Source organism: Chenopodium album, chromosome 24 (assembly GCF_948465745.1).
Source record: "Chenopodium album chromosome 24, dcCheAlbu1.1, whole genome shotgun sequence".
Lineage (NCBI taxonomy): Eukaryota > Viridiplantae > Streptophyta > Magnoliopsida > Caryophyllales > Amaranthaceae > Chenopodium > Chenopodium album.
The window spans coordinates 33,638,101-33,769,494 of NC_137857.1; the positions used below are offsets into that span (position 1 = coordinate 33,638,101).

General features: G+C 34.2%; 12 protein-coding genes, 1 non-coding gene and 1 pseudogene across 16 annotated transcripts; 7 read left to right on the forward strand and 7 right to left on the reverse strand.

Moving 5' to 3' along the window:
* Positions 1 to 5,005: 5,005 nt before the first annotated feature.
* On the forward strand, positions 5,006 to 9,136 carry LOC145611528 (peroxisomal membrane protein PMP22-like). The gene is made up of 7 exons (XM_081666868.1): positions 5,006 to 5,218; positions 5,368 to 5,466; positions 7,032 to 7,133; positions 7,760 to 7,835; positions 8,274 to 8,344; positions 8,441 to 8,526; positions 8,644 to 9,136. The coding sequence occupies exons 1-7, from the start codon at positions 5,144 to 5,146 to the stop codon at positions 8,693 to 8,695; spliced, it is 561 nt and encodes a 186-aa protein (XP_081522994.1). The 5' UTR covers positions 5,006 to 5,143; the 3' UTR covers positions 8,696 to 9,136.
* A 1,939-nt stretch (positions 9,137 to 11,075) lies between these two features.
* Positions 11,076 to 12,576, forward strand: LOC145610896 (putative F-box protein At4g22030 pseudogene; annotated as a pseudogene).
* Positions 12,577 to 13,660: 1,084 nt separating this feature from the next.
* Positions 13,661 to 20,736, forward strand: LOC145611320 (dihydrolipoyllysine-residue succinyltransferase component of 2-oxoglutarate dehydrogenase complex 1, mitochondrial-like). The gene is made up of 15 exons (XM_081666643.1): positions 13,661 to 13,829; positions 14,037 to 14,085; positions 14,190 to 14,273; positions 16,651 to 16,711; positions 16,800 to 16,827; positions 16,969 to 17,036; positions 17,126 to 17,200; positions 17,330 to 17,385; positions 17,476 to 17,520; positions 17,632 to 17,916; positions 18,030 to 18,124; positions 19,029 to 19,119; positions 19,206 to 19,316; positions 19,990 to 20,184; positions 20,274 to 20,736. The coding sequence occupies exons 2-15, from the start codon at positions 14,041 to 14,043 to the stop codon at positions 20,463 to 20,465; spliced, it is 1,431 nt and encodes a 476-aa protein (XP_081522769.1). The 5' UTR covers positions 13,661 to 13,829; positions 14,037 to 14,040; the 3' UTR covers positions 20,466 to 20,736.
* Positions 20,737 to 21,413: 677 nt separating this feature from the next.
* Positions 21,414 to 27,091, forward strand: LOC145612240 (uncharacterized). The gene is made up of 7 exons (XM_081667616.1): positions 21,414 to 21,605; positions 23,682 to 23,952; positions 24,032 to 24,151; positions 24,242 to 24,400; positions 25,330 to 25,502; positions 26,320 to 26,425; positions 26,906 to 27,091. Exons 2-7 carry the CDS (start codon positions 23,707 to 23,709, stop codon positions 26,933 to 26,935), a joined length of 834 nt encoding a protein of 277 aa, XP_081523742.1. The 5' UTR covers positions 21,414 to 21,605; positions 23,682 to 23,706; the 3' UTR covers positions 26,936 to 27,091.
* Positions 27,092 to 37,567: 10,476 nt separating this feature from the next.
* LOC145612344 (uncharacterized) lies at positions 37,568 to 38,228 on the reverse strand. The gene has a single exon (XM_081667716.1). The coding sequence runs from the start codon at positions 38,191 to 38,193 to the stop codon at positions 37,843 to 37,845; it is 351 nt and encodes a 116-aa protein (XP_081523842.1). The 5' UTR covers positions 38,194 to 38,228; the 3' UTR covers positions 37,568 to 37,842.
* An 864-nt stretch (positions 38,229 to 39,092) lies between these two features.
* Positions 39,093 to 43,149, reverse strand: LOC145610897 (uncharacterized). Its single transcript, XM_081666159.1, has 5 exons — positions 43,029 to 43,149; positions 42,191 to 42,267; positions 42,031 to 42,067; positions 39,688 to 39,980; positions 39,093 to 39,293 (listed from the first exon to the last, which is right to left on the reverse strand). The coding sequence occupies exons 1-5, from the start codon at positions 43,147 to 43,149 to the stop codon at positions 39,093 to 39,095; spliced, it is 729 nt and encodes a 242-aa protein (XP_081522285.1).
* Positions 43,150 to 55,318: 12,169 nt separating this feature from the next.
* On the reverse strand, positions 55,319 to 62,913 carry LOC145611420 (L-ascorbate oxidase homolog). Of its 2 annotated transcripts, none has more exons than XM_081666752.1 (8): positions 62,636 to 62,913; positions 60,093 to 60,202; positions 57,616 to 57,886; positions 57,300 to 57,402; positions 56,774 to 57,119; positions 56,319 to 56,684; positions 56,143 to 56,221; positions 55,319 to 55,983 (listed from the first exon to the last, which is right to left on the reverse strand). In XM_081666752.1, the coding sequence occupies exons 1-8, from the start codon at positions 62,780 to 62,782 to the stop codon at positions 55,771 to 55,773; spliced, it is 1,635 nt and encodes a 544-aa protein (XP_081522878.1). In that variant the 5' UTR covers positions 62,783 to 62,913; the 3' UTR covers positions 55,319 to 55,770. The 2 variants fall into 2 exon arrangements, with proteins under 2 accessions (XP_081522878.1, XP_081522879.1); XM_081666753.1 differs by lacking the exon at positions 62,636 to 62,913 and adding an exon at positions 60,338 to 60,489.
* A 3,127-nt stretch (positions 62,914 to 66,040) lies between these two features.
* TRNAF-GAA (transfer RNA phenylalanine (anticodon GAA)) lies at positions 66,041 to 66,113 on the forward strand. Its single transcript has one exon. It is a non-coding gene; the product is annotated as a tRNA-Phe (tRNA).
* A 312-nt stretch (positions 66,114 to 66,425) lies between these two features.
* On the reverse strand, positions 66,426 to 73,590 carry LOC145611419 (uncharacterized). Its single transcript, XM_081666750.1, has 5 exons — positions 72,653 to 73,590; positions 68,538 to 68,750; positions 67,998 to 68,215; positions 67,794 to 67,904; positions 66,426 to 67,174 (listed from the first exon to the last, which is right to left on the reverse strand). The coding sequence occupies exons 1-5, from the start codon at positions 73,335 to 73,337 to the stop codon at positions 66,590 to 66,592; spliced, it is 1,812 nt and encodes a 603-aa protein (XP_081522876.1). The 5' UTR covers positions 73,338 to 73,590; the 3' UTR covers positions 66,426 to 66,589.
* Positions 73,591 to 73,735: 145 nt separating this feature from the next.
* Positions 73,736 to 75,992, reverse strand: LOC145611421 (glucan endo-1,3-beta-glucosidase 1-like). The gene is made up of 3 exons (XM_081666754.1): positions 75,578 to 75,992; positions 74,145 to 75,237; positions 73,736 to 74,065 (listed from the first exon to the last, which is right to left on the reverse strand). The coding sequence occupies exons 1-3, from the start codon at positions 75,633 to 75,635 to the stop codon at positions 73,903 to 73,905; spliced, it is 1,314 nt and encodes a 437-aa protein (XP_081522880.1). The 5' UTR covers positions 75,636 to 75,992; the 3' UTR covers positions 73,736 to 73,902.
* A 3,925-nt stretch (positions 75,993 to 79,917) lies between these two features.
* Positions 79,918 to 83,046, reverse strand: LOC145610058 (5'-adenylylsulfate reductase 1, chloroplastic-like). The gene is made up of 5 exons (XM_081665306.1): positions 82,887 to 83,046; positions 82,595 to 82,774; positions 82,355 to 82,499; positions 80,606 to 81,398; positions 79,918 to 80,512 (listed from the first exon to the last, which is right to left on the reverse strand). The coding sequence occupies exons 1-5, from the start codon at positions 82,927 to 82,929 to the stop codon at positions 80,282 to 80,284; spliced, it is 1,392 nt and encodes a 463-aa protein (XP_081521432.1). The 5' UTR covers positions 82,930 to 83,046; the 3' UTR covers positions 79,918 to 80,281.
* Positions 83,047 to 88,978: 5,932 nt separating this feature from the next.
* On the forward strand, positions 88,979 to 94,587 carry LOC145611640 (vesicle transport protein GOT1-like). Of its 3 annotated transcripts, none has more exons than XM_081666983.1 (8): positions 88,979 to 89,133; positions 89,252 to 89,287; positions 89,547 to 89,643; positions 91,064 to 91,155; positions 91,270 to 91,350; positions 91,453 to 91,550; positions 91,632 to 91,713; positions 94,169 to 94,587. In XM_081666983.1, exons 3-8 carry the CDS (start codon positions 89,613 to 89,615, stop codon positions 94,205 to 94,207), a joined length of 423 nt encoding a protein of 140 aa, XP_081523109.1. In that variant the 5' UTR covers positions 88,979 to 89,133; positions 89,252 to 89,287; positions 89,547 to 89,612; the 3' UTR covers positions 94,208 to 94,587. The 3 variants fall into 3 exon arrangements, with proteins under 3 accessions (XP_081523109.1, XP_081523111.1, XP_081523110.1); XM_081666985.1 differs by having other exon boundaries at positions 88,983 to 89,133; positions 89,255 to 89,287; XM_081666984.1 differs by having other exon boundaries at positions 88,993 to 89,166.
* Positions 94,588 to 96,204: 1,617 nt separating this feature from the next.
* LOC145610280 (putative lactoylglutathione lyase) lies at positions 96,205 to 100,899 on the forward strand. Its single transcript, XM_081665596.1, has 9 exons — positions 96,205 to 96,376; positions 97,755 to 97,891; positions 97,989 to 98,113; positions 98,440 to 98,504; positions 98,583 to 98,795; positions 99,480 to 99,527; positions 99,633 to 99,740; positions 99,829 to 99,981; positions 100,706 to 100,899. Exons 2-9 carry the CDS (start codon positions 97,776 to 97,778, stop codon positions 100,745 to 100,747), a joined length of 870 nt encoding a protein of 289 aa, XP_081521722.1. The 5' UTR covers positions 96,205 to 96,376; positions 97,755 to 97,775; the 3' UTR covers positions 100,748 to 100,899.
* An 854-nt stretch (positions 100,900 to 101,753) lies between these two features.
* LOC145610149 (arogenate dehydratase/prephenate dehydratase 1, chloroplastic-like) lies at positions 101,754 to 109,655 on the reverse strand. The gene is made up of 11 exons (XM_081665416.1): positions 108,837 to 109,655; positions 106,402 to 106,469; positions 106,225 to 106,317; positions 105,944 to 106,144; positions 105,734 to 105,814; positions 105,555 to 105,650; positions 104,791 to 104,868; positions 104,437 to 104,526; positions 104,283 to 104,350; positions 102,467 to 102,548; positions 101,754 to 102,161 (listed from the first exon to the last, which is right to left on the reverse strand). Exons 1-11 carry the CDS (start codon positions 109,117 to 109,119, stop codon positions 102,096 to 102,098), a joined length of 1,206 nt encoding a protein of 401 aa, XP_081521542.1. The 5' UTR covers positions 109,120 to 109,655; the 3' UTR covers positions 101,754 to 102,095.
* Between the last annotated feature and the right edge of the window lie 21,739 nt (positions 109,656 to 131,394).

Consider the following 131,394-nt stretch of genomic DNA (forward strand, 5'->3'; position numbering starts at 1 on the left):
GCAAGACATTCTTGAATCACCACGGCTTGTTCTACTGTAGCTTCGGCAAAGAAAATAATATCATCGGCAAAACACAAATTTGACAATTTAGGACCATTCCTACTAGCATATATTGGTTTCCATCGATTCTCAATAATCGATTCTTCAATCAACTGATTTAATCTCTCCATACATAATACAAAAATGTAGGGAGATAAAGGATCACCTTGACGGATTCCACGCCCCGGTTTAAAGGCTTGGATAGGCTCACCATTCCATAGGACCTTCATCGACAAGGTTGTGATACACTCCATTATGAGATCAATCATGAGAGGTGGAAAAAGAATTTCATAAAGAGTGTCTCTTATAAAATCCCACCTTAACCGATCATAGGCCTTTTCAAAATCAATTTTTATTGCCATAAGTCCTTTACCTCCTTGCTTATGACGCATAGTATGAATGACTTCTTAAACAATAACTATATTGTCCGTAATTTGTCTCCCTGGCACAAAACTGGTTTGAGTACAAGAGGTTAAGTGAGGCATCATCGGCTTGATTCTATTCACAATAGCCTTAGTGATTATCTTGTAGGTTACATTACAGAGGCTAATTGGGTGAAATTGAGTAGGTAGCTCCGGATTATCAACCTTCGGAATAAGGACAATAAAAGTGTCATTTAAATTTTCCGGTAAACCTTTCCCACTCAAGGCATCAAGGGCTACCCTATAAACATTCTCCGCTACCAAGTCCCAATTTTTTTGGAAAAATAAAGCTTGGAAACCATCCGGACCCGGGGCTTTCATAGCACCCATTTCAAACACTACCTTTTCAATCTCACATTTAGCAAAAGGCCTAGAGAGCATATCCCAATCCCTCGTAGTGAACTCAGGGAAAACACCAGAGGGCAGCAGACCGAGGGTCTCATGTTCATCAGCTTCAAATAAATTCTGGAAATAGGAAACAATATTTTGCTGCACTTGTTCCTTCTCGTAAATCCATTCCCCAGTCCCATTGTCCTTGATGGCAGTCACATTATTTCTCCAACGTCGCGCTATAGTGCTAAGGTGGAAGTAAGACGTGTTGCGATCCCCGTCTCTAATCCACTCTACCCTCGATTTTTGGTACCAAAGCAACTCTTCTTGTTCAAGGATATCATCCAATTCCTTACGTAGCTTTGCTTCCAATTTGATAAGGTCTCTCGATTTTTGCTCGGCTAGACATTTTTGAACACCCATAATCCTTGCAAGCAAATTTCGTTTTTTCTTAAAAATATTATGAAACACGTCTTTGTTCCATTCCTGTAAATCACCTCCAACCTTCTGAAGTAAAGGAACAAGCGGACTGTTCTTATCCCATTTCGAGACCAAAAAATCACGAAAATTATCATGTGTCATCCAGGCTGCCTGAAACTTGAAAGGTTTATTAATTGAAGAAATCGGAGCAAACCCGTTAGGAGAGATTAAAATCGGACAGTGATCCGATTGTACAGCAGGGAGATTTTTACCAGCAGCATTCGCGAAACGAAGGCTCCACTCAGCGTTACATAAAGCTCTGTCGAGTCTAGCACTTGTACGAGTCTCGATGGTGTTACCTCTAGCCCAAGTGTGGTTTGGTCCACTAAATTCTATCTCCAATAAATCCAAATCCTCAACCCACTCATTGAATCTTGCAGTTCGCCTAGTAGTTTCGGAGCAACTTGAACTTCGTTCATGAGTAAATCGAGTATCATTAAAATCACCCGCTACCATCCAAGGTTTATTGTGAGTATTGGCAAAGTCTTTCAATTCACGCCATAAATCACTACGCTTAACAGGATCTGGGCTAGCATAAACAGCCGTAAAGTACCAAGGTTCCTCACCTACCCTACGGATATTCATAGTAATAAACTGATTATGTTGATGAATTGGCTCAACTGTAACCAAGTCCGGTTTCCAATAGACCCAAATCCCACCACTAAAGCCTTGAGCATCAACCCTTGTGTGACCCGCATAGCATAGGATTTTAGAAATATTCTCTGCTTGTTGGCCCCCCATGTGTGTTTCAACTAAAGTAAGAACATTAGGTTTATGGTTCCTAACAACTTCTCTAAGTGCACTAATAAATGCACGACTCCCTGCCCCTTGAACATTCCATACTAGACATGAAATAGATTGGGAATTTGGAGCTAAATTAGGTATAGTGTCTTCCATTAATAACGGTATTGAGGGTAAAGAACTTACATAAGCACCGGAGATAAGTCTCATCAAGCGACCTATCTCATTGGGAATCTTCAATGTCACTACCAATTCCATTGGCTCCGGAATCGGTTCCATCCATGACTCTATCCTCACCTCCAGGACATTCGTCAGGGGGTCGGCTATGCCCAAATATGGTGTCTCCATTGGTTGACCGACACACAGAATTTTGTCCGTCGGGATCATCAGTTGAACAACATCCGATGGTGGGGGAAACATGGGTAAGTTCCTTTGTCGATTCATCTTGTGAAACTACCTCTACAACCTCTGGGATCACTTCTTTTTCCTTCTGGTTCACGTCTTTCAAAGTATCAGTGTGGCAATTTTCCTTTCCCTCTCTATTCTTGGAAACAAAAAGTTGAGGAGTATCTTTTGAAGAAACTAAATTAGTGATCGGGGCAAGAGGTCTAAACTCTTGCGTGGCTTTACTGGGAGTTTTAGGAAACTCTTTTTTCTTATTATTAGATTTATTCCCCAAATTTTTATCATAATTCTTTTTTCCTAAATTAAAGGAATTTGGCTTAGGATAAATACCAAAACTATTTTGAGAATTATCTCCTAAATTAACTGTGGGGATATTCACCTCATTAGTAATTGGCAAGGGAGTCTCCAAATCCCTCCTAGTATCTCCAGATCCCAAATTAATAGCTTTCGAAAAGATATCTTTTGAAACAGAATTTTCAAGAGCATTATTCTCGGCTTCATCTTGGGCAGCAAGTACTTCGAAAGTGGAATTTATCCCTACAATCCCTCCCGCTGATTTAGCTTGACTTTTGGAAAAATTGTTACTAGTTTCCTTATTCAGGATTTGACCCTCTTTACCATGGGTCGGGCCAGCTTTATCCGTTTTCGGGTTACGTTTCCGACCCGGTTTCTTAACCAACATCCAGTCACCATAATCATCAACTTCCTCAGGCTTAGCAGGTGGAGCAAATGGTTGTTTCCCATGATCATTCAATTGATCATTTACAGTATCGATTACCATGGTATCAGAATTTAATTTCGATGCACATTGGTCTTCAACATGGCCTAATTTCCCACATTTATAACAGAGCATCTTGATACCCTCATATTGGATCCTCCATGTTTTACCTTTCAACCAAAACTTAGCTAGCAGGGGCTTCGATAGGTCAATTTCGACACTCAATCTTGTGAATTGACCTCGTTCAGCATAAGCCGTAGACCTGTCAACTCTGACCACCTTGCCAATTTTCACTCCAATCTTCCTCAAGAACTCTTTATCGAAATATTCGACAGAGAGGTTTGGAATTCGCACCCACGCAGTAAGAACATTAATAGATGCTTCTTCTGAAATGAAATTTGGAGTCCACTTTCGAATGGTGAGGTACTTGTCATCGATAAGCCAGGGGCCCTGGGTTAACACATAATTATAATCATCGACATTAGAGAATCTAGCAATGAAATACTTGCAGCCAATATCTGTCAAAATCAATTCACCCTGCCATTTTCTTTTGAGTCGTTTCGTCAAACCCATATAGCCAAGACTACCATCGAACATACGGATTATGAGAGTATTTTTCCATGGCTTTCTCATTGCCCTTTTCTCCTCCTTAGTAAGGAGTATAACAGGGCATCTCTCACTATCTTCGATACCTTCCGGGGCCTCATCATCATCAGAGACATCATCATCTTCAATTTCGATATGGTTCTCCAAGTCTGCAGCAGAGGCTAATTGAGTATCTCTCAACAAGTCTCTAAAGGATCTTGAATTTACCCCAATAGCATGAGGCGGTTGGAAAGGCTTTGGATTCAGAGTAGGGGGTTTTGGCATCTGCCCTCGAGGGTTCTGTGGAGACTCCCCATTTTCAATATCCATTTCAGAAATTCCCAGATTTGGAACAGAGTTCCCTTCCTTGTTAAAGATTAAGTGTGTGATTTTCCTCTTTGGTTTTTTGGTTGATCGAATCAATTGATCCACCATTTCTTGAGAATTAGGGTGATGCTGGTTTTCGCTCATTCTGTGTACAGATTTAAAATGGGATGAGTGGTTGTCAAGAGTGTAATTTAGTGGGCCATGTGTTTTAAATAAGAGAAATAATATAGTTTTTCCCTAAAGTAACTTTCCTTTTATAGTGTGTTGCAAGTATTGTGATATTTCCTTTTTAGGGAAGTGTTGCAAGTAAAAGAAAGCGGAGGAAGTACTTCCTCCGTTTCTATTTAGTTGACGCGTTTGATTTAGGCACATATATTAAGGAGAGGAGAGAGAGTGAGAGAGAATGAAAAAACAAGTGGGGTAGCTTGTAAATGTAAGGTAAAAAATTTACTCCAAAAGGAAACGTGTCAACTAAAAAGAAACTTCCTAAAAAGGAATACGTGTCAACTAAAAAGAAACGGATGTAGTATGTTATAATACGAGTAATATTTATTCATTTTTTAGAGGTGAAAAAATTAAGTCAACTCCGTGCAAAAGCTAGTGTAGAACGGTAGAATACGGGTAGTTACTCTCCTCCAATTTACCTTCCACCAACCCCACTATCTCTATATTTTAATACTTTCTCCAATTTCTCCTAAAACTCCGCGTATAAAGAAATGAAGAAGTATTTAAAAAAAAACATAAGGAGTATAATTATTAAAAACATAAGGAGTATAATTATTCAAAAAAAAAAACCGTGCAAAAGCTAGTGTAGAACGGTAGAATACGGGTACTTACAAAACTGGGAAATACAACTAACCATTTATGGAGGGTTGAAAACAACTCAACAATCAAGAGGAAATTAATTGTGCGTGGGCCCATACTTATGCTCAAAAAACCAATGTTGCAAACACAAATTAAAGATATTTTAACAAACACATGAATCAAAAACAATAATACAGGACAATTGAACAACAACTACTGCTTACTGAACATTTTTTCATTCATCTTTATCAATCATAAACTTCAAAAATTATTCCCAAAAAAAAAAAAAAAAATGACTGGCAATTTTGCTAAGAATGGTTTAAACCGTTATTTATCCCAGCTTCAGCGCCACCCCTTGAGAACTAAGGTAATTTTTCCCTTTAATTTGGCAATCTGGGTATTGTTTTTTTCAATTTGTCGGTTGAATTTATGGGGTTAATTTTCATGTTTGATTATTGTTTTTTACAATTTGTATGGTTAATTTTGTTTTTAATGTTATTTTGATGATAATTTCAGGCAATTACAGCTGCAGTTTTATCAGCAATTAGTGACATAGTTTCTCAGAAACTTTCTGGTATTCAAAAGCTTCAAATTCGACGCCTTTTGCTTAAAGTGGTATAAATTTTGTACTTTTGGGTATTGTAGATTTAGTTTTTGACTATCCATTAACCAAATTTTTCTGGGATTTTGATTTTTTTTTTATGATCAGTTGATTTAATTTTGAATTGACCCCAAATTCCAAATTTAATTGATATATATAGTTGACTTTTTAATTTTTGCCCCATTTTTTGCTTAAATTGTGACGCAATGAATGATGAATTCTCAACTGTTCAAACTTCAGTCTAACTTAGGCGTAGTGTGTATGAATATTCAAGATTGCAGCAAATTGACTATAACTAGCCTTTTGGCCCGTTCGATGCACGGGTTCTTACCTAAGTTATTTCATATGTAGGTATGCTTTTCAATAGTTGAAACTTTTGATATGAAATACGAAGTAATTGTTTCATTGCTAAAACTTAAAGGGAAAAAAAGAATGAGGGTAGAACAATGGAAAAAGATAATGAAATTTAGTTACGTATATATACATGAAGATTGTAGGATATGAAATGACATATTAGTTTAAGTTATGTTTTAAGTCTAGGAATTAAAAAGACAATTTTTATATAATTCAATTCATTTGTTTATGTGAAGGATATTAATTGGTTCAACTTTATATTATTATGATGGAAATGAAACACTTCATTTTCTTAATTGAATTTGCAAGTTATGGAATACATTAAGACTTAAACAAAAAGATTAAAAGGGGTGACATGTGTCATATGTGGTATTGAGTGACTTGTGATGACATGTGTCATATGAAAAATTATGGTTTGTGTTTTTAAATACTAAGTATAGATAGATTATGATCTTTTTTGTTTAGCTTGATAATCAAGAAAAGAAAAGTTGAATGGTGGAATTTTGAATGTCAAATGTAAAAGTAGATTGAAGATTATAAGGGGCTTTTAGAGTGTGCAGTTATGTAACTTATCTAATGTTAATAGTTTGAACTTGTTGTTGGCCTGACTAAATTAGTGGCTCGACGAGCTCATAGCTTTCTGATGGGTGTTTGGAGAGGATTTTGACTTAGTATCTGGATCTTTGCTGCTGCTATACACACTAAGCTACTTCAAATAAGAATAAAAAATGACGACCTTTTAAGAAGATTGCTAGTTTATACACTGTGCTACTTTAAATCAGAATTAACATAAAAATATAACTGGAACGGCGTATCAGCTTATGCAATATGACATTTAATCTTAATTAGAATGAGCATAGGGAGCATCCTGTAACTTGTTTATGGGTATGATATAATTCGTTTTAAAACCTGTAACTTGTTTCCATTTACCAACCTTACTTAGAATTAGAATAAACAATAAAACAATAATGACCTTTAAAGAAGATGGCTTTATCCACACTATGCTACCTCAAATCGGAATAAACATAGAAGACCTTTTTAGAGGATAACTGAAATGGAGTATGTCAGTATGCAATATGGCGTTCAATTAGAATGAGCATAGTGCATGGAGCCATGGACAATTTATATTGAAGATAGGCAGTATCTTGTTGTTATGTGTGTGATATAGTTTGTTATAATATCTGTTGCTCGTTTCCATTTACCAATCTATGTGAGCTCGATGCAGCTTTTAGGATTTGCTTATCTTGGACCGTTTGGGCATTTCTTTCACCTCATGCTTGATAAGGTTTTCAAAGGGAAGAAGGATCCAAAGACAGTGGCTAAGAAGGTATCAGTATGACATTCTCATTTATCTAAACTGGGTAAAAAGGCAATAAAAGTTTATAAACTACTGTTGTCAGTGTATTAATCAGACTTTTCATTTCATCTCAAGCACCAATGTCTAGTGCTCGATCATCCAGCATGACTCTGGACTTGACACATTCTTTCTTGATGAAAAAAACATAAATTTAATCAAAAATATGTATCAGTCTGATGTGTGGACTTGTATCTGTATCCAATACAAGCTGGCTAGTGTGGGTACTGGGTAATATTATCATCCTTAGGCTTTGCCTTATTGACCAGCGAATGAAAAAAATTCAGATATTAGCTCAAACATATGTTTAATTGTTGCCGGGTTCATGTCAAACTGATTTTTTGTCATAATCCTGTGGAGAATGCAGCAACTCATCAATTGAGGTAAAGTCAGTTGATCATAATCATCTTTACATGCTTTAAAAATGTTTGGGGTGGGTGGTTCGGGTTGAGAGAAGGAAATGGTAAAATTCAAGCCATTGTTAGATCAGCAATAATATTACCTCTGTTTTTTATTCCGTACCACGTTTTCTATTGCAAGTGGGAAGAGGAAAATGAGTAGAATAATTGCTCATATAATCTATATACTGTATGTTTCAGGTTGTTGTAGAGCAATTGACAGTTTCCCCATTGAACAACATGCTCTTTATGATATATTATGGATGGATTGTGGAGAGTAAGTTGATCTCAATTCATCTCTAGGTTTGATTTAGCAACCACCTGTGTCATTCAGTTTGCGGAATCATGCATGATCATGTACTCTATGGACTGGTAGTGATGTATGTAATATGATCATGGCTTATTTATCACCATTTGCATAAAACACGTGTTGAATGTTGATTGCTGAACACTCAGCTTGAATAGCTTTATGAATAATGTGCATACTGGATTTACAGTCGTAAACTTTCAAAACCCTGGGCATCACACAATGTTAAGGAGTATCAGCTAACATAGTCTAATAGCTATCTCCACATCTCTCAACTCTGATGAACTACTTGTACAGTTGTGCCTCATATGAGCATGAGGATCTGTGTTTGAAAGTATCAGTTGCTAATTGAATAATCTTATTTAACTAATCAAATTGAACGATTTTTTATCAATTTGTAAATTGCAGGAAGACCATGGACCCAGGTCAGAAGCAGAATTAGGAAAGATTATCCATCAGTGCAGTTGACAGCATGGACGGTATTACACAATTATTTGTCTGAACTCTGTATTGTTATAATGTGAAATTCTGACTTGATAGCTAATCTAATATTCTTCATTTGATGGTTGGCTCAGTTCTGGCCCGTTTTTGGGTGGATTAACCACCAGTATGTGCCATTGCATTTACGGGTGATTTTCCAGAGCATGATTGCTTTTGGCTGGTAATGATATTATATATTCGACTTTACCAATTAATATTGCTTGTGTCTATATATGTATTTATGGAATAAAATGAAAACTAATACCTATGAGCTCTCTGTTTTCTTTTAACTTCTCAGGGGGATATTTTTGAACTTACGAGCAAGGTCTATGCTTCTTACTAAAGCTTGATCAAACTAAAGCGTACTTATCAAACTCTTCACTAATCACTACAGCCTACTACCCCATTGAATGTTCAATGCAAGTGGAATCAGTGGTATCCTATTATACTATTTTTACATTATGTCAGCATGTCGCAGATGGTTAGATTTGAAGTTAAAATTCATTGTTTCGACTAGCTAGATCTTCTGAAATGTACAATGTAAATCAGTAAATCTTCTCGTAGTCTCTTGCAAAGCCTATTGTCTTCATAGGTGATTGCTAAATTAAACCTAAAGACGATTCAGCCATCTTTATGCAACTTATGCAAAAAAAAAAAAGGCTAGTCTTCTTAACAACAAAGCATTTTTGCTTATTGTTGGCAGAGCCTCCCCTAAAGTTTGTCTTTCGTCTTGCTATCATCACGAGTGGTGGAATTGATATTGTTATATGCTTATTGTTTGTATTCAATAATCATCTATCTTTTGTTTGCCTCGTTTTCCTTTTTAGAATATTCCTACAAAATGTCCCATATTACCATATAGGAATCTTGACTAACCAAGCCAAGATTTGGCTCGAGTTTGAACCTCACCAAGCTTGCAAAATTGGCCTTGGCTGCTCGAACTCTCAACACCAGGCTTAATCAAGCTTGGCACTAAGTTGAGCCCGGAGCTCAAATACATGATTTTGTGCTCCAGGTCCAAATGCCCAACGAAAACATTAAATTTCGTAGTCCCAAAACCCTATTGAGAATAAATATACGAAGTAAAGTGATAATAAAAAGTACGTTGTAAAAAAGTGAAGTATGTGTATAAGCTTTCGAGATAAACCAAGAGCGACCATGAGTCCAGCCCCCTTATATGTATAACTCAAAAAATGAAACGCTGAAGTATGTTTACAAGCTTTCAAGATGAGCCAAGGATAGCTTAAGATTAACTCATTAAAATTCGATCGTAGTTCGACCTTGAGTCAAGCCCCTGTACAGCTCAAAATTTGTAATCTAGACAACAACATTAGAGGGAAATCTACTCTTATAATTCATCTTATAAGGCGGCATCTTGTCTTTATACAATCATATTCTCTCAGCGTGTATAGAAGTAATACAACCTCAAACCGTCCTACAGTAAACCGAGTTGACATTCTTAACAACTTTGGCATAGAACATGACGTTCACGTGATAACATGATTTACGAATATTTGACATAGAAAATGTTGAAAGATGGAGTTCAGCTGTTCAGAAGTTTTTTTCCTAGTACTATGCAGTTGCAAAACTTTTCCATGTTCAGATGAGGTAGGTTGATAAGTTGATTAATTAGTGATTAGAAACTGACTATCAAATAGTCTTTCCGTTTTAGATTACTTGCATCATTTTAGTTTAATACATTTACATATGAATAATTTTGACCATCAATATATTTAATTATACATTAGTAAAAAATTTATTCATATAAACATTTTATAAATAACATACAAGTAGTCAAGTACGTAAATAATGCAAAGTTAAATCGATATGACTACACGAGATTACGAGTATTCCACGACGAAGAGAGTATATAACATTCTTATAGAGGTTTTAATGAGATTGTGAGCTGCCCAATTTCTGTGATTAAGTTTTTTCAAGTGGACTTACTTACCGACTTGCAAAAGGTCGGTTATAAACCATGTAATAACTTTAGATAAGTAGTTGAGTATGAAAATACAGTTGAAGTAAAAAGGAGTATTACTTTTTGTACGGAGAATGTTTAGTAGGTGAAAACTGAAAAGAAAGGCTGAGGAGGGGGTTTGGGCATGCATTGCCGAGAATGGCAAGGTGTTGAATTCATACTTTATGCCATAAGTCAACCCTATTGAGAAAGAGTGTTAAATTCTCGTATCGTATTTATACACCTTTGGCCTTTAGTATTTTGATTTAATTCTTCTTTATCTTAGTTGAATTCTTAATGTTGGTGACACGATTACATTCTATATGTCAATGCCAAAATTACCAATTAATCACTAACATGTCAAATATAAGACTTCATTTAGGTAAATGGCAATAAGGTGTGAATTATAAGCTTAAATAACAGCCTCTAAATTAGAACAAATCAAAGTGTCATGAGTTTTACTACATTAGTGTTAAACTTTGAATAGTCCATTATAATTACTCGTATTATTATCCAAATATATGAATAGTTGAATATTATGGTGTACAATCCATGAAAAAGTCTTCTCCTTTACTAGTCAATATCCTCAATATTTAACAAATATTCAACATTTTGACCAAGTTTTCCTTATTTTTTTTGGCCTTTCGTTCCTTAGATCTACCTTTGAACCACAAGTGTTTATATATATAATCAACAGCACCAACCACACCATATTATTCAACAAACCCAAACAAACACAAGTTTTTTCAACTCAAGATCTTCAAAAAAACATGGTTTCCTTACAAACATCCTCAACTCGTTTGTTATTTTCGTTAAACTCGGTTTCTTCAAACAAATCTAAGATCACAAGTTCAATAAGTGGTCCAAATACTTGAGGTACCCCAAAATTACAGTCCCAAAACTACCAAATCATGCTCAAAAACAGCAGCTTATTGAACAGCTTGATAAGCTTACAACAAACCTTCCTTTAAGAGAAGCGAAACCAATAAACATCACAACAACAAAAAACACAAAAGAAACTATCAAATTGTACACAATCTTAGAAAGTGTTAGTGATAGGATTGAAATGCATCAAAACATCGGTAACCAACGTGAGAATTGGAACTCATTGCTGTTAAACTCGGTTAACATGATCACCTTAACCGCGGTTACAATGGCCGGTCTAGCCGAGGCTAGTGGGCCTCACGGGTTAGGGTTAAAGGTGTCTTCAGCCTTACTCTTTGCTGCAGGCACCGGTATTCTTTTAATAATGAACAAGATTCAACCTTCTCAATTGGTAGAAGAGCAAAGAAACGCGGTAAGGTTGTTTAAGAGGCTTCAAAATACTATCCAAACTACTCTTTCTCTCCGAACACCAACCAAGGAAGATGTCGAGGAGGCCATGGAGAGCGTGTTAGCCTTGGATAGAGCTTACCCATTGCCTCTACTAGGCGCCATGCTCGATAAGTACCCCGAGAGGTTAGAACCTGCTGTATGGTGGCCGTCTAAGAAACAATCAACTTCATCACTAAAACATAATTCTTCCAAAGGTAATGATGAGCAGAATGGATGGACTAGGGAATTGGAGGATGATATACGAGAAATTGTAGGCGTGACAAAGAGCAGAGATGTTGAGGATTATATTAGGCTAGGTAACAAGGCATTGAAGTTGAGCAAAATGTTAGCCATCTCGGGTCCACTTTTGACCGGTGTTGCAGCCGTGGGAGCTGCTTGTTTGGGCCATGGTGGACCGTGGGGAGGGCTCATGGCGGCTGTAGCGGGGTCAATGGCTGTTGCAGTGAATACAATAGAGCATGGAGGGCAAGTAGGAATGGTGTTTGAGATGTACAGAAATTGTGCTGGTTTTTTTAAGCTCTTGGAAGAAACTGTAGAGTCTACCTTAGAAGAAGGGGACTTACAAAAGAGGGAAAATGGTGAAGTTTTCGAGTTGAAGATGGCTTTGCATTTGGGTCGGAGCTTGTCTGAACTCCGGGAATTCGCCGACAAATCAAGAAGAAATGGAGGTTCTGTTGATGAGTTTGCAAGCAAGCTGTTTTAATCATTTTGAGCAATTGTAAATTGTAATTAGGGAATTCTTTCATTCTTTTATGAATTTAATTTGTTGATATGATTAGGTGATTTTGTAAATGTGTGAACATGGCATTGCATTTGTATATAGAACACGACCACACGTTTAGGGATCGGAAATGTAAATACTTGCATGTACATACATGTAAAAGCAAGTTTAATATATGCATGTTGGTATGAAAGCAAGAGCGAATGAAATATTTGTTAAAAGCCGTAAAGATAACTGTAAATGACTAACTTGATAGCTTCCCAATGAAACACTTTTGTAAATCTCTACAAATAATAATTTTTGGAGACAAGTTTACTAATGAACAAAAATTTTAAAAATTTGGTTGTAAAAATAAGACTGCATCCAATCTCTTTTGTTCTTTCTATGTGAGAGCTGAGAGAAAATTAGTTTAGAGGTATTTTATATTGTCCTTTAGAATAGATGAATTTTTGTGGCTAATTTGTGGTACAAATGTTGCATTTGTTAAAAAATGTACGAGATGGCATTGTTTGAGTGCTTGAGGAAAGACATCATTTCATTGTTCGACAAAAGTGATAAGAAAACAAGGCAATTTTGCAGTCTAAGGTGCTGCTCATGGAGTTGTGGGCGTGGATTTACACATGGCAAGGGAGCCATCAAACAACGCCCAAAAGAAGGTCAAATTTTGAGGTTTGTCTTGTATATATGTTCCTAGTTTGAATGGTAATCTTCATTTTGTGTCATGTCTCGTTTATTTGTCACAATAAAGCTCATAATGAGAGCAACATTTTCAGATTATAAAGACCCACCCTTGTAACATATTAAAAAACATGTGTTAATACATATTTCTAGACATTATAACCATAGACGGAAACTGTTACTCAATTTATTTACTGCAGAAGAACAATTGTTTTCTCTTCATCATATTGGTTAAATCTAGCATACTCCAATGACGGATCCTATACAGGTCCAATTAGAGGTGTTAAAAGCACACCCGACCCGACCCGATCCGAAACCGAACCGAAAAATATTCGATTCAGATTTGGACTCGCGTGGACATAACAATTTAGTATGACTTAACTTTAAAAATTTATTCGACCCGACCATATCAGACCCGATCCAATCATCCGAATCGACACTCCAACGAGTTCTGAACCCGACCCCTTAAATAGTTTTAAGTCTTTTAACAATTAAGCGCATCAATAATACGTAGTATACAAAAGGGACATAGAGACTACAAAACAAAACAACGCGACACATGCTGAATGGCCCAAGAGAAAAATCAAAAAAATTGTAATAATTTTTCAGACAAATTAAAATTATAGAACCTTCGCAAGTAAAGCCTTGAAGAAACACACAAACCCCTTTCTTCTCTTGGCATACGCGGCGCTCGGCGAAACGGAGACGACCGACGAATACGGGAACCCATTTTTCTCCCAGACTTAATCTGCAATTCTTCGTATTAACTGATTGCGATTCTTCATTTTAGGTAAACTTATTTCAACCATTTATTGTTAGATTATATTTCAGATTTTAGACTAGATTTACTCGATTTCATTTTGTTATTATGTACTCTATGTTTGAACACTTCGGTTAAATTAGCAAAAAAATTTAGATCCGAATTTTGTTGTATGAAATTTTGATTTTTGAATTTTCAAAATTTGAAAATTAATTGCGTTGATTTTTTTGGTTGTAGAAATATGTTAGGGATTGCGCGGCGAAAAGCTGTTCGTGGTGGTGTTTCGGTAAAATTTTACAACAGTTTCTTGATTTGATTGATTGTAATTTTTTAAATTGTTTGTGTGATTTTTGAATTGATGGAAATTGTTGGTGCTGTGATGTTATTCAGGTGCTAGGCCGTCAAACTCAGAGGAATTCTGGACCATCTGCTTCAGCTTTCGGATCTCATGGCTATGCCACTGCCGCGAAAGAGGTAGTTGTTAGATAAAGCTCAATTAGATGGAAATTTGTGTTTTTATTGGTTAAGTTGATGATTTCAGCTGGAATTTGTGTTTTCTTTTCTGAGTTGAGGGTTTTAGCTGGAATTTGTGTTGTTTGAGTGTGTTTTTCCCTAGACTGATCACCTTATGGGGTGCGGTTTAGGTTGCGAATGTGAATGTGAATGTGGATGTTAATGTTAATGTTTTCATGTAGTAGTCATACTGTTATTGTTTGTGCCAATTTTTTTGCTGTGTAGATTGTGAAAGTATGAAAGCGGCTTGTCTTTGTAGTCGATACAGGGCCTCTTGTTATGTGACCTTGTTTATGTCATGTTGTATGTACGAGTTTGAGGGTTTTGTTTTTTTTTTGTGTTTGGAGCAGTGAGTGCCTTTTAGTAATTATTATAGTTATCCTGATTTTGTAATTCCGGAACTTAATCTATACTTGTCATTGTTTTGGATGGAAATAAAGATTTTTGATGTTTTTTCTGCATGTTACAATTTGGGATTGGGATTATGTGTCAGTACAAGAAATGATGAATTTGATTAAGTTAGTTGTTATGTATGATTTAATTTTCAAAATTTATGCCTTATACCTTTTCTTTTTATCCTTAAACCGAAACAAATACTTTGTATTATACAAGAACCGTCTATGTAGTACACACACCTTACATTCTAGGGAAGCATGATGCTTTGATTTGATGGCCAATAGTTTGTGCGAGTATTGGCCGTTAAAACTTCAATTTTGCTAAGATTTTCCTCTGCGTTAGGTTTTGGTCTAGTTGTCAACCATCAAATAGAATTGTGTATAGGTTAATTTTTATCAGCTTCAAACCTATCCTTGCTCTAAACATGATTTTCATAGCCCAAATATCATTCATGACCATTGTCTATAATATCATTCATGATTTTGATCTTGTGAAGCATTGCTAGAGTAACTATTATAATCAAAACCTCACACTCATTTCCGAGTCCAATTTGCATGACTATTAGGGTTGTAATCACCCTCTTTCACAGGTCAGTCTATAAGCAAGATGTCAAACATGTTTCCTTAGACCAGAAATGTTCAAAATGAAGCACTTTTCAACGCCATGTCCTTTTATTGACTTGATTTTACTAATGACTTCCCAGTCTACAATGAGATTCTTGGGGTGAATTGGTTTGTCACCAGCAAATAAGCTGCATGATCCAATGCTTATTCCAAGCGCAAGCTAGTGAACATAATTAAATCATCCTAATAAGAATGCATATGCACCATAACAAAGCTCGACAATTTAAGTTTGCCCATCAAAGGTGGCTGCCTTCATTCCCCATATTTTTTCCAGCTAAACATCGTTTCAACAAGAGCATCACACTCAGCCGCCTCAGTTCTCTTTTAAGACAAAGTAGCCCCTACCTAATTGATCTTATCTCAAATTAGAAATGTTTGGGATTCTTATATTAGCATCATAGCATTATGATAAGTCGCTTACTTACAGCAGTTCTATGTATCTAGTGTAATATTTACAGCAGTTCTATGAATAATATCAATTACTAGAGGACTAATGTTATAGTCTATGCATGTTGTAGGGCATCCTTGATTTGAAAAAAAAAAAAATGACTCCGCTTTTTTCCCTACCCAGGACAATTATTACAAGCATGAAAACAAACTTGTTATAATTCTACTCTTTTAGTCACTTTATCTTGGATTGTTGCCTCAAAGGCTATCTTCAGCTCTAGGCTAGGATATTTGTACTTCCTAGATATACATCACTGGCTGGATAAGTCTGAAGTCATTTTGCAGAGTTGATTGACATTTAACAAGCTTCTGGAAAGCCTTATTGGCAATTTTTTTTTTAATCATCAAACAAGGTTCAAATAGATAAAGATGTTAACTTTTTATTCAATACCTTTCAAATTAGTACAGCTTGAAATATGTACATTGTGATTCCAAACATTCTCGAGTCCCTAATTCTTTCTTTGAAACTAGGTCCTCTAGTCCACATATTGCCATATTGGAAAGGACAGCTCCAGATATAGTATGATATCCAAATTGACTGGCTAGGGCTGTGATAAAGTCTCTACTGTCTTATACTCTTACCATGTTTTCTGATTTTCCATGCTCAGCTCAGTATGTAGTGACATGATTCAAGAAGTGAGATAATTTCACATTTATCTTGCAAAACAGATATTCAGATCTCTCAATTTATCTGAGTGGTTATAAATGTAAAGTAGCTAATCAACTGACTGCAATATTGATTTATTGGTGTGGTTATGGTTAAAATAATCATATTTTCTTAATCCTGACTAACAATTCATTTATTAGCAGAGATTTGTTTTGGATGATTACTTAGTAATTCTTATTTGCAAAATGTGCATGTTATTGTGTAGACTTTGCATCTCAGACAAGGATTGAATCTAGTCAGGATTATTGGTTTACATGGGAATTTGGGTATGTCTTCTTACAATCAACAAACTAATTGATTATGCTAGTATGATGCATGTTCTGAAATCTAAATCGTCTTCCAAACTTATCACAGGTTGTCAGGCTAGTCTAAGGTCGCTAAGGTTTGTTTGTCGCTTTGCCTTAATCATTCCTTTACATATTCTAATGACATAAAATTTATATGTTGCTATATGAGCTGATGTCAGTTCAACCATGACATTTGGACTTGGCTTATATTTGTTTGTCTATGTGTGGATCCGCAGGGAAGTTGGATCTTGTTTGCAAACTGGTCCTTCTAGGCAACTATGGAAGAGGTCCTACTCATCAGATGGTGGGATAATGTCTATTTAGTGGTCCCTGTTGATAATCTTTGCACCTAGCTAGGTGGTTATATAATCAAGTTTGTTATTTCCAATACAGGTGATGTTGTGGAAGCCGTTGTACCTTTCATGGGAGAGTCTATTACTGATGGCACTTTGGCTTCATTTTTAAAGCGTATGTCTTTCTGATTTATAATGTTTTGCATTGCATGTGAGAAAAAGTTTAGTTAGTTGGCCAAGGAGGCTTAGGTTCATCTTTTCTTAAAATTGTATCTCATGCAACTCATTATCGTACTTTAATCAGATCCTGGAGACCGTGTTGAAGTTGATGAGCCAATTGCTCAAATTGAAACAGATAAGGTATATTTTGGAATATATTGCCACCTTGTTTCTGTAGTTTTTCACTGATTAAAAAAGGGGTAGGCTAAGCTAATTTTTGTATTTTATTAGGTCACTATGGATGTTGGTAGTCCTGAAGCTGGAATCATTCAACAGGTATGTGAATTAGTCTCAATATTAATTCTATATATTTCTTGGGTAATGCTCTGGTCCTTTTTTTAACACTGCACCCAGTTGTTGACTTATGTGGCTTTCCTATAACTTTAGCTTCTAGCCAAAGTTGGTGATACCGTAGAGCCTGGCACTAAGATAGCTATCATTTCAAAATCTGGCGATCACGCACATGTAGCTCCATCCGAGTCACCAACCAACAAGGCTGATGCAACTAATAAGGACAAGACGGATGAGAAGGTAAAAGCTAAAACTCCTACTCAAGAAAAGCCTGTATCAGAAGATTCTGCTCCCAAGGAAAAGCCTAAAGCTCCTTCTCCACCATCTACAAAACCCTCACCATCAGAACCTCAACTACCTCCCAAGGACAGAGAGAGAAGGGTAAGTGAATTCTTTTGCCAATCATTTGGGATGGTTACTTGTATTCGTAAATCTTTGATGATTGAATCATTGATTTAGAAGTTCATTGTTTTTTGAATGTATGATTTATTCAGGTTCCAATGACAAGACTAAGAAAGCGAGTTGCTACCCGTTTGAAAGACTCTCAGAACACTTATGCCATGTTGACTACTTTCAATGAAGTTGATATGTAAGCTATTACTTTTCTGATGTAATTAATTTAAGTTGAATATATTGTTTAAAATTTGCGAAGTTAAACCATTAATTTTCTTGTATATTATAATGCAAGTGGAAAAAAATCTAAAATTTACTGTAAATATTGAAATAATAAGTAATTAGTTGATACACTTCCAAATTTTCAGTAATTTTGTAGTGCTCTTGTGCTGAAAATTCTAACAAAAATGAAGTATGGTACCACACAAATCTCTGATTTCGCAGCTGTATTTATCATTGTAGTTTCTCTTCTTTACCATTTTTAAAACTCTCCTCATGACATGATTAACATTTACCGCATAGATGAGTTTAAAGAGATGGAACTTTCTTCTCTGGGAATTTCTTATACGCCATTGGAGTAACAGCCATGTAATTGGGTGTTGTGTACCTGTGGTAATCAAAAACTGTTGGTACAGTAGTTATTTTGTTGGCGTTCTATAGGTGTTTATACACATTCTGGTGTCTGAATGAACCTTTCTCGGTATTAACTCTTTCCTCCACCGAGAAAGGTTCATTCAAATGGAATGATCACTGGCTTTTATAGCAGCGAGTAAGTAGTATTTATGTGCTTTCTGGGATTTAATGTAACAGTTCTAGTTAAGAAAATTCCGAAAATTGGATACAGTTTGATGTATAAAATATATAAAGGAATATCAAAGAAATATATATTCATGTGGACTTTTCACTGATTAGTGTGATTACCAATGCTTAAGGACACATTTTTGGTTTTACACAATCCAATGTAATTTTAACCATGTTTTTTAACAGCTCAAATTAGAAGAGTCCGTCTTTTTAAATAAGCTGTAGTAGAAGCTTATTATTGCATCTCTGTAATGATTCGTCATTTAATATGCCTAATGTGGACAATATAATTTTGTTAGGACAAACTTGATGAAGCTTCGCTCTGATTATAAAGATGCCTTTGTTGAGAAGCATGGAGTGAAGTTGGGATTTATGTCAGGATTTGTCAAAGTAAGTCATTTTCTTTGTTGTGGTTTTTTTTGCTATGTGATTGGTTAGAATTGCTAATGCTGTTTTTTTGTTGTTGTGATTTCTAGGGAGCAGTGAGTGCACTCCAGAGCCAACCGATTGTTAATGCTGTTATTGATGGGGATGACATCATATACCGAGAATACATTGATATTAGTATCGCTGTGGGAACTCCTAAGGTCTGTTTTTGATCTATCATATCTAGTATATTCTTATATATACATGTTTTAAAAATTAAAACTTGGAAAGAAAAGATATCTATACACTTAGAGAACCAATGAAATGCCTTTGTATATTTGCCACAAATTCCATTCTTCTAGCTATTTGTCAAACTTGCTGATGGACTGGGCACTGTAGATACCATATGATATGAATTGGGTTGTTTATATAAAGCCAAATAATAAGTGAATTAGATTAACACTCTTGATTTTTTACATGGTCTATGGAGTAGAATACAGTATGGAAACCAGAAGAATTCTCTTGTAAGTGATGTATAAATCATAATCATTGATTGAGACCACTATTCTACATTATACACTTGTTGTCGTTTCTCACTCATTTAGTCATTTTTCAGCTTGAAGAGAAAATTAATATCATCATGACCTTCATTGAGTGGTTTACCATATTTACATTCAGATAAACTGTATTGAATTTGTATATACAATTATATCGCGCATATGCTGTAAAGTCAAGTGGAGTTGGCTTATTTGGTTTATATGATTTTCCTTAGAGTTAGATGTGCTCATTTATCTACTATTACTTACCCAAACATTTAGGGTGCCTTTGCACGATGTCAACTGAAGTTATCTCTAACTTGGATCTTGATTCTTGATGCTGATTTATTGCTTCTAGGGTCTTGTGGTACCTGTTATTCGAGATGCGGACAAAATGAACTTTGCTGATATAGAAAAAGGAATCAACTCTCTTGCCAAGAAGGCCACTGAGGGTACTATATCGATCGATGAGATGGCTGGAGGATCATTCACAATATCTAATGGTGGTGTTTATGGAAGCCTTCTGAGTACCCCAATTATCAACCCTCCACAGGTCAGAGGATTTCTCAATACTATTCATATGTATTAGAGAGTAATGCACAAACTTTGTTTATCGGTCTAATGTTATTTTCAATTTGGCAGTCAGCAATATTGGGCATGCACTCAATTGTGAACCGTCCAATGGTGGTTGGTGGTCAGGTAGTTTCACGGCCAATGATGAATGTTGCTCTGACATATGATCACAGGCTGATTGATGGGAGAGAGGCTGTCCTCTTTTTGCGCCGTGTGAAGGATGTGGTGGAAGATCCCAGGAGGTTGCTTCTTGATATATGAGAAAAGAAATGTGGTTCCGTTTTTCAGTCATAGTAAAATAAATTACCATGTCTTGTAATCACATAATTTTGGGGGTCAAGATCTTCCCTACCTTTTATTCATAACTGGTGCATTATGTTTTTGGCATACTTTCTCAAGTACCTAGGGATGTAATTGTAGACTCCCTGGCTCGATTATTCTGAAAATTTTGAGATTTTACTCTCAGGAAGAGTACGAAAAACCCTTAAAATAGTTTGTAATTTTTGGGCAATAATGACTACTGAGTTGATGATTTCACTCTAGAATTGATGAAATACTTTTATCTTCATTTCAACAGCGTAATTGTGTGTGGATTTTATGGCATGTGCTTTTTAGAAAGGTAGACCGGAGTGCATGAAATCTCCTTCCCTATGTGATCAGAGGAGTGCTCAGTAGAGTATCGTTGCTCCATTCTTATTGCACTGATTTATTATTAGATGACATATTATATGGAGTGAAAGAAGTTTTTCAAGAGGCTAGAGGGAGTAAGGGAGTGTGATTTCAGTTGCTAATATAGACTCAGAAACAATCAAACAAGTTTTGGTTAAGGAGTAATACAACTATACAAGACACTAATAATCGAATTTATTTTTGAGTTTTGATCTTGAAATATTTTTGACTGTGAATGTGAACAACCAAGTCGCAAAATTTTGTGGGTTCAAGGTACGAGTAGTTTAGTGCACCCAAAAAAAAAAGTGAGCTAACCAATGGATCGGGTCTAGCAGCACAGCACGACCTTAAATTATTTAGTATTTAGTTATTTACCCTAAGTTTAGCCAGGAAAAAAGAAAAAAAAAAAAAAAAGAGTGTAGAGACTAAAGTAACAATGACAAATGCAGCGATTTGAAAATTGATAGTCAAATTTTCAGTCTTTCTAACACCAGAAAATAAATAAATAAATGAGAAAAGATCTTCCCTTTCATTTTCCGATCAATCATATTTCAAAATTCCACAAAAATATTTTGGAACCATACAATAAGTTGGTGGTTTGTATAACCCCAACTAATCCTTCTTCTATCTTCTCTCTAAATAATTGTTCAAGGTTATTTTTCTGGGATTTTCTTCTTTTTCTTTCAGGTTGCATTATTAATTTCACAGGCAATCATATTTGCCTTAGAAAAGGTAACTTTATTGATTTATTTTTTGTTGTTTATTTTTATTTTGTGAATAATTTTTGCCATTTTTTTTTATTGCTTTAACTTTTACCATATACTCAATTTGAAATATATATTCTTGACTTAGAATTATTTGCTATTTTCCTCATTACCCATGCTTTGATTTATTTAGAATTATTTGCCATTTTCTTAATTTCCTTAATTACCCATGTTTTGATTTATGCCTTAAATTTCATGTTAAAGTTGTAGTCTTTAGTAATTTTTATTACTGTATAAGTTTTGCTTTGGGTGGAGTAAAATCTATACAATGATATATGTATTGTGGGTGCAAATAAAATGGAATGGAAGTAGGAGTTTCTAAATGCCTGTCTTTATGAGTGACTAATTTTGAGATAATCATACACTCTAAGGACTATGTAATATGTATAACTGTATAACAACTATAATCTAGAATTATAAATTATTGTGAATATCATGGTTGAAAGCTTGATTATGTCATGAATTCCTAAATTACTCCCTCTGGCCTCTGTTACTTTTTAATCTTTCCATTTTGACCATTTTTATCGGATGAATTTTTTACTTATACTAAGCGTCTTTGTCCTTAGGGATATATATATATATATATATATATATATATATATATGTATGAAAAAACATTTTAACTATACTAATGTTACTTATTGTAATATGGAAGCACTGGAGTTTTCACAGGAAAGTGGCTACCTGTTTTATAGAAAATATATCTGATATTTGCTTGATGTAAGAAAATTGTAGAGCAGCTACTGTGCATTTTGGGTTCTGAATTTAGTCTGAGATGATTCAATTACTCCAGGTCAATCTTAACCAGTAAGATAAGGCTTTGATATGAAGTTCATTTTAGTCGAATCATTTGTGGAGATGCTGGAAACAGCATGAATCAATGTTAGATGATGATGAATCTGTGTCAGTTTTAGGATTGTCTTTAAGGATTAAACTTATTAAATCTCATTGAAACACAACTATATCTAATGGTGGAATTCGTTGTTATATTTAGGGGTCCAGAGAGTTTCTGGTTTTAAAAGAATAGCAGCAACTTATGAAGACATCCCATGTTGGTCATGCTTAATGAGTGCCTAGGAAAATGAACATCTTAATTTTTGGTTCCAAGCAAAAAAGTCTTTTTTCCTAATAAACGTGATTGCTGCTGTTAAAACATGGTGTTTACATGTATGCTGCTTACCTAACTTATTGTCCCATGATACTCCTGTGTGAGAGATTGATGGTGTTCGATGCAGCCATACCTTTAGATACTAGTCACGAGCTGGGTTGATAGCCCTTACAATTTTGTAAGGTCAGAACCAGGAATAGTAAATGTATGATTCAGTAATTTTCCCTTGTGACTCATGGCTTGCTTTAGTGGAATCATTCCCGAAGTGTAGAGACATGGATTTTAAAGAGATGTCATTATCTACATAACTATATGATTCAAGGTTTTCTATGTGAGCAAATAGTACTAGTTTAGCTAGGTCTAGCAGGATAAATCTACAGAACTGAATAGAGTTACAGCAAACATAAAACCTTGGTCTGAGATCTGCTGTGATTGACTTAGCACACAACTTACACTATAAGTAGTGCCTATGAAGAGAAGCACTACTTCAGTTGCAAAAGGCTTCAGCAGGTGATAAAAGATAACTTTTCTTGGAAGAATTATTTTAACAGAATACACCGTTTATAACGGAGTTGGACAATGCTCTGTATTCCAGTTGTTTGGTGGATAGGGAGCCTTGCCATCCCATAGACCCCTGGCTTTGATGACTTTTTCCCTAAAGCATGATCTGGCATTAAGGTGATTGCTGGATCTCATAAGGATACAGACCTAAAATTTGAACATTACTTTGTTAATAATCAGAGAAATTCTGAGTGATTCTTAACTTATTCTAGGAATTACTCGATGTATCATTGATCTACTCACCATAATAACACCTACATGAAGTGAGGACTCTAAGAAACAAACCTATGAACTTTTGTGAACTTTAAGGACTTTAAGAAACTATTAGTGGATGTGGTTTTAAAACACTTTTGGTCTTGGATTGGCAATTTGCAGCTTGAAGACATATCATGGTTCAACCATGCTGACGGTGCATGCTGGGGGAGCTATTGGAAACTGCTTGAGTTACGTGGATAGTAATATATTACAGGAATTCGGCCTTCCTAAGACTGCAAATGTCATACCATTGCTCAGTCCTCTAAGCTGTCCTAGTCAATCAAGTCTTTCCAATACCGAAGGTCTGCGCAAATGCTTTCTTTCCAGACAAGGGTATGTACGATTGAAAGGCTGCTCTCTCTCTCAGGACACTCTTCCCAAGAGGTGGCTGGTATGCATAGTTATTTCTAATTTAACAATCTGGCTTTGATTGTTGACATACATACATATTTATGTATCACTTCTTGCAGTGCCGGTCTTCAGATCCAACTTCATCCGATGATGAATATCGTTCATCAACAAATATTGCTATCAGCTTATTTAGACGGTACAGAACTGTGATTGATCGTGGTGGCATTGATAATTTAAAGGTTAGGAATTCCTTTTAACTTGTATATTTCTTCTACTTACATTGCTATACTATATTCATTTTATATTCCTTTTATGCTTTTATGTAATAGGAATTCATTGAAGCTGGGGTGAATGCATATGCATTAGGATGCACTGATGAAGGTTTGAGGAAAGAGCTGGCAAATATGAAGGAATCTGGAGTTACAATAGAATCAATGGAAAATTATGGAGGAAGTACCAGTCTGAAGTCTAAAATATTATCTGAGGAAGTGAGTTGTGCGTACCATTGCACCTTGAACTGCTATATGCATCTTTTAATGAGTGATTGATGAATTCTGTTGTATTTTGGAATCCTGTGATTTTGCTTTAGAAGATTAGAACCTTTTTTTACTGGCTTCTGTGGTTTATATGGTGCTACTATACATCTAGACCCCTTAAACAGGTGGACGAGGTTAGTTATGGTTTAGTTAGTGTGTGGTTTGGATCAATTGCAAGCCTAATCAAATAATTTCCATCTGAAATTGATTGGGCAGGACCCAAAGTTTTCAATATAAGGTTGCTTCATGTCAGTTTGAGCGATTAGTAAGATTTTTAAAACCTCTTGTACAAGCGCCTATTATGTTACCGTTTCTTTGCTTAAACTTTTTTTCTTTTTTTTTTTTTTTTTTTTTTTGTGAAACCTCTTCACCATTTCTCTGCTTAAACTTGTGTACAGTTTACACTAATTCTAAAATTAGAAAATTAACTGCCTTAGGTATTTCAACGCTTTAACTACCTCTCACCCATTTGCTCAATGCAAAGTGTAAAATTATCTTATATGGTAATTAGTGTACCGACTACCAAGCCTATGAAATTAGCTTGGCCCTATCTTTAAACTCAAACACAGAACACTTTGGTGCTTTGGGCTTCACCTCCTACTTTTTGAGTTGTTTAGCAATGATCAAATATAGGCCCTGTCATTAGGACTTAATTTGTTTCTATCTCAAAAGTTATTATTCTCTGATCTATATGTTTTCCTTTGTGTGTTTTGTTGACATTAAGATGCTCAAAACTCTGTTATCTGATTATAAGTGACCAGTAGCCTTGCTGCCCACCTCTTGCCTAAAAGGCGAATTTTTCTCTCGACATCTTGCTCATATTGTATTTTTGAGCTGGGATTTGTTGACTAGTGCTCTTTTTTTGTGCTTATTTAATGCAGGTTGATGAGTGTATTCTTTGGTTGAGCATTATATTCATCACCATCTTGTGTACACCACAACCAACAGTTGTTAGATGGTCTGCTTCACCTCCAGTTTCTGAAGATGTATTACACCTGTGGAAAGGCTTTTGTGCAATCATTGCAAATGCATATTATATGAGGGGAATGGCTTGGTAAGTGATATCTTTTATCATCTATTTTAAAGATTAACTATTTATCATGTTGAGTTGTTGCGTACAATGTAGTTGGGTTTGCCTAATACATTTTCTCCTCTTCCTTAGTCCACAATCTCCACTGATCTTATTGTGTTCTGAAGAATGATTTCATATGCTGAGGAAACTTTGCCTATCTTGGCACTCTTTTCCCGGTCAATACATCCATTGAACTTTTCATCTTCCTTGTGAATTCAATGTCGGTATACCTTTTCTTTTTTCCTTTTCCTTCTATAGAAAAATAGCGAAAATGTTATGTGGTTTGTGGTGTACCTCAAACTCCTCAAAGTAGCTCTTCTTCTTCTATACAGCGTTGCTTTAAAAAGATTTTTGCTGTAACATAGATCCAGGAGGCCAAGCTACTTATTTGAAACTGTTCTTTTAAACTAAAGTGCTAAACTATCCCATATTAATTGACCGTGGGATTTATGGCTTTTTTTGGTTGCCTTCCAAAGGAGTGAATATTGTCTCAAGTTACTATACCATCCATGTTATAGAAAATCTTTTTGAAGAAAACTTGCTCCCCAAATTCCCCAGTAATTGGATTCTCAGTTACTGAAGAAGTGAAGAGAATCCCTATTCATCCGAAAAGGTGAAGATCTTAGCAAACATATCTTTGTCAAATGTTGTATAAACTCCCTTTGCTATTCATTGGGCCTAACTTGTTAAAAAATAAAAAATAGTTTCATTTTAGTAATGTTGCATATTCGTATAGTATGTGCTATTCTCCTATTTTATACAAGTTTTTTACTGAGGCTCCTTTTCTCATGACTGAAAGGCTCCCTGTCAAGACTCTTCAATTAGAGCAGATGGCAGTGGCGGGGCATGCTGAGGAACCTTCTGTTGTTGCAAGTAGAATGCGTTTGGTATTCAGTACCCTTGAGGTGAGGAACCTTGTGTTTGTGTCATGACATTTTCTGTTGTGAGCTTTTGCTAGAAAGCATACGAGTATATAACATGCAGAAGTTGTATGAACTATTTTTGGTGGTAGGATTTTTTATGGAAAGGGCATGATTCATTTAAGTTCAATGTGATAGTCAACACATCAGAAACAGTCTGTCTCATAAAATCTCTAGAATTTGCTGATCTCATTTTGCGCTTATATATATCTTCTTGATCTGAGAATATGATTACTCGTAACATGAAAGGTTTAGAGCTAGTGGCTATGGCTATGGGGGTAGTAAAGGTTTAACCGTTTAAGTGAGGAGCCTGATAGTGATGAACCCCACCTTTCTCCTTCAGTTTAGAGACTTTTGAGGACTCTTTTAGGTTTAAGCTTGCTTTTCTCAATAAAAATAATGTCCAGAGAATTCTGTCTATTGCGATTTTATGTTAATTCTTAGCTCAAGTGCTGGTTAATGCAGGTGGTTAGTCCACAGTGGCCTCAGGCATAACTCTACCTCAATTTTGAAGGTTAAAGATCTTAGTTATCTGTTCATAGTGGCAAAATTGCAGTTGTAAATCATATAGTATATGTATCATGTTGCTCTATAGTGTACGCTTCAAAGAACCCTTTATCGATCTTTATTAAATTTTGTTTTCTTTTTCAATTGCTTTTTGAGTAATTCAGCACTTTATGGGGGATGAATATATCACTAGTTTTAAACAAGGGAACAAAATTCGACAATCTGCTATCTGCTGATCATAAACAAGCAAAAATCTAAAGTTTTGAGAAGCTTATAAGGCGGCTCATATTGTAGCTCATCTCCACCCAATTATACTCTACTAGAGTTTGTGTTGGATGTGGTTTTTGTGTTGTTGAAGATACTATACCGGACTTTTGTCTTGCTGTTGACTAAAGTTAAGTCTCGTGGCATGCTATATATGCATAATCTAAACTAAATTGAGAAAAGTATTTTGAGAAATGTCGATTTAGGCTTTTATTATTCTTGAATTTTATCAATATAATACTGATATTGATGTTCTACATATGGAAGAATAATTCTTCAATTGATTTTCTTCATCTGCTTGTACTTTATACTAACTAGTTGTGACAATTAACCTATTAATAAATCGCAAATAGAAAAATGTGATAGTATAATATTGTTACATAGATACTCAGTGCTTGTGATTTTCAACATTGATATTAGTATCTAAACGTTTATTAGCACCTACACCCATCCCAAATCCAAATCCCATACCCATACCAAATCCCATGCCTATTCCTTGGCTGCCACCAAAATTTTTTCCACCACCATGACCCAAACCAGCATTGCCTCCACTAGTACCACCCGCCCCAAAACCCCTACCTTCTCCTTGACCATACCCTTGACCATTACCTCCACTTCCACCACCTTCACCGCCTCCTCCACCTTCGCCACCACCTATTCCAAAACCTGCACCAAAGCCAAAACCATGACCGAATCCTCTCCCCGAGCCCAAACCGCTACCACTACCACCTCCACCTCCTGCGCCTTCACCACCACCAAAGCTATTTACTCCACCTCCTACACCATATCCACTACCGTGACCAAAACCTTCTCCAAAACCACCAGTTTCTCCTCCAACACCCCCTCCTCCACCTCCACCGCCACTACCGCCGCCTCCACTTGAGCTGCCAAATCCACCACCTGCACCTTCTCCATGTCCTTCACCATGACTTAAACCTTGTGAAAAACTACCACCACCACCACCCCCTCCAAAACCACCACCTACACCTCCAACTCCACCACCTACACCTGCTCCTTCTCCATGCCCTTCTGCATGAACGCCTAAATAATGCGATGATGATCCTCCTCCGCCTCCACCTCCGCCCCCACCACCAACTCCAGTAGAACCACCACTTGTGTGTGCAAAACCAGCACCAAAACCTTCTCCATGCCCTTCACTATGTCCACCTAAACCTTCTACTGAGCCACCTCCTTGTCCACCGCCACCTCCGCCAACTGCATTACTGCTTGTGTCTCCAATACCAGCACCAAAACCTTGTCCATGTCCTTCTGCATGTCCACCTAACCCTTCTGCTGAACCTCCTCCTCCACCACCTCCCCCTGCTGCACCACTAGTCGTGACTCCAATTCCGGCACCGACACCTTCTCCATGGCCTTCCGCATGACCACCTAATCCTTCTGTTGAACCTCCTCCTCCTCCACCCCCACCACCTCCTATTGTACCACCTTTTGTAACTCCAATGCCGGCACCAATACCTTCTCCATGACCTTCAGCATGTCCACCTAACCCTTCTGTTGAACCTTCTCCTCCTCCACCACCACCTCCTCCAGCTACACCCCTACTTGTGATTCCAGCACCAAGACCTTGACCATGACCTTCAGCATGTGCACCTAATCCTTCTACTATTGCTCCTCCATTGCCTCCTCCGCCTCCTCCTACATCACCTCCAACTGTACTTCCAACTCCAGCACCGGCACCACTTCCATGCCCTTCAACATGACCATCTATTCCTTCAGTTGAACCACCACCTTCTCCTCCTCCACCTCCACCTCCACCTCCACCAATTGTATTGCCACTTGTGTCTCCAATTCCAGCACCAGCGCCTTCTCCATGACCCTCCCCATGACCATTTTTTCCTTCGGCCGAACCACCACCTTCTCCTCCTCCACCTCCACTAATAATACCGCTGGTTGTTTCTCCACCACCAGCACCTTCTTCATGACCTTCTGCATGGCCTGAACTTTCTATTGAACCACTACCACTGCCCCCTCCACCACCACCACCACTATTAATAGTCTTTTGAACACTATAACCAACATTGCCACCTCCAAATCCAAACCCTTGCCCTAAAGCTGGGCCGCTACTTACTTCCCTATTCTTACCTCCTCCTCCACCTTCGCTATCGTCACCACCACCTCCTTGTCCACTACCAACTCCAAAGCTACTACCATGCCTCCCCCCACCCCCAAATGCATTGTTAAAGAAGCTTCCGCAACCTCTCCATCGATATGCACAATGACCAAAGAATCCACCACCATCTTCTTCGTCACCATGAATTGTATTACTTAAAGAGGTAAGTGTTATCATGAGAAGAAGTGCAATGGAATAGAGAGCTTTGGCAGACAAAGCCATGTCTCTTAATGGGACTAATATGTATGTAAGTGATAATATGATTAGATTCTCTTTGTAGTAATTATCTCCCACTTTGTTTGATAGATATGATTTTTTGCTCTAGGTTTCCGTACTTTATATACACATGTCAAGTGTCTCAAGTTTCAATAAACAAATACCATTTATTCAATCATTGATTTGATTAGATTTAAGTAGACATTCCTTTTGATATTCTTATACAACATTGGTCAATTCTATGAGTTGCCTAGTCTAACCACTATATCACTATGGGTATAATGCTATAAAATTCTAGTAATTTCTTGTTTTATTCTTTAATTAAGTAGACAATTCTTATAATATTATTCTTTATACAACATTTGATAGATATGATCGTAGTTTCTTGTTTATTCTTTATAATTAATCTTTGTTCCGCTTCAGGGACTTTTTTAGTGGTTGCATTAAGTTGAAACTTTTTTTGGAGGTCACTTGTTCGACTTGGCTTATATAAATTAGTTTTTATTTTATTAATTTTTTTTTTATTTATTTTTTTTTTTTTGAGAAAGTTATTCATAGTATAATTAGTTTTAACCAATAAGTTAAAAATTTATTTAAATAAAATTTGTTAACTTTAACAAAAATAAGTGTAAATGTTATTTTTCAACAAAAATACAAGAGAAATTTGATGAAAATAAGTTGAGTAGAACAAAGTCTTACTTTCATAATACCAATTGAGATATATATACTCAATTTAACAAAGAATCATTGCCTAGATCTCAAATATCTCACGTCGAACCATATATGGCTCACTTATTTGTTAACCCTTTCTTTGAGTTATTACTAATTACTATTTGACATTTGACACCTAATATCTCCTATATATTCGGAGATAATAATAATGTGAATTGATATAATTGGAGAAAAGCCGGAGAAAAAAATTGGCGGGTTTTTTTTTTTAATCATAGGCAATTATCGTTGCTTATTATTTGTTTGTCTTATCAATCAATCTACCAATTCAAGGTTAATATAATATTTTGTGTACGATATACTTATAACCTACTCAGATTAATCAACAACCTCTCCTCCTAAAGGAGAAAGATAAACTAACTATGACACAATGATGGGTTGATCACACTGTTACTCTCTTTACGTACATAAGAACATGAACATAAGTATACACTCACTGTACAACGGGTACAAGGTTCAACCAAGACAACTTTTTGGCATGTGTATTCAAAAGTCACAAACAAGTGTGTAAAGAAATAACCAAATGGTTAGTTGGTTATACCATTTACAAGGTACCACCGATTGTATTGTATAAAGAAAATAACCATGTACAAATCCTTATAAGTGTTTAGACTGCTGTTTACCAAAATCGAATACACATATATTAATATATAATAAGTTAATAACATACAATTAGATATATATATAATGAATGAAATGTATAATGTGAACTTACATTAGTTCTCAATGTCAACACTAGTACTGTCAGCAATTGTTTGTGCTACAACATGATGTACACACTTGATTTTTAGTCAAATGTTAAAATTTTCTTCACTAGAAAACCAACATTAATTTCTTGCCTAGCATATATTTCCACTTAATTATTTTATATGTTTTATAGCTAATAATAGTAGCATAATGCATAATCAGGTAAACTTTTTAATTATTTATATTATAAAGGTAAAGCAAAAATATAGGTGTTTTTTTAATTAATATGCATACTATATTTCTGATGAAACAAGAAATGGTGGAGTGGGTGACCATATCTTCATGAAATTCCTTCGAAGCAAAGACCAATTGGACCATCTTAGTAACAGCTACCAAGGATTTGAGCAAATGTCAAAGTCTATATCTAAATACACCTAAAAGCTATAAATTTTTTTCCTAATTATTTTACACTAGATGAATATACGAAAGTAGATTAAAAATATATATATAGGAATGTCCTTTCAAATAAACTTTAAATTATGAATATTATCTCATTGTTCGCAATTAATCAAAGTTCATCAAAAAAACAAAAGTTCAAAACACCTAGATCTCTCATATTTCCAAATATTTAAGATATGTAACATCCCTTAGTTAAATGCTCTTTGTTTTTCTTCGAATCTAATTAAAAAAACTACTCCATATATATGCAAGTACATAACAAACAAACAAACAAAAAAACACTAAACAGAAATAAAACGTGGCAAAACCACTCCTACAATGTCTTCATGTAAGATACGTCCTAACTCAATAGGAGGGAATTAAATCAACTCAATTTTGTTGTTTTGAATGACACCTTGATTTGCTAGCCAATCCGCTGCTCTGTTTAAGTCTTGTATATTTAAGTCTTTTTGTAAAATATCTCCCACATTTGCACCCATTTTTATAAGAAGCCCTCAACTTTAAAGCTTAGCTTAGAGTATAATTTGGGTGACAATATTACTATTTTAATCAATAATTAATTTCATCTTTTAATTTGAGTCATCGCTTTAAAACCGCTCATACTTAGCAATCATATCATTTGCATTTACATATGCTTTTTCAAACTCGGAAATGCTTTCTCAACCTCAGTGAAATAAATGAGGCTTTGTTCTTCTTATTTAAGGCTCCACTATTACCTTTTTTTTAAATAAAATAAAATAATTTCTCAAAAAAAAAAAAAATAAATAAAATAAAATAAAAATAAAAAATCAACGTTTTAAGCAATCAGACATACTGAATTTATGGATTCAATTTGTAAAAATGAGGTGAAGTAAACAAAGCCTTAGTCAAATCACAATAATATTGCTTTCATAATTGTTGTGTTTAATGAGCTTTACCGTTTACAGGATAATAATAATTAGGGTTAACTCATAAAATGGTGCAAACATGGATATTTTGTCTCAAAAAAATGAAAATAAATAAATAAATAAAAATTAAATCTAAAGCACTTTTAATAACTTGCATTGGCAGGCGTACATATCCAAATAGTGGGTCACATTGTAATTTTGTCTTGCTTAATAGACATTGGAAGACAGCATACACTGCACAAATTGTGTATGATTTGTGTTGTTAGAAATTGGAAGAGAAAGAACTTATTAATAACAAACACATTCCATTGGTAGTAAGCCCATGTGCTTGTTTGAAACTAGCTAAATATGCTTTTTCATTATTAAATTTTTGGGTTTTTGTTTGTATTTTTCCTTTTTTTGCTTTTCTACAATTTTTCACTCATATTTTAATTTCTTATACAATTTTGTCTCTGTCTCACAATTAATACATTACTTTTATCAGATTTTATGATAAAAAATAATAGACTACATTATTTTGAACTACATTATTATGTTTTCAAAATAATGTAGTAACAATCTTTTAATTATTTGGCATTCAAAGATAGAATTGACTATAATATATATTTCATAATCTAATTTAACATCTCTTGGTCTTAAATATTTGTTAATTAAGTACAAATTACTTTTTTTTCCCCAACAAACGTTAGTCACTCTCACGTATTAATAATTCAATTAGAAAGATAAAATTAAACGATAACAAAGTTATATTTTAACTAATTGTTGAATGAAACATAAATATAGATCAAAATAAATTGTCTAAAGCTGCATACATATTGGATAAGATGGAGTACAACAAGTTTTATAAATTTGCACACTCTAGCTTGTCTCAAATCCATTCCCTTGTTATATATACTGTATGTTAATATGAAGCTGGCCAAATTAGTAATATGACAACAAAATCATGGCGAATGTAGTATTAAGGCTAAAGACCTTTGTCGAGCAAAATTAGTAGCTAGATTAGGGATACGTTTTTCAAAGTTTTATCAAATTTCACTAATTTAAATCTCTTACAATTCCTAAGGCAATTGGACTAGTGGGAGTTGGTACTAGATTTGGAAGAACTTGAACTAAAGTGAACCCAATATTGTTACCTTTTTGGCATCAAAACATTATTCTAAAAATAACAACCTTTCTTTTTGTCATAATATATCAAGATCAAAGTTTATGTTATTATGTTATTGACCAAGTTATAGCTGATTTGGTCTAGCTTATCGTTGCTTCCACACATGCATGCAGGTCCACTACCTTTGTGCTACCCATAACTCCAATATAATCAACCTAATGTTTATTGACTTTGAAGCTAGATACAAGATAAGATCAATGTTGTCAAAAATGAGTCATTTTTTTGTTGTAATTACATAATGTATGTTCTAGAAAGATCAATTTAAATTTGTGCAAGTACCAAGAATCTCAATTTTGATGTGCATTTAGTGGAATTCCTTGTCTTTATAGAAATCAAACTTATGCTTGTATCATTGTATGTATGTATATATTAGTGCAATGTTATGTAATCATACAATAATTCGCAAGACATGCAAGGGGCCGGGGAAGGTTCTAGCTTAATTGGGCCTAAGCTTTAATTTGTCAAATATCTCTCGAATCATTAGGGGATACTATTATATATCCATCAATTTATCGCAAAATATGTGTTAATTAAAACGTTTTTAATGGTAAACTAAAATGTCCCTTTTAGGGCTTGTTCAACTTTCCTAAACTGAACTGTTTATGAGAGAAGGAAATTAGAAAATGAATTGAACTGATTGGAGCTGAACTGAACTGAAATTAAGCTGAACAGAACATGCCCTTAGACGTTTGTTTGTGATGCATCTCAATTAATGTAATACCAAAACAACTTCTAAGCTCCATTTCCTTGCAATTCATCTATTGCACTATACTGTAGTACCTACTTCCTCCGTTCATTTTTACTTGACCCGCTTTCACTTTTACACTGTTCACCACCCCTTCTTTGACTGTGTTTTGTAAATAATATATAAGGAAAAATATATTCATGTTGGATCTTTTTGAATTTGTCTCAATAGCTACTATCATAATATATAACTTGTTAATTTTTACTTGTGTAGAATTAAAGTTCTTAATCGTTAAAGTTTTGCATTGGCAAGCGTGATAAAATAAATAGGTCAAGTAAAAAAGAAAAAAGGAAGTATATGTTACACGATGATTACTCTAGTGTACTACAGTACAATAAGCTAGGCAGCCTTCCGGCCGCCCTATACCCATATTTGATTTTCGCAAGTAGGTACCAGCTTAAGAGTCACGTGAAAAACTTACATGTACTCTATTTGGCTTATGGGGTGTTTGGTAGTTAGAGGTTTGGAAGAGAGTTTTGGGATGAAAAAGCTCTTTTTCAAAAAGCTCATATTAAGAGCTTTTTGGAAGAGCTTAAGCTTTTTGGTTATTTTATTTCTGAAACCGCTAACAACTAACTGAAAATAGTATAGTGCACCCGGAAAGAACATCAGACATATTTTAAGGAACGTGCTAGTGTTTTAAAAAGAACATACCTGTATTTGACAAAAGAACATATTTATATTTGACAAGAACATGACATTACAAAGAACATAAAGTTTTTTTACAAAAAGAACATGTTATTTTTCATGGTTACTCGGGTGGTTGAACGTATTTGAAAAAGAACATTATATTTGACAAAAAAGAACATGTTTGTGTTTGACAAAGATAGAGGTGATCATTGGGCGGGTCGGGTCAAGGTTAAAAAATCAGCTCACTTTCGGGTCAGGCCGGGTTTTAGGCCGAAGTTTTTGAGCCCAAACCCGCCCATAATGGTCCAGTCGTGCGGGCTTTCGTGTCGAGTCAAAAAAATCAATCAAAATGCATAAAAATGCATTCCCAAACCCGCCCAAAAAACTAAATTTACGAGCCGGATCCAACTCGATTTGGGATGCGAAAAATTCTGCCCACAATTCGTCCAAAATCGGGCCGAGCCGATCTAACTTTGATTACCTCTAGCCAAAGAACATAAAGTATTTACAAAAAGAACATGATAATACATTAAAGAACATGTTCTTTTTCCTCGTTACTCGGGTGATTGTTTTTTTTTTTTAATGTACATACATTAAAGAACATATAGTTAAAACTCAACGAACATTATAATCATATTATGCTCACGTTCTTTATAAATATCTATAATGTTCTTTTGTTCGCCCATGTTCTTTTAATTATACCTAATGTTCTTTCCGGGTGCACCATGCGCATGGTGCACCCGGGTGCACCAACCACATATTAAACAACTAACTGCTACTTACCAAACAGTTTTACACAAACAGCTAATATAATCACTTAGTCAAATTAACTATCACAATCAGCTAGTCAAATCAGCTAACTCAATCAGCTAACCTCTGACTGCTAACAGCTAACTCCCAAACAAGACTTTAATTTATCTGTTGAAATTATACTCCGTGTATCAACCTATGTTCTAGCTAAACTTATACCGGTACAAATATTCCTTACTTACGTAGTAATCAATTCTTTTTTTTTTTTTGACGAGTACGTAGTAATCAATTCAAAGTCGATAAGTTTTAGGATGAAACCTTCTTTAAACATATAAATGATCTAAACGCTTCTCCTTTTTTTCTTGGATAGTAGTCAAATTCCATTTTCGTTTTCTCTAAAATTTGTATTCTGACCGACCAAAAAGTTTATCTAATTTACATAGTAATCTTTATTTTTCTCCTGTAAAGCTATGTAGTTGGAATTTAACAATAATTGATGATACAGCTTAAGATCCGCTTTACAATGAAATATAGTCTAAATAAAAATCATAATTTTGATCTGTATTAATTTCAAATTAGTAGATTTCCCCACCAAAAAATGTCGCATGCAAAGCTTTATATTTATTCTTTCAAATGGCAAATATCCCAGAAATATGGATCTCATTAACAACCAACAAATCGCCGCGGCTATTTATTAATTAATATAATTAACTAAGAATTATACCAAAAGTATGTTAAACTAAACCATATTATATGAATTATTTTAGGATTATCATTAATTGTTGAGATAATTAGGAGCTAAGTAGAACATGCATACATGTTCTGCAGCTGTTTCTTCACTAATTAACATGCAAAAAGTAATATAGAGTATGCAATTTATTTCCTTAATTTTTTCTCCATAAAGTGTTGTCCAATTTTTTTTTTTATTAGGATAAAGAATACGATCTTAGGGTTTGTTCACTTCAGCTTAATGTCAATGCAATTCAGTTCATTTCAGCTTCAATCAGTTCAATTCAGCTCACTTCAGTTTAGCTCCTAATTTCCTTCTCTCATAAAATATTCATTTCAGCTCTATTCAGTTCAGTTCAGTTCAGCTATAATCAGTTTAGTTCAGTTCAGTTCAGTAAATGTAAACATACCCTTAGTTCGATTTACATTGTAATTATGATTATTATTTTAATCATAGGGTTTGTTCACTTCAGCTTAATGTCAATGCAATTCAGTTCATTTCAGCTTCAATCAGTTCAATTCAGCTCAATTCAGTTTAGCTCCTAATTTCCTTCTCTCATAAAATATTCATTTCAGCTCTATTCAGTTCAGTTCAGTTCAGCTATAATCAGTTTAGTTCAGTTCAGTTCAGTAAATGCAAACATACCCTTAGTTCGATTTACATTGTAATTATGATTATTATTTTAATCAAAGGATTATTTTATAAAAGTCAAACATATAAATCCCACATGGAACCCCAACTTAGTTAATCTGTATGCATGGAGAAATATCTAGCTCTCTTGAAGCATGCATGTTATGCTAACTAATGCAAAGTAAACCACTTGTATAGCACTCATATATATATATATATTAGTATACCTTTTGAATTTCATTCGAGAAACTGCTCCCTTTGTTTCATTTTATTTGTCTACATATAAATTGATCGATTATTCAATTCCATATATATATATATATATATATATATATATATATATATATATAAAGTGAGATATGGACGATGAGTCTTCAACGCTACATATACATGCATGAAAAATATATTAAGATGCAATCTTATTATACAACTCGATGTATTATTTTAACATGTTGCCAATTCAATAAAAATTTGGAAGAAATGCTAACTAAAAAAAAAAAAACAAAAATTAAAATAAAAAAAATAAAAAAAACAAAACAAAAATAAGGCGCATAATCTACATACATTGATACATGTTTATATCGCTCATATAACACATTAAAAAGTGACCGAGTGCACAACTTACATTAGTAGAAACATACTTATAGCTTTAGTTTACTTGGAAATAATGCAGATGATTTAACTGCAACAAAGACGCAACAATAATCATAATTCAAATGACCTAGTGGGCACTAAATCAATATTGGGAACATAGTTAACCCATAGACTAATAAGCTTAATTAGAAAACACAATAATAGTAAATGTACTGAAGTTAATAATTACTAGCAACATTTGCCAATAACTTTAGTTAATATAGATGAGAATATTTAGCCTAGGGGATGATTCCACTTCCAAGCCCTCCACCACCACCCGCAGCACCACCACCAAGACCACCATCTGCACCACCAACACCACCGCCAAACCCTCCTCCGGCTCCACCCCCACGTCCAAGCCCTATTCCACCTCCAAACACGCTACCAACGCCCAATCCTGCATGACCAAGTCCTATCCCTAAACCGAGGCCTCCTCCTGTCCCGATTCCTAGTCCACCACCACCAGGTTGGAGAGGCTCACTAGGAAGGAAGGTTTTTTGCTCATCAAGTCCACCAACGAGCTTCCTAGCATCAATGGTGGTGCAAACAAGGGCACTCATGAGTACTAAAATAGCAATTTTGCTAGCCATATTTTTTCTTACAATATAGTAATATATATGTTAACCTAAATGGATGTTATACATTTTAAGTCCAAATAAGGGGATATATATAGATGTATAGGTATGTACGTATTAAATTTTTAGGGCAACTAGATGAAGCAATTTTAATTGACAAATTAAAGCACCAATTTTTTTTTTCTCCAAGTCATTTTATGCCCGTGCTACCTTTGTTCTACTAAATATGGTAAGAATATATTGTGTTACACCATATATATGCTTTGAAAACTACATATAACCAATTTTTTTTCCAACTTTAACAGTCATTTATCCTTTTTCATAGTAATATTTATGGTCGGAATTATTTCTTTGTACCATCGACAAGAGTTGTAGTACACCGACATTAATTTTGTTAGGTTTGTACTCAACAAAAACATCGTGAATACTACAATTATGCATTTCCATTCATAGTAAAGGAATATATGACATAGTGAGCGGTTGGAATTGAAGAGAATCACTTGATTCCTGTTTTCTCTTTGTGGATAAATCGAAGTGCGCGTGGATGGGTTAGTTGCTACTTGCTAGCTAGATGTATATTGAAGTATGGGCGTCACCTAACTCCGTTGGTTAGAGCCTATGGAGTATATAGAATCAAATCTCAGCTATATCATTGCGTTTTGTTATTTTCTCTACTCTATAAAAAACCTAACAACTTTACTGACAATACGAAACAAGTTACTCGTTTAATGTGGTTTGACTGTTTGAGTTTAATTTCAAGACACTAATTTAGAGAAGAATTTTCTTAGAAGCTACAAACCATTCTACGTACTTTCAACATGCATGCTTACAAAATTATTATGATGTTCTAATATATATATATATATATATATATATCTTAATTAGTTAAACATGACTTTCACAAAACTAGCTAGCTAAGAAAGTGTAAGGTCTAGGGAAACATCTTGAACAGCAGCTGCCATAATCCTACATGTTGAGTTCCAATCTAAATCAATTTCAGTATTCAAGTTTTGATCATCATCTGTTGCTAACGTCAACGACAACGATAACGACGATGATGAAGACGTACATCCAGACGCTTCACCTTGGTTGTAGCCATCCTGCCCAAAAAAAAAAAAAAAAAGGTTAAATAATGATTATTGGGCATTTATATTAGAAAAAGATCCAGCAAACTTATATTGGAGTCTTTAGCCCACAACAAATGGGCCTGACTTAAGATGTATAGACAAGTGGGCCATCTTCTTCACTAATAATCATATGTACTTCGAAAAATACCATAAGTTCATATTACGTTATCAATTACATTATATCACTAATAATCTAATACATTGGTCCATTATTTAGCTTATCTACATCAAATAATATCCCTTGGATGTATGTTATAATCGATAATGCAGACAAGATTCAAAGCTAAAATTCTACAAATGTAAGATTCAATAATTTTACCAGTTAAGCTAGCTTAGCTAACATATAGAGTATATAGATATACGAAAAAATTGCAATACTTACAAGATAAGGGCGACGTTTGAGGAAATCTTGGACGTATAAGTAGGGATGTGAACGTTGTAGCGTGTCACCTTGCTTATAAGTTGTAGCTATGTCTTGTGGAGATGTTACCATGGAATAACAACTGATAGGAATATTTTCATGGGGTGAAAAATTATCATGAACAAGTATGTTTTGATCAAGCAAGGCCTTAAACTTAGGTATTTTAGTTTGTCTCCGGTGAAATGGGCGTGAAGAAGTGAATTGAACGTTTTCTTGCATAATTATTGTACTCATATTTGCATCTTCAATTATATCTGTCAAACAAAATTCAAAGTAACAAACAAATCAAACAAAAACAAACATTTAGTTAAATAATCTAGTTTAGTAAAATAAATATTTTTGGTTTTCACCAAAAAAATAAATAAATAAATATATATATATATATATATATATATATATATATATATATATATATATATATATATATATATATATATATATATATATTTCTAAATTCCTAAACCTTTCCACTAATAGTATATTCAATTTTTTAAATTCCTAAACATTCATTAATTTTATTATATATCCGTCATACTTAGCTTCGTGCTCAATAAGCTTATTCATGTTTAATTGGGTTTTACCATCATAATCAACGTCGTATTAGTATGTAAGAAACTAGATTATGGCTCGAGCGATGGCCCGGATATTGAAATTACCTTAAGTTTAAATACTTGTAGATATTACTATGTATAATTGCTTAATGGGTATTGGATATAGAAAAATGGCATCCAAGAAAACAACCATTAGTATATATGGATTGATTTATTTCTTACAAATTAAGTTGTAGTTTAATGTGCAATTATTTAAAAGTTACATTCTACATGTTTAATACGAAGGTTATTACATAAATGAAGAGTTTTGAGTGATGATACATAAGGTAACACGTAAGCATGAACATAACGTTAATATTGAGGGAACAGTGACACATGACGATAGTATGTTGTCCCTTTGTGTTTTAATAATATTATAGATATGTAAGGACATAATAAAAAAAATAAACTCAACTCTAAATAAGAAATCCTATTGATGTATAAATGAAGTGACAAAGATGATAATATAGAAAATTTATTTGGTATATTTATTTTCCCTTACATTTACATCTTTCTTAGTTGTTTTTGATGCAAAGGTGGGACATCTTTCTTAATTGTTGTTAAGTGTTATTAAGTACTCCGTAGTTTTCTTCCATAATTTGGTGTCAAATTTATATAATAAGCCCTAGATGATAAAATCATTAGATTTATGGCATATTTTGGAAATTACAAAGTTAGCCATTAAAAGAGGAACTGTCGTAGTAGTTTGAAATTAATTCTTCAATTCTTTACTTGGTAATTTCTATTCTATTATTCTATGTTCAATACACGTGAAATTAAACCAAAGTCACACGAATTTGGCTGTTTTTGAGCATATATTTTTGTGCAATTTAAAGTGAAAATAAAATTCCACAACTTGATTTCATGAAAATTCCAAGGCCGAAAATATCGGATTCTAATTACTTTTATTACAAGGAATATTTGAACAAAAAAACATTCCTCTCGTGTAAGAAAATTTGTCGTATGTATGACCTTACGTAGGACTCTTTCATTAAAATAAGTAGAGACTATAGACGTATGAATAGTTGTAACAAAATGTTTGAAAATTATATACTTCGTATAATATAAATACATAATGTAATATTGACATTGCTTAATTTATTTTTTAAGCCTACCTACAAAAATATTATGGATTTATGGCATAATACTTTTTTGAATGTATGGCACCTGTCTTCTTTGATTTTTTTTTTTTTTTTTTTTTTCTATATGTAGTAGTAGTTTTTGTAAGTACATTTTAGTTGAAGACTTTTGTTGATTACATGTATTTTTCTTCAAAATGAAATGATAAACATTCATATACAATATTTAAACCTTTTTCATTATTATTACAACAACAAAAAAAAAAAAAAAAAAAACAAAAAAAAAAAAAAAAAAAACAAAAAACTTCGTTCTTCTTCGGGACATTCGCCATCATATTCGATACTCAATCTTAGGTTATGTTCCCTTCAGTGTTCATTTAATTTATGTCCAGGCCACTTTATTGTAATTAATTAAAATAAGTTTTATTAGTGGTTGTTTACTTGTTTAGTTTGAAAAGAATAGGAAACTTATTTAATTAATAGTCTGATCCACTCTATAGTTACGTGCTTAAAATATAATTAGTAGACCTAATGTGTACTATCCAATCATTATTTTAATCTCTTTCATATTTATTGTTCAATATGTATGACGATTACCTTGCCAACATAGGAGATATCATATAGAAAATATTTACCTCTAATAATTTGCTCTTGCTTCATGCTTCTATACATCTGTTTTACAAATATAGAACGTGAATAAATTAAAATTATAGAAGACATGAAAACTATAAACAAATAAAATTATGAATCTTTTACCAAAATGGCTAATTTTAATTGATTGATTAAATAGAGTACCTGAAGATGACTCTTCACATGAGATAGACTTATGCCTTTCACCCCCATTATTTGCAGAATCATTTTCGGAGTAGCCCCTAATAAAAACATAATTATGTTTATCAGAAAAGAAAATCATAACTAACTAAGAAAAAGTACCTTTCGGATTACTTTTTTTTTTTTTTTTTTTTTTTTTTTTTGAGAGAACCTTTCTGATCACTTTAAAGTACCTTAGACTAAATGACTTGATTAAAATGTGACATCTTAGAGTAAAGTCTGATTAAATAAAAGATATAATTGACATAGATTCGGCTAACTATTTGATGAATAAGAATATACTTGTATACTACTCGATCAGATGTGTGTATTGAGCTAACGTGGCTGTTAAATTTTGGGAGGTGTTTGTTATCTCTAAAATAAACTATTATATATATAACATGTTCTTATTAAGGGTGCATGGGTACTTTGATCTAGGGGAATGGTTCCTAGCTAATACTCGTAACAAAATACTTTCTTTCTCTAAATAATTGTCACTTCAAAATTTTTATGCGCGGCCCTCAAAAAAAAAAAAAAAAAAATTATGCGCGAGTTTATCTATTAATTTTATTTCTAAACACATACAAGTATTTATATTGATAAATGAAAATTTATAAGAGGTATATATAAATTGAAGTACTATACTTTCAAAATGCTTTGGAAAAAACACTTATTCATGAGCACTACACCAAAAAAGAAGTAAAAGTAACATATACGAGAAAAAAGAAATCATGCAACATAATTAATGAGCAAGAAAAGTGATTATCTGTACTAGTATATATAAGAAATTTTAAAGCTTGTAATTAATTTAATTAAGGCTTACTATCTTCACCACCGAGTCTTTCAACAGCACGAACAAAGCAGTGATGAAGGTCACCCGTCCAACGAAGTCGTGGCGCGTTCGATCTCACGTACGGTCTAACACCTCTAGATTTCCCTTTCATCTCCATCATATACTATTCTTAATTTCTTTTTGTTGAAAAGAATAGAAGAGAAATAATAAAATGGTGACCTATATATGAAGAATGGAACAAATTAAAAGAGAATAAATACATTTACTAGTGACTATAAAATGAGAAGGGGAAGAAAGATAGGCTGTTTTTATGCCTTGTCTTTATACTAAAGCCTTGGCTTCTAGCTTGCGCACATAATGGTCAGTTATGTGTTTTTTGGGTTATTTTTTAGTTGCACCCCTTTAACTTTTACATTGTTAATTCATATTACTTCTATAAAATATTATAATTTAATAACTAATTTGCATAGAGTAAATAATAACAAAATATATATGTAATCATGTTAGATAGTTTCAACTTAAACTTTTAAAATATCAATTTTTCAAAAATATGATTCATTGTTGATAATAAAAATATTTGTTGAATATATGCACAATAAACATGGATATAAAAGAGGTAGGTACAACTTATATGAAAAATGGATAAATTCTTGAAATGCATAATATTCCTCACAGAATTTTAGACTTTATTTGTGAATGTTCAGTTTAGTTTTCATGATACCGTAGAAAAAAGTGGGATTGGTAATTATAAAGACAGTGAATTTTGAATTTCTGTAGGTTATCATACACATGCGGACAATTGATGACAACATGCATGCATAGTCCTTGCTCCTCCGTTGGAGGATTTGTTACAAGTAAACTTATTACTCCGTATTTATAAGGTTTTTTGTTTTCAACATAATAACCTCACTATTACTTATTTATAGTACAGCACTATAAACAACCTATGCATCAACGAACAATTTAATGTATGATCCCCGACCCGGTTGATCAGCCTGATTAACCAATTCTTGTTAATCAGCTGCATTTGTGGGCCCCACTTGCCAGACAAATTGACGGAGATTCATAAGACGTTATCTTTAATTTAAGTCTCATTTTTTTTTTACAATTTTTTTTTTTGTTTTTAACTCATCTTCTCCAATCTTCCACCGGCAGCGAGCACCACCATAGCCACCATCTGGTCCACCACCATCACATCGACTACCATCGAAACCCCATCACAGCCACCACCATCACATCGACTACCATCTGAAACCCATCACAGACACCACCATCTCTCCTCTTTCCGCCGATCAAACCCACAAAGGCCTTCTACATCCTCATTTTCTTCCCGTCGTCCTCCTCTTCTTCCTCAACAATGGCCGCTTCGCGGCGAATCAAAAAGACACCCTACTAGAAAAGAGTGTAAATTAGGGCCATATCAACCCCTAAGGGAAAACCTTTCATTCGTAGCAGCATTTTGAACTACCATAGGTGGTGGTGGTGTAGAGGAAAAAGTGGGAATTTGGGTTCTGGTTTCTGGCGTGGAGGAAGAACTGGGATTCTGACTTTATTGTTTTGGTTTCTGGCGTGAAGGATGGGAACGAGTTAACGAGCGTGCGTTTGCCAAGCTATTTGTGCATTGACAAGAGTACCCTTACTATTATGCATGAAAAGACAAAATTAACCCCTGATTTACGCAAGTTGTAAATCAGCCTGATGAACAAGAATTTCCTCCCAAGGAGTATAGGAGTATAGGACCCCAAAATCCCAAATTATATATTGAAAATATGGAATAACTCTTACGGCCTTTTCTGTTCAGCTTAATTTCAGTTCACTTTTGTTCAATTAAATTCAGCTCCAATCAGGTTTCAATTTCCTTCTCTCATAAACAATTCATTTTAGCTCAGTTCAGTTCAACCCCAATAGATTCAGTTCAGTTCAATTGTTTTCAGTAAATTGGAATAGGCCCTTAGTCTCTTAACTGTCACAACAGAAGAAACCTAAAATAGCCATATAATTGAATGAACTCGTCATTATTAATTAGGATATTGTAGACCAATTCCGAATCCAAAATTTTGGATTATAATTTCGGAAAATTTTTAAGTTCTCAAGGTCTGAAGAAATAGAGGACAAAGTGCACCCCTGGCCCTTGGGTCCATCTGCTTTTCTCTTAAGTTACAAATTTAGCTAGTTAAAGCCACCACTGCTTTTATATATATGATAAACGAGTCATACACGGTTCCAAACATTACCATATGTCCTTGGATACATCCCTTATCATCGTTGGACTTTTTGACATAAGGTCCAAATATCTTCGAAAATAGTCCGATTTAGTATGTTATAGCCTTCAAAATTAATTTTAAGAGTGCATTATTGAACCTAGGTTAGGCATCAAGGTGCTTCTTAGGGAGGTTTACTTGATGTCTAAAACTATCTTACTCATGCCTTGGCCTACAACCCTTAAGGGTGTCTATAAGCACACAATAAGTGCAATGACATATCGATCAGATCCAGTGTGGGTTTCAATGTCTATAAGAATATTATTGGTTGGCAAAATTGCTTCCTCTCCATGAATGGTTATTATATAGTGAAAGTTTCGGAAGAAAACAATGGGACCTGTCCTTTTTAGTGGGCTAAACACTAATCTCAATCCAAGTGATGACTGGGCCGAGGGAAACCTGCAGAGCAAACTCACATAAACTGGCCTCGGGGGTTGTGTCGAGGAAGGCCCCTTCGATGCCGAAGACAATACAGTGTATAGAGAGAGAAAGCTATGCAAGAGTATTAATTGCTTGAGGCTTAATGTGAATGAATGTAGAGTGAGAAGATTGATGACTTTTATACCTTTGCACAATAGGGGAAATGGGCCTTGAGCCAAGTGGGCTTGCCAATTTGATTGACTTGACATGACTTGGGAGAGTTGAACCTTTGACCTTGGGCTGGATAATTGAATCATTTGTGAACCGGCCCAATTAGAGTAAATTGGACCCAAACAACTTGTCCCCCAGACCCGATTTGGAAGCATGACGGGTTGGGTTTTGACTTGCAAAATGGAGGGAATTGAAGTAAATGATTTAATTAAAAATTTTGAATTAGGCATTTATTAGTGAATAATTAACGGCTGATTTGATGAGAGTGATTAAGGAAGTCGGAGGGTTTAGTGGGAAGTTAATTTGGAGAAGTGTGCTTAACGGTTGCTTTGGAGTGAGTTAGTGAGGGCTTTAGTGGCGCGGACTCCCAGAATTCCTTTTTTGGAAAGATTTAAGCCACTCATCCCGCTCTTTCTCCTTATTTTTTTTTTATAAAATTAAACCACATTTAATCTTCACGAAACACCACTGTTAACCTATTTGCGTTCTTCACTTATTCTCTGAGATTTGGAACCCAAAACAAAAATTTGGTACTTCGAACTTGTAGATCGGCAAATTCCGCTCCTAATTAAGGTAATTTTCTCCGAAGTTTCTTCGGTTTTCTTTGAAAACTAGAGTACCCTTGTTTTTCAAGTTTATCTCCTTTTTTCCGATTTTCTCAAATTTCTGGCGACGAAAATGGCCCAAGATCGAGGGAAGAGACCTATGAACTCTGACGTTGAAAAAAGACTCTTTTGCCCGTCCTTTGACGTAATCGGCCGCTGGAGGCAATGCTGCCAATGACTGGCCGTAATCCTCACCAAATTGAGAAGGGTGAGTCTTCCTCTAGTAGGGGTGTTGCGATGCCTATCTCGGTTGTGCCTCTAAATTCAGCGTTGCCCCGAGGTTTAGGGGGAGCTAGTACTTATGGTAGAGCCGCGAATTCGACGAGCGAACCTTGGGATTTGTCCCCCGGAGCAAGTGAGTGAGGGGATGCCCAAGCCAATTATGGGCTGATGACCACCTGTCCTTAGCCTTGGTGGGTGAATAATGATGTCGCTTATCGGTTTGTCGAGCAAATCGAGATTTTTTTTATGGCATTCTTGAGGTAGATGGGTACTAGTGCCGAATGCCTACTGCCGAGGATCGAATTCATCGTCCTCCCCCAGGTTATATCGGAGTGTATACTCTCGTTAATTGCAGGGGGGACTTCGATATCCTCCGCACCCTTTCATTGTTCAGGTGCTGAACGCTGACAATATTTCTCTATGTCAGCTGATCCATGTACCTTCAGAAGGATAGAGATAGTAAATTAATGATGGGTCATGAATGAGCATCGGAGTCTTCAAATTTGTCTCGCCTCCGACCATGATGATGCGCCACTTGGTTGAAACAAAAAAAAGAAGAAAAATTGAAACGTTTAGTGATAGTGTGGATGAGCCGTGAAAGGAACCAGGAAGTTCAATTTGTGAGAAAAAAAAATGAGGGAAAACAAATTGGATAGTTCAATTTGTGAGGAAAAAAAAAAATTGGATCTCAAACCCTAGAGCTGTGATACCAATTGGGAATGAATTGTAAAATTCCTCCGACCTTTGATATTTCAGTTAAAAGTATTTATACAACCTATTAGTAGAGAGCCAGGTAAACACATTAATTACAAAAATAAACTAGCTGTACACAATTAGAAAAAATACTTCTCAGGAAAAAAAATTAGGAAAAATACTAATCTCTTGAACTTCCTATAATTACCCACACCAACTCTTCCCACTGCACCACAATTACTCACCTTCAATCTCTCTCACAACACCACCAAAATCAAATTAGATAGTTGAAAGATTATGATAAATTTGAAATTCAAAATTTAAAATTTAAAAAATAATTTTTGAAATTCAATTGAAAATAAAGATGACCTACTCATAAAAAAAAAAAGGAAAATTTAACAATTACCACCTTCTGTTATGTCCATTTTAGCAATTACCACCTTCTATTTTTTTTTTTTTTTTTGAAAATTACCACCTTCTATTTTCAAAAACATCAAAAGTTACCACCTTCTTACCCCTCTACTACCACGTGACGTCATTTTGGGCTCATTCTTTCCCTTTCCTCCCTATTTTCCTCATATTTCTCATTCCTAACTCGATTCTCATCCCCCCTTTCACTTCTTTTCCCCCAAACAATCAAAAACATTTCAATTCACTCCTCCAAATCAAAATTGACGAACAATTATTTGTGGTTTGGGGGATTGAATTTCACCATTAAAATACCATCGTATTTCATAACAACACTAACAAACTTACGCTTGAGATCAACTATCCATTGAAATCTTATGTTATTTGGTTTAGCGTTAGAGCAGCCTACATCAATATTTTTGTGACCCAACCCTATTTAATTTTCTCGAATTAAGAATTGAAAATGGTCAAAGGGAAACAAGAAGAGAAGAGGGATAAGGGGACTGAGAGAGGCCGATGAGTGGTAAATAAAAAAAAATGCAGCAAAGGGGTATAATTAAATAGAGAAGAATCAAAGGAAATACACATGTTCTATACATTATTAAACTTTGCCCTTTACATACTACGGTAATATTTTACACTCATAAATAAATAAAATGAAGAAAAAAAGAGACATAAAAATAAAAGAAATCTCGAAGATTTTTTTTTTAAAATTATGTTTACATTATTACTTGCATGTAAGCAAATTAATATTGACAAATCAGGCTTAAATTCGTATTTTTTTCCTTTCTTTTTTTATCAAACCACCTTTTTAAAATAATAATATCAATTCATCAAATAAAATAGTTATGTGACATCTACAAAAGAGCACCAATTTAACAAACATATGAAATTTTGATGGAAAAATACACTTTATTAAACCATCTTTGCCCGATTTACTTTAACTACTAATCCCAACTATCGATTATTCTACAATAATGCAAACTTTCACCTCCATTTTCTTCTAACAATCCCAAACCGGTCAACAAAAGTCAAAAACCTTTTATTGTAGGTTGCTGGACACGTGTCGGATTGTGAGTGGTCCAAATTTTTTTTTTTAAAAAGGAAAACTTACGCAGCCAACTCCACCAGCCCCTAACTGCCTCTACCTACCCCCAGCCGCACAGCGGAAATCACCCCCTTCCCTGACCACTGAGCTGAAAATGGCTTCCCCTCCTTAGACCTAGCCTCCAAACCGGGTGAAAGCCCAAACTTTTGCCCTTAAATCCACCCGACCCCCCAAAACCGCCCATAGTTTGAGTTATGGGCGGTTTTGAGGGATGGGTTTTGGGTTTTGTCCGATTTCGGGGGAAGCTAAGGGCTGGGGAGGGGAGGTCGTTTCCGGCTCGGTAGTCAGGGAATGGGGTCGTTTGGGCTAGAGGTGATCAAATTTAGCCCGGCTCGACCTAACCCCATTTTGGGCAGAATTGTTTGGCCCAATTTCAAAATTTTATTTTTTTGGACGGGTTTGGAAATACGTTTTTATGCATATTTAGTTAATTTTTTAGGCCCGACCCAAAAAGCACGTACGACCGACCATTTTAGGCGGGTTTTGGCACAACTTTACCATTTTGGGGTGGCTGTGGTTTTTTTTTTTTGTTTTTTGATTTTTTTGGGCCAATCAATGTGTGACAAGTGGCATCTTAATTACTTTTTTTTAAAAAAAAAAATCTTCTTAGCAGGTTATCGGTTTTTGGGATGTTAGAAGAAAACGAAGCTAAAGTCAGGATGATTGTAGAACAATTGATAGTCGCGATTATTTAAAGTAAATTTGGTAAAGTTGGGATTAATAAATTGTATTTTTTCAAATTTGAATCAAATATTTGAATCCTTCATCAAAATGTTAAATGGATCTTGCAAATATTGCTAGAAAATACAATCTTTTCAGAATAAAAATTTAACAATTTGTTGTAGCCACAAGGATAGTTTTCATCTAATTTAATTATATGCATGCCTGTATTATTCAAAAACCTATATAATTCTTTATGAGCAACCCAACTATACTGTACGATATCTTATCATTACTCGTACTCGTACTCATACTCAACAAATCCCACCAAAGGGTTGGGTTCATTATATTCAAACAATAATGTAATTATATTAACATACATAAATAAAAACTGTGCACTAGTTGAAGAGAGAGAATTGGAAATAATATCCAAAATTTTGATAAAATTGGCTATTTCCTGCCTTGAGAACTTTAAGTTGTAAAAAACCTAAAGAGAAGAAGATATGAAGAGAGGCTAGGGATATTTTAGTCATTAACTATGTTCTTTAGTCCTTCCTTTTATGTCAAGATAATGACACAACTGAATATCATATACATACAAATGAGACAACCTTAATTAGTCCAACACAAGCATAAAAATGAAGATCTCATAAAGTTAAATTACGGACATTTTATGAGAAACTACTTAATAAAGCCTAAATTTTGTGAGAAAGTACTTAATAAAAAAAAATATATTATAAGAAATTACCTAATAAAAGATAAAATGTTGTAATATACTACCTTTGACTGAAATTCCAACGTTGACTTAATTTTAGGATGTTGATCCACCTTACAACACCCCCAAAACCACCGTGAGGATTGGTTTTCAAGGTGGTAAGGTCATTTTCGGGGTGGTTGGAGGATAATCCGAGTTGGTGAGGGTAGATTAGTGCTTCGGGATGGTGGTTTTTAAGGTTAGAGAAGGTGGTTTTGGGGTTGAAAGGTGGTTTTAGATGTGGTGGAGACGATTTCAAGCAAGTTGTGTTAGTTTTAATAATGAAAGCGGTGGTTTTGGGATTGTTTTGAGGTAGATTAAAGGTGGAAATTCCTTAAAATTATAACATTTTTTTATTAGATAGTTTTTGACAATAAGCCCTTAAAATAATAACAAACATAAAAACAAAGAAATACTTGTAATAAACATAAAAATATCTAGCTAGCTGGTTAATTAGTTTCATGAACACAAGTTCCATGGTACATAAATCATCTAGTCTAGCTGCTAAAATTATTAAAGGGAGAGTTTAAGTGAGATATCTTCTTCATAAGTTATGGAAGACGAGTCAAAAAGATTCAACCTCAAAGTTGTATCTAAATCATCTTTCTTCATCCCCTTAGTCTTTGCCTTGGAAGTTTCAGCGAGATCATTGAATACCTTGTAGCCATGAGACCTCTTATCGGCTTCTTCAGGCACATAAAACACTTTGGTAGCACCATCATTCACCGCGATTTTTAAGCATGGCAATGTCGCTGATAGTGAATGTTGCAGCGGTATCTTGTGGTGATCACCACCAAGAAAGTGGTTGTTCAAGGCTTTTTTTATGAGTGAATCCTTGACATGTTGTAGACGAGTTTGCCTACGAGATACTGGACGAGAGGTAGGCGAGTTTATCATCTCAGGAATTTTATTAATCAATTGCATATCCTTCTTAGCCACATCCACAGCTTCTACATTTATAAACAAGGAATCTTAGCTTATCAAACGACGCACAATGCAAGAAAATAACTAAGAATGATATATAATACGTTGTATTGTAAACTTACATGAAATACAAGTTATATTCGTAAATACATCAATACTTCTTTTTTATTAAAAACAGGCCTCATTTTTTTAATAATGACGGAATAAAAATATTTGATTTATTTATCAAAATATCAGATTTATTTATCAAAATATCATGTGATATTGTGATAAACATTTTTTTATTACACATATAAAATTGGGCCTCCTAGCCTCCTTAACTTATTATCAACAATAACTTGCTCATGCACTTTGATTGTGCATTTGTGCAACCCGAAAACTTTCTCCAAATTAGAATGAGAATTGTGAATAAGAAATTTAGCACGCATTTGTAATTAAAATTAGGTAAAATTGGTATAAATCACCTTTTTTGTCCGACTTTTTTTTGAAAAAATCACCTTTTAAGTTTTTTTTTTAACTAAACCACCTTTTAAGTACCTAAATTTTTTATTGCACCACCCCTATTTCAAATCTAACATATTGCATCTCAATCATCCACTTTCAAATCATCAAACATAGCAAATCTTTCCCTTCCATCTCAACCATCCACTTCAATTACCTCAATTTAGGTTTTGTGAATAAACAAATACTACAATTTAATTTTTGTAGCAAAATTAGGTTTGGTTTTTTAGAGCTTTACTCAATTTAGTCATGCATATATATCTAAAGGGGAGGGTCAAATGTTTTTGAAGGTGAAAAAAATACATGATTTAGGAGCGAAAGTCACAAGTTGTGGGCCCCTTTGATGTCTTAGTTAATTTTTTTGTCATAATTTGAAATAGGGGTGATGCAATTAAAAATTTAGGTTTTTGCCAATTTTACCTTAAAATTAGGGGTTTCATTTTGATAAATCTCAAAAAATTGCTTACATATCTTTGAAAAGCAAATATGCAATTACATGTATTGGATCAGACCTTTTACGGTGCGTTTGGCATCTGGGAATGGGAATTTGGGGAATTATGGGTGGGAATTGGTGGTTGGGAATTCATGAAAGGGAACAAAAGTCCATAATTTGGTAGTTGCTAGGGATATGTTGATATTTACTAAAAAATTACATTAATGCCCTTACTTATATTTTTCCCCTTCCTTTTCACCCTTCTCATTAATGGCAATTTGGTCTTTTCATACCCTACTCAATTCCCTTCCCCTATTACCATCCCCCTAGGTAATAAGAATGTGGGAATTCATTGGGATTTTATTTTCCCTTCCCTTAAAACAAACAAGGGAATTAGTCATGTTGCCACATATATTCCCATTTCCACCTTCTTAATCCCACTTACCAAACACCCCCTATTTATTTTTTGCCGGTTATTTTTAATTTTTTGGCCGGTTTACTTGTTGCACGCTAGATATTGCATTAATTGTTTTGTATGGTTAGGATGCCTATTCATTTTTTAGGTTGATAGATTACTTGGAACTTGAATGTAGTCCTTATATTAAGTAATTCAATTCTTATTCAAAAAAAAAAAAAAAAAAAAAAAAAAAAAAAAAAAAAAAAAGAAGTAATTCAATTCTAAGCCCTAACATTGATCATAATCTTTAATTGTTTGTACTATAAAATTTTATTGCATTTCTTTAAATAAAGCTCCATCCCTGTTGTGCATACAAAAGTTTGAAGAAAACATGTAATACCTCCGTTAATATTTAGTTGCAACGTTAGGGTATTATTTGAAAAGACAAAAAATATTTCAAAGTTGCAACTAAGGGAGGTAGTAATAGAGATACATTCATCTGTGATAACAAGAATGAATGTAAACTATATTGTACTTTATGTACTCTTTCAGTACGAACTCCTACAACATGACCGAAGAAAATAACTAAAAAGTCAGCCATGCAACACAAATTAAATATATAAACTATATTACGGAGTACATAAACAGTTGATGTATCAATATTTGATGAATATGTACCTTGAATTATTGATTCTTGTCGCATGCTTCGGTACATCTGTTTGGTACATTAAAATTTAATTAATCAAACTGTCTCATTAATTTAGTATGATTAGAAGTGAATTAAAAAAATTATATAATTAGTCATATGCTTTAAGGAAAAATGTGGAGGGATAAAAATTGTACTTGCAAGTGGCTTTTAACATGCGATACAGTAATCCCATCGACTCCCATCGCATGCAAAATCATATTAGGGGTAGCCCCTAAAATACAACACCAAATTCATTGTTAAATATTCTTAATAAAAAAAAGTATGCCAAAATATACAAATTAGAGAACAAAAAATTAAAAAATTTTGTACTAATTTTTAGTGATGAAAAAACTAACTTTTAAGAATGAAAAAAATAAAGTAATTCTAAAGCACGTAATAATAATTTTGTAGGTGGTAAAACTTACTGTCTTCGCCACCAAGTTTCATAACAGCACAAACAAACTTATGATGGAGATCATCTGTCCACCTTAGTCTTGGCTTCTTTGATCTTGCATAGGGCCTTACGACACCTTGATTAACACCATTGTCATGATCGACGACATTCCTCATTTTTTCTTCTTGTGAGAAAAAAATTTATAAGAAAAAAAGAAGAAGAAGAGTTGGATATGACCGAGGATGGAGAAAGGAAAGGGAGGATAAGAGGGATTTGAAAGGGGTGAGGGGTGAATAAAATGCAACCAAAGGGCTACATATATATATATATATATAGGAGAAGAATAGAGAGAAATATTTGTGCAGTGTGACATTACTACACTTTGTCCTTAACTTGATAGGATTCCACATACTAGAGAGAACAGTTATTTTTTTAGAAAATTTTAATCTCCCATCCACAAATAAAGGGACAAAAAAAATATTATTGTATACAAAAGGAAACTAGGAAATTAATTTTCTAGTGTATTTTTGTCAATGTTTTACATTGTAGTTATGAAAACAAATCAGTAAAACCTAAGTATACTGCAAGTCTGCAAGCATAGGATCAAAATTCTTTATATAATACACAAATGTTATTACTCTGAATATAAAGTTTTGCTAGATAAAGGCCACAATGTATATGTCCATAATTTAATATCAACTTTTTATTAATTTTGTTGATAGACAATTATAGATAATGTTTGTTAAAGTTGTACATTATCATATGTGTCAGTCAAATTGATACACTGATTAGCTAGAGTATAGTTTGTTGCGTTTCTTTTATATACTTGGTATATGATATGTATTGAGGGAGTGAAGCATAGGCAGATGTCAACATGCACCATATACAAAATTCTCTTATTCTTACAAGTTTTAAATATTTATTTGGGTTTTAATTTTCAGGAGTTTTTAATATTCTCTTCTAAAGTTTTTGAGAGTTGACAAACAGAGAAGGTTGACGTTGGCAAAATTGGAAGGAGGGCACCGTCAAATAATTAAAAGAAAAATAGGAAGTTCAAAGTGTAACCAAATTTTCTTCGATACATGCAATCGGTGGGTTGATGAACTTTTGTAATTGCATATTTGCACCATTTATTTATTAAATGCGCATGTAACAAAACGGTTTTGAATATTTTCATATATTATTATGAGGTCATATATAGATATTTAATATAGTCTAAGGTTTGTTGCACGAGTTTAAGCTTTCGTCCTTTTTTGAGGAGGGTTTAAAGGATGTAACGATGCATGTCATTTCCCAATTTTTTTATGATTTTGTCAATGTCAAATTTTAGTTGAATATATAAATCTTTATTACGTAATAAATTTTTTTGTACATTCTGCATATAAAACTACATGAGAATTAATTCATTACAGTTGTGTTGCATACTTTGTGAAAATTCTTGTGTTGGTACCACTAATTCACTTAATCAATTGTTCCTAAAAAGTATATGTCAAAAGTTACTTCATATTGAGCTAAAATGTTCGTTTATTGGAAGTGTAATATCATTGCTTAGAGCGAGAATATATACTTTGTGATCTCTAACATTGAACTCATAACTCGAAATTTGAATTCACACTTTCATTTTGAGGATGACTACCATAGGATCATCATCCTATTAGGTATTAAGACTACTAACCCTCACGAAATGATCAATGAATTCAAATTTATTCCTGGAAATGAACTAAAACAATGGAACTAGAATTACAATTTTGCAATACACTTGGGAGATGAAGCATGATACAACAATTCCTAATTTCACAACCTACTAATTCAATCTCCTCCCCCTAAAACAAAGGTCTTCCCGCAATGCCATGTAACGTCATGGCAATATTGTTACATAAGCACCAATATAATTAATAAACTATGTCACCCTCTCGTGACCCTTTAAAATAAATCATACATCAATACTCTGTATTACTTTAGAAAGTGTGTCGTATGGCTCAGCTCGAGCACTACTCGAATTATCGAGAGTAGCTCTTAGGTTTGAACCCTCGTCTCCCTTTTTAAATTAGACATCTTACTCTCTCAGTCTCCCTCTCATTTTCCTGAGGTAGGAAGTTGAGTGAGGACTCGACTTACCTAAAATAAAACAACTTATATAGGACGTGTATGACGCCCTCTAGCCCTACCACAGAGGAGTGCATTCTTAGGAATAGGATATTCGTCTCTCCACGAACGAGAGGGAGTCCAAACCCTCATGTAGAGTTGTTGTCCCAAAAATTGCCTTACCCGATTCTCTGATCTTATGTTCCACATTCCTACATTGTCCAATGACACGTATATGGCGGTCCATGCCTTTGGATACACCTGCATACATACAACATTTCCCTTGTTATTAGTATATAACATTAACCATTTCCCTAAGGTTTTCAAGATGATAATGCATACAAAACAGAATTTTGTGTTACTATAGATGTTTTTAGAGTTTAGAACACATAGTCATGATCAAGTGATGTGGAGTGATACCTGAACGGTGGAACGAGTAACTGCATCTCTCAAGTTATAGCTGGCTCTGCTCCTAGGAGTCCATTGTCCCCCATCCATCCTGCTCATCAGAAATAAAACAGGTTATATAAGAAATGTAGTCCATGGATTATATAAAAAGGCGTATGATATGATATGATAAGATATGTGGCTCTTACCCGACAACAAAGAAAGCATAACCATCAATGTGGTAAGACTGAACTGAATCTTCCTCGTTCTGGAACACAATCTCAATGAAAGTCCTGTAATCAGTCTGTATCACCCCGGTCTTAAGGTATGCAGGTCGCCATGTAGGGTAACTAGGCACACTATTAGGGGAGTACACGCCAGGGATGTTGAAGTAGTCTGCTAATTTTAGGGGTGTATCTGCCTGCACGTATGACACGCTGTTGATTGCATACCTCTGCCTTTGGTTAATATATGCTGCAGAGTTTGCAAACACAATGGTTCGTTGTAATTTGATCAGGCCGTAATGGTACGATCCCTGAGGGTTCGGTCTAGGGCCACTTGCACTCAAATTCATCCTGAGTAGAACGCGTTAATCATGTTAATACTTCATATGTCTTAATATAATGTAAGGCCTAAAGTTCTAATGTAGCAAGCATATATATACCTGATAGAATGGGCCTGGTTGAGAGACCAACCAATTTGCGTGGTGGGGCCGGGAGGGAGAGGGCCTGAGACTTTCTTCCAAGAGTTTCTGTAGTGAAGGACGGCTGTGGTGGTCAGAACAGGCTTAGTGAATCGCGAAGAGACTACAACATAATAATCAACTGGAGGCTGATCAGCTGTCACTAGGACTGAGTAAGACTGTCCTAAGTGAATGTCAAGGGAAGTGTAGCTGGTCTGCATGGTATGTGTCCCTTCAACCTCTACGAGCTTAAGCTTGTGCCCTGCGATTCTGAAGTTGATGGATGTTGCAATCCCAACGTTTGATATCCTAAATCGGTAAGTTCTCCCTATATATCACACAACTATTAGTTGAACGTTTTGGAGTAAAACTCAAATATATATATATATATATATAGATATTAAGGCTAGCTCCTTTTATTATTTACTTCCTGTTTCAATGTTTTGGTAATACATAGGTATTGTACTAAAGAGATCGATTGTGAAGAGTACTTATATAGAATAGTTACCTTGTTCAACTGTGAAAGTATAACCATTCCATCCTCGGCCATTGATAAGAAGACCATCAGGCATATGGATGTTGCGGCCCCTTTCTAACATTCTTCCCAATTGCTGCAAAAGGTTACACAAGTTTATGTTATACAAACATGTCTTAGACACTTATGGTTTGGCTGTAAAGTTATAGTCTAAGGTAATGGGTATGAATTTTTGTACGTAATTTGGCGTGTAATAATGTCACATATGTATGCCATGATAGATGCCTTTACACAAACTGACTAGTTTCAGTAGTACTCAATATTTCAGTAATCAGCAGTATGAACTCACCCTGTGGCTTTTTTTGTACCAGTCCCCTGCAAGAACGGTGAAGTCTCCGGCAGGAGGAGGAAATGGGACTGGAATTCGAGGGCGACTATAGATTCTGATGGCACCGAACCCACCAGAAGCCTTATGAAGACCGATAGAAGGGAAGTAGTAGAAGCTCCCAATTTGATCTTTGGCTTGGAGGATGTATGTGAAGTTCCTTCTAGGTGGTATAGGACAAGTTGTCCCTGGCATACCATCTTCAAATGAATTCCTCCTCTGTTGCAACCCATTCCTACATAATTGAGGCCAAAATGATTATGTGAGTATTGAGTACATATGCGGCAAAATCTTGTATGGAACTGTCTTACAATATTTGGTGATCGACCTTATAAATCTTTATAGTAAATTGAAATCTCGACCAAAAATCACTATAGATCAATATGTCAATCTCATATAAACTTTTCAAATATCAATCTCATAATTTTAATATCTTGTTAGATCCCTTTAATGTACACCTTCAAAGACATCAATATTTATATTTTTATTTTTTAGTAGTTAGAAATAGTCATTGTCTAAGCACCCTTATGTATATTTTCATTGTATTGGACACTATAAAAACTAAAAAGTCAAAATATAACAAGTAATTTGAGACGGATGAAGTACACACAAACAGAAAATGTACGATGGGGATTGAATTAGACAAGTGTATATGGGAATATGCCAATATAGGCAATAGCACACAACAAGATTGAGCCTAAAACCCAAAAGGCCCAAAAAAAAGTTGAAAAAAAGCTGAAATTTAGTGAGTAAAGTGATGGGAGTGATGACAACGTAAAGCCCAATTAAGTTAGTGGAGTGACAGAAATACATTACATAAAATAATAATAATTCCTTAAAAGAAAAGAATGCTGCTTAAGTGCTTGAGCATGACCTACGTGCTAGGTATCACGTGCGCCCATTACCCGAATCATATGCTCTGTTTAATTTAGTCGGCACTATAGATCTAATCACGTGTGTGGATCCCACGTGATTAGTGATCACTGAAATACACATACTAGTAATTTAGGGTTCGTTTGGCATCATTGTGGTTTTCTGTTTTTTGGTTTTTTGTTTTTTAAAAGTATATTATATATGTCACATAATGTATCAAAAATTATTTAGACTTATTAAAATCATGATAATTTTGAAAACTGACAACAGAAAAGTGGAAACACCTTTTTCTTGTTTCCTGTTTTTGGTTTTTAGTTTTCAAAAAAACAGGAAACTGAAAACAAAAAATGATGTCAAACAAGCCCTTAGTAAATGATTTTGTTTTAAGTATATACAGTATGGGGTATGTTCTTTTCAGTTCAGTTTAATTCAATTCAACCTCGCTTCTTCTCTCATAAATAAGTCAGCTTAGTTCAGTTCAGTAAGGCCCTAAATAAATTTAGGGAGTATCGACGTATCGTACTATACACGGAGTAGTAACACACTAATGAGCATTGAGTATGTAATACGTAGTATTGTATTTTTTTATGATTGTATCATATTCCATACATTGAAGTTTGGACTTTGGAGTACACATATTTTGTTCATCGTAAATAGTAATGTATAAAACATTGTACGGACTATAATTTGCTCATCATGTTCACTTATTAGTCAAATTTTACAAGATTTCTTAGATTTTACGTCAAGCCATTAACTAATTACTATTTTACATTATTGTTCCTCATACTCCACTTGTCAAAAAACCATTTGAAGAGTGAAGTATCAATAGTATAATTTTATAATATACTATATTACTACAATACTACTACACGTAAACTATTAAATATATAGATTTTTTGTAAAAAATAATTACTTTGTATAACATGATACTTACCAATTAACTTGAGTACTGTTCAAATTTCATAATTAGCTAAGTTAAGACATTATTATGATCTTTAACTTTAATAGATGGCATTTTGCTATCAGCAATTAGTCAATGATTAACTAGCTCATGCACGTTTCCTTTCACATTATTCTCTTGAACTTAGTCTACATCATCGTCCTATTGTAAATTTATCAATTGAATACTAAATACGAGTTTTTCTTTTTCTCCAAAAACTTTTTTTAATAAATGGTATCGAGTGGTAATAAAAAAATAAAAATAAACACATTTTTGAGCAAATATACATATCAACTCATTAATATTGTTTCCCAAATGTCCATATCGATAGTAAATTATTTTCTCTGAAATAAATTGAAAAGATAATGATATATGAATTTAAATGTACTACGGAGTATATTTTTATTTTTTGAAATGTACATTGCTATGAAGATTTCATACGAGTCAGTGCTAAACTGCTAAAAAACGAGTTTCCACAAATATTTGCCATAAAATATAGAAATGGCATCTACATTTAATACTTGATCTATAATACTCGTAAATTAAATTAGTATTTCAAGGAAGATATAATTAGAATCTTTAGGGATTAATAAAAAATAAAACATAAAAGGATTGATAGGTTAGTTACCATGAAAGAAGGAATGGTTCATTCAAGTAATTATGAACACTTATAATCAAGTTGTCATTGGTCACACAGTCAATTTGTGGCCCTGGAAACTGTCCATTGATCAAAATCACCTGGAAACACAAACACATAACCCAATCACATTAAAACCTGAATCAACTAGCTAGTTAACAATAAGATTGTATATATCTGAACCTCCACACATCGAGCACTAATATATATAGACAAAATTGAAAAGGGTTACGTACATTTTGCCTTACACCCATAGGGTAACGAATGCCATTATGCACTTTTAAGTAGATAAATCGATAAGGGCTTTCGGCATAGATGCCATTTACTAGGAGAAGGAGAAGGAAGAGTAGTTGTAAGGTTGAGAAGCAAAGTGATTTGCACTCTTTCATTGTTTTTGGGTTATTTTCTACAGTCCAACTAATTTGAACACTTGTATTTATAAGTGTAAAAGCTTAGATTGATGTTTGGTCACAGAATCACCGCTCATAGATTGGTTATTCACGAGTGGAGGTTATGTGGGTGAAAAGATTTAAGTATTGTTGGAAATTTGGAAGTGGCAGTAGTTTATAATGTGTTGTATTTATTTTGTCTTCTATATATTCTAAATTACTTTGGAATATTGTTGAAACATTTTCACATTTCTACAAAAATAGTACTAGTAACTTAAGTAGAAAAATATGATTGAACTTTGCAAAACCGTCTTCGTTATATATAAATTAATGATATTTGTACTTATGGCGATAATAATTATAGGGTTATTACAGAAGAAATTGAATAATTATAGTAAACAAGATTTTAGTGAAGTACTATACAAGTGTATGTTTGAGACAATGTACTAATGTAGCTATCAAATATGAGAATTTAAGAAATTTATTGCACATAGAAGGTCAAAACTTGTATACATATACATCAAAAAAGCTCATGTAATCATATGAAGTAGCTACAAGGACAAACTACAAGCTCAATCAAAGACTAAAATAAATTTCGCAATTTCTATTAATCTGATCTAGCATGCAACGATCTTATTATGGCGGCATAGCCACCCTCAAACACATTGATGTGGACGGAATTATCTCCCAATCTAATAATCTATGATCTATCACCCCCTATTCTATACCGGATTAATGACTTTGTGTATATATACTTTATTAACACGAATTACACATCTACTTGTATATAATTTTTATAGATAAGCCGCGCATAGGCATACAATTTATCACAAATCTTGAAGCTATAACTTTTTTTTTTTTCAGTAGTAAATGCACCATTTTTTTTTTTTTTTTTTGAAAGAATAAATACCAATAAATTTACAAAGAGTTTTTTTTTTCTTGTTTTTTATTTTACATGAGCTTAAACAAACAATCTAAAACGCATTATTAAAGGAAGATAAACTATTTACAAAGATATCATTAACACTATGTAACCCCCCCAAAAAAAAAAAAAAAAAAAAAGAGAGAGAGAGAGATTTGAAATGAATGCTAGAGGTAGTTAAATCATGTGATATAAATTGGACATCATATAATGCTCTAAGTTTAAGATCCATTTTGTACTCCCTAGGCCATTACATGAAATCCAACTCCAAATTTGCTAATAATGCCAAAATAATTAGGAAAAATAAAATAAATGAGAAATTGGACCCATAAAAATTCACTGACAAACTCAATGACTGAGCTAACTGTAAAAAGTTTCAATAGATATCACATGTTTGATCTTGATACATTAAAATTAAACATTAATTTCGTATGTCATATGCTCATAAATTACTTCATACTCCATTGATATGAGTATATTAATACTCTAAACAGCTAAATTAATTTGTACTTCTCTATATTTTTCTACATTATTATGCATTTATGCTTAAAAACAGGCTACATGTCTTTCTTTGTTAGAAATTTTCCTAGGTTTAGTATCTTAGTCCCAAATGGGATCGGAGATTCTCTCTAATAACTAGACGGTCCATTTGATGGGGAAATTTTTTAGAATAAAAATATTTAAAAACATCGATTAGATCAACCTTGCATGGAAAGAAGAATAAAATAACCTCTATTTTCTTTTACGGAGTATTAATTTAGCCATTCTTAAATCCCTAGTTAGAAAGTTGCATTATGAGAGATACACCATAATAACAAAACAATTACTAAAAGTAAATATAAATATACAAGTATATGTTAGTTTAGATTTCTGAAAAACCACATACAAACTTGCCATATTTATGATAGCATTATTACTTTCAGTCTTTCAGATCTAATTATTAAGCATCACTTACTATTTTGGTGCAAACATATCAATAATGTAGTACCTTTCAACAAGAAAATAAATATGTAACATAATATTTCACAACAAAAATCATAAATACATAATTTCAACTGCATATGAACATAAATTTTTGAATGAAACATTTACATGAATATTAGATATTCATTTAGTCTCTAAAAGTTCTTCCTGTATCGACTTTTTATGTGTGACAATTCAAACAATGACCGTCCAAACAAGAAGAACTTTTAGAGACGAGTTGGCGGGATCAAAGAACTTACTTGTTGTTTGACACCCAAGGGATAAACATAGCCATAAGTAACTTTCCAGTCATACATTCGATATGGATTTTCACCATTGATGCCATTTACAAGAAGAACAAGAAACACTACTAAACTTGAAAAACAGAGTGCTCTGTTTTCTCCCATTTCTTTTAAGTATTTCCTATTATTGTGGGTATTTTGTTTTCTTTTTTGGGATTTTTTTCCAATTTATAGTGAAATAATTTAGTAGATCTCTTTCTCTCTCTAAAATGTAGAGAGAGAGTGGGAGGTTGTAGTTTGAGAGTGTGAGAAGTGGCGCAAAAGAAGTGTAGAAGATGGGGTGACTTATTATGGTAGAACCCACACACTGAGTCACTGAAATGGCCTAACCTCTGACTTACATTAAATTTTAATTTTTTGTATAATAGAATGAATTTAAGAGCTCATTAGCTGTGATCATTAATGGTGTCATATAATATGAAATTTTGTCAACTAATTTAACAGTTGATTGACATTTTTAATATTATTATATTCTATTTCTGGGTGATTAGTAAAACTGGCTAACGAGGTTCAAAGAATTGACAATTGTAATCATAAGGCTAGTTGAAATAATGATGGCTTAGATAACACTATACGTGTATCTGATTTAATTAGTTAAAATTTTTTAACTAAATTAATTTGCTGATGAAATGTCATACAACATCTTAAAAAAAAAGTTGATTCCTAAAAACTATTCCTTCTGTTCATTTTTTAACTAAATTAATTCTGTTCATTTTTTGAAAAATGTCAAAAATTCACCCGAAATCGTGTATTATAGCCTTCAATTTTAGAAAATTTTTCACTTTTTTTGACCCGGAAACAAAAGTTGTCGAGATGCTCGCCATGAACCCTAATACACCCCAGAAGACTATCTGGGTGGGTAAAACTATCCAATTTGCCTTTAAATGCTCAATTTACTCGTTTATAACTTGTACCGATTTCATTAACACAAGGCTATCATGGACATTTATGACAACATATTATAATCATATATGGTTCCAAACGATATTATATGACCTCGAGATGTATCTTCTGGTATCTCAAGACTTTTCGAAACCAAGTCCCGAAACCTCCAAATTTGCCCAAAAAACGTGAATTATAGCCTTTAATTGGAAAATTTTTGACTTTTTTAGCCCAAAAATAAAAATTGCCGAGATGATTTTCATGGACCCTAATATCCTTCGAGAGTCCAATTGGGTGGGTGGAACCATCCAATTTGCCTTTAAGCATCCAATTTACCCATTTCATACACGCCTCTTGTATTGGCTATAAGCTTTCACGGGGCCTTTATGTAGCCGAATAATGGTCATATATGGGTCGAAATAATGTTATAGACTCCAGGATGCATCTCAGGTGGTGATCCTTTACCCTTTCCCCTCACTTTAAAATGTTTAACATGTAAATTTTGGACTTAAAAAATCATGAGGTTGAAGTCTGATCAAAATCGTTCTCCTATATATACAAGTATTTTGTTTGATAGAGGTCAAATAAATTAAGGAGAACATAGTCAAAGATGGCTAGTCTAATGCCCAAAAAGGACGACGCTAGTCATAACCAAATACGGATTTAGAAGAGGTTGAGGTGATTAAGCAGTGACATCGCTTACATCTCGTATCTCTGAGGTCTAGGGATCAAACCTCATGCAACTCATTTGAGGGATTTCCCTTAAAGCCCCCTTTTTCTTACCATCTAAAAAGTTAAATTACGGATTTAGAGTCCAAAACAAAGACCATGCCAAAAAAAATGTCGTGACTTTTACAATAAAAATATATAGTACTCATAAGATATTCTCTCCATTTAATACTCGTATTTAATCAAATAATCATGCATGTATCATTGTATGAATTCTAAATCAGCATGTAATCAAACTACATCAATCGTTTGTACAAATCATTTTGGTCAGTCTTATTGACCATTCTATGTACTCCGTAACTCGTAATGCAATATAATAGCCTCAAACATCTCAAAAAGGTTGAAGAAGCATCCCAACCTTTGATAGAATTAATTTGTCATATAATGTCCTTCGAACTATCCAAATGTTCAAAACTCAAATCAAGCATTAGACGTAACTCAGTGCAAAGAAGAGAATTGTGTTTTTCGCAATAAGATGAAACCCCCTAAATTATGTCACGGTACAAGGATTTAACAATTGTGGAATTAGTCGGGTTTTTCTATTTTTTATCTTTTAAAATGGCTATAAATTAAATATACATATAAATAAAAATGTTGATGTCAACTATTTTCTAAATCATTTGAATGACATAATTTGGACTATGATATGGTCTTAGATTTCAAGATCTACAACGAAGTCTCTAGGCCCTAGGGTATGGACATGGAAATACCCAATTCCATAATTCATGACCAAATAAAATAGGGAGTGATTGAAGGAAAATTTTGACCAAAAAAAATCACCGTCAAAATAAACAAAAACTGAGCTCTTACTGTAAGACTGGCTGGATATCACATGTTTTAACTTGGGACAACCGTATTTGTTTCATAGTATAACAATATCTACATATGGAGCTTACATTATTTTATACCAGTACTTCGTAGTAATTTCTTTGTACTTTTTTTTTTTTGACAGCTTGTATTTTATACAGTAGTAATTTCTTTGTACTTTCCTCGACCTATATGACTCTCATTTATCTTTATTAGTATAAAATACTGTATGTTAGTTTGTTTGAGTGCTTGCATATGTGATAACTGATAATTCGTCACTTTGTCAGTCATTTCCAATTTGCTTTTATTGGTCTATTAATTACTCTAAAACTTTTTATAAATTTAATTAACTAATGACAAGATTAGTGATTTCGATCCTTCATTATAGGTTTGAGTACATTTATAGGTATAGCCATATAGGTGTTAATGAGTATGAGTCTATCTAGCTCAAGAAGGACAAGAACTATTTAAGTGAAGCTCGATATATTCAATGGATGAGCACATCACTACTTACTACTCAGCCTTAATTAGCTTGTGAACAAGCTCGATTATTTACATAATTTTGCTTTATATTTAATCATATAACAATCTAACTTAAATTAAAAGCAAGAACAAACAACATTGCTGGAAAGTTTAAAAATAACACAAACATAATATAAACTTGAAATTTTAACACTAGGTAAAAATAAATTAGCTATTAGCTACCATTATTACTTTTATTTTAATTTTTTTTACAATCATATATATGATTTTTTTAATTGAAATTTATTATTTAAAAATGATAATTTAATTTAATATTCAAAGTTTATGGTGACAAACTTAACAAGCATTTAAAAGTATTACTCGAATGGTTTAAAACATAAGGAATTAAGGAGAATTTGTCGAGACATTATAATAATACAGTTTAATAGATTATATATATTGTTTTACAAAAGTTAACAAATTGCGGGGATAGCTCAGTTGGGAGAGCGTCAGACTGAAGATCTGAAGGTCGCGTGTTCGATCCACGCTCACCGCATTTTTAATTTTTTTTCCTTTCCTTGGTATTTTTTAATGATACTCTGAACAAGGTTACATAATGTATGAAATGAATATCTAGTTTAAATTAGCCACATTGCCATAATACGCAGTTACTTAAAAACTTGTACCGCAATTCATTGTTCTAGTATATGGATCACGAGTTAGCAGAGGCTGTACTAAAGCATAGCAATCCTTAAAACTCCTTAATACTCTTAATAGCCAGAAGTTACTGCAGCAAATAGATCTTGTATTCAAAACATATTCATTACAATGAAAGAGTTGAACAAAAATTATTCATTTTAATCCCGCATAAGATCCATATACAAAATCTCAGAGCACAAATCTCGGACAAAAACACATCCATTCCGGCTATACAAAAGAGCTGCCTAAGCAACGGCAACATATTCATGGAGAAAGGGAAAATTTGGCGTAGTAACCCTGTTGTCCTATACAAAATTTTGGCCATTGGACTACTTAACTGCCAGTAATGGTCAAAAGTAAACCAAAGTGATCACTAGGAAAGACTGGAAGCGTCAATTCTTGAATCTTGTTCTTCAGTTTCTTCTGCTTGCTGTATGTCACACCTGGTATTGCCTCAGTTCCAATCATATCTATGCTGATTATCTTAAAATCAGTCAAGTGGCAAATAAATCTGTCAAGCCGTTTTTGCAATTTACGGTTTCCAGTCAACATATTGTTGGCCTTGGTATCATATGTCCATCCCATCTCAGCAGGTCTCAGCTTTTCCCAAGCATCAAACCATCCTTCCAAAAATGGAAATTTGCCATCAAGATTATCATCCCAGTTCATATCTCCACAGAATATAACATTTGGATGTCTTCTAAGGTGGTTTATGGCCTCCTTTGCCTGTTCGACCCTTTCCTTACTGTTCATTTGATCCCATGTTGGGGGTCCTGGGGTAGGACTCTCAAGATGGCTAGTAGCAACCACCAGCGACTTGTTCTGATTCACTACGATTTCAGCTACACCCAAATCTCTGCACATTCGTGAGTTACTGAATGGTTTACAGCTGAATGATTTTACAGGAAGTTTGGCCAACTGCAGAGAAAATCATTAAAATATAAGCTACAGAGGAAGTAAAATAATTGGACTGTTAGTTTAAAACTGTAGAGAAAAACCAATAAATTATAAGCTACATAGGAAGAGAAAAAATTTGGATTATAGTCATCGCTTTGAGGCCTTTAGCTATCAGTGTTCATTGAAAAAAGTTCAACATGCAGGGACATTCAGATGGTCAAATGACAATTGAAGAATTAGGAGTCACAACAATTAGCAATCAGCAAACATGAGACTCAGTAAAGCTTACAAACCATAGTCACATACACCAGTCAAAATGTCAAAGCTCAAGTCAGTACTGTAGGTCTGGTTTGGACGGGCGAATTCAGGCTATGAGATAAGTTTTTGAGTCATATTGGAATCAAAAACCCATCACTCAGTAATTTTGCCGGTAAGAGTGGTTTTTAGGTAAAATATCTCTTCAAGACCTTAAAGTCTGATGTCTGAGAGAAGAGGAGGGGGGGGAGTATGATTTTATTACCAACAGATACACAATAAAATCAAACTTGTGAAGAAATAAAGATGAAAAATTGTGTGTGGGTATTCTGCTAGCATTACACAACTTGCTACGTAAAATGATTCCTTGTGAAAAGATCCACACCTGAATGCAATAGTACATCTCAGAGGATGCCGTTTCATAGGTGACAGAACATTGATATTTCTTCCACCACGTAGAACTTTGAAAAATGTCATAGATATTGGGAGTGACCTCCTGCAAAACCAAAGAGAAACAATTTACAGATGCTAGAACTCATAGAAATAAACAGCAGCCATCTCATGAAATTGTAAAGCCACAAATAGAAACCTGAAAACAAATAACATCTGGAGAGTGTAGCTTAATAAGGTCACCAATTGCTTGCATCCTCTTATACACCTCTAATTCTTCTACGAACCACACATTGTATGAAAGGATCTTTATCACACCTGAAACTTCCTCAATTTCAGTATTTACAGCTATTTCCTTGGAATCTGAAGCACCTGTTTTGGCCTTTCCGACCTCTAAGTCAAAGCCATTTTCAGAATCTGAAGCACAAAGTAAAATCGTATATCATTTTTAGCCGAATCCAATGCACAAGATACAGTAGTTCCCAAATGAACTATATTCTGCAAACTTGAATTGTAAGAAATGTAGGGAGCCTGAATTCATAAAAACGAATAGAAATAACTAAGTGGCTGGTAAAAATCTGTTAACACTATCAAATTAATCAATAAACTCAGTGGAAGTATTTAAAATCTGAGTTGGTTTAGCTTCAGAAGTAGATATAAGAAATTGAGCGTGGGAATTAGAAACTTAAAAGAAGCAGTTTATACGAGTTTCAAAGCAACCTACAAAATTTGCACTAACCTTCAACTGAAACAATCTTCCTGGAAGATTTAACTTCGCGAAAGCCATCTAATATGATGGGTTTCTCAATAAAACCACCTAAATCACAGAGTTTTCTCTTGAGTGAGACATTGCCCACAGCATTGCCAGCAATCTTTGGCAACTCTGAACTCTTAATTGCTACAGTCTTTTCTTCTTTCTTTGTTGTAAGACAACTGACAGCATCGGCGTTATCTGCCATACAAATCACCCAGTAATTATGAGCATTCATGATCATAAAACCTCATTCGAAAAGACACATTCCCCCATTATCCTCCCAGTGTTGTAACATGTGAAATCATAGCAATATGTAAACAACAGTGCCCATACACTAGTCTTATATAGCAACATTAATTTATATCTTGCAATATGATTATAGATAACAAAACGCTCAGCAACTTTATTCTACAGGGTCCTAAAACAATTCTTGTTCAAACACCTACATATATGGAATATTAGCAATTTAGACGGCAAACTTGGTGGTTTAGCAGAGAAGAAAAAAATGGAGGAAATGATTAGTTGTCAAAGATTCATGTATGGAATAAGTTTCTTGCCTAGTTCCACAGTAAAGGGAAGCTTCCTGAAGGATGTAGTCCATATAGAACTTCCTATATGGAGCTAAATAGTCTAGCATTGAAAAACTTCATAAGAAGCACAGCTTAAATTCCACAAGTAATCAAAACTTGGAAGCCATTAGAAACTTATAAATGGGTAAAAATGAGTCCTAAGATTCATCTGAATGCAGATAAAAATCTTTTTTGGTTTTTGCATGTGTGTATTTATGCTTTCCATTTATTTTGGTTCTGGGATCAGTTTGGATGGTGTTAGTTCTGAAATTCATAAAGATGAATTGGAGCAAGCAGCAATTGGCCCAAGATAAGAATAAAAAAGGGAGTTTGACAAAAAAAACAGATTAGAGCACTTTGTGCCATCCGTATATAAGATTTAGAGTTAGCAACAGGCAACAGCCCAGGCAATCGGCTGGAGCTCACCTTCTGGCCGTCCAATATTGAAGTGTATATCAAGATGAGATAAGACACCAACCTAACTATATGTATTTAAAGATCAATGGGAAGTTCCAATGAGTACAAAATTGCGGGAAACTATCCTATTCATTGGATCAAACAAAAGTGTTTAGTAAGCACTGTAATAAATTTGATAAATTAATTACTACATTTTGTGTAAAACAGTTTGCTTGGGTAGAATCCAAGTCTCTTTGACAAGTAAACTGTGAACTACAAGATAATGCACAACGGAATCAATCTACAGTTATACGCCCATCTGAGCTAACTATCAGTCCTAATTGATATCGCTGAAAATAAGAACTAAGGGAACCACTGCATTGAAAGTCCATACGATTCAGTACATCACACCTCCAACAGTTGTTGACAAAGCTCCGAGTGAACCCGAAATAGGCCATGGACTAATGAAAAGAATGCCTTTGAGATTCAATCATAAAGCCCTCTCCCTCATGAACAGTAGCGTAAGTAGTCTGAGTTTGCGTAACCATGTCCTACCTAAGCTACGTCTTAAACATAAAACATAAGAAGGCTTTGAATCACCATCCACCCAAAATAAACTATGGCATGGCCTTTGGATAGCTTAAGGGTAGCAAAACAAATTATGTTGGTTGCTGTAATTAATCCCTAACTTCTAATAGTAGCTATTCACTAAATATTTTATTTGCAATTAACATTTCACACCAAGTAGCCTACTACTCCAAGTCAAACTAATTCTTGAAGTCCAATAGTCCATCAAAGGTAAATCATACCAAATTACCAAGTATACATCGGGCTGTGTGAACTTGAAAACATCAAGTACAAAGTAACAATGTTTCTAGTACCCATGTAACAATGTTACTCAAGGTCTCAGACTATTCAAATTACATCAAGTAGACAAGTGCCGGTCAGATCATTGACACCAAAACACGGGTATGAAAATATGGACACTTTACTTCATTCTAACCCAAAATCAAGGAAAATATTCATCAAATATCCAAGTCTTACTCAAATACTAACACTAATGTTTCATATTTCTGATACAAGCTCCCGAAGTCCTAAGTCTGAGCAAAGACAGGATTACAATTACAACAGATGTTCAAGATTAACAGAATAAATTAAGTACAGCAATAACAGAATATTAATTTGCAGCTTAATAAATCATGCTCAAAAGAGTCAAGCGAGATACCATTAGAAGTTAATGGGGGTTAATCAAAAGTTTAGTATAAGTTCAGAGAGTCCAATTTGTGTCATAAGAAAGTTAATATTGGACAAAATTAAGATCCCATGGTAGCAGCTAACACTTGTACAAACAGCCACACAGGTTAAAAGACAAAAGCACTCAGGATTAGAGCTAAATAGAGTATGCCAGATTAAAATAAGAAATCAAACACAAACAACAAGAACAACAACAAAGCCTTAGTCCCAAAATAACCCATATTTGATCTTAGAAAAGAAATATCAAAATCAGCCAAAAAATTTGATCTTAGGCCAGTATAAGGAAAACCAGAAAAAGTTTAAACCTTTGGAAACATAATAATGTGAAAAGTTCAGGGAAAGGGAAAACCCACAGAAAATCATTGGTATGGGGGGTCTTGGGAAGGAATTTCATTCCAAAACCCAAAAATGAGGGAATTGGATTCCATACTCCTTCCCAAGCACACCATACCCATTACTTCCTGTAGACTAATCTCCCATTCCCACTACTTCTCTTTGCTCATTTCACCAATGCTTGGAATTTTGGAAGGAAAAAATGGACATTTTGGTTTAGAAGATAGAAAATGAATTGAAAGCTTGGATTTATAGAAGAGAGGGAAAGCTAGGGTTTTTAGTACAGTAGTACTCATATCAACCGCATGAATGGGTCATATGATCATAATGCTTCTCTCTTTTTTCTTTGCTACTAGTCAAGGCACCCATTTTTCCTTATCTTTTCTTTCTCTGTTGATGGTACAAATGTTTTGGCTTTTTAGGGTTTTGCCCGCCAAAAGATGCCATAACCCGGCAATAATCCGTGTTACTCGGTATATAATACTAGAGCATACTTGTGCTAATGCATAGAATGAATAAAAAAAATCCTTATGACGAATAGACAACAAAGTAAATTATCAATAAAAATACATAAATGAATTTAACTAAAAAATTAATACTCCGTATAAAACAATGTTTGTTACCCATGTTTTTAATATACTTCGTATTATTTTATAGTTAGTAGTAGAGATGACAATGGATTGGATTTGGATCGGGTGGAGCTTCACCCACATCCATCCATTACCCTAGTCACTCCATCCACATCCATCCGTCATCCGCTTCACCCATCATCCATATCCGTCCGTCCATCATCCGCGGATGAAACGGGTGGAGCGGATGACTAATGGATGAGTTTTAAAGTTGAAAAAAACTCACATAAACTTTAATTTTCGGTTATTTGTACAATAGTTTTATTAATAAAAAACAAAACAATAACAATATATTGTTTGAAAAATTAATTTGCAACAAAAAATACATATAATTTTCTTGCACATTTCATATTGTATTATTAAAATTCTTAGATTAAAAAATTATTTTATGTTAAACGGGTGGGTGGCTGGTTAGCGAGTGAAAAAAGTATCATCCACATCCGATCCGATCCATCATCCGTTTCATCCGTCACCCGCTTCTCATCCATTTAATTCGGGTTTTCGTCCATTTATTTATTGAGTGTGGAGCGGGTTAGTGGATATCCACTTAATATTGCCATCCCTAGTTAGTAGGGACCAATGGAGCATAAACAAATAATTCAATGATGATGCAATCCTTTATGGATGTCAACTCTTTTAGTTAAGTCATTTGAGAGCGTAAGGTAATCAAGTCATGGGATTCAATCACGTATACTACTCGTATATAATACGAAGTACAATCCATAATCATCTTTCAAAGCTCTCACTTTACCAAAAACATGATTACATGAAGAATACTTCATTCGATACAATATGACACTTTAGTGATATCATGCACATTATTGTGCCAATAAAACAACATTAACAATCAATCAAACATACAAATCATGAAAAAAAAAGTAGTAAACAAAACGTAACACAAAGTTTAGTTCATACTAACCAGAATCTAAGTCATGGAATTTACGCTTATTAGAACCCGAATTCCGAAGCCCACCCAAATGAACAACTTGATCAACCAATTGACCACCACCCATTTGAGATTGACCAATTTCTTTAATACCCGAATCATCGGATTCTTGAACCCGACCCGAATTACAACGGCGCAGTGGAAAAAACACCGAACCCACAGAAGAAACTCCAGAAATATCATCATCCGGGTCAATAGAATCCAATTCTTGTAAATTGGATCGAGTGTCACAAATTTCGCAATTGGAAAGACTGTAAGAATTGAGAAAGGTGCAAGCTTTGCAAGCCCATTTAGAGGGTGATGAAGAAGAGGAGAGAGAAAATGGGGTTTGGCAAATTTGGCAGTTTGATTTTTGGGAAGATGGGTTGAGAAAAGTGCATTTAGAGCAAGCCCAAGAAGATGAAGAAGGAGAGGAAGAAGACATGATTGATGAAAAAGGGGAGAGAAATTTGAATTTGAGATTAGGGATTTGGAGGGTTTTGTTAGGGTTTTTGGTGGGTTGAATTTGAAGAAGAAGATGAGGGAGGGAAGAAGAAGAGAGTTGGGGTTGAAGAAGAGTGAACAACATTTGAATTTTGAATGCTTTTAATTGGAAATCACAATTCCTTAAAATATGGGAATTCTTTCTTTTTTTAAGAAAAAGGCACTTTTTGGTCATGGGCTATATGATGGAAAATGGGTTGCAACTTGAAGGTATTATTATGTACTTATATAGCTTGTTCAAAAAAAAATGTACTTCTATAGCTTAATTAAGTTTAGTTTTCCTCTTCGTCTACCTTTTTAGCCACTCCAAGATAGAGGGAGAACTATAAAAAGGGTTCGTGAGAATCAGAAGTCATGAGCTCATTGACTTGATTGCCATTTTTCAATCCCTCCCTTTTCCAAAAGGAGATGTAAATCATGTATGAGATTGGAATGAAATAAGAGTTTACCAAATTACCAATGACAATAGCCCTTCATGTTTAGACATCTAGCACCCACCATCCAAGTTTATACCGTACAAGTTTTATTGTTACTATGCATATCAAAAAATCACAATTATAAACTCGGCAATCCTCCAAACGAAACTCCTCTAAAGTTCAGTTACTTCGGCAGGGTCATAAATAACTATCCTTACTAATACCATATTACCTACACCATATCGAATAAATTACAACAAGACATTACAGTTGCCCAAAAAATCAACTTCTATCATTATGTACCTAAAGATCCTCGGCTACTTACTAGAAATGTGAATCGGAGAAGTAACGCAGAAACATAATAGTACACAAAGATATCAGGACACAATCCATTAAACTTTTCCGATTGCTTCCATAGCTCAAGAATGATCCACTAGTAGCTTGAGTTGAATTTACCACCTCCCTTGTGTTATTTCCTTCCTTCTTACTGCACACGAAGAAATCAGATAAGAATTGTTAGTAAAACTTCTAGTTTGTCAAAAGAAATTATCATCAAAGTTTCTGACTTGGATAGCAAAATTTCTCTTTGATCACTAGTTAAACAAATTTGTCTTTCCAAGAAAGTCCCACTTCCCGAAACATGTAACAAATATACCGGCGTAGTATTTCCATAAAACAATCCCCAATTGGCCTCAGAGATTGGGGGTGACCTCAGATCCTCATTGAACAGCTCGTATATGTACACGCTAGATGTGATCTCAGGGTGAAACGGGGAGCCAGTCTTGTCGAAAACATGCTTGATGAGATTTGAATTGTATGTATCAGCATTATCCATAGTGGCATATGGCTCTTTGGAATCCCCCTTAGAAGGCCAACCAGTCTCACTAACGAGCACTACAACATCAGTGACATTAAGATTCTTCATAGAGAAATAAGCTGAATCAACCATTGCATCATACACATTAGTGTAATGAAGCAAAGTATTAGGGTCAACCATTTCCTTGGAAGGTGTCAAGGGCTTAAACAAAGCATTATCCAGAGGCACAACACCCTTATTCTCCATAAAAACATAATATGGATACAAGTTCATCATCAAAGGAGATTGAGTCCTCGACAAAAACTTCACAATTGGCAACAAATACTGAGTCATAGAGGTGTTAAAAAATGCCTGAGACGGTGGGAAAGGGTCTAAAATCAGTGAAGCCGAATGTGGGGTTGAAACCTTAATTTGAGAATGAAGATTTGAAGCCACAAGTGCACTATAAAGTGACTCAATAGCAGGCAAAAGCAAAGGGGCAGTTGAAGGCATTGTGGTCAAGACCTCATCACCCACAGCAATGGCAATGATGGTGGTTTCCGGGTAGTAAGCAACGACATTCCGGCCCACCCAAGTCGCGGCAGTGGCATTGGAGGATCCAATAGCAATAAGCTGGTTATTAGGTACACCAATTATGACCCTAATCTTTGTTTTAGCAAGGGCTTTCAACAAATCAGGGTCAGCATCATAGAGCCTCACATGGTTAATCTTCTGTACTTGAAGGAAAGATACCAAATCTGAAGGTGATAAAAAATTTGAAACATCTGTTCCAATGTTTACACCAATATAGGGTTCATCTTGCCCTTGTTTTTGCTTAATTTCTGCTATAATTTCCCCTTGAGCTGAAATTCAACAGAACATATTACTGTTCATTAGTACAATTCCAAACTGGGTTTCACTCAATTGAGCAAACTAACACATGGGTTTGTCTTAAATTCAACTACAATCATCAAAATACAATCAAATTCAATTTTTTTCATCTTCAAAATAGCTGAATTCAACTGAAAATTGACCCAAAAAAAAAAAAAAAAAAAAAACCAGCAGCTAATGAATGACAAAACCTAGGCTTTAACATACCAAATTAAACAATTGAAAACTGAAAAAGCTTAATTATTTCTCCAAAATGGTGAAAAGGGTATGCAAAAATTGAAGAGGGTAAGAGCAAAAATGTGAGAAAAATACCTGGAAATGGAGAAAAGAGGAAGATGAGTGAAAGAAAGAGGCAGAAAGCAGCCGCCATGAAAGCAAAAGCTTGAGCTTTAGAGCATTATCCTCAGTCTCAAGCTCAGCTACAGAATTAGAAGAAGAAGAAGAAGTGTGCATATTATTATTCTCTCCTCATATTTGGACGACTTCTCTTTTGAATTGCTATTTTTGAGCAAGTAGTGAAGCTACAGGACATTTGATTGACAGGGATATCTCAGAAATTATTATAATTTTGTAAATGGAAGTTTATAAAGATTATGCTTTGGTATACTAATTTAGTAAATATTGTTGGTAATCTGTCACTTTTTCTTGCTAGTTTATTCTAGTTCTAGTATATTTGAGAGATTTTGATGCAAAATTTTGGTAGTAGGGTGTGGTTTTATGCTAAGGGACAAGATAATACTAGTATGTGTAGTAATACTCACTTTCTAAGTTTACATCATGATTTGGTGAGAAAAAGGAAGTCTTGTAGATGAAATAGGTTCAATTTTGAAATTGAAAATTAAGCACTTCTTTGCCATTTGGTACAATGTGTTTTTTCATGCACGTGGTCAACTTTGCCAATGGTGATAATTAATTCTATCCCGTTCAACTTGATTTAGGAATATTTTACGTCGGCGGGACACATTGGATCAAAACTGGTCACCTTTCTGGTTAAATTTACAGTCTTATCTATGATTGACTTTTTTTCACTAAAAAAAATTCATGAGTTTATATTCTCTCCATCACTTTTATTTGTTACGCTCACTTTCAGTAAGATTGATATCGAGTGGTTGAGTAAAAACTACTCCGTAGAAGATAGAAATATATGCAATGTGTCCAGGAAAAGTATTGAGAAAAGTTGCTAACCTTAGGTAATACGGCAACCGGTAATACAGTAAGGTTACTATTGACTTCTAAAAACATGGGGCACAACTCAAAATAGTGAAAATACCCAATATTATAAAGTTACCACATTGAAAAACCCTAGAATGAACTTCGTATTTAACAAAACAAGATACACAAATAATTTTGAAAAATCTTACAAGTAAGAGGGAGCAATATGTATCTTGTGGATGAACATAATAATAAAAGGATGTTTCTTCAACAAAAATAAGGTTTTCTTGTATGCTAGGTTTTAAATTTTAAAGTCAAACAATTAGATCTTATTGGATCCATATCGATGGGTTTTTGTAGGGAGATGTATCTTACAAGTAAGGGTCTGTTTACATTTACTGAACTAAGCTGATTGGAGCTGAACTGAATTGAACTAAACTGAATTGAGCTGAAATGAATATTTTATGAGAGAGGGAAATTAAGAGCTGAACTAATTGAAGCTAAACTGAACTGAAATTAAGTAAATGTGAACCGGCCCCAAATACGTAGTATAAGTGTACAAGCTTAAGTATAATTTGGAGATATAGAGGGACCATTAAAACCGTCGATGTTTTCGATTAACAAAACTTCAAAAAAAAAAAAAAAAAAAATGGGGATATGATAAGATTCATAGGGATGCCTAATAAGCAGCAACAAAAATGGGCAGCTGGCAAACAACATATGCCACATATCATTGAGCTTAAACAGTAGTTTGCTCAGGCATTGGTTCCTGGACTATACACTCTGGCCATTTTCCACGGAATATTCAAGTTTCTATGGCACTTGTATTTCCTATTTTGACCCTAGTGCTACGTCTTTTGTGCTTATAAACTTATACAGGTAATAATAATAATACAGTAATAATAATAATCATACCGTAATACTAATAGTAATAATAAAAATACTCCGTAATACGGAGTACGAGTAGTTGTTATTTTTATAAGTTTAGCTGATAATCTATTGATTTTAACACAAATACTTTAATAAGTACAAGAATTACGAGTAGATTAATAGAACAAAGTCTTGCTTTAGACCATTAGCCTAGTTGTTTCCTCAAGTGTTATAAGTTATTCTACTCCGTAGATGATTTATCCATTTAAGCGATTTAACCTTTTCAAACATTTTTCTTATAATACTTTGTACTCGTATATGACTAGAAATCATATGGTGATTATTATAAAAATAAAGCTCTTGTAATAAGGGTATGTTCTCTTCAACTTAATTTATGTTCAATTCAGTTTATTTCAGCTCTATTCAATTCAGCTCAGTAAATCATAACAAGTCTTTATTTTATATACATAATGAATACTTATTATAATCATGGTTATTCTCTATATAAATGAATCATTTCAAACATGAACAAAATTAAGAAAGGAGAAACTATTTTGTTTTATTTACGAGTTATTTGAAATGAACAAAAATTCCAATTGGGTCCATTCACATAAAAACAAAAAATATGTCCTTTTTTCTAAAATATCGTGCTTTGAGGACAATGTTTTGTAAATTTTGCTGCAGCTTTATCTTAATCAGAAAGTATTGATTTTGGGTTTTATGTGAAGTTTCCTTTATGCAACCAATATTATAATTAATTAATTTTTTTCAAAATTTATACTTGTACAAGTGTTGAGTGCCTTTCAGAATTTATGATTTTATTTTTGCTATTGCACGGTGGTCCAATCAAATAATGTTTTAATTATCTACTAAATACTTTTTAATTATAAAGTGATAAAGAAGCAAAAGATATGGTCCAAAGAATATATTCTTTCTCAACACAATTATAATATTATTAGTTTTATCTTTTAACAACAAAATTATGGACTACACTCCATCATAAGCTACTCAATTAAAGACGGAAGGGGTAGCACCAGTAATATTAAAGATGGAGGGTTGGTAAGAAAATCAACTTTGATTACATTAAATCAAAACCTAATTGAATTATCAATGATCCAATTTTCCATTTGGACCTGTTATTTAATAGCCCAAAGTGCAGTTTTGCTCATCTAATGTTGAAGAGGCCCAATGGTGTTCAGGCCAACTTCTATTACTAACAGAGTCACAGTCACACTATAAACAGCAATCTATAGACAAATCACAAGGCACATTCATTTTGTCTATTCAAGCACATCAGACCTGAATACCTTGGACAGCTCTAAAGTTAAAGTTACGCATCGCATGTGTGCCGGTCAAAATGGGGCACTTAAATAGGGTACCTATATGTGAGCTGGTTAAACATGCAACCTAATTAAAATCTTCCTTAAGCTTCAAAAAACAAATACGTAGTATCTAACTTGGTGATTGTTTTTATTTCGAAAAAGTACTCAATATGATCATTGTTACTCACACTAGATTTCTTGAGTCTTGCAAATAAGACTAAGACATGAGATCAAATCTTTTGTGATTTCTCACCAAAAAAACTATCTTACCAATTTAGTACAAAGGATGGGGAAGGGAGAATCAAACTAAATGTTGGAAGTATGTTTTATTCAACTTATTTTGTCTGAAATTATCTTTTGAAAACTCTGTTTTCGGCTAGTTAAACTGTTAAGCATGTCTAAGGTACGATAAGTTGGCAAAGTTACATATAGCCCAAGTAAACTTATATACTGGCTAGTATCCAATGTCGATATTGATCCATTATGAGGGATTATGGGCCTCTGCTAAGAGAGAAGCTATTCCCATGCCCATTAGCAGTTACAAGAGGCCTAAACAAAGGCGGCCCGTTTCAGCAACCATATTCATTTTTACTTGTAAGTTGACTATCATGTGGTCGTTTGATTAGACGTAAAAAGTTACACTTCATATGAAATGGTAGCATCGAGGAGGTTTCAATTTATGGGAGCTGTAAATTGTACCCCACGAGTAAATTGGTGTCACAAGGTACTCAAAGAGTGAAGCTCGGCTCAAGTGAACCTCGACTTGAACATGTGAAGCTGAAGAAAGAGGGGCTGACTCAAAACACACACGAGTAGTCTCAGATTCTCGGCTGTATGGATTGTATTAGGAAAAAGTGCTCCTTTACGCAACCAGAAATTCTAGTGTGTAAGAGCAAATTGCCTTCTCACGAGTAATTACAGTGATATCAGAGAATTAACAAGCAGATCAGAAAAATCCTTTACAACCATTGAGCTTTTGTGCTTTACAACCTTGAGTTATGTTGCAAGCTGACTGAAGCTCAAACTTGAGCATGACTTAATGTCTCAATGTCACCCTAGACCTAAGCACCTAACACACTGGAGTCGATCAATTTCGGGTTAGACAAAACAAACTATTCCAGACCATCCAGTGACAGAATCAGTGCCGGTGCACGGTGTAGCCAAACAAACTGTTCCTGTAGTGAAGTAGCAGCTCTGATACTACATTCATCAGTACATAGCTATAGTCCATGCCTTGTGAGATGCAGGAACAGATGATTCAGTGTAACTATAAGCGAATGAACAAAATTGAAACAATTTGCATATGAATTATCCAGAAAAAACTCAGATTTATTCGGAAGAATTTTTCTGATACACAGCCCTTCACAATGTACATTTAGCCTCACCCAGTTGAACACCAAAATTTGTACCCTTTCCCATCAAAAAAAGAAAAAAAGAAACAGAGAATTTAAAAGCTATATAAACATTACATCTCCAACTTGCAACTAAACAAGTCATCATGTAGCTCACTATTGACTACAAAAGGACCTCCCTTAGAATCATAAGGGGGATCATATCCGGTAAAACTGAACTAGCTACTCGGGTTATCTTCCAGTTTGCCATCATTCGGTTATGTTTTTAGCTTTCTTCTCTGATATCTACGAAAAGTATAACAGCCGTTTAATACTGATCATCATCTAAGAGCATTGATAAAAGCCAAGAGCGAATCCACATCACGATTTTCTGAAGGGTACTTGATAGGCTGAGATGAGTGTTTTGGGAAGAGAAGGATAGTTGGGAAGCTTCCGAGCTGCAATTCACTCTTGGCAAATGCCTTCTGATCACCATCTGCCCTGAACTTTCCTACCTTGACACCACTTCCAGCCAATTTGTCAGCCAATTCTACGTATGAACCTTCCATTGCCTGTATAAACAACAAAAAAATACAGTTAGTATAACCAACATTCTGCTAAATCGATATTAATGCAGACGGAAGCATAAGAAATAGGTATCCAACCTGGCAAAATTGGCACCACGGTGCATAGAGGACAACAACCCATGGGTCTCTCCTGTCTTCCAATTTCATCAAGTTCTCAATCCCAGCTCTAGACAATGACACCAAGTTTTCTGACTCGAAAATGTCAGCAACCTCTCCAATTGATTGAGCACTACCATTCTGATTTTCAGAATTTTCTTTAATATTACCCTTATGAAGGCCACACTCCTTGGCCTTGGCATCTTCCCACCACCACCTTCCTTCTCTCTCGTGCTGTCCAGGCAAAACAGGCCTGGTGCACGGCTCACACCCAATTGAAACGTATCCCTGGGAGTGCAATGAGTTGACAGGCACATTCATAGTCCGAAGAAAGTTCCAGACAGTGTCACCCTCAACATTGGCAACAGGGTTCCACTTCACAAGGCTACCAGCACCACCATCTAAACCCTCGAAAACAGGGTCCACTTGAACGACAGGGACTTCAGAGCGAGTCCCAGGAGACTGGTCCTTCCTTTGTCCAGTAATCCAGGCTCTTAGACCCTTCAAGGCCCTCCTAAGCGGCCTCACCTTCCTGACACGGCAGCACTCCTGGTGTCCATCCTCATAGAAAGAGAACAGCCCCTTGTTCCTAACTAGACCCTGAACCTCTACTGAATCAGGGAACATGTACTCAATGCGGATGCCATAGTGCTTTTCTACCTCATCGAAAAACCGGTAGGTTTCAGGGTTCAATCTTCCAGTGTCCAAGCTGAAAACTCTGAAGGGTCTGCCGGTCAGTTTGGCATACTCGATCAAAGCGACATCTTCCGCACCACTGAAAATCAAACAGAATACATGTTAGGATCTAATCAACATACATAAAGTCTAATGAATGACTGAATGACACATTCTAAAATCTAGACTGTGTTTAATGGTAAGCATAACTTTGAAATGTCAAAAGATCAAATACAAGCATGAGTAGAAATCAAACATTTGTGACTCCCAAATTTAAGATTCTTGACTAATTAAGCCCCTATTTAAAGTATTCCAATTTGCAGCATTGCGTATGTAATCACCGTTTATGATTTTCTTCACAATATGGATTAATTTGAGATCTTAAACAAAATTTCTTGAATTTAAAATATTATAATAATTTACTATCAATAAATTGATTAAGACATCAAATCAAATCTCGTTTAAAACAAATACTGTAATACGGAGTATAACATCTAGTGTACCAAAATATTAAATAAATTCGATAAATTATCCCTTGAAAAAGGTAATAAAATAATTGGAATATCACGTGATCCATATCCCCCACTACTCCACTAGTCCTACGGGACCCATAATAGTCAAACACATTGAACTCTCTCGTAATCCAGTCTACATTCATTCTAGGGTCAAAACAGTAATTGCACATTTATACACTTTTTTATTATAAAATTAATTTAATTCATTATTTTCTCTTGACTCATTCATATATGAACGATAGTCTATATACATTCTAGGGGCAAAACTGTAATTGCACATTTTACACTTATTAATTTCAATTCATTATTTTCCCTGATTTATTCTCATTTGAACCTTATTATAATCAAGTCTATATTCATTTCAGGGGCAAAAAAGTAATTAAGCCTTCATTCATTGTATAATTTTCCCTAATTAATTCTCACTAATTGGAACAATTTCTTCAAAAAAAATTCTAGTAAATTCATCTCAAACAAGTAAATTAACCTTAAAATTACCTAAAATGACAATCAAACTAACAAAATTAATGAAATAAAATTATACCTGAAAGCAATGGCAATATCATTTCCAAATTTAGCAAGTGCCCTGTCCATAATCTCAAGAGGAGAAGCATTTGCAAGCTCTTTCGCCAACTCCTCAAAGTTTTCTTCTTCCTCCAAAATTTTCACTTCCTCTTTTACCCCTTCCTCTGAATATTCCAACCAAGGTCATTTCCGTCATTTCACATTCAAAATTTCCTAAACAATTTATTCAAAAAAAAAAATAAGAAATTAGAATAATTACCAGTCGTGGGAGCGGCGAAGGTGGTGGCAGTGAGTGGCGCAACCGAGTCACTCCTCCGTGACTCGGCGGCGGCTCGTAGCGGCTTGACGGCTGAACCAGCTCGCCTTGTTGATAAATTAATCGTCGCCGTTAAATTATTGAATTGACGATCCGACGGTTGAAATGCACCGATGCTTGGAGCTGTAAACAAAACCCACATTAAAATTAAAATTAAAATCAATAAAACCAAACATAAACCATAGTCGGCATACAAATTAATAAAATCACACGTTGATCGGTGTAATAAACTGACCTTTGAGCTCGGATGATAGAGAAGATGTAAGAGCCAATGCCATATTTTCTGTTGAAAATGTATCTGAAATTAGGATTCTTTGTTATTGAGGTTTTTGAGTTTAAGTTGTAAAAAAGTTTGGAAATTTGATTTGTAAAAATTGTGGTTTGTTGAAGAAAGAGAAGAATGGGAGGGACAAATAAATGGGAGGCGAGAAAAGAGGGTGATAACAAGATTCATTGAACCTGGACGTAATTTTGGGAGGAGAGAGAATATTTAAGAGTTTGCTTACGTGGGGGAAAGTTATTGGTTGAAGGGTATTGAGGATTGTCTCAGCGCTGTCGTCACGTGGCGTTTTTGGCGCGTGGCTTACTATTCTTTTCTGTACTAGATCCTGTCCTTGTGGTTTTTTGACATACATCCTCTTTTTAAAAAAAAAAATTCATTTATTTTATAATTCAAAATTTTGTTTATATTGTCTCATTGTTAATGTATAAGGTTGAAACATTAAAATAATTACTCCGTATTTGCACCAAAAAAAAAAAAAAAAACTCCATATTATAAAATTGCATTGTAGGTTATACTCAGTCGTTGTTATGCTATAACATTATGTCGTAAAGATGTATACTATTTCACAATTTTTTAACATAAAAAATAAACATAATCAAGGTTGATTAATATATGATATAATAAAATAAATGTGCACAAATTTATTTTAATTAGCTAGCTTAGGACTAGGAAAAGTAGTGCACACATTAGAATTGAATCAATTATTCTAATAAAATTCAATATTGTATAAGATTCCCTATATCCTTTTACCTAAAATAAAAGGGTAAATTATATATAAAATTCTTTAATTAAAAGATTTCTTCAAAGACAAAAATCCTTAAGATATTATATAATAAATTAATAACAAGGGTTAAATTTGGACATATTAAGCTAAATCAAATACTAAATATGTAGATTAATTTGTGATTTTATCATGCATTCATAAATTACTACAGTATCAGCTTAAAATACTAATTTGATGAATTATTTTAAAAATGTTGTTGACATTTGGCAATTATGGTTGTTGTTTTGATTGGAGTATGTAACAATAATGATGTTAGAATGTATAAAAGCTATAAATAGGGCATAAAGGGTTAATAATGAACTGAAAAATCAAGTTCAAATTTGGCAGTTTTGCTCTCAATTCATGCAAGCAAAATCTGTCACTAACCATCGAATCAATGCAATGAAACAAATCCTCATAAGAAAATTTAATATATACTAATTAGGTTAAGTCAGGTAAGAAACGTGTTGAATTATGTCTTTCCAAACAACTAACACATGTAACTATTCCACATTGATAATAAAATAGGTAAGTAATTATTTATGGTTAAACATGTATTAAGGCTAATAGGTTAACCATATGATTTTTGGATCAATTTTCTTCTAACTTGTAAAATTAACCTCTTTGTAACGATGTGGCCCAAACTTGTATTTTAAAAAATATTTGCGTAAAACTGTATCATCTTATATTATCATCACAAAATTAGGGTCAAATTTCACATAAGGTATTAAGTTTCCAAATACGTACCTTACAAATCTACAATTTCTTACAAGCTTGTCTAAGGGAAAAGGCTACACATATAATGGTTGTATGTGGGCCACTCACATACAACTATTGTTGGCAGCATTTAATTGGTTTGTATTTTGGGGCCCATTTTCTTCCCCTATTTTTTAATTTTATTTCTTCTCCACCCTTTTGATGTGGCATGCATACAATGGTATTGTATGTGATAGCCCACATACAACCATTGTATTGTAGCATCACTCTTGTCTAAGAGGTGATGATCTAAGTACCCCTTTTATTAAAGCCGTCATTTGCAAAAATCATGTAATCCATTATACAACTATACAAGAGGAATAATTTGTGAGTTGACTCGCTCAAAATGGAGGGTGGGGGAATGGTTGCACAAGCAACAACAATTGTAATGGGAAAATATAATTTCGAATAATGTTTAGTTGCAATGTTTTCTTATCCTCCTTTTTAGGAATTTCCCTCACCTTATATGTTTCGTACGGACTACAAATATATGGAATTTTATTTGTTTATTTATTTATTTTGTTTAGCACTTGGCTAACAAATATAGAAGTCGTGTGTTCGACATAAACTGTGGGCAGCTAAGTGATGGGAAATGTTTCAACTGAATTATATTGCAAGTTGCATTTTATGCGTTTTTTGTAGACTTTGTACTACTTACTCCGTAATTATTAGACATGTATATATGCTGGAAAATAGAAATTATAACTAAGTTATGGATGTTATTGGCCTTGACCTCAAAGTACAATTATTATGTTGTCCTTCTCATAGTATTAATGCTTGAAACTTGAAAGCTACTGATATTGAAATAACACCGGCCACGTATTAATGATGATAATAAAATAATGTACATAGCATAATATAATAGTCGATGTATGCAGTCTACAAACAAACATATTATTGTATGCTATTATGGTTAACCGAACTTAGCTTGGACTAGAATTAATTTCGGATATACTAGAATATGAAGGAGATTCTCTATTCCATTTGTTATACATTATGCATGGTTGAGATTTGAGAACACATAACTTATTGCTTGATTATTGTATACAGTATACCTAGCCAAAAAGTAACTTGTTAAGTGTTAACCATATACTATCAGTAGAAGGACAAAAAAATTAAGAGCACAAATAAAACTGCTTCATTTAACACTATCAGTATATGTTATCACATAATTAGGGATTATTACATCATTTGCATGACAATATAAAATTCAACATTGCTTATTAACGGTGAAACTGAGTTCTTAACCCAAGTGTATAGATTTTTTAAAAAAAAGATAAGGGGAAAAATTAAAAATGATGGTTCGTTGAAAATTGGTAGGGGACCTAGGGAGCATAAGAATATGGTTCTTGATCGAAGAGGAATTATGGATTGGAAATTTGTCCAAAAGATTGCTTAAATGTTCATCAAGAATTAAATTACAGGAATGTCTCCTAAGTCCAGAAAACATATAGCATTTGTCAGATGTCCTCTTGGTTATAAGGTACGCTATAATACTTCTTGGATAAAAATTAAAATTGCTCTTAGTGATCTAATTAAGTTGAAGATTGTATTCATGTACGTACCAACGTACGGAGTATACGATGAATCTCTTATAATTATTAAACAAACCAAAAAAAAATAGAAAATTATAAGGATAAAGTGGTCTAAAACTCACATTTGTTATAATTAAAAATGGCTATACTTTATGATAGACACTAAAGTTTCAATCTCCAATGGATTTGTTTTATAATACACTCTTTGATGCCAACAGAAAATTAAATCCCTGCTATGACTCTATGAGTAATATGTATAAATTATAAGGGACACCAATAAAAAGGTAAAAGCTCTAAATTTTACTTTGAACTTACAATTTTATATTTCTTTTTTTTTTTTTTTTTAAAGTTGCATCACTTAATTTTCATAAATTCCTAATTTAATGCATTAGATCGAAATAAAATTAATATACAAAGTATATAAAAAAAAAATTTAAATGTTAATTTATGATAGCTTATTTCTTTAGTTTTCACAAACACTATTCCAGAAAGCGAGCTAATCATAATTTTTTGAAAGAAGATGCTAATCATAGTTGACAAACAACAATAACCAAACTAGCAACGTTTCAAACTAATTAGTATCGAACAATTTTTAAAAATGTCATCCAATATGATTCGATCTTCATATAATTATAATATAAATAACGCTAATGATAAAAACAATACGACATATTAGTAATCATAAGATTCATTATGAGGTAACTAGTCAAGTCTAAGTACCGATCATATACTTTTTAGAGAGGATCAAATCAAATCAATCAATATATATCAATATATTAAAACTCAATGGCAAGGATTGTAATCCTGCCATGTGTCACTAATCTCGCCACGTGTCATAATGGTTTGACAAATCATATGACACATCTTATGATACTTGGTACAATGTAATAAAGTTGCATTTAAATGCATGAGTTATTCATATTCATAATAAATTCCAAACTTTTAATTGTCAAATCACATAGGTATATTTTAACAACAATATGATTACAAATTAATTTCATTTCTTTAAATTACTCATTTACAATTCATATAGGTTATATGTATTTAAAATATATAGCTAAAAAATGCATAGTTTTTAAAGGTTTTTTCTTTTAACCACAAGATAGATTTACTTTGTTCTTACAAAACTACATATATGTTTACTTTAATTGAAGGAATTTTTATGACAAAGGAAAAATAATCTAATACTAAACATAAAATTTAGGTTGCTACATATTGAGTAATGAATTTTCATGTTTACTAATATTAACAAAAATAAGCAAGTGATTTTTTCTTATAAAACCACCAATATATTGTACTTTATTTTATTTTATTATTCTTTTTTATTTACAAATAATGACCCGGGGCATCGCCCGGGCCAAAAACTAGTTAGTGTTTGAAAAATCTAAGCTACTTTATAAGAGCCGACCTTTGGATTTGGCAAAGGGCTAAAGCGTTACCCACTTAATTAAAATCTTAAGAGAATATACTAAAGCTTTTTAGTGTGGTTTTACTTTACGTCGTCATTTTAACAACTGAGGAGTAGAATAAGTGAGTGCCGGCTATAGAATTTATAGAGGGACCACGCTACTATATATTGCATTTGCATGGTGTATGCAATTACAGCCAGATTCACATTTTTGTCTATTTCTTGGACGTTTCATTGAGAACATGAAATATGACCACCAATTTATACATTGAATTCATTAATCACCACTTGTTATTACATTTCCATTTTTTAATCATTTTTTAATAGTTAAGTCATACATTACCAAAACTGGAAAAACTAAGAATTAGATGGGTTTAAAACTTTAAATGTCCTAATTACTTAATTAGCCTTAGTGTCTCTACTGTAGATTTGTTATTTGTATGGGTGTGTCGTCTATGATTCGTCTAGTACGCTATGCATTTCTTTACTTTTCACTTTTGATATCTTATTATATAATACTAGTATAATTATATTCTTTTTTCTTTTATTTTTATTTATTTATTTATTTTTGTTGTTGTTGAAAATATAATTATCTTCTTTGCATACACTCGAGTGATGAACAATATAATACACCAGTAATAATTTGAATATTGTTGGGTGAAAATAGAGTGTGGATTTAGGGCATGTTCAATTCTCTTCAATTCAGTTCTTAATTTCCTACTCTCATAAAATATTCAGTTTAGTTTAGTTCAGCTCAATTCAGTCAATCAGAACAGGCCCTAAATGTTAGATAATAATCTCTCCTTCTCATAATATAATGCATATACGGTATTTCTTTATAACACCAAAGTAAAGCTGGCAACATGTTGTATCGTGAAATATTCGTGGACATGTTATAAGTTAAACATGGTAGAAAGCATCAACCCTAACCCGACCCATATAGTAAATGTGCCATATCGTATTGACATGTTTAATAAACGCGTCAGAAACTCTTAACGCTTACCCTCTTCTTCTTCTTCTTATCTAGTTATTGTTCAAAAGTTCGTAGGCCGACCATATAAAAAAATGATTAGGCTCATTCAAAATATTTATCATTAGTTCCATAAATTAATGTATTTTTTGTAGGCGATATTAATATTGTTTTGGTAATCTCAACACTAATCCAACCTACTTATGTGTCTACAATTCTGATATGTTTAATTCAACGTATTATTAACATTAGATGCTAACCCAATTTTTTTTGTATCCGTTTCATGTTGTATTAACTTTTTCTAGTCTTTTCTAAACTTTGCATCAGCACCAAACCGTTCAAAATACCGAACCATTTAGGCTAAAAAAAACTACATCGGCACACTATATTGATTTTTGGGAGGGGGTTGGAAACTAACCACTCAGAATTGATCCCCGAATCTGGATTAACCTACAGGGTGAACCGGGTGAAACACCAATAAAAAAAAATAAAAAAAAATTGATTTTTGGGCTAGATTTGTTTTTCACCAACCTTTCATCACCATTAGGCCCATAGTACTTTTCTTGGTTGGACTGGATTTGGTCCATCAAAAGATATACCAAAACTATAATTTCAGACAAAAATCCATTCACATTTATTAGTAGTAAGATTAGTAACTTAGAAAGCCTTACACCATTTTCTCCGTTCACCGGCGACCGAACAAAGAAGCCTGTTAACCAACTTTCCGGTTTCTCTCTCCTCCGTTGTTCGTCGATTATTCCGGCGAGGTTTCTCTCTCATCATTTCCATTTCTTGATTGTGTGAGTGATATTGTATGATAATTCTTGTGATCTTTCGATTGTTGTTTTCATCTGATTCAATTTTGTTGGTTCAATTTCAATTCAGAAGGATTTGAAGAAGAATCTAAAGCAAAAATTTCAGGTATTTGTTCAATTGTGTTCATTATTGAGTTATGTTTTATTTTTTGAGTTATATTGATGTGAAATGCAGTGGAAATCTTGTGGATTTTCAAATTAGGTTTTATTATTTGATTGATAGATTTTGTTAGGAGGTGTTGAGGATTGATTTGAAGTGGATTTCATAGGTATTGTTGGAATAAATCGAAATGAATGACCTAATTGTGCGAATTGGCGAATTTTGATTTGATCTGATTCTCCTCTTATTGATTTTTCTTATGCAGCTTGCATTGCAATTATTTCCTGGTTTTGCGAGCAGTTGATCATTGCATTTTGTTCAGTTGGCGAAAATGGTTTCGTTCGAGATGAATGATAGAAAAAGTGAGCAAAATTTAATGGTTTCTTGATCTTTATCTATTGCACATTTTGGCTATGACTATGAAGAAAACTTGTTGACTAATCTGAACGAATGTAATCGAGAGTAGATATGATTTATATTGTGTAAATTTGATTTTCATACAATTTGGTTGAAGCTGCAATTTTTCTGTTGATTTTCAGGTATTAGACCTAAGCTGTAGTCCTATTCTTTTTAGAAAGAATGGTACTTGTATGACTACCTTAACAATTAAAACAACTATTTCATTATTCTAAATTTGGTACTACATTTGTTTTGCTTACCATTATTTTGTTAGTCAAAAAGATTATTAGCGAACTTACAGTTGAGTAAACCTACCAGTGATTTTTGGACAAATTGACTTTTTTTAGAAGTTGATAGCAATTTTGAAATAGCTTGAGCGGACTATAGTATAACTGTCTTTTATGAATCGGAGTACACACTCAGTTTTATGACGTAAAGACCAACAAGGGTTTTGATGTAGAAAACAAGAATGTAGTATACAAAATGAATAAGTGATGTTCTTGTCAAGATGTTGTGGGATAGTAAATGGCAGTGACATATGTGTGTGGCAGAATTTCTTTTCAATCCAGGATATTTTTCTGATAACAAGTGTACAGTTCCTATAATTTTTGGATTCTAATTGATTGAATAGACTACATTTGTGTGTGGCATCTTTAAGACTCTAACCGTTGGTATCCATCCTGTGTTCTATTCCTCATCTTTTCAGCCCTCTAGTCAATTGAGAAAATATTAAGCTGGCTTTAATGTACCTCCCTCTTTATATACAGTGGACACTTTGTGCAAGTTTGATAATAGTTTTTTTGAGTAGATTTTAGTCATAACACTGCTCTGATTTCAAGTATAGTGACAGCGGAGTAGTGATGGGTGAGCACTGAGCCACAGAGCACTGGTATTTAGAGTTTAGGGTAGGGATTTTCAAAAGCTTCCAACATAGCTGTATAAATATCTTATTTATTCGCTTAAGTGTCTAACAACCACACCAAACTACAATCTTCTGTGAAAAGACTAACAAGAGCTACTACGCCTACTAGAATGTGTAAGAACAAAATAAGCTATGAGAATATGTAGCAAGTAGTCTTAGAGCTACTTTGGGCCAATAAGTGTAGTGATGTGTCATTTGAAAAATAGTATCGTAAAATTGGTATGATGTATGGTTTTCAGTTTTTGGTGCACTAGTCAAGAATTTACTTTGTGAAGCCCAGCTTTAATGAACTATTGTCAATTATTGGATATTGTCTATACACTTATTTTGCTTGCTTGTACTCATATTGTGATATATCTCATCATAATGAGATTTGGCAAAGAAAATTGGTAGTGCGTTGCCCCTTCATGTAATTGTGATTTTGGTCATGCTATTCTTGATGTTTTCTGAATTGAATACAGAGATTGGATTAGGCTTGACTGGATTTGGCGTCTTTTTCACATTCCTTGGAGTTGTTTTATTGTTTGACAAAGGATTACTTGCAATGGGAAATGTAAGTTCTTTGCTCATATCACTATCCCATGATTGTCACCTTTTTTATTCCTCCTATCACTTAGTACTTATCCTTATTCATGATTTTATTGCTCTCTATGCTTTCTTTGCACAGATCCTCTTTCTGTCTGGGTTGGGACTAACCATTGGACTGACGTCCACTCTGCAGTTTTTCATGAAGCCTTCAAATTATAAGGCATACCTCTCTTCATCATTGTTTACCACTTTATTTTTTGGCTTATGCATTTCTAGGTGACTAGGTGTTTTATACTTACTGCTATTTTTTGACGATGCTCAGGGAACAATCTCCTTTGGTGCTGGCTTCTTTTTTGTTGTGATAGGCTGGCCGATAGTGGGCATGATTTTGGAATCTTATGGATTTCTTGTTCTCTTCAGGTATTTAATTACTCTCAAATAGATGTTCAACTTTCTTGTATGTGGAGTTTCCTGTTACTGAGGATTGGTTATTTTGCACAGTGGTTTTTGGCCTACATTGTCAGTCTTTGTCCAGAGGATTCCTGTTCTTGGTTGGATATTCCAACAGCCATTTATCAGATCGGTATGTGTATATATTCCTTTTTTTTCACAGTTAATCTTTGGTTATTAAGTCGGATCTAGAACTCTCATTACTTTTAATTTCACAAGAAGTGGCCATATACAAATTTATTATATTTAATGGCTGTAGTTGCTATGATTGCTGTATTATCTGGTATTGTTTGATTGCTTAATTCTTATGAATTAGTTAGTGCTAACTCACTATAAGGCACCTCGATAATGAAATATTGGCCTAAGCCTAACCTCCTCTATGGCTACTTATAAGCCTTACGATCCTCATTTTAAGTTACGTGTGAGTAATTCCCTTCCCCTGGCTGGCTTATAGAGAAAGAATTATGACAATGGCTATAAAATAATATCATGTTTTGATGAAAAGGAAGCCAAAAGCAGAAAATGACTAGTCTTTTATTTATTATTTAAAATTGTTCTTTATGCTACATTTCGTCTCAAAAAAATGAGTTGGAATCAATCCATATGATTACTCTACTAGTTGGGACTTTGGGTTGGGTGTGGCATGGAGGCCATTGAGGATGTAATTGCGGTGACTTTACAATGAAGATTAAGGTCTTGGTTGTTTTTTGTTTCCTAAAAGAAAGAAAAAAGAAATGAGCTGTGTAGAGAAGATGAATTAGCATTCTTGGATCTTACATGAGTAAGACTCAGTTGATGGAAGGGGAAAATAAAAGGTTGAATAAATCACATGCATAATTGATGGAAAATTTTCCTCCTGTGTTTAGTCTCTAGACTAGATGGGCATATCCTCAAAGAGTCAAAGGCCATTTAAAAATGTTGAAAGAACTGTGGAAAGATATACTTGCCCAAGATATTAAGCACAACCTCTGTCTCCATACCATTATAAGTTTACTAAAGAGCAACACAAATACTACCATTGTTACTACCAAAGTGGAAATTGGTCATACCTCAGTACTAAAATGAACTTGTAGATCTGTTATTACCATTGTTACCTGAAATGTTCCACCATTTTTCAAGAGAAAAGCTTCTCTGCTAGTTTTGACTTGTTGGGAGCCAAGGCTATCTGGCTATGACAAAGAATGTCACTGAATTCTGTTGTTTGATCATGGAGACTAGTAGAATGAATACTCCCTCTATCCAAAATAGAAGTCCGATTCCTCCAAAATTTGTATCCCTTATCGAAAGCCCCATCTTTCGTTTGGGTGGGCTCCATCATCCACTAACTTCTTTTTCTATCACTAAAATTAACAAAACTTTTTTAACCCTGCTATATTTTCTCACTTCCCCTAACACTATGTTTGGATAGAGAAAGGGGAAGGAAGATAAGAGGTGGGAAGGGAGGGGGATGAAAGAATGATGTGTTTTCCTTCCAAATCTCTCTACTGTTTGAGAGATCAATTTCATACAATCTAATCCCTCCATTTCTCTCCCCTCTAATTCCCTTTCTTCCCAAAGCATAAAGATAATGATAATCTTCATTACCTTCCTTATCTATTCAACTTTGATCAGCAATACCCACTACAATCCCTCTCCTAAACTGTACTCCCCTGTAAAATGTGGGGCTGTTGTTTAGGACCTTTAGGTACGGAGGTAGTAATAATTTTAGACATTCTGTCTGTATCTAAGGAAAACTGTGATGCTATATTGTGCTTATTCCATCATATTGAAGCCATGTCATTTGCCAGTTTTTCATATGCAAGTGGAGAATGTTCTTCGAAGTTCTTTAATTCTCCATGCTGTACATTTTATACTGGATGTGTCATCTAGATTATCTGACATCAGAACTGGTTTTGTTCTAGATTTTATACATATTCATTATTTTTTGATTAAGTTTTCATATCACTAGATTTGTCATTGATGTGCTCTTTTGTTGGGATGCGAAGGAATTACCCATAGAATGATGGATTCTATTTGTTGGGCTTTTGACTGTATTTTAGGCATGTTGCTTGCATTTTGCAATATATTTTATAGAATTTTACTTATATTTTATAATTGACCAATTGGGCGAGTTGAAAGAGCTCCAGTAGTTAGATTATCTGTCTCGCAAATCATGACTCTTGCTATTTTAAGCTAATTGACAAAGAATGGCATCAATACCTGACTAATTGCAGTATGTTTATATTATGCTTTAGGAGCATGCCTTGAAGCTTTTTACGTAAACTCTAGTTCAAATAGGGTGCCTTGTGCTGTTTTCTTAGACAAATTTTTTCTTCAGAAGCACAAGTTAACTGTTTTACTCAAATCAACTTTGTGAAGCCTAAGTTTATTGTATGGGATGTTTTTTTTAACTGGTTATGCAGAGTTTGGTTTGTATTAAAACATTTTATTAAAAAGAAGGAAAAACCTGAGGTTAAAATGACTCTTTTTTTTTATTTGACTGTGCCTCCTTTTTGTGTTGTACTTGAAATTGCTAGGATTCTTAAAATCTTGGCTTCAAAGAAACAATATTTTCCTTTAGTCTGAACTTTGTGTTTTCATTTGTGCAGTTGTTTGATCGATACCGTGGGAAACGTGTGCCTGTTTGAATCCAAAGCCAGGAAATGTTTACATTTGTAGTCCACTGTTGGAGGAACGTGTAACCTCTTTGATTCTTCCCAAGTGGTGGCAGTGTACAGGTTCTAATGTTCTATAGATGATGCTTGGTACAACCTCGTCCTTATCATAGTGTATGGAAAATCCTAAGCTCCTTGTTTTGATTTTGAATTGCCAGTCACTACTTTCTCACGCTTGGTAGACATATTCTTTGTAGTAAATTGTCTTTGTACTGAATCTTTTCTGATATATAGCAAATAGTAGACAGTATTGGATTCTGAAACTCTGTTATAGGATGCTTGTACGTAATTTGTCCTCGTTTATGATTGTTTTTGGAATGCGTTTCTGCGTGAAGAGATTAGTGTTTGGATGATGCATTTCTGTTTTCTGTACTGTGGTCAACTGTATTCTGAAATAGATTTCATTATCTGAGGATGGGTTGGGGGAGCTCGAGAGGTGCCTGTGCTTTTAAAATGACAGTATATGTCTTTCAAAAAAAAAAAAAAAAAAAAAAAAAACAAAACAGTATATGTCAAAATGAAATCCCAAATTATACAGTCTACCTGCCACATGAGATTCCTTCGCCCGCGATGAGCATGTTTTATAAGATTACGCGCATATTACAGTGCATAAGTCAAATTATTGTGCTTTTGAAAAGGAAAGAGTTCTAATATGACACTTGTGAAATTCGAGTCTGTGGCATAAAGTATCAAGTTTTGCAGCTAAATTTGATAGATAACACAAGGTATTAGTTCTTCGAAGTGGCAACAAGCATAATGGCCTTTTGGAATCAGATGCTGCATACAAATTGAAATACTACGTAGAAATGTAGAAATTATTTATGTTGATTTAAAGGTTCACTACTTGACTGGGGTATAAGCGAAGATGATTTAAACCACAAAGTCCAAACTTCAAGACCCTACGAAAAGAACAAGATGCATCATTTGAATGTAACTTTTCCAAAAGAAAGTGTTCAACTCATCATGCTTGTGGACATATAGAGCATATAAAATCAGTGAATTGTAAATAAATAATAAAAAGCCGTCAATTTCTATTCCCTGTCAAACAATTTAACACGCACATAAGGCCTAATTGCCTTATTAGTCCTTACAAGACTCGCAAATTCTCTCATACACTACATTTGATGTATTACTGCACATTAGGATTTTGGATAAGTGTCTAATTGTCTATACAACATAATAAGACTCGCAAAATAGTCACACATTCTATCATACATCACACTTGTACGACGTACACAATTAGGAGTAAGAGCACCCGAGCATATGTACTAATGTCTGCTAGTGGTCATAATCTAGCTTTCAAGGCTAGAGAAAAGACCTAGCTTCTGGACTTGTTTTTCCTTCTGCAAAAAAAAAAAAAAAAAAAAAAAAAAAAAAAAACTTGAAAGCATTATTACTGAAACAGTGAAATCGTGAAATGCATGTTTTTTTTGGAGGGTCCTTGCTAGCTTAATCTGGGCCAAATTGTAGGCTTATATCTCAAGAAACTTACGCAAACAACCGACACACATAAAGTCCAAATATCGACCGAAAGCAAACACTCAAAACAATTGTTCTTTAAATTCATTTATTTTTCGATAAAAACAACATAAAAAAATTACCACATGAAACATCATTTCTAATTTTCTATTCAATTTTTAAAATTACAATCATGAAGGGTGCATAGACGCATAGTTCATATCATCGCATTTCTTCTAAAATTTCTAATATGGGAAATATTTGTAACTATGTCCAATATTACGAAAAAAGCCATAATTATATATTTATATGCATTATTTTATTCACTGTATTTGGTTAATTCCTCCATTCTAAAACAATTGATACACTACTATAAATGACAAGGACCGGTGAATAATCGTTACAAAGTACTCCGTATTAGAACCGGACAAGTTAATTATTCCAAAACGGAGGGATACCATCATACCACGATTTCTGGTTTTCTACATACTAGTGAGGGACAAATTCAAATCGTTGACTCACCCTTAAAACACCTGTCTGTCGTACCGAAATATAACTCACAACCGGGTGAACTATTGAGCATATCTGCTTTTTTCTAGAAGTCTTTATAAAATCCCTTGAAAGTGTAAATTTGATCATAGTTTCTTCTTCTGTCACTACTAATTCTCATCTCCCAATTTTCAGGTATTTTCTCTCTCTTCTCTCATTTTTTCCTCATTTTTAAAGCTTGTATTCTGTGTAAAAATCCTTTTATATGCATTTGCATGTATTTACAGTACTAAAAATTCAATCTTGTGACACCCTTTTTGGTAGAATTTCTGGTTTCATGTTCTTGTTCATTGTCACTTTATTGATTTTCTGGGTTTAGGATTATTTGCTAAGTTCAATTTATCGACAAAAATGATATAAAGAATCAAACTTGCATTTGGATGTTCACGTTATTTTTGCTGAGTAATTCAATTACAAATTATATGATTTCAAGCCTATAAGGCTATAATTTGATTCAATGTTAAAGCACATTTTATTACATACCCTAAGTATTTTTTTGGTGAAATTACATGACATGGGTGTTTGTAATTTCCTTTCCTTCGATTACCTTGCCTTGTAATAAACACATTAGGAAAATTGTGTTATTGCCACTAAAAGAAGGTTTCATAACCCTATGTTGGGATCATCACAACTAGCCCCAATCAATTATTATTAGGGATGAATTTGCGTATATCTTGACCTTTCGAGACCCCGGGAATGACGATTTAATTGAAATTGCTTAGGGTTTTTCGAGTTTCGTATGACAAGGAGTGTGGAGTTTAGGTTTGTAGTAATTGTGTTGTTTGTTTGTAGTTGTATATTGCCCATTTATTCAATTTTTGAGAACTAGTGAATGATGTTTTAACTCTGGCTTCTTGTGTTGGGTTGAGGATGATGTTTCAATATGACTTGATCTTGATATGATGTGCAATTCAACTCTACAGCACAAAATGTTGGTTTGTGGTAATATATGTTTTGGATTGGCTTGATTTTACTAAGTGGGACTTTGAAGGCATTTTCTGAACTTATTAGTTACGGGTAACATCGTTTACTTATTAGTGAATGGTGGAATGAATGCTGGATTGTTGTGTGATTGATGGTAAAGTTATAATATTTGGTAAGGCTTTATCTTGATGTATACTGTTCATTACTTTGAATATGAGATGATCTTCCCCTCTGTTAGCTTTTATAGGGAGAAATCAACTAGCATTGCAAAATGAGTCTGTAGTAGTCGTCGATTCTGTTCACAATTTTCACATGGTTAACTGGTTTAGTGTGTTTGTGGTGCTGATAGCTTAATTTAGCTTTATATTAGAGAATCCACTAGGTTCTGATTGGACTTTTTTTTCTGTAAATTTTTATCTATCATTGCTGATAGTTCTTGCATATATCAAGAATTATATGCTGTTGTTGGTCTAGATTCTTTATTAAGTTAATAAGCTAGAGTTTATTGGAGGGCATGGAGGCTTTATGGAAAGAGGGGTTTGCCATTTGTGATTGTTTGATAATTGTCTTTCCCTTTTTTTTTTCCCAGCTAAGTTGCAACAATTTGGAAATGGCCGAGGGTGGAGCTGCTGCACCTAATGCAGAGTTGTTGGAATTTCCAAAGAAAGATAAGAGGAGATTTCTGCATGTTGTGTACCGTGTCGGAGATCTTGACAAGACCATTAAGTAAGCCCTAGGCAGAATTCCAGCAGTGATTATTTGTGATACAAGTGTCTAATGTAACTAAGATCTCTTCTTTTTTTTTTCCCCCTTCACATGTCAGGTTCTACACAGAATGTTTCGGAATGAAGCTGCTGAGGAAGCGAGATGTTCCAGAGGAGAAATATTCCAATGCATTTCTTGGGTTTGGCCCAGAGGAGTCCCACTTTGCAGTGGAACTAACATACAGTGAGTAAACGCTAAACAGTGTACTATATGTCTGATTTTTATTAACCCTTACTTCCATGCTACTATTATATGTACCTCTGGACTACTTCAGAGGAGGTGGGGTCAGGTTTGGAATCCTTTTAGATATTATTCTTCACTTCTTCAGCTGGAATTCTATTTTCTTGATCACAGCCTGCCTTGTGGATTTAGTGTAGGAAGACTCCTTTTGTGAATCCTTAGTTATCGTATGGAGATTGTTAACCATGTGTCCAAGAAGGAAAGCTCTTACTATTAGAATATATTGTCTCTATATTCTAACATTGTAGTTTTATAATTGGCCTTTACAGACTATGGAGTGGATCATTATGATATCGGGACAGGGTTTGGACATTTTGCAATTGCTACACCAGATGTAAGTGACATTTGTCTACATGAAGGTTCAATGTGTACTTTAGAACTTGACTTTAAATTGTAACCTTCTTTCTTCCAGGTTTACAAAATGGTTGAAGACATCCGAGCCAAGGGTGGTACCATCACCAGAGAACCTGGCCCAGTGAAAGGAGGATCAACTGTGATAGCTTTCGTGAAGGATCCTACTGGTTATGTCTTTGAGCTGATTCAGAGAAGTTCAACTCCTGAACCACTGTGCCAAGTAATGCTCCGTGTTGGTGATCTAGAGCGTGCTATCAAGTTCTATGAAAAGGTATTCTAAGGCTTTTATTTGTGCTGGTTTCACCGTGCTTGCATGAAATTTCGTAATCATGTCATGATGAAAATTTTTATTTTGGATGTGTCAATCCTCACTTTTGGCCAACCATTAGATACTGTGAAATTTCAGTGGCTCCTTTTCTTTCACATGCAATGGTCTCATTGTTTTACACTTCTCTTTTTCTTTTCCTTTCTTTTTTTTTGTGTCTTTGGGGGGGGGGGGGGGGGGGGGGGGTTGGTTGAGGTTGGAGCGTTTGGAATGGTCTATGTCTTTAGGGTCATTACATGCTAAATCACATCCTTACCAAATGGCTTCCATAGGTTGAAGGACTTTGCATTTTTGCCTGTTCCTTAGTTTTTCTTCTTTTACCTGTTCACCTTTCCTTAACAAGCCGTATACCTGTGAATCCAGAGATAAATGCCGCGTTCTATACGAAGTATATTGTTTTCACAATCCTTTTATTTATGTCGTTCTTTAAATCCTTTTGTTATTTTAATATGCTTACAACTATAAATTGTGGCAATGTAATGTCACTCCTAAAAAAAGAGCCTGGTGTATATTGCCGAAACACATAAAGACATGTTGTATCTGATGCTTTAGTTTGAGTATTCTTGGTTGTTGGTTAGCAAACTTTACTATTTAAGGAACTAAAGGAACTATTTGCTCATATACTTGCAGGCCCTGGGGATGAAGGTAGTTAAGAGAACTGATAGACCTGAACAAAAGGTATGCTAAGCTTTTACTCACAAAATTCTATTAAGCTTCTTATTACTCTTGAATTCCTGTCAAGATTTTGCTAATTTGTTCTGAACTTTTTCGTGATGGATGAAGTACACCATAGCTATGATGGGATATGCCCCTGAAGAGGAGACAACTGTTCTGGAGTTGACTTACAATTATGGTGTGACTGAGTATACTAAAGGAAATGCATACGCACAGGTTTGTGTGAACTTATGCCTTCATATCTATCATATTCTTTGTGAAGAAACTATTATTACTGATATTCTGAATCTGATATTCTGAATAGGTTGCTATTGGTACTGATGATGTCTATAAAAGTGCTGAGGTTGTCAACTTGGTTCACCAAGAACTTGGAGGAAAGATCACCCGACAACCTGGTCCTATTCCTGGGCTCAACACTAAGATTGTCTCTTTTCTGGACCCAGATGGCTGGAAAACTGTGAGTGCCCTTATTCTGTTTTTCTATAAGCAAATAGGGTTGAATTAATTCTAACTAGTCAATATATGCATGTGTAGTCATTTTTTGATTTTTGTGCAAGTAAATCAATGCAAGGTCTCAAAGTAAGCTATCTGGTTTATTTAACTTTATACCTGGAAAAGCATACCCGAATTAGTCCGACCCAAAATAGCTTTATCCTACCCTGAATTACACCCAAAATTAGACGATCCGTATCAATCATGACATGGGCCTAAAATGTCTCCATTTGAATTAGCGGACCAGAAAATTGGTACTAGTATATTGGATTGATTTGTTTTACAACAAACTTTTTGACGAATACACCTGAAATTCCAAATACAAACTTGGCATTTACGTTCTACACTGTAGCTGTAAGTTTTGAGCTTTTACAATCATTTTCAACCTTCCAAAAATCCTACTTACAGCAAACCCGATGAAACTATCCCTTTCTGTTAAAAGAGAGTAAGAGACTATACTATCGTTACTATGGAGTATGGATGTAGCTGTTGATCATGAATCGCCCTATAAATTCCTCACTGCTTGGTGTATATACACGAAGTGTATACTAAGGACTATGGCAGGCAAAATTAGGCACCTTAGTCATGTGTTAGCTGCACCTTTCTGGTTGATGACATGAAATGAGAATTTTGCAAAAAGACAACGGAAGGAACTGATTTCAGAGTTTTCTTGAATGTTAATTTTGCAGGTTCTTGTTGACAATCAAGATTTCCTCAAGGAGTTGAAGTAATCGTTCGAATTCCATGCAGTTCCTTCTATGGATAGCCGGCTTGCATAAATAAATGTATCTCCGCTTTAGCTATGTATCTGATCTTTAAGGGTTTATATATGTATGAGAATTTTAGTGCTAATTATCATATGCAAATAAGTTGAACTTGAGTATCATATGGCCTACCGCAATTGTGGCTTATGTTTATGTGCTATGTTTTGCGTAGTCTATCAGATTGATGCCACATATAAAGCACATGTGAATACATTTTAGAAATAAATAAAGGTAATGAAATGGAGAAAAACATTAGGCCGTTTACAACTTACACCCCCTTTTCATTAACAGAAGACAACCAAGGGACTATATAAACCCATTAATGGTTATTTGGTTTTAAACAATATTATGTGACTCAAGGATGTATACCCTACAATCTTGAGAGTTATCAACACCAAATTCCAAAACCTTTGTAATTGATTTGATTTCGTGTATTATAAACTTTAGTTTTGGAACATTTTTGGCTTTTCTGTCCCCGAAAAAAAAAAAAAAGGTCAGAATTATTCCTATGGATCTCACGACACCTTAAAAGGTCATTTGAGTTCCCTTAGTTAATTCAAGGCCCTTATGAGCTTTTATGTGACTGATTAGTGATCATATCTCATCAAATATGTTTCCAAATAACATTATATAGCATGGAAATGGAATACATCCTTACCTTACCAAAAGCTTTCGACAATAGAATATAAGCGTGGATTATATTCTTCAATTTTAGACATTTTTTACTTTTCCAAACTTGAAAAGGTCAGGGTTTTTTCCACGATCCCACGACACCTCGAGGTTATATAATTGGTTGAAATCATCGACTTTGCCTTTGAATTATCAATTTAGTTGAATATTTGTAAATTTCTTTATAAAACTGGGGGGGGGGGGGGGAATTACAAGTAGCTAAATTTTTTTGTTTTCCAAAAAGAAAAGATTTTGAGCCTCCAAGCAAGAAAAAAAAAAAACCTTCTCAGAAAGATAATTTGCATTTTTCGACTGTGGTCATCAACTAATAATGTACAATTAGTAGCTCAATAAATATTTAAAAGCTAATAACAGTTTCCTGTTTTAAAGGAGTTCTGTTTGCCTTCCCCATTGAACATGACCTGCAGCAGCTTATGGACTTTTGTTTTTTCAAACATAGATAATTAAGAATAATTATTTTTTAGGAAAAAGCTTTTAACCTTAAAAGCAACAAAAGAATGGAGTGAATACACAGAGACAAGAAATAAGCTGCCTCAGAAATAAGCTCTAGCTCACGTCAATGAGGAGAAACATATGTACGCGGTGAAAAATGAATTGGCGACCTTTATCTAGCTTGCATGACTAATCAATTAGGCTGTTGTTGGCAGTCCATTGGATAACTACCAAGGACTCGAAGAAAGCTAGCAAATTCCTGCAACAAGAGAGAACAAAATGCCTCAGATCTTCAGGGACCTTTCTTTTATTACACTGTCTATATTTTAGCAATTAAATTTGGCAGTAAAAATTATCATCGAAATACAGCCTAACAGCCAAGCATAAATACCAAGCAGTCCATCCTATCTCTACATGATACAATGAATAACAGAAGTATTTAAGTTTTCGTATAGTTTTGGATTTTAAAGCTGCTAATTCATATAAGCAACAGAAGCAGAAATAATATGGTTAAAAGTGTAGATGATGATAATCTGATAATTACAACACAAAATAAGAACTGACCTGCAGGTGCCCCAAAGCAAATTGGGCTTCAGGTGCTGCCATCGATGCTTGAAAGTCAATGTAGAAAAGGTAGTCAAAGTATCTGGCACAACAATTAGACAGTCAAGAGAATGACAACGATGAAATATGTTCAACAGCTTAACAGAAGTACTGCTGAAGGAAGTCTGAAGGCAACCAAACCATCCATCCCCACCCCAGAAATATAATCTCCTGGTAACACTGTCAACCAAATCATATGAAATCATGGAATATAATCTCCTAGTAACACTATCAACCAAATAATATGAAATCATAAATTTATTGGGTTGTGATGAAGTTCTAATTTGTATTTTTGTCTCACGTCTCTTATCGTATCTCATCTCTTATTGACACCACCAGACATTATTATTAATGGTGAATGCTGATGGCGTGGTAGAATCCGAGACAATGGGACATAAGATGACCAGCTGAGATATAGAATGGAACATAAGTTGACTAGATGAGATACAGAATGGGACAGAAGATGATTAGATAGCATTTATCACCCCATCTCCCAGGAGACTCTTGAGCATTTTTTTTCCTACACTTTCTACCGGGGTGCTACCTCTAAAGCAAATATCAATCCTTTGGATTCTCTGCTTTGTTGAAATTTCTTTAATCTTCCAGGAAAATATCAGTAGTACTCTTTCTTACCTAAAATAAGTTTACCCCAAAACCCTCATTGTTCACACTTCTCAATTTACATCATCCTCCACAGAGCTGGAAGGCACCATTGTTCCTACTTTTCTTTCCAACTTATCTCTTAGCAGATTTCTCATCTCCATTTCTTTGCTTGCAATACTCCTATTTTTCCCAGAAGTTCACAACCAGTCTAGTTAGTCCGGGTAACTTGCCAGCACCAATGTTATTTGAACTCTTTACAAGTACCGTATTGGATTTTCAACACTCTGAAATGGCCATATGGACAAGGAAACTGCCACCTAACACTTCATATTGGACCAAAGACAAGGAGATCCTTCAAAATTAGCAGAGTAGAAACTCTTGGACACATACAATATCCGTGTCTCGTAACCTAAGTCCACACAACATATCTTGCCCGGGATACACTCCATTAATTAGAATAATAGTCCTATTTTCTACTCCTCATCTACTAATTATTACAGACGAGGATATATAGAGTGAGGACTGGGGGTCTTCAATGAAAAATAAGATGTCTAAGATGGAACAGAAGAGGCTGATTTCTGCATCTAAATAACTCTTAACAGGTATCACTTTTTAAAAACCTCATCCAATACTCCGCTGAAAAACCCCCAAGAACCCAGCTCGACAGGAAAAAACATTACTTATTTTGTGGCCAGATAACGGATAAGCTATGCAGAACCTTCAATAGCACCCATTATCCAGAAATCCACTTCAAAGTATATTAACTTAGAGGCTAGATCACTTCAAAGACTGCAGCATGAGCTAATGATGGCATATCAAAGCAAAGCTCTAGAGATCTAAGTTAATTAGTACCCCGTAAAGTATAATCAACTTTATTTGGTAAGGAAATTCTTTAACACAAAAACACACACAAGGAAAAATGGGACAATTCCCTTGTGTTATTTGCAGATGGAAAACAAACAAATTCTATAGTTCACCACAGGCAGTAGATGATATGGATAGCAACTCAAAATGTCAAAGACTCCAATAGGGTAAACTTTCTTAAAATCCACATATAAGTTAATGTCTATTTTAAGAAAACTGATGAGGTTATCCTACTTATTGCAACATGAAAATATAAGCCACCAAACAAAGATATTACTTGCAAATCTAAAGCCTTTAATTTATCACTTACTTTGGACTCCCCTTATTTGAGTCATCTACAATGCGAAGTGGACGCTTCCTTTGCGGTCTGCTCTCAATCTGAACACTCATGGAAATAAACAGGCTGAGTAAAAATACTGAGCTACAATGATTAGACACACAGCAAAAAGTTTCGTTAAACTTACCTTCGTTAAATTGATATTACGAAGGGCAAATGCTGCCAATGCCTTGAAAAGTACACCAGGACCTTCCTCCAAAGAGAAAACAATACTTGTCTGAAACACACATACCAGTTACAAGAAAAATCATAATTACAACCTCTATAGTCTAGTTGAATTTTGGTAAAAAAGAAAATAAAAAATCAAAAATTCAAAAATCCTGATTCCTGACCAGTAACTTGGATCACAAGACCACAACCCAAAAAAGAAATGAATTGGCCATTGAAGATTTAATAATGACAGTGGAAGTAATATCCTTTCTACAATTTGTATTATCACATAATTTATGAATTAGGAATTTAGGATGAGATAGAACTATACCTTATAAGGCTTGTCTGTGCCCGGAATAATAGGCTCTCTTGCAAGGATCATAAAACGGGTAACATTATCATCATCATCCTGCAAAGTGTGTCATGAAACTGAAAACTGAGGACACTTACGTTGTTTGGTCAGAAGTAAGATAGCATTTTCACAAAGTGAATTAAATTCAAACTCAGCACATACAAATCACGAGACATGCTAGTTAAATATACTTGTATAAACCACTTGCAAGTTGCAACAACACACTATTTTTAACAAGTCAGGTTTCATTGACAAGGAAGACAATCATAATTGATGCCGCAACTTAGGCATTGCAAGCTCACTCCAATTGTTCAACATTCCACCTATATTAAGCTTATCTTGGTCCCGTTCTTAAAAGCATTTATTTTACATAATCAGGTCTATATGTACATAATAAAGTAAATTCAAAGCATGTGTGGTGGTTTTACATCCAAAAGGTTTGCAATGAGTCAGTGGACATTTAACAAAACAAAATTATAGCCTAAATGAGTCCAGAAACAAAAGTAAATACAATCAAGTATGATAAGCATAGAGGACAAGCAAGTATTATAAGCATAGAGGACAAGCAAGTATGATAACAGGATCCAATATATCCAAGTTAACAGAAGACCACCATTACCACCATTGAATCTACATGAAACAAATTTTAATTACCTGACATCGATATGATGGATACAGATAATATACAACTGTTTAAATGAATGTTCACTATGTCATTTTTTGTGGAAAGGGGGAGGATTCACCTGTATTCTTTCTTCAAGAATATTAAGGCCATATATAGCTGCAGCACGAGCACTGGCCACTGCCCCAGTATCTCTTTCACGCTCTGAAGCTACAACCTGGGCCAGAAAATGCAAGATGAGCATTAGAACATCTTCAGCCTTAAATCAACTGAGAGTCCATTAAAGTTTTAGAGTACCACCTGTGCAGCACCAGCAGCATCAGCAGCACTAATTCTAATAAGGCCCAAGTCGCTTAGAGTCTTTTCACACTGATCAAGTGCCTGCAAGAAGGAATACTCGCTAATTGAAGAATGCCTCATTAATAATCTTCAAGGAAGAGTTTAGCAAACATATTCAAATAAGTCCACTACATTTTGTGTTAAGTATGGAGAAAAATAAAGCCTAAGCACCTGAGGATGACTCAATACACGCTTTAGATCCTCTTTTCTGATCCCAGGCAATCCCATCAAACAATGGTTAACATCTAACTGAACCTCGCCCACTATATGTAGCCTATGCCGGAGGAGTAAATCATAATTGCGGTGAATACTACCAGCCACAGAATTCTCTATAGGTATAACTGCTCTATCCACTAACCACAGTTCAACCGCCTGCAGAACAGATACGACAACACAGAAATCACTAACACTGCAAGTGACAGACCATATAATGGTAAGAACACAAGTTCAACCTTGAAAGCAGCTTCAAATCCGTCACAAGGAACAGTCTCACAATTTGGATATGCTTTTAGAGCAGCATCCTCACTATACGATCCTGGTATCCCCTAAGTTAATGTATACAAATTGATATATTAGCAAATAACAAAACATATAATTATGAAATGAAAATCCAATAAATAACCGTTTACTTGATAAGCGACCCGGACTTTTGAGCCACCATTGCGAGACAAAGTAAGATCAGTTGCAGACAATGGTTCTGCAGTTGACATCATGTACGCAATAAGAAATTAATCAGTGTGAGCCATATGAGAGTGAAGCCATTAAATTGCAGGGAAAATTATTTAATAACAATCGACCAATTATATACGCAGATAAATAATAAGTTACCATAAAGTTAAGATTTTCAGAATAGCCAGTATATGACAATGTAACCTTAAGTCGTAACAGTTGACAAAGAACAAACTTACACAGAGGAGAGGGAGAATATTGTAAAATTACAGTAACTAGACAAGAGCAGTAAATATGTAAAAAAATCACTGGTGAAAACTATGTAGGTCCATCCATTGTTACTAATACAATGCTCAAGTGACCTCTAGCAATCAGACTACTTAGAGAAACATTTGTATCACTTAATCAGGGATATATTCATCGCTTCCTAGTGCCCTAAAGATTCCCAAGTGTTTAATGGTTAATTTTATAAAAGATTACAAACATAAGTAACAACGATGAGTTCGTGATTTAATAAGGAATATCCATGACGATGACACTTCACTAACAGGTATGTATGTCATCTTCATTAAGTCCCATTCCTCGTAGAGGTGTGAGAAGGTGAAAAAAGGTTTTAAATTGCTGTATAGTAGCGATTGGGGATTTGAGGAGATAGTTGGGCATCACAAAAGGGTGGATTTAAGCGGCATCAAATCATAGCAGTCGAATAGTCCATCATCATTCTATATAGGCCTCCCATCATTGGTTCTTTATAAACCTATTTGGTCAATATGTACCAGGCCTTCAAGGACTCATAAAATATCAATTGATTCAGTTCAGTAAGTTAATAGGTAATGGACGAGATTTACACCTTAAAGGAGAGGCAATTACTATGATTTACTACCAAAAGATTATCCCAAAAAAGGAATGTTTCACTTACGTTAAAACAGACAACAAAGTACAATGTTTCAATCATATCGTGATGGAGGGAGGACTAAGTAGCATAAATAAATTATCACGGACATTCCAAGTGGTGCTGTAAGCCTTACGTTTAAATGACATCATCATTTTCTAAAACGAAAAAATGTCCAAAACAAACTTATATGGTGGAGAGAAGCATGGCACTTGGCGTTAGAAAATGAAACAAAATAGCCACTGGCAATGCGACACAAAAAGGCTTCACAACACATAACACTCCACTCCAAAGTATTCAGTTTCAAACCTTAAAACGGACACCATGGTACACCAATTCTAATAATACTTTCTAAACATAGCCATGTGGGCCCACGTCTAACCCTTGAATGTATACACAGATTTGATCCTTGTACCCAAGTCCAAATAAAGATATATCCCACCCCTACAATAAGCACACGAATCCTAGATCATACGGGGTAAAAAAACAGGATACACTCCTTGCATCACAATCACATAACATGCAATAAGGTAAACAGGGTTATATACGAGGATAGACCATACAGAACATCACCAAAATACTCAAGGATATCTCCCTCTATAGCACTAATTGCTTCAAGAAAGAAGTGTGCAACAAGTCAATAACTCGAAACTATTAAAGCCTATGACTCAAGAAACATTACTTTGACAAGCTGATAAACCAACTTGTACCAACTTATTTAGTCAACCGAAATAAATGAAGTAAAGGGCATACTTAATAGCAGAAATGTATTACCATGGGATATTGAGGGGCAAATTCCAATTAATGATCCTTTAAATTCATTACCCTCCCTTTATGAAATTTGCAGTACTAGTCTACTAGTCTGTAGGGTAGATGAAAACCTCATAGTTCGTTGGCATTGAACACAATGCAACACAATGTGGCTCTCACAATTAAAAGCATCCAATTCCTAACCTTTGAAACACACCGCAATAAGATATGTGGAAAGTTAAAGTTATACCAAAATCCAATAACAATTCCTTGAAACAGCCAAGTCTAACCCTTGGATGGCCACTTCAATCTACTCCTTATTGTTATCCATTCGGACCATGACCCTTGTCCCCTAGTCTCGAATCTCTTGATCAAGCTATATCTCACAATTTGTCAAGAATTAATTACACATACTCTGATGGGTTATACTGAGTATCTATAGTAGGTAACATCACAATCACATACAATGCAATATGATATATATACCAAGAAAAGATCATCATGCAAACAATTACCACAATTCTCAAGAAATATCCATCTATATCATTCATTGCTTCAAATAAACATACAAATTTCAATAACATTGCAAAACCTAAAAAAGCTTGTATTTTTCATCCTAACCAGATCTCAACTAACAACACTCTCATTCACAAGAACAAAATCATAATAATTAAATTAAATACACATCAAATAAATCAACCTAAATTCAATAAAAATACATAATTTACAGCAAAATACAGCATAAAAACTCACTAGGAAGGGAATTCAAATCCCTGTGAAAGCCAGTATGCTCAGTTCTCTGAACCATCCCAGAAGATTGAGGTTCAGCAGCAGTGGGCCCAGGCTTCAATGGCTTCTCATCTTCAACAGGGGTGATTGCCCTTTGTCCTGAAACACTACAACAACACTCCCATTTCCCTAATTTCTTAAGATCTTTCCTAAATTTCAACCCTCCAAAACAAGGGATAGTACCCAAATCATGAGATGATGAAAGAACCCCACATCCCAAAATGATTGTATCAGCTTTTAGAGCCATAATTTAGGTCAAAAAATCAAAGAATCTTCAATCTAAAGGCTTAAACTGAAATACCCAGAAAGAATAGAATTGATTTTGGTGGGGTTTTGAGGTACCCAATTCAGCATTGTTCAGGGAAAAAAAATGTGGGGAGAAAACTGAAATTGGACCCACTTTGTAAGAAATATGTTCTTATTTAGGGTGATTACAATTAAGCAATTAATTTGGTGATGAAAAAATAAAAAGTTTCAGAAAGTATAATCTTTTTTGGAGGGTAGATGTCCTGAGGGATGTGGGTAGGTGAGCAGAATGAATTAATTAAGTTAAACAAGTAATCAAAGATGAATTACAGAAAGAGTAGATTGAGATTTATACTTCAATTGTAGAATGTGTTGGCATATAAATATTGGATATGACTTTGAATTTGAGGTCTTCAGAACAGTGAAGAACACAAATGGGGAAGAGAGAGAAAGAGATAGCAGAGGAAGAAATATACTGTACCAGCTAACGAACGCCTTGTTTTTTCCCTTTAAAATACAGAGTACTATCGTTTCCGATTAATTCTTGATAAAGTATTAAATTTCAGAAAAATCCTCAATTTAGAGTTTGTATCATTGATCAATAATTCGTATATAGTATCAGTATTTAGGGTTTATAAGAGCAGTTCTAATCACGTTAGGAAAATTAATGCGATAAAGATACAAATTTTATCTTAAATTTGTGATAAATATTATCTTTTTATAATATCTATCATTTAATTATAAAGGGGCCTAAATAATGTTTGGTGTTTTTGAGTTTTTGACTTTTTATGAAATCAATTTGTTGTTTATTTTATCTTTATAATGGTTGGGCAACAATTTTATCATAATGATGTTTACCTTAGCTTTACCAAGTTAGAGGTGATAAGTAATGGAATCTCTTACTACAAGGAATTAGATACGGAGGAAAGTTAGGCATTTACAAATGCATAATAAGGGGGTATTCATGTAATTATACATATGTACAAACGAATGCATATTCTGGTATTATTGGATGATCAAATGGTACCACTGAATGTACAGTGATATTATATATGCACACAATGATATTATATATGCATTCGGTTTTACAAAATTTATGCATAAATAGTACCACTTAGGATTCAATGGTCATATAAACTTTCAGTGGAACAATCAACATGTAGTCCTTCATCACGTGATACAATTCGACAAAAAAATAGGTGGGATCCACCTACATACCTCTCTCTTCCTATCTCTCTCCTCTTTTCTTTCTCTATCATGTGTTTTAAAAATATTTTAATCAATGTTATGCATTTACAAATGCCTAACTTTCCTCCCTTTAAAATTCCTCCTCTTACTACCGAGCGACTGTAATTGGTGTGACTTGAACTTGTATTGTGACCTGCCTTAAGTCTTAAGGTGAATTCTCTACAAACTTCACCAAACTCGCTTGGTACTACCTACTCGATACTCCTATATACTACTCCGTACATGAATTTTAATAAGTTATAGAATATGTGGTTAAGGAAATTGCGGATAAACAAAATGCATTTTTAATCGTCAATAATCTTCTAATAAGAATATTATTTAAACAATTAGTTAATTGAAACTATGAAGATTAATTTAAGGCTCATTTAGATAAGATCAATGAGTTTTGTCTTCCCCTTACTTAAATGTATGGAGAAAATTCAACATTGTCTTAAATAAAAGGAAAAGGCTAACGAACGCGAAAAAAATAATTAAAAGTAAAAATATTAACGTGAAATAAACATAATTACATCGCTTAAAGCGTGACTTTGACATGCATTTCTAAATTAATACTACTCCGTATCATTTTACTATCTTAGAAAATATTTTAAAGAGTTATCTACTCCAGAGGGCGTTCATTAGAAAAATCTTAAATAAAATAAGAAAACATTGTTTATAACGAGGTACAAAAGTTAAGTGTTTGACAACAAAAGGTAAACATAGAATGTAATTAACATAAATCAAAGAAAATGACTAAATAATTCATAGGACTTTAAAAATGATTTGTCTTTTACTTCTAGATAAACTTTAGAATTTAATACTTGTGGAATTATAGCAAAACATTGACGTTATTATTCTACCATTTTTCATATGCCAAAGTCTCTATAATTTCGTAATTATTCTTGCTTTTCTTGACTAAGCATGATTCTCATGACTTTGTTAAGTCTCACTGATTAATTAAGTAATACCAAATGTTAAGTAATCCTTTTTAATGCAGGCTCCGTCTTGAATCAAATGGTCTAATTAAAAGCATTTATATTAGTTAATTATACTCGTATCTCACACGTAAATTTCGAAGTAAGGTTCTGTTCTCATACGTTGAAATTCAGTTCAGCTCAGCTTAGTTCAGTTCAGCTCCTAATTTCCTTCTCTTATAAAATATTCATTTCACTTAAGTTCCGTTCAGTTCAGTTCAGCTCAGTTCAGTCAATGAGAACAGGCCCTAAGTCTTACGGAGTACGTTTTATTCACGATATATGATAATATTTGGTTATAATGAACAGTATACTTGTATACCTTTTTTTTTAAAAACAATTTTGATTACGTTTTACACAAACTTTTATATGTGGCTGGCCACGTCATGTGACCGAGGTTACCAGGGTTACTTATTCAGGGTAACCCCTGATTGATCGAGAAAACCCTAATCGACCGAGTAATCCCTTATCGACCAAGTAACTCCTGAAAAGTAACCCCAAACTGATACCTGAACAAATAACCCCTAATCGACCAAGTAATACCTGAACAAATAACCCCTAATCGACCAAGTAATACCTGAACAAATAACCCCTAACCAACCGAGTAATCTCTGAATAACTAACCCCGGTCACACGATGTGACCATCAACACAGAAAATGCGCTCTAGGTTTTATTGATGACAAACTTAATTGGATATATACTCGGAAACTGGATCAGGTTTAGTGTGGGTCAGATTAGGTCTTTTAAAGTTGAGTCATGCTAAATTATTATGTCAATCTGAATTAAATTATTTGAGAATCATATCAAACCAGGTTGATCGGATAAGTTTTGGCACCTCTATCTATGACTATAAGATATCTACAAATCTAGCAAATTAACACTAGTACTAGAATATTATTTTTGAATGAGTGCATAATTAACCTATTTTTATTACTCCCTCCGTCCCTAAATTACATTCCTCCTTTCTATTTTTGGTATTTCAAAATTACATTCCTCCTTTCTATTTTTGGTAAGATTTTTTTAGTAAATCAACTCTCTTTTTCTGTTTTATATTTAATGCTTTCTCACTCATCCTTACCTAATCTCACTCATAATTCTTGTGCCAAATTACAATGAATATGATTGGTTAAATTTTTTTAATTAGGAGCATGTGATTGGTCCTTTTTTTTTGCAAAGGATTGATGACTTGTCATGAGTAATAAATAATCTATCTTTGTACTTCCCATTGCATTATCTAATTATTGTTATTTGTCTTATTCTTCCCTCCTTAATTCCCGTGTAAAATTCCAAAGAGGAATGTAATTTAGGGACGGATGGAGTACTAAAAGTACTATTATAAAGTACGAAGTATATTATAATTAATCCCCTTAAAAAAAAGGATATAATAATTAATAAGTTAGTACGTACATGGTAATAATGGTATGATATTGATGTTTAAAAGAAACAATAAATGAGAGTTCGTTGTCGGTCCAATAATATCTCTTAGTTATATTCAATTCATGCAGGAAACATGATGACTTAATACGTATGATTGTACAGTAATTTCTAATTAGTAATAAGTGGAAAGCAACTAAATAACTAATGACAATCAATTAATCATTGATATTTGCCGTTATGCTTTACTTGTCTTGCTTACCAATAAGGCAACTCATGCACATTTGTCTTAACCAAAAAGAACATTTGTCTTACTATGCTCATTACAAATATTGCACATTTGCATAAAATAATAATCAACTTACAGCAAGAAATAAGAAACGAGTGATATTTCAGCCTCAAAAAATTATAGTTACACGTAAAGTTGTGAGAAATTTGGAAATTTTTTTATTATATCGGGTACATATTACAACACAATTTTTTGTATTCAAAATTATTAATTGTGACTTGAAATCTAGTGCAGTGGCAAAGGGCCGACTTCAAACACACATGTCTCTCAATCCAAAATGATATTGAGGTGATTCAAGATGGATGTGATAGCTTGTTTCAAGAGTTTTTCAACGATAGGTCATATGCCCAATTCCGATAAGAAACGAAAAAGTTAGGGCTGTTTTACGAAAGGCTATCGGAGCTGGAGAAGGCACACGTACGTGCCCTACATAGCACGTCCGTGCCTAGTTGAGTGATGATGATTTTGCTTTCTATCCTCGGGTACGCTTGTGACGGCTACTAATGATATTCTTTAGGGAGTAATTTAGGGTTTCATTAGGGTTTTTCTATGTTATATAAGGAACCGTTGGGTGGACAATTATTAAGTGCTTAAATGCTCATATAGCCAATTCAAGCCACTATGTAACTCCACTTGAGAGATTTTTGCGAAATGGAGAGCGTTGTATCTCCTTTGTTTTATCTCTTAGTTATCCTCCATGAAAGTAATAATAAGAAAGTACTATCTCTTACCTTGTGGGCGTAGGTCTAATTTGATATGATCGAACCACGTCTATTTGTGTGTTCATCTCATTTATTTTCTAGAGTATTTTATTTCTCATAATTACGTTTTATATATTGTTGTCTATTTTACACGCATATCAAACACATAACCTAAATCGACCGATCCTCAACTATTTCCTAACAAAAACAAAATCATTTTAAGATTAGTTACACCAATAGTTTATATACTCTCCTAATTTCTTACAAATACTTAAAGAATCATTGACATTTAAGTACATGGGATGATTTAAATAAGATACTTTGCATATTACAATTATTGAATTAATCAGAATACTTTAGACTCTTACAATGTGTGTTGGGAATTGAATTTAATGGAAACTATATATAGTGAGTAGAAATATGTAGGAAAAACAAGAACAAAAAAATTACTACTCTGTAGTTTATAATATTTGGATTGTTTGATAAACAAACACTAAGTATATTATACAGATTACTGAATAAAAATAATATTTTTGAAAAACTATAAGACCTTGCAATGACTATTTGTATAAAGAATTTCCAAGGTTTCTTTTTTACCCTTAAAAAAGCAATAACACAAATATGTTAGATTTAAGAAATCTTACACATTGCTAGTTTGCTACTCCCTATGTCCCTTAAAGAGTGTCTTATTTGACTTAGGCCATGTGAATAATTCGAGTTAAATATGATGGATTTTCTTTACCCTTATAAAAATTTTAAAATTATTTTTTTTAGAAAAAACCAAATGGTGAAGAAAGTCCAAAGGCCAAATAATATGGGCCAATGATCCATCTTATTTTGGGCTAACCCAAAAGCAACAAAGCAGTAAATCCCACAAGTTAAGACTTTGAGCCAAACTGTCCTAAAGCCCACTCTATTTTTCTTTTCTTTTCTTTTCTCCTGTTACAAAATTTGTTTAATCTAAGCGATCATATAAAATTATGTACTACATCATTTGCCCATTTTATTGCTTTTAAGAGATACAATCATTCAAATTACTTGTTTTGTAATACTAAAACATCAACATTCTTGATACGTAATATGTTAATAGTCAGAAAGATCATAACAAAATAAAGGAGTAGTATTGTTTTATTATTGAAAAATTCACGCAAAATCAAAATACTACTTGTAGTTACTTTTAAAGTAGTACTTCGTATGTAAAAGCATTTGAAGATCCTATAATTGCTCACTGTAGTAAACATCTATGTTGAACTGGGAAATAAGATATGGGGATTGGCGGATCTGATTTTTTCACCTTAGACTCGTCCTTTGTATTCGTAAATTGATCAACAACTTTGCACCTTGATGCTTCTTCGTCGCAAGTAGCATGTTTAGAAATCAAAAAACATCTTAACAAGTTCATAAATAAAGCCATAAGAAAACTTTAAAACATAGACCACGTTAATCAATGTTACTACGGAGTATGAATGTAGTGACAATGATAAGAAATTTAAGCTTAAGTGGTTTTCTCTCGCTTTGAGTTTTATGGGTGTATATATAAGGGTGAGACACTATACATGCTGAAAAAGTATACACGATCTTGATGTTGAATACTTGAATTTTCCAAAAGATGAGGAAAATCGACAAAGAAAAGGTAGATCTTTTTAATAATTGAGACTTGATCATTTCTATGATGGCTTAAACTTAGGGGTTTAAACTTACAAATGTCAAACTTTTCACTCATGCAATGCCTACAAATTAGGAGATTATGAGGATATGATAAATTTGACAATAAATCCTTTTTCTATACAAGATTTTAAGAAAGAAAAGAAAAAAAAATTTATTTAACTAAGTTCAAAGCTAATATAACATGATTTGAAAATATAGAATATTACATGTTAAGATTGTTAACCTCCAATCATAAACACAAAACTCTCTAATTTCTCCCTTCTCCTAAGAACAATATCCATATCTATCATTCGTGGAATAATTAATGCGTAAAATCCCTTAATTTTGATTATGGATCAATACATTCATAGAGAGATAAAGTGACTAAAGTAATTTAACTTATTTTACATATTGATAATATAGTACGAGTACATAATAAGCCAGCAGTGTGATACACGATTACAAAGTATAAGGTCAATACTAATCTCGTCGAATATTACAATTATTACAGAGATTTATCACCGTGCCTCTAATTTGGTAGCTGTTTAGCACACCATCTACAACACAATTAGGCACAACTCTTAGCTCGCAATTATGTAAAATCAAACATTAATAATTAGAAATTAATTATAATTCCCTATAATTTGAAGCATTGATCACTTATGTCACCTCTCGGCTTCTCCTACACAATGGTAGAGGGATATAATCATCTAAGGGTAAACTCATGGAACATTTTTCTTGACATTCTTTGACATTTAGAGAGTAGATACGAGTATGTACTTTTTCTCGAAAGAAAAACTTTCAAGTTATTCTGGATTGGATGATTTTGCCCACCTTTGAGACAAGTTTCATTATAACTCCCCAAAAGTGGGCCTTGCCTCTCCAAAACGACTCTCAATATAACGACCTTTGATTGATCATGTGTACGAGCACGATCACAAGCGAGAAAATCTAGCACCAACAGGAAAGTATGACATAGGAATAGGAGCTGAGGATCTTTTGATTTCGGAATTGCTCTTTGACTTGGATTTTTTGTGGCTTGCTTCTTCACAATCAACTGGGTTTTTGAAACAACAAAACAACCTAGAAAATAAAGCCATTTTTGCAAATTTTAATCTTGGTCAAAAGAATGAAATGGTTAGTAGTATTTATATAATGAGGAGGAGTGATGAGCACGAATAGGCTGACCATTCAAACCCACGAAACTTCCTAGGCACACTACACTAATGTATGTTTTATATTTGTATTAATGTATGTTGAAGTGCCTAATAATTTAAAAAAGCTATTAATGATGTCCTAATCAACTAAAATACTTGGCCTCCAAGCCAAAGCATACTTGAAAAGTCTTTAAATCTTAAACGAAAATTCATGGATCATGCATGTATGACACTGACGTCTTTTTAAGTGACAAATCTTTTGACTATGTTATTGATTGGGCTAAATTGCTGAATTCTATATAACAAAAATTAACGTTTCTCTAATCGAAGTTAGCTCATCAGTCAATCCTTAATTATAAAGTACGAAGTATATATACCTCACGATTTCCTACATACAATTGAAGTTCCTATTAAATTATTTTAACAAGCTTTTCTAAACAAGAATACTAAAAAAAAAAACGAAGTATAGGTTTAGTATTAGACTGCCACTAGTGTACTATGTCACATATTGAGCGTTCCTACGGTTGAAGTTTTCCTAGTTACTACGGTGGTGTATTTTGTGAGACCTTGGACAAGTATTTCAAGTATATATGTAATTAATCTACTAAGTATGTTCGATTCGAGCACAAATTGCATGCAAGTAGATATCACGCTAAGGCTTGGCCTTGGCAATTACTTAGCTTGCATATTTGCAACAAGTAAATTACATAATTGGTTAAAGTAATGATATGAAACTATATCCAAATATATGAATTTAAAATAAAAGTAAATAATACGTTGTCCAATCACTCGTAGGCCCTAGGAAGTAGCAACGTAACTCATAAGCTCGTAAGATTATATTACTACGGCCATAGACCATAGTATAATAATACTCCTAGTTAACCCAAAGAGCTAGTAGTCCTAGTACATCATATGTGTCATTTTAAGTTTTTAGCCTACAAAATAAACCAGGATGTCATTTTAACCTAATAACCTATAAAATAAGATCAGTTTTTTTTTTTAGATCTTTTCATATCCACACTAGGCAAGGATGGTAATATGGTATGTTGATAGGTAGCCACTAGCTAGGATTGGGGATGATTTTCTTTTACAACATCTATTTTTTGTGGTTTTCTCTCTACACCAAAGGTAATAAGTAGAAATAATAACAAAATACCACAAAAAATCATAGATTAAAAATAGATCTATCAATCTATATAAAAACCGAGGCTAAAAATAAATACTTTTATTTAGAGTTTTATATTAGGTGCGGAAAGTATTTTCCTCCAAAAAAAAAACACTCATAATTCTTCAAAAATCCTTCTCCACTACAATATCCATAAGACCATATTACTATACTAATGGAGCCCTACATTTATTACCATACATAGATAGATCAATAAAGAGAATATCTTGCTTCGACGGGAAAATAAGACACCACAATCGGCGGCGCCGAGGATCTCTTCATCTTTGATTCATTAGTTTTAGCATGGCTTGCTACTTCTTCACAAGCAACCTGGTTTTTGGAAGTTGGGTAGCAACCAAACAAGCCAAAAAATGAAGACATTTTCAAGAGTTTTTTTTTTTGTTTTTTGAAAGAATTCTAGAGTATATTTCTTAATAGCAAGAATAAATTATTGTACATATATATTGCTTTTATTATTTATACTAATTGAAAGCCTTGCTCACCAATTAAGTTTAATATGCATGTATCTATACCATTAAAAATGGTAATTATCTTTCTATTCCTTATTGAGTACAAAGATAATAGATAATGAAAATATATAAATGTATGATGTGGCATGTGCACTGAATGGAAAATTGTTTAAAAAATTAATTGGATTGATTTGTACTAGTTTTGGTTTATTTTGCTGGTTATAATGACATATGATGTACTTTATGGGCTTATGAGTTGCTAGGAGTTAGGTTAGAGTTTAATTTTTATTTAGAGATTGATTGAAAGAATAATAAAATTGAGTTTTCCTTTGTGGAATTTATCGTGTTTCACAAGTGTTACACAAATCTTAAATCTTATTCAAAGTATTTGAGGGGATTCAAAAACCAATTCGTTCGTTTAAGGTAAGGCAAGGCGGAGTAAGGCCAAGCTAAGTTAAGGCATACATATTAAGATATGCCGCATGATAGCGAAGGGTGGGTCAAGATAGGAATAAGTAATTATGGGCATCAAAAAGGCATCTATCCCGAGTCTCTTTCCCTGAGAAACACCTACCTCGACGCCTATACTTATTGAGTTAGGAAATTTTTTCCTGGATTACATGAAATCAAATCATTTTTGTAGTTTTCAGGACCAAATGTTGAAACCTCAAGTTATGATGATAGGGCATGCATCTATCACGAGGTCATATAGTCATATCATATTTGGAACTAATAGAGCCACTAGTTGGTCACATAAAGGTCCATGATGAATGGTCTTGAATTATGAAGGGATCCATGTATATCACTAGTTAAATTAATAGTTAAGAAACATTATTATGGATGGTTCTAACTACCCAATTAGTTTACAGGGGTCTTGTTAGTTCTATGGGAAGTACATTGTCCAAAACTGAAGACAAATCCACGCTATTAAACCAATTTCAGAAAAAAAATTCCAAAATTAATTAATTTAATGCGAGAGTAATTTGGTTTAATTTGGACCGATAAAAGTCCCACTAATAGGTCTTTATATAAGAATACGCTATAAGAATGTGTATTAATGGATTAATCTCTCTCTCTCTCAAAATGGTACAACATAACAATTTTATCATTAGTTCATTACACTATAAACGGCCTGATATAATTATATACAACTATACAAGTATTTAGAGTAACAATTAACAAAATCGTAGCAATAAGAAAATTATTGATGCTAAAAAATGTAATACTTCTAATACTATAGCCAATTAAACGTCGTCATGGGTCACGACCATGTAAGGACTAAGGAGAGCTTCAAATTACATATTATACTTCATATGCACCTAAATATATAAGCTACGATCAATGATAATGCAACTATTTAAGATGAAAATTTGTTGGCTTATTTCAAAAACACGCGCTAATTAAGTAATTAAGGTGTCTACACATATTTAATTTACCCAAACGATATCTCTAAGCGTCTCAAAATTGTTGGAAAATTGCTCATCATCATAAGCGAGAAAATCTTGCTCCCACAGGAAAATAAGACACCACAATCGGCGTTGAAGATCTCTTGATCTCGGAGTTGCTCTTGGACTCGCTAGTTTTGGCTTGGCTTGCTGATGCTTCTTCACAAGCAACTTGATGAGTGGAAGTTGGGAAGCAACTAAACAACCTAGAAAATGAAGGCATTTTCAATAATATTTTTGTTGCAAGTAATAGTGTTTTAATATGAGATAGCTTAACAAAGTACGGAGTAATTAGTAAGAAAAGGAGGATATATTGTTGCAAATGATACCTATATTTCGATTTTGAAGTTTATATAAAGATGTTGAGAAAAGGAAATTTAGGAATACGTGGTGACCAAGTAAAATATTCGTGGCATGATGCATGTATCATGTACTGTATGTATGTTGAATTGTTGAATTGCGTAGAAATTTTTTTTTTTTTTTGACGGGTGCGTAGAAATTTCTTGGAAAAGATACAATAGATGAATATTTCAAAAATAGTAACATGAAAAGTGTGATGCTATACAACCAATCATATGATTCCACTCGGTTAAGATGACTGAGTCTTGATATTCTTGAAGTTGACATGGATAAGTCAAATTTCAACCTAAAACATAATTAACGGGTGAAACATGATATTCAAGGGGCGGCTGAAATAAAAGTAGTCCAACAATTATCATATAAAAGTTTTTACCAAGTATATTTGTTTGTGCGTCAAAATAAATAAATAAACCAGTATATTTGTTTGTGGTCAATTATCATGTACGTTAAATATTGCACGATCATATCAAAAAAAAAAAAAAAAAAAGTAATAAAACAAAAAAAAAACAAATAATGTATTTTGAATATACTCGTATAATATACGAAAAATTAAACTTTGGACGTTTTATCCCAAATTTTGAAAATAGCTACTCGTATTAAGTTTTAGTCATTTCATTTCGGTTTTGAAATTCAATAATAGAAAAAGGTAACTACTCAAAATTTGAGAAAAAAAGAATAGAACGTGATTGTGTTTTTTATACCATGTAAAATACAAAAGATGATTAAAGGAAAGGGTGAAAATGAGGATGTACACAAACACTTGAGTAGTACTGTAACTAGGTTAGGTCCCGTGCCACGCACAATGATTTGCAATAACTATGTTTTAAATTAACACTATATTAAAACAAAAAATAATCAACATGCGTCAGTTTTTGGCAAGTTTTATTGAAATATCCATAGTTAATTATAGTAGAGTATTAATTGATTAAAATTCTAATCATAAATTATTCAAAGAAATAATTAAAGTTTCATTAGTTGATTTGATATGTGCATTTCATTATTGAAGCTTGTAGCTTAGCTTCTATTACATATAATATACTCCGACATATAATATACTCCGTATAAAGCTTCATGAAAAATTTATAATCTTATTGTAATAAACATAGTACGTACTACATACATATATAATTTGTATATATATAATGTTATTCCTAAAACAAATACTCCATGTCACAAATATGATAAGAAAAAAAAAAAATTAAGGACACACCAAAAAAATGACACGTGTATATCTTTTAGTATATAGAAGATTATTGATTGATGGTTTATCGTCTTCATAGGGCTTATAATGGTTCAACCATCAGCAATCCAGTATTCCAGTGGGCTACAAATGCCTACAAATCTACAATGCACACATCAGTTGGTACTAGTAATGGGTTAGTTGAACAAAGACAATAAATTGGTTTCTAGTTTTATCGATTTTGTTAAAAAGGCATTATACGAAGTAAATAAAGGTTTTCTTAGAGACCAGCCCAGTACATATTATGATATTAGGTTTTCTTACAGCCCAGCCCAGTACATATTTTGTTAAATGTTTAAACTAGTAGTATATTGTTGATCTTAAGTTTTGATGATGACTCAAGGAACCTAAGCAAACCCATAAGGACTTTAACATTTGTCTATTAGCTTTGAAGTGTTGACAGGTTTATATGCTACGAAGTTCTAGAGTCAGAATGGAGCATGGAACAAGGTCAAAGGAAGAGCTTTGGACAAGGATAGAAGACAATCAGAAGCCAAGTTCCTTGAGTGAGGAACTGAAGCTCCAGAGTCGAAGCTTCACTAAGTTCCAAGGAGTCTATTGTATCTTTAATATTTATTTTAGGCTTCTTGTATATATGTTAAGTACTTTGATTATTGATAGGATTTTAAGTGGATTTAATTTCAGTTTATGAAGATTTTATTTTCCTTGTTTAAAAAGATTCTATTTTCGGAAAATTATCTTTTAAACTATTCTATTTTCTTAAAGATTTTCTGTTTTAATTATCCTAATATTTTGGAAAATCTGACTTGGTAAAATCTCCTTTGAAAACTCTTTTTAAACGGATCTTTTACTTGGTCAAGGAAGTTGAGAAATTTAAGGAAGCAGTAAACCACTTCCTCAAGAATACTTCAGCTTGTTGCCCAAGCCTCCACGAACTGCACTTCCTAGTTTCATGGGAGTTGTGGTGAAGTGGAAGTCAAGACAGACGTGGGAGTTTTTCAACTGATTTCCTCTAGTATAAATAGAATTAGTTTTCTATTTTGAAGAGCACACTTGAGCATTACAATCTTCTAAGCTTTTCGAAAAGAGTCAAAATCCACTTAAGTCCTTGAGTGTCTTTGTACTTAGCATCTTAGAGTTTTAATTCGAGTTGTATTGGGAAGAGTTTGGGTAAACTCTAGAGTGTGTAGATTGCTTTGAGTGAAGCAAGGAGAAAGAGAGAGATTTGAGAGCTCAACTGATTGAGGGATCAGTTGAGGGGGAACTTAAGTTCGTAGAGGAACTTGAGTTTAGAGTCTTAATTTGTAATAGGTTGTTTGCCCTATTATTATTAAGAATTGAGTTTAAAATCCCTTGTGGTCGTGGTTTTTCTTCTTGATTAGGGCCAAGAAGTTTTCCACGTAAAATCTCTCTTGCACTTTAAAGTTTTTGTTTGAGTTTCTTTTAGAACCACGCAAAAATTACCCCAGTTCCTCCACAATACAATTCACCCCCCCTCTTGTATTGTTCATTCGAGTCAACAATTGGTATCAGAGCAGGTTCCTCGAAGAAATCAGGAAACCCTGACGAGTTAAGTTCCTGGAATCAAGATGAACAATCACGAGAAACTGGAAGAAGGTTACTCAACGCAGCGTCCTCCTATGTTCAATGGGAAATTCTACACCTATTGGAAGAACAGGATGGAAATCTTTATCAAAGCTGACAACTACCAAGTTTGGAGAGTTATCGAAGTTGGTGATTTTGAAATTACCAAAACCAACAGTGAAAATGAGGTAGTACCTAAACCTATGTCTGAGTTTGATAAGGAAGATTTTGAGAAAATGGAAATTAATGCACTTGCTGTTAAATTACTTCATTGTGGTCTTGGACCCCATGAACACAATCGTGTTATGGGTTGTAAAAATGCTAAAGAAATTTGGGATTTACTTCAAGTAACTCATGAAGGAACTAACGAAGTGAAACGCTCTAAAATTGACTTGCTTATGTCAAAATATGAACGGTTTGAAATGCAACCAAAAGAATCAATTCAGGAAATGTTAACTAGATTCACTAACATTATTAATGAGCTTGTTTATCTTGGAAAGCAAATCCCTATTGATGAGCAGGTCAGAAAAGTTCTAAGAAGCCTCCCTCAAGATGAGAGATGGAGAGCCAAGGTAACAGCCTTACAAGAAACAAAGGACTTCACAAAGTTCAACATTGAGCAACTTGCTGGTTCCCTCATGACTCATGAGTTGCACCTGGGAACAAGCAACAGTGAAGGAAACCGAGGAAAAGGCGTGGCTCTCAAAGATGGAGATCAAGAATAATCTGAAGTAGATGAAGAAGAGGCAGCTATGCTGGTGAGAAGGTTCAAAAGAATGTTCAACAGAAACAACAGGTCAAGGAACTTCACCAAGAAACCCTCTACTTCAAAGGCTGACTCGGGTTGTCACAAATGTGGATCACTGGAACACTTCATTCGTGAGTGTCCACTTTGGGAAACAGAGAAAGGTAAAGGGAAGGCAAAGGAACAAGTTAAGAGCAACTACAACAAAACTCCTTTCAACAAAACATACATAAGGAAGGCTATGATAGCTGCATGGGGAGATTCTGAAAGTGAGGATGAAGAGGAACAACCTGAAGAAGAATCAGCTCATCTGTGTTTGATGGCCAAACGTGATGACAGGGCTTACTATGATGAGCTTGCTAAAGAGGTATTCCTTGATCCTAATGTACTTAAAACTTATACTAAAGATGCTCTCATTGATTTAGTGTTTGAAATGGAAGATGAATGGACTCACACTAGTATTCGTCTAGGTGAGTGTCAAAGAGCTCTCAAAGTCTGCAAGGAACACAGTACGTGGATTGAAAATCAACGAACTGATGTGCAAAGCAGATTTTTTGAACTTTTTGACAAGAATCTTCTCCTAAAAGAAATGAATGAGAAACTCAAGTTTGAAAATATTATGGTAAATGTAGAACTGACTCAATACAAACTAGCTAATGCTGAAATATCTCCAAGTTCCTCCTCTGAATCTTTGCCTAAATTTAATGAGGATTTTGAAAAACTAAAATTTGATCTTGATGAGTTAAGAATTGAAAAGGCAAAATTGGAGAAGGAACTTGAGCTTCGAAAAGAAAGATGCATTAGTCATGTTGGAATTCCTAAGTGGATTGAGAATTCTCAAACCAAAAGAACTGAAGGTCTAGGATTCATAAGTTCAAAGCATAAGAACAAGAAAAAATATGTAGACCTGCCTAGCTATAAAATATGTACCTTCTGTGGTAAAACTGGCCATCTTGTTGCTACTTGTAACAAGAAGGAACAGTCTGTTAACAAGAATGTTAGGCAAGTCTGGGTAAAGAAATCTGATATTGCTTCAACGTCCAAGGAACCCAAGGAAACCTGGGTTCCTGAATCTAACCAATGAAGTTCTTTTGCAGGTCCTAGTGGGGGGGAACAACATGTGGTACCTCGACAGTGGTTGTTCAAAGCATATGACAGGAGACAAATCAAAGTTTCTCTCACTAGAGGCCTATCCAGGAGGAACTGTGACCTTTGGAGACAACAAGAAGGGAGAAGTAATTGCTAAAGGAAAAGTAGGAAGGTCCAGTTCCCATTCAATAGAAAATGTACTTTTGGTCGAGGGTTTAATGCACAATTTGCTGAGCATATCACAATTTTGTGATAAAGGAAACTCTGTAAGTTTTACCTCTGATTCATGCAACATCATTAATGATAAAACAGGAAGGGTTGTTCTTGAAGGAACTAGAAAAGGGAACACATACATTGTGGATCTGAATTCTGTTCCAAGGAACAACCTTACCTGCCTGAGTGCCATTAATGATGATCCTTTATTATGGCATAGACGTTTTGGACATGCTAGCTTCTCACTCATGGATAAACTTAGAGCAAGGAACTTGGTCATAGGGCTTCCCTCAGTCAAGTTCCTCATACAACATATCTGTGGTGCATGTGTGAGAGGCAAGCAAGTCAGGTCCTCCTTCAAAAGCAAAAACATGGTCAGCACCACAAAGCCATTGGAGCTAATCCATATGGATTTGTGCGGCCCCATGCGTGTTCAAAGTAGAAGTGGAAAGAAATATGTTTTAGTTATTATTGATGATTTTTCTAGATTTACTTGGGTGATTTTCTTGTCTAGCAAGGACGAGACTTTTGATGAATTCGTGTCCTTTGCCAAAAGAGTTCAAAAGTCCAGTGGAAATCAAATTATCCACATTCGATCAGATCATGGAACAGAGTTTGAGAATTCAAGATTCGATGACTTTTGCAAAGAAAATGGCATGGATCATAACTTTTCAGCTCCAAGAACTCCTCAACAGAACGGAGTTGTTGAAAGGAAGAACAGGACTCTAGAAGACATGGCAAGAACTATGCTAATAGCAAGTGGTCTTCCAAGGAACTTCTGGGCTGAAGCTATTAATACTGCTTGTTATATTATTAATAGAGTTATGATGAGACCAATCATTAATAAGACTCCTTATGAACTGTTTAAGGGCAGAAAACCCAATATTTCTCACTTTCGAGCTTTTGGATGCAGGTGTTTTGTCCATAATAATGGGAAAAGGAACATAGGAAAATTTGATGAAAGAAGTGATGAAGCTGTGTTCCTTGGCTATGCATCAAATAGCAAGGCTTATAGAGTTTACAAAAAAAATACATTGTGTGTAGAAGAAAGCATTCATGTGATATTTGATGAATCTAATATGTTTATGAATGTACAGGAACAAGACATTAATGATTATGAAATTGGAATGATTAGAGACAGGAAAGAAGAAGAGGAAGCCTCCAAGCAAACCAAGGAAGTAAGAGAGGAACCTGAGCAAGAACATCAAGAAAATGCTAAAGTTCCTGATCAAGAAACCTCGGAGGAACAAGATCATGGAGAATCCGGCGACGAGGAAAATGCAGAAGAAACCGAAGAAGAAGTGCCTCAAATTGGAGTTCCTGCTAGAGAGTTTCATCCAAAGCCATTCAAATATCAAGGCTCTCATCCAACAGATCTTATCATAAGTGATATTGGTAAAGGAACTCAGACCAGATCACAGATGAGGAACTTCTGTGCCTTCCAAGCCTTCTTATCCACAATTGAGCCAAGAAATCATGACGAAGCTCTGAAGGATGCTGACTGGATAATAGCCATGCAAGATGAACTAAATGAGTTTGAAAGGAACAAGGTCTGGCATCTTGAAGAGAAACCAGAACACAAAAAGGTTATAGGGCTCAAGTGGGTATTCAGGAACAAGCTGGATGAATATGGAACAATTGTGAGAAACAAGGCCAGACTTGTTGTGAAGGGCTACAATCAGCAAGAAGGTATTGATTTCGAAGAAACCTTTGCTCCTGTTGCTAGATTAGAAGCCATTAGAATATTAATTGCTTTTGCCTCTTTCATGGGTTTCAAACTGTATCAAATGGATGTTAAATGTGCTTTCCTAAATGGTTTTCTTGAAGAGGAGGTGTACGTAGAACAACCTCCTGGTTTCGAAAATCCCCAATTTCCTAATCATGTCTTTAAGCTTGATAAAGCTCTTTATGGGCTGAAACAAGCTCCTAGAGCCTGGTATGAAAGGCTCTCTAAGTTCCTTCTTCAAAATGATTTTAAAAGAGGAAAAGTAGATAAAACTTTGTTTTTAAAATCTGAAGGAACTGATTTACTAGTTGTTCAAATATATGTTGATGATATTATTTTTGGAGCAACTAACGAAAACTTGTGCAAGTACTTTGCTGAACTAATGAGTGGTGAATTCGAGATAAGCATGATGGGGGAACTCAACTTCTTCCTTGGACTACAAATCAAACAAACAGAAAGAGGTATTGCAATTCACCAACAAAAGTATGTCAAGGAACTACTGAAGAAATATAATCTTGACCAAGCAAAGACCTACCATACACCTATGGGAACAGGCACAAGGTTAGATGAAGATCTACAAGGAACTAGTGTAGATCAAACTGGATACAGAGGTATGATTGGATCTCTTTTATACTTAACTGCTAGTAGACCTGATATAGCATTTAGTGTTGGCTTATGTGCAAGGTTTCAATCTATTCCTAAAGAATCACATCTTATAGCAGTAAAAAGGATCCTACGGTACCTCAAAGGAACTGACAATCTTTGTCTCTTCTATCCTAGAAGTGATACTTTTGATTTAAAAAGTTTTGCAGATGCTGACTATGCAGGGGATCTGGTGAACAGAAAAAGTACTTCAGGGATGATTCAGTTTCTTGGGCCATGTCTAGTTTCTTGGGGATCCAAGAAACAGAACACAGTGGCCTTGTCAACTGCTGAAGCAGAATATGTGGCAGCTGCTGCTTGTTGTTCCCAAGTACTCTGGATAAAACAACAACTAAGAGACTATGGTATGAAGTATAATTGCATTCCTATTTACTGTGATAATACTAGTGCCATATGCATTTCAAAGGATCCAGTTCATCATTCTCGTGTGAAGCATATTCATATAAGGCATCATTTCCTTAAGGATAATGTGGAAAAAGGCTTAATTAAATTAGTTTTTTGTGAGACTGAAAATCAAATTGCTGACATTCTTACTAAGCCTTTGAGCAGGGACAAATTTGAAAAGATGCGCATGGAACTTGGTATGATACAATTGAGTTAGAAGACCTCAAGGTTCCCCAAGGTATAAGTCAATTGTGCATGCATTATATGTGTCTTACACAATCTGTATATGTGAAAACATAGTCCTGAGCATTAAAATGTATGGCAATACATATGGGATTGTGGCTGTATGTGAAGAAATCAAATTGCACTTGCTTATCTATATTACTAACAAGCTATGTTGATTTGTTCCAAGTTCCTCCTAATATTTTCATAAGATTTCGTTCTATCTCTTCTTGAATTAATTAGCTAGTCAGTTAATTAACTTTTATCTTCCGGGAAAAAAAATCTTATCCTTTTATTTTTGAATTAATCTCTCAAGTTTATCTCTTTAAATTCAAATTTATCCTCAATTAAATACCCTAGTCTTTTCGAATTCAATTCAAGTTTCTGATCAAAAACTTCTCTATTTAATCAAGACTCTTGATGTCAAATCACATTAAATGAATCTTCCATCTTTAATCTGACCAAGTGAAAAGTAATTTCTCTATCCTTCATCAAACGACACATACCCCATTCAATTCACCTTCTACACTATTCCACCGACCTAATTCACCTCTCAGAATTCACCCCACTATAAAATGAAACCAAACCCTAACCACTGTTCCTCACCACCCTACTCCGTAAAATACACACTTGTCTTCAGTGATTCTTCTCCAGTTCCCATGGAAATCTCACCAAAAATCCAAAATTCACCTCAAAAAGCATCACCCATGGAAGTTGAGACTGAAACCTCAACTCAAGCCATCGCTGAAACCCCACAAAACAAGCCCATGGGTCGCAGTGATTCAAAGAAGAGGAAGATAGAGGTTGAAGAGGAATTGGACTACGAGGAACTCGGTGAACCGATTCAGGGGGAAAAATCAAAGTCACCTGCTGTCAAGAGGCTTGAAGCAAGCTCTGATCGATTCATCGCTGGTCTCTGCATTAATCTCAAGTGGTGTGAGATAAGTAAGTATACTGAACTTCTTGATATTCTTGAGGCTCAAAATTGGGTTAAGTTGTTTAGTGAATGTTATGACAATGTGATTGCTCATGCTCCGTTAAAAGAATTTTGTGCAAATTTTAAGAATGTGAATGGTGTGTGTACTAGCCGAGTCAAAAATAAGAAAATTAGTTTTGATGCTGATGATTTGGCTGCTGTGTTTGGAACTCCTAATGAGGGGTTTGATGAGTATTTTAAAGGAGAAACTGAATTAAGTGTTGATGATGTTTCCATTGAAAAAATTGTTGAGTCAATTGGGGGTAAAGCTTCCAAAGTGAAAACCAACCATAACCTGTTCTCACCTATCCAAAAATTGCTGTTTATCTTTGTTCATATGGCCATAATACCAAGAACTCAGCACAGGAACGAGGCTAATCACCTTGATGCTGTGCTCATGTACTGCCTTGAAAACAAGATACAAATAAACTTCCCCTCCCTAATGATCCAGCATCTCACTCACTGCATTGCCAACCATTTGAAGGTTGGATATGCAAATTTGCTAATCACTCTCCTTGAAAGTTGTGGTGTCTCCATGACTAACTATGAAAGCCTCAAGCTAAAAACAAACCATTATGTACAACCAAGAACCCTCGAGGCCAGAAACCTAACTGTTATAGGTGGAGTCACCCAATTCCTTTCCAAAACTCTTCCAAAACCCAAGCAGGATGAAGGTAGTGTGAAGAAAATGGAGGAAGAGGAGTTGGATAGATGGCTGGAGGGAGAGGACAGTGAGGGTGAGGGAGAAAATAAGGCTAAGGAAGTGCTCACAATGCCTGCAAAGAGTGCTCCTAGTGTTGGCAAAAGGAAGAGTACAAGGTTGGCTTTTAGGCCAAAAGGAAAAGACAAAGCTGAATCAACTGCTGTTGTGGATTTATGTGATGATAAGGGAGAAGAGAGAACTTTTGTCCAGGGGGAACAGGGCACTTTCACTGAGGCTGCAGTTCAAGTAGAAGATGAAGTGGGGTTGACTGGTCTTGGTTCTGTCAGCTCTACTGTACAACTAAGGGCTCTCAAGGATACAGTGCAGACACTTGTTGATGCACAGCCTATTCTAGTTCAGAGGATTGAGTCTCTGGAGAAGATGGTGGCAGAATGGGCAAGGGCTTCTACTGAGCTCACATCAGCAGTGCAGCAGAGCACCTCCACTATATCTCAAGGGCAGTCAGATCTGTTGAAGAAGCTGGAGGAGCTGGTCATTGCAGAAGTACCAGCAGAAGATGCAGGAGAAGAGCATCTATCCTCTGCCCCTGAAGCCTAATTCTGTTTTCTCTTATGTCTTAGCCATGAAACTTTTTATCTTTGAATTTGGTCTGGATTGAACTTTGTTTTATTTCGCTTATTTTGGTCTGTAAACACTTAAAACAGGGTATTTTGCTTTTTGGATGTTCTGGAGGAACATCAGCTTGTTTATATAGATGTTGCATGCTTGCTTTATGACTATTTGCATACTATTTCTGCCTATATGTACTTTGTTCTATGCTTTGGACACAAACCATTATCATGGTGCTGTGTTTAGATATATATATATTTGTGTGCATTAATTTTGATGAACGCCAAAAGGGGGAAAAGAAGGCAAACTCAATTGTTGACAAGCTCTCCATCCATCTAAACCTAGAAGGTATAATTTTTCACTTTCAATACTTTCAATAATTTTCAATTCATTCAGTTCCTTGTTATTTTTTAAAGCTAGTTCATTTTTCTTTTAAAGTAGTTTTTCCTTTTCTGATTGTCTTTCAATTTTATTCATGAGTTTGCTTAGGTTTGTCATTCATCAAAAAGGGGGAATATTGTTGATCTTAAGTTTTGATGATGACTCAAGGAACCTAAGCAAACCCATAAGGACTTTAACATTTGTCTATTAGCTTTGAAGTGTTGACAGGTTTATATGCTACGAAGTTCTAGAGTCAGAATGGAGCATGGAACAAGGTCAAAGGAAGAGCTTTGGACAAGGATAGAAGACAATCAGAAGCCAAGTTCCTTGAGTGAGGAACTGAAGCTCCAGAGTCGAAGCTTCACTAAGTTCCAAGGAGTCTATTGTATCTTTAATATTTATTTTAGGCTTCTTGTATATATGTTAAGTACTTTGATTATTGATAGGATTTTAAGTGGATTTAATTTCAGTTTATGAAGATTTTATTTTCCTTGTTTAAAAAGATTCTATTTTCGGAAAATTATCTTTTAAACTATTCGATTTTCTTAAAGATTTTCTGTTTTAATTATCCTAATATTTTGGAAAATCTGACTTGGTAAAATCTCCTTTGAAAACTCTTTTTAAACGGATCTTTTACTTGGTCAAGGAAGTTGAGAAATTTAAGGAAGCAGTAAACCACTTCCTCAAGAATACTTCAGCTTGTTGCCCAAGCCTCCACGAACTGCACTTCCTAGTTTCATGGGAGTTGTGGTGAAGTGGAAGTCAAGGCAGACGTGGGAGTTTTTCAACTGATTTCCTCTAGTATAAATAGAATTAGTTTTCTATTTTGAAGAGCACACTTGAGCATTACAATCTTCTAAGCTTTTCGAAAAGAGTCAAAATCCACTTAAGTCCTTGAGTGTCTTTGTACTTAGCATCTTAGAGTTTTAATTCGAGTTGTATTGGGAAGAGTTTGGGTAAACTCTAGAGTGTGTAGATTGCTTTGAGTGAAGCAAGGAGAAAGAGAGAG

What these genes read in the sequence shown, in the direction of transcription:
- LOC145611528 (XM_081666868.1), top strand. Translation starts at nt 5,144, where the DNA reads ATGACTGGCAATTTTGCTAAGAATGGTTTAAACCGTTATTTATCCCAG. An exon ending in CAAAGACAGTGGCTAAGAAG is followed by an intron (nt 7,134 to 7,759) that starts GTATCAGTATGA and finishes TGTATGTTTCAG; the next exon opens with GTTGTTGTAGAGCAATTGAC. An exon ending in AGCATGATTGCTTTTGGCTG is followed by an intron (nt 8,527 to 8,643) that starts GTAATGATATTA and finishes TTAACTTCTCAG; the next exon opens with GGGGATATTTTTGAACTTAC.
- LOC145611320 (XM_081666643.1), top strand. Translation starts at nt 14,041, where the DNA reads ATGTTAGGGATTGCGCGGCGAAAAGCTGTTCGTGGTGGTGTTTCG. An exon ending in TTATGTCAGGATTTGTCAAA is followed by an intron (nt 19,120 to 19,205) that starts GTAAGTCATTTT and finishes TGTGATTTCTAG; the next exon opens with GGAGCAGTGAGTGCACTCCA. An exon ending in TCGCTGTGGGAACTCCTAAG is followed by an intron (nt 19,317 to 19,989) that starts GTCTGTTTTTGA and finishes TATTGCTTCTAG; the next exon opens with GGTCTTGTGGTACCTGTTAT.
- LOC145612240 (XM_081667616.1), top strand. Translation starts at nt 23,707, where the DNA reads ATGCTGACGGTGCATGCTGGGGGAGCTATTGGAAACTGCTTGAGTTAC. An exon ending in CTAAAATATTATCTGAGGAA is followed by an intron (nt 24,401 to 25,329) that starts GTGAGTTGTGCG and finishes TATTTAATGCAG; the next exon opens with GTTGATGAGTGTATTCTTTG. An exon ending in TATATGAGGGGAATGGCTTG is followed by an intron (nt 25,503 to 26,319) that starts GTAAGTGATATC and finishes CATGACTGAAAG; the next exon opens with GCTCCCTGTCAAGACTCTTC.
- LOC145612344 (XM_081667716.1), bottom strand. Translation starts at nt 38,193, where the DNA reads ATGGCTAGCAAAATTGCTATTTTAGTACTCATGAGTGCCCTTGTTTGC.
- LOC145610897 (XM_081666159.1), bottom strand. Translation starts at nt 43,149, where the DNA reads ATGAAAGGGAAATCTAGAGGTGTTAGACCGTACGTGAGATCGAACGCG. An exon ending in ATGTGAAGAGTCATCTTCAG is followed by an intron (nt 42,068 to 42,190) that starts GTACTCTATTTA and finishes TTTGTAAAACAG; the next exon opens with ATGTATAGAAGCATGAAGCA. An exon ending in TCAAACGTCGCCCTTATCTT is followed by an intron (nt 39,294 to 39,687) that starts GTAAGTATTGCA and finishes AACCTTTTTTTT; the next exon opens with TTTTTTTTTGGGCAGGATGG.
- LOC145611420 (XM_081666752.1), bottom strand. Translation starts at nt 62,782, where the DNA reads ATGGGAGAAAACAGAGCACTCTGTTTTTCAAGTTTAGTAGTGTTTCTT. An exon ending in GAACCATTCCTTCTTTCATG is followed by an intron (nt 57,887 to 60,092) that starts GTAACTAACCTA and finishes TCAATTATGTAG; the next exon opens with GAATGGGTTGCAACAGAGGA. An exon ending in TTACTCGTTCCACCGTTCAG is followed by an intron (nt 55,984 to 56,142) that starts GTATCACTCCAC and finishes GTATGTATGCAG; the next exon opens with GTGTATCCAAAGGCATGGAC.
- LOC145611419 (XM_081666750.1), bottom strand. Translation starts at nt 73,337, where the DNA reads ATGACCAAAAAGTGCCTTTTTCTTAAAAAAAGAAAGAATTCCCATATT. An exon ending in GAAGATTGTTTCAGTTGAAG is followed by an intron (nt 68,216 to 68,537) that starts GTTAGTGCAAAT and finishes TTTGTGCTTCAG; the next exon opens with ATTCTGAAAATGGCTTTGAC. An exon ending in AGATGTACTATTGCATTCAG is followed by an intron (nt 67,175 to 67,793) that starts GTGTGGATCTTT and finishes TTTTCTCTGCAG; the next exon opens with TTGGCCAAACTTCCTGTAAA.
- LOC145611421 (XM_081666754.1), bottom strand. Translation starts at nt 75,635, where the DNA reads ATGGCGGCTGCTTTCTGCCTCTTTCTTTCACTCATCTTCCTCTTTTCT. An exon ending in CCTCTTTTCTCCATTTCCAG is followed by an intron (nt 75,238 to 75,577) that starts GTATTTTTCTCA and finishes GTTGAATTTCAG; the next exon opens with CTCAAGGGGAAATTATAGCA. An exon ending in AGAGAAATTTTGCTATCCAA is followed by an intron (nt 74,066 to 74,144) that starts GTCAGAAACTTT and finishes CTTCGTGTGCAG; the next exon opens with TAAGAAGGAAGGAAATAACA.
- LOC145610058 (XM_081665306.1), bottom strand. Translation starts at nt 82,929, where the DNA reads ATGGCATTGGCTCTTACATCTTCTCTATCATCCGAGCTCAAAG. An exon ending in GATATTGCCATTGCTTTCAG is followed by an intron (nt 81,399 to 82,354) that starts GTATAATTTTAT and finishes TTTGATTTTCAG; the next exon opens with TGGTGCGGAAGATGTCGCTT. An exon ending in CGTGGTGCCAATTTTGCCAG is followed by an intron (nt 80,513 to 80,605) that starts GTTGGATACCTA and finishes TTGTTTATACAG; the next exon opens with GCAATGGAAGGTTCATACGT.
- LOC145611640 (XM_081666983.1), top strand. Translation starts at nt 89,613, where the DNA reads ATGGTTTCGTTCGAGATGAATGATAGAAAAA. An exon ending in CGAGATGAATGATAGAAAAA is followed by an intron (nt 89,644 to 91,063) that starts GTGAGCAAAATT and finishes AATTGAATACAG; the next exon opens with AGATTGGATTAGGCTTGACT. An exon ending in AACAGCCATTTATCAGATCG is followed by an intron (nt 91,714 to 94,168) that starts GTATGTGTATAT and finishes TCATTTGTGCAG; the next exon opens with TTGTTTGATCGATACCGTGG.
- LOC145610280 (XM_081665596.1), top strand. Translation starts at nt 97,776, where the DNA reads ATGGCCGAGGGTGGAGCTGCTGCACCTAATGCAGAGTTGTTGGAATTT. An exon ending in TGCAGTGGAACTAACATACA is followed by an intron (nt 98,114 to 98,439) that starts GTGAGTAAACGC and finishes TGGCCTTTACAG; the next exon opens with ACTATGGAGTGGATCATTAT. An exon ending in TTGCAATTGCTACACCAGAT is followed by an intron (nt 98,505 to 98,582) that starts GTAAGTGACATT and finishes TCTTTCTTCCAG; the next exon opens with GTTTACAAAATGGTTGAAGA.
- LOC145610149 (XM_081665416.1), bottom strand. Translation starts at nt 109,119, where the DNA reads ATGGCTCTAAAAGCTGATACAATCATTTTGGGATGTGGGGTTCTTTCA. An exon ending in GTGTATTGAGTCATCCTCAG is followed by an intron (nt 105,815 to 105,943) that starts GTGCTTAGGCTT and finishes TCCTTCTTGCAG; the next exon opens with GCACTTGATCAGTGTGAAAA. An exon ending in GCACAGACAAGCCTTATAAG is followed by an intron (nt 104,527 to 104,790) that starts GTATAGTTCTAT and finishes TGTGTGTTTCAG; the next exon opens with ACAAGTATTGTTTTCTCTTT.